The sequence below is a fragment of the Myxocyprinus asiaticus genome, chromosome 12, assembly GCF_019703515.2.
Source record: "Myxocyprinus asiaticus isolate MX2 ecotype Aquarium Trade chromosome 12, UBuf_Myxa_2, whole genome shotgun sequence".
NCBI classification, from domain to species: Eukaryota; Metazoa; Chordata; class Actinopteri; order Cypriniformes; family Catostomidae; genus Myxocyprinus; species Myxocyprinus asiaticus.
Window position 1 is genome coordinate 3,032,793 of NC_059355.1, and position 121,896 is coordinate 3,154,688.

At 38.8% G+C, this 121,896-nt stretch overlaps 7 protein-coding genes across 16 annotated transcripts; 4 read left to right on the forward strand and 3 right to left on the reverse strand.

The window, feature by feature from the left end:
• Positions 1–13,692: 13,692 nt before the first annotated feature.
• Positions 13,693–15,166, reverse strand: rprmb (reprimo, TP53 dependent G2 arrest mediator candidate b). The gene has a single exon (XM_051712443.1). It carries the CDS (start codon positions 14,902–14,904, stop codon positions 14,587–14,589), a length of 318 nt encoding a protein of 105 aa, XP_051568403.1. The 5' UTR covers positions 14,905–15,166; the 3' UTR covers positions 13,693–14,586.
• Positions 15,167–24,438: 9,272 nt separating this feature from the next.
• LOC127449661 (G protein-activated inward rectifier potassium channel 1) lies at positions 24,439–41,118 on the forward strand. Of its 2 annotated transcripts, none has more exons than XM_051713211.1 (3): positions 24,439–25,854; positions 28,841–29,057; positions 38,741–41,118. In XM_051713211.1, exons 1-3 carry the CDS (start codon positions 25,177–25,179, stop codon positions 39,463–39,465), a joined length of 1,620 nt encoding a protein of 539 aa, XP_051569171.1. In that variant the 5' UTR covers positions 24,439–25,176; the 3' UTR covers positions 39,466–41,118. The 2 variants fall into 2 exon arrangements, with proteins under 2 accessions (XP_051569171.1, XP_051569172.1); XM_051713212.1 differs by having other exon boundaries at positions 38,755–38,915.
• An 8,857-nt stretch (positions 41,119–49,975) lies between these two features.
• Positions 49,976–63,346, reverse strand: LOC127448849 (INO80 complex subunit D-B-like). 3 transcript variants are annotated; one of them, XM_051711700.1, is made up of 10 exons: positions 61,771–63,346; positions 59,942–60,188; positions 59,133–59,845; positions 58,197–58,296; positions 55,310–55,522; positions 55,078–55,187; positions 54,822–54,955; positions 54,503–54,735; positions 54,282–54,427; positions 49,976–52,073 (listed from the first exon to the last, which is right to left on the reverse strand). In XM_051711700.1, the coding sequence occupies exons 2-10, from the start codon at positions 60,157–60,159 to the stop codon at positions 51,310–51,312; spliced, it is 2,631 nt and encodes an 876-aa protein (XP_051567660.1). In that variant the 5' UTR covers positions 60,160–60,188; positions 61,771–63,346; the 3' UTR covers positions 49,976–51,309. The 3 variants fall into 3 exon arrangements, with proteins under 3 accessions (XP_051567660.1, XP_051567661.1, XP_051567659.1); XM_051711701.1 differs by having other exon boundaries at positions 61,730–63,346; XM_051711699.1 differs by having other exon boundaries at positions 61,465–63,346.
• A 145-nt stretch (positions 63,347–63,491) lies between these two features.
• Positions 63,492–73,465, reverse strand: LOC127448850 (NADH-ubiquinone oxidoreductase 75 kDa subunit, mitochondrial-like). Its single transcript, XM_051711703.1, has 19 exons — positions 73,320–73,465; positions 71,577–71,659; positions 71,321–71,412; positions 71,125–71,232; positions 70,923–70,999; positions 70,652–70,733; positions 69,927–70,057; positions 69,537–69,722; positions 69,271–69,405; positions 69,074–69,188; positions 68,803–68,948; positions 67,454–67,582; positions 67,231–67,360; positions 66,726–66,886; positions 66,373–66,527; positions 66,084–66,259; positions 65,801–65,935; positions 65,641–65,713; positions 63,492–63,871 (listed from the first exon to the last, which is right to left on the reverse strand). Exons 2-19 carry the CDS (start codon positions 71,653–71,655, stop codon positions 63,780–63,782), a joined length of 2,202 nt encoding a protein of 733 aa, XP_051567663.1. The 5' UTR covers positions 71,656–71,659; positions 73,320–73,465; the 3' UTR covers positions 63,492–63,779.
• A 421-nt stretch (positions 73,466–73,886) lies between these two features.
• Positions 73,887–76,395, forward strand: LOC127448851 (elongation factor 1-beta-like). The gene is made up of 6 exons (XM_051711704.1): positions 73,887–74,052; positions 74,360–74,482; positions 75,361–75,490; positions 75,668–75,731; positions 75,936–76,061; positions 76,194–76,395. Exons 1-6 carry the CDS (start codon positions 73,973–73,975, stop codon positions 76,346–76,348), a joined length of 678 nt encoding a protein of 225 aa, XP_051567664.1. The 5' UTR covers positions 73,887–73,972; the 3' UTR covers positions 76,349–76,395.
• Positions 76,396–76,583: 188 nt separating this feature from the next.
• LOC127448848 (uncharacterized) lies at positions 76,584–83,276 on the forward strand. Of its 4 annotated transcripts, none has more exons than XM_051711695.1 (7): positions 76,584–76,994; positions 77,527–77,605; positions 77,820–77,864; positions 78,001–78,034; positions 78,225–78,321; positions 80,251–80,378; positions 80,556–83,276. In XM_051711695.1, the coding sequence occupies exons 3-7, from the start codon at positions 77,828–77,830 to the stop codon at positions 83,017–83,019; spliced, it is 2,760 nt and encodes a 919-aa protein (XP_051567655.1). In that variant the 5' UTR covers positions 76,584–76,994; positions 77,527–77,605; positions 77,820–77,827; the 3' UTR covers positions 83,020–83,276. The 4 variants fall into 4 exon arrangements, with proteins under 4 accessions (XP_051567655.1, XP_051567656.1, XP_051567657.1 ...); XM_051711696.1 differs by having other exon boundaries at positions 77,527–77,601; XM_051711697.1 differs by lacking the exon at positions 77,527–77,605.
• A 2,118-nt stretch (positions 83,277–85,394) lies between these two features.
• On the forward strand, positions 85,395–121,693 carry LOC127449373 (disintegrin and metalloproteinase domain-containing protein 23-like). 4 transcript variants are annotated; one of them, XR_007898725.1, is made up of 27 exons: positions 85,395–85,722; positions 86,494–86,714; positions 87,864–87,940; positions 88,197–88,260; positions 88,354–88,436; positions 93,696–93,759; positions 94,207–94,279; positions 94,379–94,464; positions 95,172–95,237; positions 95,481–95,549; positions 95,649–95,815; positions 97,828–97,912; positions 98,056–98,143; positions 99,457–99,508; positions 99,634–99,733; positions 101,062–101,133; positions 101,310–101,396; positions 101,572–101,652; positions 106,806–106,856; positions 106,962–107,025; positions 107,142–107,247; positions 107,394–107,513; positions 107,615–107,783; positions 109,926–110,037; positions 112,832–112,922; positions 115,289–115,480; positions 120,195–121,693. XR_007898725.1 is itself a non-coding variant. In XM_051712737.1 (26 exons), the coding sequence occupies exons 1-26, from the start codon at positions 85,644–85,646 to the stop codon at positions 120,238–120,240; spliced, it is 2,373 nt and encodes a 790-aa protein (XP_051568697.1). In that variant the 5' UTR covers positions 85,395–85,643; the 3' UTR covers positions 120,241–121,693. The 4 variants fall into 4 exon arrangements, 3 of the variants coding, with proteins under 3 accessions (XP_051568697.1, XP_051568696.1, XP_051568698.1); XM_051712737.1 differs by lacking the exons at positions 112,832–112,922; positions 115,289–115,480 and adding an exon at positions 110,343–110,433; XM_051712736.1 differs by lacking the exon at positions 115,289–115,480.
• The last annotated feature ends 203 nt before the right edge of the window (positions 121,694–121,896 follow it).

Below are 121,896 nucleotides of genomic sequence, written 5' to 3' on the forward strand. Positions count from 1 at the left end.
TATGTGACAAGTCTATACTGGCTGAAACACAATATTAACATATTAAGCGATAGTTATTACATCATAATTTGAATGAACAACTTTATATTTCCTTCTTATATTTCGTAACAAACTATTTTTGAATGGATCGCTTGCACGGCCTATTAACCTACAAGGTGAAAACTTTTGGCAGTTTAATAATGGAAGAAAAAAAAAACAGCCAGCCTACCCACAAATAGTGCAACTGGTCAATCCTACTCATTTTTGTTTGTCTTCAACATACTGTATATACATGGACAGCGGACAGTATGATGTTTTTTTTATTTTTAGGTGGTACCGTATTGTACTTGTGCTACTACTAAACTGTAATGTTCTATTTTACAATTTGCATCAGAACATGTCTTCATGGACAAAAAGACTTCACACTTCATAATTCCTTGTCATTCAGACTGAGAGTGGTTTACATGTTAACTGCACCTTCGTGTGTACATAACATGCTATATGTATTAAATCCATCAAGTTACCTCTCTGTTATTTCTTTTTTCTCCCCAATTTGGAATGCCCAATTCCCAATGCGCTCTAAGTCCTCGTGGTGGCATAGTGACTTGTCTCAGTCCGGGTGGTGGAGGACGAATCTCAGTTGCCTTCGTGTCTGAGACACTCGCACGTCCGCACATCTTATCACGTGGCTTGTTGAGCGTGTGGAGGCTTCACGCTATTCTCCGCGGCATCTACGCACAACTCACCACGCGCCCCATTGAGAGCGAACCACATTATACCGTTGTTTATATTGTTAAATGATAAACTTAATATATTAAACTTCTGTAACTGTAAAAATCTTCTTTTCACTTTATAATGTATTGTTAATCACCGTAGTAATTAAAGAAGGGCACATGATGACATGAAGTTCACCAACTGAGGCCCTTCCAGGAGCTATGATCAACATACATGTAGATTCAGTGCTCAGTGTCACTCACACAAACACTAAACACCATCAGGGTAACACATGTGAAATTAAAATAATGTAACAAACATTAACTAAACTACATTATATATAACACAGAACACCCCAATGTACATAACTGATATTAAAAATAAGAAGAAACATAACTATTCCCATAAAATATAATGAAATGTAATGGGTCACGCAGGGAAATCTGGGAATGCCCGATTACTGTTTTTTACTGTAATTTTAACAATAATTTACCGTACGTACTCTCTTGTTAAACATAATATAATTTTTAACTATTAATTATATGGGAAAATCATACTTTTTACATCATTTTTTTATTATTATTATTATTTTTACAACATTTTACCATAAAACTACATATATTGTCTTTTTAAACATATTACAATTTTTTTAATGCATATTTTACGGTAACTACTCGTTAACCAATTTAAGCATTTTTACAGTCTTTTACCATTAAAATTGCAGACATTTTTACAGTGTAGCACATGGTGTCCACTTTAAGATACTGTAAGGTTACAACTGTGGCATGTATGGTATCAGATAAATACGAAAACCAAAATGTCCTTTATATATATATATATATATATATATATATATATATATATATATATACACTACCGGTCAAAAGTTTTGAAACACTTACTCATTCTTTATTATAATTTTTTTTTTCATCACATATTAGAATAATAGTAAAGTCATCAAAACTATGGAATAACATAAATGGAACTATGGGAATTATGTTGTGACTAAACAAAATCCAAAATAAATCAAAACTGTGTTATATTTGAGCATCTTCAAAGTAGTCACCCTTTGTCTAGAATTTGCAGACATGTACTCTTGACATTTTCTCAACCAACTTCTTGAGGTATCACCCTGGGATGCTTTTTAAACAGTATTGAAGGAGTTCCCATCTATGTTGGGCACTTATTGGCTGCATTTCTTAATTATTTGGTCCAAGTTATCCATTTCAAAATCTTTCAGTTTTGTAATGAAATAAATTAATATGGTGGCACAATTAGATTTTTGTCTACAAAACTAATTTCAAACATTTAAGCATACGCCTTCAGATCAAAAGATTTTTAAGATCATGAGAAACATTTCAGTCAAGTGACCCCAAACTTTTGAATGGCACTGTGTGTATATATATATATATATATATATATATATATATATATATATATATATATATATATATATATATACTGTATGTATTACACTCATGCCATGTTGGAACTATATGAAAGCTCATATGTGAAAATTCTCTCACTTCTATAAAAATTGGTGCTGGAAAAAGTACTTGAAAGTCCTTGATTTTCATTCAATGATGCCTACACACATACAGTACATTTGAGATGGTGACGGGACCAACAAAGACAAAATAACTCTTGAGAAAGGCAGTCCCATTTGAATCCAGCTGATATGTCTGTGTGAGCCTCTGATTGGCTGTTTGGGAGGAACATTATTGATTGTGTCTGGAGGCTTGTCGCTTAAACCCAGGGTCACTCCATCACTGCATAAGTTGGTTATCTAATCACACAGCGGCGTTCTACTGATGTCTGTCCTAAACCTAACTTACACAGTCAGCTCAGAGCGCAAACGGGCTATCGACCAGCTAGCAGCCAGATGGGGTGGTATTGACTGACCCCTGGCCTGGCTTCACAGAACTGTGACTGGGTCTGCTTGTTCCTTCACGCTTGCATTACTCCACATAGCATCACAAAACAGCAGTGGTTGACACACCCTATTCTATCTATCGGCGTTCTCTCAATGTCAGTTTGTTGTGTTTGTCACAGTGCTGTTCTGATATTTAGTCTCTTGCAGTTTTATCCTTAAATGACTCCTATACTTATTGAAGCTTTTCTCCTTTTTTGTTTCCGAGACCTGATATGCACACACATATTTTTATAATGCACCCATCGTCACTTTGTTTCCATAGAAACGCAACCTTTCAAGCAGTGGGTACATATGGTCGCAGTCAGTTGTTTGTTAACTCTGTCTTCAACAGATAAGCTTTACGTTATCTGTTTCAGTTGTAGGAGAAGTTGAGTGAGTTCACAGCACAAAAATTGATTTGCTGAATTAACTGGCTAATAGAAATTAGTTTAGTCACTTTTGGTGCTTTGGGTTTTTAGTCATACCATTCCCCGATTAGATTTAAGGTCGGTAAATTATCTGAATGGATGGTCTTAATTACAATCTGTTCCCAAACTCTCTCACTCATGGATACATTGGAAAATATCAATGTTCTGCTTCAAGGCTGTTGTTGGTCTAAAGTGTGTCATTAAGTTGGTTTCTCATTTCCTGTGAGTTAGATGAACCTTGTGATTCCTTGCTTGAAAAAAACAAACAAACAAACAGAAGTTGATGAAGCCTGTTTGGATATACGTATCTGCTCAGGGCTCAAGGATGACCGCTGGCTCTGGCCCAGTATGAGAGAGTTTCGGGCCAGTTGATGGAACTCTTGCCACTGCTGGGTTGAACAAGATCTTACATTTGTTGACCATTAAACATTGTAAAACTTTGTATATTGTTTTTAAGAATTCTGCTGATCAAGAACTACCAATATAGATTTTCCAGTGAATTGCAATCTTCATTTGAATGATCTTATATTGATTCTTAAAATCCCAAGATCAATGTTTTACTCTTACGTTCAATACTGTACAATCCGAGTAGCCTAAATCACTTGCATCTGTGACCAAATTTTGCGCTATTCGACTGAAAATGTCTGTGATTACTGTAGCTGGTTAGCATTAGCTGTCTGTGATTACTGGTTGGTAAATGTTCAGATGTCACTCACCATTGATTGAGTGGTATTTGAGGAAGTAGTTCAGCACTGAGATCCTTTTACTGCGTGGTGAGTAGGTCTGTCGTGATAATTAAATTATCGTCTGATCGCGGCTAATTGAGATAACAGTGATTATTGTGCAATTCAAATTCCAATCACATTTTAATGCCCAAATAAGAGAGTTTTCAGCAAATAGCAATGCCATCAACTGCACATTTGTGTGTGATTCAGTTGAACTTCAAGCATCACTGAGCTGCACTGCGGACGTCAACTAGAGCAGCTCCTGTCCGGAAGAGCAAGTGACGCGCTTCTCAAGCGATCTTATGTGCACGCCGTCAGCAGAGGCTCGCACCAAACTCTCGCGAAAATATAAACAAACAAATATAAAGTTTGATAGTGAATGCAAATCGCTCCGGCTTCACTTTAAACAATCATGTAATGGCAAATGTTCCTGGTCATACTGGGTTCATAAACGCAGTGTTAATGACACGCAGTGACACAGAAGAGACGCACGCTTATTCTATTTCTGTGGAGTGATGAAATGGTGAAAAGAAATCTCAAAGGTTTTGCTTTATGAGAAATAAGGTCTCAGGGGTTTAATCAAAGAGCATTAAAATAACGTGTGAAAGTGAAGAAATTTGGATATAAATATTTTATTACTGCATATTATAAAAAAAATATATATATAAAACATTTATATTTTATTTTTTATAAAAAATATATCATATAAAATATATGAGTTCCAAAAACTATAGTTGACCAAAAAGAGAGACATATTTTAAGTATTCAGAGATATTTTGATATTTAAAACATTATCATTCATCTTAAGTTTTTAAAGCCTTAAAAGGAAATCATATACCCCTATTTTATTATTTGGTATATAAATATACAGTATATGTAGGTTGTCCTGGTAGCAGGTTTTCTTTCAGTATAACCTTGTATGTGGCTTGATTCATGTGTGATTCACAAAGACGAATCTGCCCAATTCCACCCCCAGACCATCACCGATCCTCCACCAAATTTCACAGAGGGTGCAAGACACTTTGACTTGAAGGCCTCTCCTGGTCTCCATCTAACCATTAGATGACCAGGTGGAGGATCGGTGATGATCTGGAGGTGCTTCAGCAAGGCTGGAATCAGGCAGATTCGTCTTTGTGAATCACACATGAATCAAGCCATGTACAAGGTTATCCTGGAAGAAAACTCGCTTCCTTCTGCTCTGACAATGTTCCCCAACTCTGAGGATTGTTTTTTTCCAGCAGGATAATGCTCCATGTCACACAGGTCCACACAAGGTGTGGATGGAGGAGCACCGGATCAAGACCCTGTCATGGCCAGCCCAATCTCCAGACCTGAACCCCATTGAAAACCTCTGGAATGTGATCAAGAGGAAGATGGATGGCCACAAGCCATCAAACAAAGACGAGCTGCTTCAATTTTTGCACCAGGAGTGGCATAAAGTCACCCAACAGCAATGTGAAAGACTGGCAGAGAGCATGCCAAGACGCATGAAAGCTGTGATTGATAATCAGGGTTATTCCACCAAATACTGATTTCTGAACTCTTCCTAAGTTAAAACATTAGTATTGTGTTTAAAAATGAATATGAACTTGTTTTCTTTGCATTATTCGAGGTCTGAAAACACTGCATCTTTGTTATTATTTTGACCAGTTGTCATTTTCTGCAAATAAATGCTCTAAATGACAATATTTTTATTTGGAATTTGGGAGAAATGTTGTCAGTACTTTATAGAATAAAACAAAAATGTTCATTTTACTCAAACACATACCTATAAATAGTAAATCCAGAGAATCTGATCATTTTGCAGTGGTCTCTTAATTTTTTCCAGAGATATGCCCCATGCTGATTTCTTCTGTTTTTGTGTATATCTCATACTAAATTGTTTCAGACATTCAAACAAATTCTAACATAAAACAAAGGCAATCTGAGTAAACACAAAATACAGTTTTTAAATGATGTTATTTATTGAAGCAAAAAAGTTATCCAATACCAACTTGGCATGTGTGAAAAAGTTACTAAATCCCCAAATCTATGAAACTGCATTCATAATGGGGTTCAGCTGGACTAGACACACACAGACCTGATTACTGCCAGCCCTGTTCAATAACATCAACACCTAAATAGAACTTTTTCAGCAGCATGAAGTTGGCTAAAAGATCTCACCCAGTAGCACACTATGCCAAGGTCGAAAGAAATTCCAGAAATGATGAGGAAAAAGGTGTTTGAAATACATCAGTCTGGGAAGGGTTACAAAGCTATTTCAAAAGCTCTGGGATTCCAAAGAACCACAGTGAGAGCTGTTATCTCCAAATGGAGGAAACTTGGCACAGTAGTGAACTTTCCCAGAAGTGGCCGACCTTCCAAAATTCCTCCAAGAGCACAGCGACGACTCATCCAAGAAGTCACAAAAAAGCCAAAGACAACATCCAAGGAACTGCAGGCCTCTCTCACATCAATAAAGGTCACTGTTCATGACTCCACTATCAGAAAGACATTGAGAAAAAATGCCATCCATGGAAGCAAGACAGTGATCCAAAGCATAGGAGTAAGTCCACCTCAGAATGGCACAAAATAAGCTAAATTAAAGTTTTGGAGTGGCCTAGTCAAAGTCCTGACTTGAACCCGATTGAGATGCTGTGCAGGAACTTAAACGGGCAGTTCATGCTCGAAAACCCTCCAATGTGGCTGAACTAAAGCAGTTCTGCAAAGAAGAGTGGGCCAAAATTCCACCACAGTGTTGTGAAAGACTGATCTCCAGTTATAGGAAGCTAATATATCGGAATATATATATATACATATATACTGACTTCTTAAGGTGTATTAAGCACACATGCACCTTATGAAATATGACAATTTATACTGTATGACAATTAATCATGAAAACCCCAAAAGAGACAAGTAATCATCATAGCCCTAAAACATACAATTAATCATCATAATTGCAATTATTTGTTTGACAATTAATCGTCAGCCAAATTTCATAATCATGACAGCCATAGGGTGGTGAGAGTAAAAGTTTGGTTTGACCTGTTCTGGGTAATGTGTGTTCAAAGACGAGATCCACACAATCCATTTGTCCTTGAATGATGTCTCTTTTAATATCCTTTCTGTTCTTTACAGTCAGTTGTCAAAAACAGCAACAAAAAGAAACATTTAATTTAATCACGCATAGTAGAAGAAGCCATCTGACTTCTGATATTCAGTACACTTTTGTGATATTTCTAACAGATGGTAATAATCATAATACAACCATTTTATATTATACTACTGTTATTATGAGTATTATTGCTACTTTTTAAATTTTTCTGTCTTCAATTTTCAGGCATACATAGCGCTTTCATTTAAGCGGGACTTTTATTTTGACAGACGTTTGAGTTCTTCCTTTTTTTACGGGTTAGTTATATCAAGCTTCCCATTAATGCTGTAATACTCTCGCCGTGACGTGTGAGCTAAAATCTCCGAGCTGCACCAGAGAAGGAGATCACTGAGTGTGTGCAGCCCATTGAGAGCCCATTTGAGTTTTTTAGAGCTTACGGTTAAACATTCATTCGTTCAGTTTACGTTCATTCAGGAATCTGTAAACTATGGTGTTATCACTTAAACATATACAGGCTTAAGGCTTTGCAGCAGATTTGGGCTGATCAGCAGCTGCTGAACCTACTTCTCTAAAAGCAACGTTCAAATCAACCATTAAAAATGACTCCAAGTGGTAACATGGGACCTCTGGGATGCCTCATAATGGGATTTTTATGGGCTTCTGCTTTTGAGTTTCACAGATCAGTTGATGTCTCTACACTTTAATGGCCCACAGATACGATCAATACACTTGTTCATGTTCCATACATGTCCTCACTTTTATTTGTTCCGTGTGCTTTTAAACCTCCTGCATTAGTCAGTGGAAGTACATCATGTGGCATGCATGGACTAATGCCATTGGGATGTTGGTTTTGGTTTTGCAGGCAAGTGACCGGACACTCTACTCAACGGCATAGTGGCTTCGCTCACTCTTATATGGTATCTCACCTGATGTCATACACTGACACGCCTCGACTTCAAGCCTTCTGTGGAGACCTCATATGTCATTAATCACCAAACTTGCATCAGTCATGTGAAAATAATTGTTATTGATATAACTAGACCTGATTTCATGCATAACTCAACAATTTTAACACAACGTGTAGTTGCTGCATTTATCCTGTGTGCAGCAGTGCAGATAAAACTGCTTTTAAAAATGACAAAAACAAATGCAAATGAAATAAGTAGATATAAATGTTCTTGTTTTTTTGTTTTTTGTGTGTGTGTGTGTGTGTGTGTGTGTGTGTGTCTGTTTTTAATATTTGACTTTAATTCAGTACAAAAGCACAATGACCTTAAAGGGATAGTTCACCCAAAAATTCTCTCATCATTTACTCACCCTCGTGCCATCCCAGATCTGTATGACTTTCTTTCTTCAGCAGAACACAAACTGAGATTTTTAGAAGAATATCTCAGCTCTGTAGGTCCATACAATGCAAGTGAATGGTGATCAGACATTTGTAGTTTTGCCGAAGTGTTTTACCATTACAATAGCAGTGCATTACTAGTCTGCTTTTCACCCTTTTGATGTTAATCATGATCAGTGCGACACAACATACTGTAGATGCTGTTTAACCTTTTCTAAATAAATAGATGTGCATTTTAGAACCTCCACTTAGCAAAGACTAAAGTCATTTTGCACTTTATTACCTTTAAATAGACGTGAATCCTTGTTTGTTGACCAGAAATACCTGTTGCTTTTATAAAGTATTTGTTTTTTCTTATGCAGTAGAAGGGACTTGTTTATTATGAGTTTATTGCTACATTCTTTAGCTTAAACTGTGTCCCAAACCTTTTCTTTGTAGCCTACATGACTTCGTGACAAATTCTTTTACTGCTATATCTGTTGAGATGAAGGTCTGTCTGAGAAACTCTCTCACTCGCCTTCAGAAACACAGTCATGCAATGAAGCTGTCACAGATAATATCCCGTCCTGAAACCACCTGATTTGTAGGTTGAGTGGTTTGCTTTCTTGTTTTCCAGTCATTTAAATATTCAAGAGATAAAAAAATAATAAAAAAAACACTGGAATATTCATGGATTACCCAAAAGGTGGAACATGATGTTAAATAACGCTAGCAGAGTGAATATGGTGAATGTATTAATGCAAAAACCAATACATTTGCAATACAATTAAACATTTATTCTGCTTTGGTGCTTGGTTATTTATTCTTTCAGTTTTCTCTGTAGCATTAGGTATGTGTGTTTGCCTGTATCACTTCCATTAAGCCCGAATAAATGCCTCTAGATAAAATCATAATGTGCTGCAATTCCCAGAGACATAAAACTAGTAGAAACGTCTGTTTTGCAGTTTGTGACTGAGTGCTTGTACAGATCTCTGGGAAGGCCTAAGGGTGCAGTGGTTCGGAATACAGAGTTCAGACATCCGTGTGAGTGGCAGTCAATATGAAACATTTGCTTTGATGCCTTTTTTTTTACTTGTCACCCCAAAGCTAGTTTTCCCAGCGAGACATGTAATCATTCTACAGTATAAAAGACGGCACCAATGCCTCACTGTTTGCCTGGCGAAATTGACTCCAAATCTGTCTAATATTCATAGATATGGGGAACAAATAAATATGGAAATAAAGTACACTCTACAAAGTAATATAAGTGATTACAGTTGAAGGTGTAAGGGTGTTGCATTCTGGACTTAAACTATGGGAATATAGATGCAAGGCAACATCCAGTGACAACCATATTAGTCATTGGAACTGATCAATATTATTGATGATTTTAAATGCATTTGCGGGGTCCTGGGTAGCTCAGCGAGTATCGACGCTGACTACCACCCCTGGAGTCGCGAGTTCGAATCCAGGGCGTGCTGAGTGACTCCAGCCAGGTCTCCTAAGCAACCAAATTGGCCCGGTTGCTAGGGAGGGTAGAGTCACATGGGGTAACCTACTTGTGGTCACGATTAGTGGTTCTCGCTCTCAATGGGGCATGTGGTGAGTTGTGCGTGGATCGCGGAGAGTAGCATGAGCCTCCACGTGCAGTGAGTCTCCGCGGTGTCATGCACAACGGGCCACATGATAAGATGTGCGGATTGACGGTCTCAGAAGCGGAGGCAACTGAGACTTGTCCTCCACCACCCGGATTGAGGTGAGTAACCGCGCCACCACGAGGACTTACTAAGTAGTGGGAATTGGGCATTCCAAATTAGGAGAAAAGGGGATAAAATTTTAAAAAAATAATAATGCATTTGTTGTCAGATTTCTGTATTTGCATACAGGCAAAAATAGATGTTATGATCAATAGATATTGCAATAAAACATACTGTGAGCTTTTCATGTCTCCTATATAATAGCAATTAAAAAATAAACAATAACATGCCTTTTGCAATAGAGGAGACGTAATTAGGGGCTGTAACTATAAGATTCAAAAGTCCAGTTAACAGTGGTTTTGTATGTTGGTTTTGAACACTTGGTCCTGGGCAGTTACGGTGGACAGGTTTGTAGGCAAGACTTTAAGGCACTGGTCTATTATAAATAATGAACCTATTCTGAGAAATGTTCACTTGAGAAAAAGTGGTACTAGTCGCCCCTACATAATAAGGACAGGAAAAGATGATGACTGAATAACAACATAACAGTGAGAAAATAAATCATCTAAGAAAAAAAATTGGCTAGTCTCATCTTTCCTAGCTAGATAAGGTATACAGACGTGTTTCACATAATGCAATGTATCAACAACACTGCATGAGCTAAAAAGTGAAAAAAGGATAGTTCACCCAAAAATGACTTTCTTTCTTCTGCAGAACTCAAATGAAGATTTTTAGAAGAATATCTCATCTTTGTAGGTCCATACAATGCAAGTGAATGGGGATCAGACCTTTGAAGATCCAAAAAGCAAATATAGGCAGCGTAAAATTAATGCATACGACTCCAGTAGTTAAATCCATGTCTTCTGAAGCAATATGATAGGTGTGGGTGAAAAACAGATCAACATTTAAGTCCTTTTTTCCTATAACTTCTCTCCCTGTCCAGTAGGTGGCGATATGCATGAAGAATGTGAATCAGCAAAAACAAAACAAGAAGAATGCAGAAGTGAAAAGGACTAAAATATTGATCTCACCCACACCTCATATCATATCACTTCTGAAAACATGGATTTAACTACTGGAGTCATATGGATTACTTTATGCTCCCTTTATGTGCTTTTTAAAGCTTCAAGTTTGTTGGTGTTCAGCAGAAGGAAGAAAGTCATACACATCTGGGATGGCATGAGGGTGAGTAAATGATGAGAGAATTTTCATTTTTGGGTGAACTATACCTTTAATATGAACTAGTCATTGGTCAGTTTGTCTTACAGTATTTCTATGGTGATGAAACCAAGTAAACCAAGTGATGCTCTTGCGAGTTTTAGTGTGCAAATCTATCAAGGCCGTTAATGAGCCAGCTCAATGTTTGGCCTTTTCCCCATCACTTAGTTCTCTCCATCTGTCTTTGCCCACTGATCTAGAGATGGCACTAGATCTGCCTTATTTTTTGCCATCATCTCAGTTATCTCTTGCTTTGCGTCAGGAACTCCACCATCACAAAACTAAACCAAACAGAGCCTTTTTTTTTTTTCAAGAGGAGTCTAAAATTCATCTCATTTTGGCTTTGTGTTGGAGATATGGCTATGGAGTTAGACAGACTGAATGAAAACAGAGATCTTGTGTGTCACTTAGATACAGGCTAGAATGAGATAAAAACATCAGATGTTAGCTTTGGCCTAATTCCACATTAAAAGCTCAGTGGAACCTAACATTAGAGAGAGAACACGGTAAGTTCTTGTTCCAGGTCTCCACCTGATATTCTTTTTTATTTCAGGCTTTATTAAATAATTGTTTCACACCATATCACAGCAATAACTTATATAATATAATGTTTCATTTTCCTGACACTGATTCTTTTCATAGTCAAATTCAAATGGTCTAAAATAATAATTTGCCTGACCATTCGATCCCAGTATTTAGAATACTGACGACATCTTCTAACCACTTTGTAACTGTTTGAAACTAAAAATTCAAAGAGAGTTTCGTCAACTCGAGAGCCCCCTGGAAACTCCAGAGTGTAGTTAGTGTGATGAGTGAGTTCCATAAACCTTAACCTTCTACCCAACCCAGAGTTCTGACCCATTTTATGATTCAGAGTGTTTATCAGTTGCACAGCTGTTTGGCTTACCACTTTGTGTAGTAGAGTGGAAATATGCCTAAGGTATACAAACACGGCTCTGGACATATGCAGTTAAGGTAAGGGGGTGATCTATACTGGTTAATAGATGCACATCATATATGTAGGTAAACTCAGTGTCATGTTCTTTTAAATTATAAGGTAATTTATTGAGTTGTTCTGCCTTTATAAGACAGTTCAGAGGGGTTCTTGGAAGGGGACTTATGCGTTTATCACACACAAGTTTACCTAGATAGTTTATGTAATTAGTATTTCATGAGATGATGATTCACCAAAGACAAGAAAGCAACTATTCAAGGCCAAATTTCCCACCCTATAGGTTTAGTCTTGTCTGATAATGACATCACTGTAAAAAAAAAAAAAAAAAAAAAAAAAAAAGCTTTTTATTCAGCATATAAAAAGTCTCAAAAACTACAAAATGTTTGTTATTTTGCATCTATAAAAAAAACACGTTAACAGAGTTGTCTGAACAAACTACTTAAGACTAAACAATGTTTCTGATTTGCAAGTTCCCAGCATGCATTGCAACATGAATAATTTATATGTAATAAATAGTGTTATAGGCTTCTTTTTTTATTATTTTTTTATTTTATTTTATTTTTTTATTTTTTTTGCTGTTTACTGACTTTATTTATGCTGTTATTGTTTTTTGTTGCCACTGTTAGTCAGTTGTTGTGTGGTGATGTTAGAAGCTCATCTTTTAACTTAATGCTTCAATAATTAAAATTCTCTCATCATTTAATCACCCTCATGCCATCCCAGATGTGTATGACTTTCTTTCTTCTGCAGAACACAAATAAAGATTTTTAGAAGAATATCTCAGCTCTGTTGGTCCATACAATGCAAGTGAATGGGTGCCAAGATTTTGAAGCTCCAAAAATTACATAAATCAGCATAAAATTAATCCATAAGACTCTAGACTCAAATCAATGAAGTGATATGATAGGTGTGGGTGAGAAACAGATCAATATTTGAATCCTTTTTTACTATAAATTCTCCTCCCTGCTCAGTCAATCTTCACTTTCACTTTCACATTCTTCTTCTTGTGTTTTTGGTGATTCACATTCTTCATGCATATCGCCCCCTACTGGGCAGGGAGTAATTTCTAGCAAAAAAGGACTTAAATGTTGATTTGTTTCTCACCCACACCTATCATATCGCTTTTGAAGATATTAATTAAAACACTGGAGTCATATGGATTACTTTTATGATGCCTGTATGTGCTTTTTGGAATATCAAAATGATGGCACCCATTCACTTGCATTGTATGGACCTACAGAGCTGAAATATTCTTCTAAAAATCTTCATTTGTGTTCTGCACAAGAAAGAAAGTCATACACATCTGGGATGGCATCTGGGAGTAAATGATGAGAGAATATTCATTTTTGGATGAACTATCCCTTTAAGTGTTGTGGTCTGTTGTGTGTCTATGTCAAACAATTGCACATACTTGCAAGACATACCTCTCTTCAGAGGCAAAGATTGCAGTTAACTTCATGTAAAAGTAATTGAAGTGATGACGAAATAAAAGTTCTCATATTGCAACTTGATAGTTGTCTGAACAAGAAATTAGTAGTTCTCTCAACATTATTTTTTGCATTTGGTGAACAAACAAATTCACATTGACTAAACAAAGCAATTATTAAGACAATCTTACTGCATCATGTTTTGCATGTTTTTTTAAATTTTGTTCAACAATTCTTTTTTTAAAGTGACACACATATTTCATCTGCTTCTGCGAATAAAAGACAAAAAACATAATAATGATTCAGTTGTTTTGGACTTGCCACATGGCACTGTGCTTTGAAAAAATTCGAGTCAGAAGTTTTGCACATGGTTATCATCACTGCATTTATCAGTGGCATGCTTACATCATTGTAATGAAGTTCAATAAGGTTTTTTCATTAAACATGGTACGGAATCACCCAAGCCTCAAAAACATGCAGATTCACATGACAATACATGCAAACCACAGTTTCTCTAGACAAATTGTAAAATCTTCAGAAATTTAATTGTAAATCTAACAAACAATTGATCTCACAACACATTTAGCTGGATATCCAAGTATAAACAAGTTCATTAGCTACACCAACAGTGCAAAAAGTGTCCTTTGTTTTAAATGGGGACCTCCTTCGTGCAGCACTCAAAATGCATGCAGTGTTTACCCACATAAATCTGAGCAGTCTTTAACTATTGTGTTTGTTCTACGTGCATGTATATTAATTACTTATGGCCAATGTAGTTGGTTCAGCAGTCCCGTCTCTGTCAAGGAGATTTTTTTCTCTCACTGAATAATTCCAGTCAGCACCAAACACTTTTCGTCTGTCACCTCAAACTGCCCTTATTGTTTCATGGGGAACTCAATATTGCCAAACTACAGTAGACTTTTCCAATAAGACTGTCCCTGTAAAAGTGTACTTAACAAATGTAATGTCCTAGTTTTTTCAAATGTCAGGTAAGACAATGTGCGCACAGCAGGACACCTTTGAGGTGCTAGTTCCACGTTACCAGTGCTTGCATCTCCAGTGTCTCATATCTAGCCATGCAGCACACTGCGACCAAGAAACTTTTGCGCACTAATACGTTCCCACGATGACCGCTTCAACATCCTTTGACGGTCTCCTGTCCGTGACCAGAAAGTTGATCATGCCTTCGGACTTAATGAGTAAGTTGCAGCCTAAAAAGAAGATGCCGAAGACCACGGTGAGCGCGAGCACGCACATCACCGCTATCTGCACCGCGCGCATGATGAACGCGCTCCGCTCGTCTAGCGCCGTGGACACGAACCCGCTGTCCGTCACCACAGAGGACAAATTACAGCACGAAAGAAAGCTCTCGCTGCTTCTGTTGGAAAACAATCCACTGTTTGTGTCGTTGAAGACTGTTGAATTCATCCTAAATTACTCTCCGGGGTCCTTGGGAACACAGGAGCAGGTGCGTGAAAAAGTTTCCCTCAGTTCCGTAAAGTTACGAGAGCAAATGAGGTCTTGAGAGGATTTCAGGGCAGACATGCAGTTGGTACTTCTTGGACCTGTTGTGGAGGTAATTAAAGGCTCGGGTTTTTAGAGGAAAGGGTCTGAGTCCTGAGAACTCACACTGTCAATGGTGAGATCATCTCTTGCGACCAGAGTTCAGTTCAGCAGAGGTTCACGTTGCGCCCCCTTTGACACAAACCGAAAATAATGGAGCGGCCCCTTAAAAGCGCAGTCTATACACCGATCAGCCACAACATTAAAACCACCTGCCTAATATTGTGTAGGTCCTCCTCTTGCCGCCAAAACAGCACCAACAGATATTCTTCTCACCACAATTGTACAGAGTGGTTATCTGAGTTACCATAGACTTTGTCAGTTCGAACCAGTCTGGCCATTCTCTGTTGACCTCTCTCATCAACAAGCGTTTCCGTCCACAGAACTGCCGCTCACTGGATGTTTTCTGTGTTTGGCACCATTCTGAGTAAATTCTAGAGACTGTTGTGCGTGAAAATCCCAGAAATACTCAAACCAGCCCATATGGCACCAACAATCATCCATGCGATTATCTAATCAGCCAATCATGTGGCAGCAGTGCAGTGCATAAAATCATGCATATACGGGTCAGGAGCTTCAGTTAATGTTCACATCAACCATCAGAATGGGGAAAAATGTGATCTCAGTGATTTGGAGCGTGGCATGATTGTTGGTGCCAGATGGGCTGGTTTGAGTATTTCTGTAACTGTTGATCTCCTGGGATTTTCACACACAACAGTCTCTAGAATTTACTCCGAATGGTGTCAAAAACAAAAAAACATCCAGTGAGCGGCAGTTCTGTGGACAGAAACGCTTGTTGATGAGAGAGGTCAACAGAGAATAGCCAGACTGGTTCGAACTGACAAAGTCTACAGTAACTCAGATAACCACTCTGTACAATTGTGGTGAGAAGAATATCATGTCAGAATGCTACTCTGAGATGCGGGTTGGTGCTCTTTTGGTAGCACAAGGTGGACCTACACAATATTAGGCAGGTGGTTTTAATGTTGTGGCTGATCAGTGTATATCATAGTCTGCCCTAGTTAACAAAGTTAACGGTTAACCTTTGTGCATCAATAAAAAAAAAGATACTCAGAGGTCCTTAGGGGACAAAAATGTCTGCATCAAAAACTGCAATAATAATATTATATATTAATATTATTTTTCACTTTCAATGAGTTAATTTTTTTAACCAACATCAGTCCTGATCATCACTACCAAATTCAGGATTGTAACCCTTTAAATGCCAGTTTGTTTACATAATGCCACTGTTGTTTTTGTTGATTTATTCAATTGTCCTGCAGTGCTCTATAATACAGCAAACAGAAAATAGAAAAAAAGCATGTATTTGCTCCACAGGCTAAACATGAGAAAAATGGCGCCATCCGGTGGAAAATATTAAAAATGTTAATTTTGAAGCCAGGGCTCCGGAATGAAAACATAATATCATAGAATTCATGATTTTATGCTTTAATGGCACTGGGATCAAATATTGCAGTTTTAATGGGTTTCAATGGGGACATTTTTGTCCTGAAGGTCCTGAGTGTAACTACTGTGTGTACACAGTGTATTATAGATGTATTATAGGAACTGAGGTTGAAATATCAAAATTCCCCCCAAAAATACACACCTTTGGCAAAATTTATGTCATTAACACAGCCAAAATGATCGAATAGATTTGTTGTGGAGAATGTGCACAGTGGGCTCACTTGACTGATCCAGTCACAATGGAGATTCATTTGTTTATAGAATACTTCACACACACACACACACACAAAACATTTTATTTACTTAATTCTTAATTTATTTACTTGAATTTTTAATGCATTTTAATTTCATAACAAAAATGCGTAAATTTAAATGCGAAATTAAAAATAAGAAATTAAAATGCGTAAATCTTGAAAGGCGAAATAATTTTTTTGTTAATTTGAGTGTTGAGATGTTATGAAATGTGATTGAAATTACCAGGAAACAGTGCACCACCCTTTCCAAAGTGTTATATATATATATTTATTAACTTGCTCTATAAAGCAAGTTGTACTTTTGAAAATTTTATATAGCTATTGCCCCTTTCTACACTATATCACTATTGCCACCTTTTTTTATTATTCATTTTTATCAAAATACTTTCTGTTATTATTTCTTTCCACACAAATCGCTCTACCAATATTCAGTAAAAATAAATGTCTTTTTTTCATTCTTGACACACTTTGTGACCAAAAATAATTTCGTTGAGGTAACATTTTCCTTGAAGTATCCCTTTATTCCCGGTGTACCCAAATCTTGTCCATGTCCATGTGTTAATTTCCATGTTGGCTTTATACATTTCTGAAAAAAAGTTATTTAACAGATTATTTAATTACTTCATAAAACGTGGCTTTATCATCAAGGTAATGGTATTAACCTTGCACCTTGAATGCACGTGAGTGTACACAGCTTAATAATTCATTTCTAAAGTTTTCAAACACATTTTCAAGGTGTATATGTACAGTATATATTTTGTTTTTTACAAATATCACAAATTTAGAATTTTTCTTGACAACAGAATGGCTACCTGCATGTTAGTTACACCACCTGACTTTGATTTGGTTTGAAATTTTTTTAAAATATTAATAATATTTTAAAACAAAATTATTTCACTGATTTTTTTTTTTTTTTTTTTTTTTTTTTTTTTTTGCATTAATTTCAGTTCCAGGTAGTGATGCTACTTAGACATTTTAGACTTTAAGCCACAGAAAAAATATCAAAATGACTTTGAACTCTGAAATTGAAAACATGTTTGTCATAGTAGAGGTGTATTCAAGTTTTAAAATATAACCACTTACTCAAGTGTGCTTACCATGCAACTTCACTATAACTTGCTGTCTTAGTCTTTATTTTTGTCAATCAAAACAGTTTTTGCCAGATGCTTAAATGAAGTTTAAAAGAAAACTGAATTAAGCATCATTCATGACGGTCTGCCGTCACACAGCAGAGGGCAGAGTTGCTCTTCCTAAAATTTGTCTAGGTAAATGACAGAAGGGCTGGCAGTTTTATTTATGGCCACGTGGACAGCTAGTGTTGGTAACAGTGTAATGATTTAATTACAGTCATGTTGATTATGCAAGACCCAGTTCACACTTTTTAATAAATGTATCGAGCTAAACATGATCATAAACCACATTTCGAGGCACCACGAGCTGAAGGTGGAATTCCATAATTAATGAAATCACTGAAACCCTCTGGAATCAGCTTTGTTTTTGTCAACATATGGATGTGGAACAGCAGGATTACCATGGAAATGTGTGGGGACGATTTTTCCATTAGAAACCATCAATGGGTAGTGCAATGTGGCACTTCTGTTTACACAATGCACCCTAAAGATGCATTTAGCAACTGACTTTACTTACATTATATATCATCCGTATGCTCCTTCAAGTACCTGTAGAAGTTCGTCTACGATTGCTTTGAAATCAGCATAGCTTAATAGTGCTTTTCATGCTGATTTAGGGTTAAACATGTCTTGAACAAGCACTTAATAGCATTAAACCTCATTGAGATATCAGTCATATAATAAGTCCGAAAAGCCCCCTTTGTGAAGCAGGAGGTAGTGGGAGTAGGAATCGATCATGGAGGGTGCTTAGATCCTCTCAAACCTGGCCTTTTAATCAACAGCCCTGTGAACGGGATCTGTGCAATGTAAACACATCCCACAATGCACCTCCTAGAGCGAGTCCATCAACAAGAGCCTTTTGAGCAACATTGCGGGTCCACTCTCATGTAGCCTATTTTACATGCCCTCTCTGTCCCGCATCAGCCTCTTTATGTGTATATGAATCATCAGACTTGGAAAGAGAGCAAAAGAGAGAGAGATGTGCTCTCAGGACATTGTGCTATTCCTGTCTGGGTGTTTCTGTGCACAGTAAAATGTTCAAATGCTTTCACTGAGAGCTTGATTCTCTCCCTTAGTGGCGGTGGGGGGTGGAGGCAAAGAGGGAAAACGAAGAGAGAGAGAGGAAGAAGTGTGGGAGGCTATGGGTGGAACAAGCTACAGATGGAAGAGTAGAGAAATTTGTCATATGGAGAGATTGAGGAGGAGATGGGTTGAGAGATAGAAAGAGCAAAAGCAAAGCAAATTTAGAACGCACAGAGAGAAAATAAAGCATCTGCGTGGTGTTTATCTTTTCACTATACGTGTATATATATGCACAGGCTTACGATGATTTTGATTAGATATATGCTAAAAATACCTATGAAACCAAAGTCTTATGAAATGTAGGAGGCACCTCTGACAATATAGAATGACATTTATCTTTGTGTAGCAATGGAAAAGTGCTCGTTTTATGAGCAGACCCACATAAAATATATGCACTTTACCCTGCAATTTCCGTGCTGATTTTGGGGGAAAATATCCAGAAATCTGTGGAATGGATTTGTATGGGAAACTGTGTTTAACGGAGCAGATATTTTTGGTAGCTAAAAGCATTATCGGATTAGGGAATATTTTATTAACAAACATGCAAGGGGTCGGGGTATTTGTAAAACTTTGTGAATGATGGCCATTTGAATTCTGAGGAAATCCATGTGGCGCTAATGATCAGTAAAAAACCTCCACTCTCCTCAAAAGACATGAGAACAAGCAAGTCATGTACACATTTTCTGTCTAAACTGCGACATCAACTCAGATTTTTGGGAAAAGCGTAGGTGGGTCTTTCTGTCACATGATGAATGTCTTAGTTACATAACAGAATGCATTTTGCTTACTAAACAGCTACACTGTAAAAAAAATTAATATAGCAAAAGATTAAGTACTTTCTATATTGAATAAGTCATTTTAGGTGTAAACTTGAAAATGTTAAGTAAATTCTACATATTCACTCAATTCAAACATGTAAAAATAAATACTCTAGCTTTTAAGTAAATGTTATTTGTGATTGTTTGTTATCTTTACAATACGTCATCATGTATCAATCCTAAAGTAGAAAAATGTGTCATATTTATTTGCTAATTTAAGTACATTTAACAGGTAAAAAAGATAAGTGCATTTTCCTTCATTTTTCGAAGCTGGTGTTCCCAGCATGGACCGGGCTTGAATAATTAATGAGCTTGCATGGTTTCACTGTTTGCAAGTTTATTTACATCATTTTTATTGTTGATTTTGTTGTTACATTTGGTAACTTCTTGTTTGAAATTAATTTTCTACTCAAAATTGCCCATTCTTGATCAGTATATATATATATATATATATATACTGTATATCTGTTGATTGTTATTCAGGTTTACATGTGTAGCTTTATATCTTGTTTCTATCGCAAGTCATGCAAGGTAATGTTTTTTACATAGCATGCATTATGCTAAGACATTAAGACTTCATGTGTCAAGCGTTGCATGATTAAACGTGTTAACCACATGAGACCCGAGCATGACTGCTGTGTGTTTTTTTCATTTCCCTTTTTGATTTGTAACTAGTGGCACCTAATAAACAAGCAAAAGAAAAAAAAAAACTAGAGCAAATAGTTTTTCTAAAAATGTATGTCCACATATGTGGCAGCGGGACTAAGTTGTGAAATTTTAATACCAAGCTATAGAAAATCAGATTTTATTTCAAATAGTTTTTGAGATGTTACAGACAATACAGCTGATTTTCTATAAAGCTGAATAAATCATTCTGATTTAAAGTAATGTCCAGCATCATCCAATCACTGCAAACCATGTTAGAATAAAATGATGCATTATAAATTCTGAATCTATGTACTGATTATCATTGTCCCATGTCTGTCAAACATGTTGAGTGATCCAAACATCATCTGCAGCCTGAAACTGAACTTTTGATCAGATTTTAGGAGTGAATGCACTTGGCTGCATAGAGAGCTAAAGGATGCTCCCTTGCTCCCTATTTAGTGACTGACTTAACCTCCAGTGTGCTGTCTGTCTGCACTGGTCTCAGAACAGTTAGAAATGCATCTTATTTTCATCCTAACTCCATATAAAGCCTCTGAAAGCAACATTTGTCAGTTATTGCATGAATACATTTATTCTCAATGTGAAAACGCACAGTAAATATATATGAATGCATTTATTAATGTTAATGAATAGAACCGTATTGTACAGTGAGAACAAAATAAAATATAACAAAATTTATATTAAAATGAAGCGAAATGACCCACAGATGCGTTATAGTTGAAAATGATTCAAAATAACATGTTTTTCAACTTTTGATGGAATAAGGTCTCATGTTCCACATATGTGGACATCATGTTAATCAGCGCGCTGACATGTGAAAAATGAAAGGATTTTTTTAAAGCGGCATATCAAACGAAACTAGAGACAATCCTCTTTACAACCAAATAGGTTTCAGTCCAAAAACTTAAAGAGGTTTCTTACCAGAGGCACTTTGGTTGGCGCTGCGCCCATATGAGTGCTTCACGGAAATCAACGTCTTGCTGTTGTGCCACGTGACTTTGTGCGCCAGAAGTTTAAGCCTTAAATGACAGTGTAGAGTCTTGTGAACAGTATTCAGTTTGTTTAAATTAATTTAAATTATGCGTTGCGTATGGCGAAGTCAAAATACAACGTCCACACATGTGGACGCGGGGTCACACAAGGTTAATAAGGACATATTTAAGTACCGTGTACATCAAATTTGTAAGTACAGTATTAACTGAAATGTTTAGGTTACATCCCTCACTTTAATCAATATTATGTCATGAAGTTAAGTAGATGTTACTTAATTTTATATCATTAAAATGTACCTAGAAAAACTGTGTGTAAAATGTTATATTCGGTGTAAAAGCAGTTCTGCTAAAAACAATCGGAAACCCCAAATCTGTGATAATTTTCAGATGTATTCATTGGACTAAGCTGAAGTAAGAAGTAAAGCTGGATGGTTGATATTTAGCTCTTGGTACAGTCTTCACATAGCTCCTGTTTCTCAGAACTGGGTACAAGAATGTTTAATGTCAGGGCTTTTAAAGACCCATCACTTTGAAGAACTCTGCCATCTAGTGATTACCACATGATAGGAATAGCTGTTGGTGACTGGACATTCCCAACCTGTCATTAGCTTCCCACTATGCTTTTGAAACTGCTTAGTAAACAAATAGCTCGACATTCTTGTCAAGAATCAGTGCGAGGGCAATTTTAGCTACAATGCCACTGGTGGTAAAAGTCCTCTCACATTATTTAAATTGTTATGTGTCATTCTCACCAGTGACATCATTAGAAGCTGTCTGGACATGTTTCATCACATTTCATTATGCTTCACCAGCACTACTCCAGCTGTGTAATTATTTCTGTGGGTCATTAAGGCATTCATTCTGGAGATGACAGAGAGAGTATCTTGAGGAAAACCTCTGCTGGCATGAAGCAGTTGCATTACATTAACGGTCACGGTGTGCCTTTGGTGTCTTTAGACAGCTGCTGAAGTACATGTTGTTGTGTCTGATACTTTCTCTGGTCAGAATGCCATTGGTGTTTGCATGTGTGCAGGACTGTCCTTGGTACAGACACCCTTGAGCCTGTTCTACTCTAACCCAATACTTCACAACAAACTGAGCATCCTAATGGCACACTTGGCTTACAATGCTTGCAAAAAACATAAATTAGATCATCTAAACAAGCAGGTTCAGGTAGAGGACTATATAACCAAACAGTTCACTTCCATAAGAATGAATACACACTTTTCTGGTAACACTTTGCATTAATTTTCCATTTGTTAAGGGTTTTTCATTAATGACATTTACAAATGCATTATAAATAATTTTATAATGATTCAAGGCGGTTTTAGCAACATACATAAAGGGCAACTTTCAAGATCAAAATTAGACCACTGGTGAGATTAAAAGGAGTAATTTGCTACAGCCTGCTTTGTGTTTGTATTAATTACTGTAGTGTTTTGACGTGTTTTGTCACTTTTCTTGACTTCATGTTGATGTCAAAAGAATGGTGCTTACCTAGTCCTACTTAACATACACTCTTCTGGTCTTCATGCTCACTGACAGCATGTATCAATTTTATTTACAAGTTTCTTATGTTGGCAACTCCTTAAAGGGATAGTTCACCCAAAAATGAAAATTCTCTCACCATTTACTCACCCTCATGCCGTCCCAGATGTGTATGATTTTCTTTCTTCTGCTGAACACAAAGGAAGATTTTTAGAAGAATATCTCAGCTCTGTAGGTCCATACAATGCAAGTGAATGGTGACCAGACCTTTGAATCTTTAAAAATCACATAAAGCCAGCATAAAAGTAATCCATACGTCTCCAGTGGTTAAATCCATGTCTTCAGAAGCAATATGATAGGTGTGGGTGAGAAACAGATCAATATTTAAGTCCTTTTTTACTATTAATCTCCACCTTTGACAAGCCCCGACCAGTAGGTGGCGATATGCATGAAGAGTGCATAGAATGTGTAAAAGTGAAAGTGGGGATTTATTGTAAAAAAAAAAAAAAAACAAAAAAAAACAAAAAAAAAAGGACTTAAATATTGATCTGTTTCTCACCCACACCTATCATATAACTTCTAAAGATATGGATTTAACAACTGGAGTCGTATGGATTACTTTTATGCTGACTTTATTGGAGCTACAAAGGTCTGGTCACCATTCACTTGCATTGTATGAACCTACAGAGCTCAGATATTCTTCTAAAAATCTTCATTTGTGTTCTGCAGAAGAAAGAAAGTCATACACATCTGGGATGGCATGAGGATGAGTAAATGATGAGAGAATTTTCATTTTTGGGTGAACTATCCCTGCTTCATAGATGTTCACTTTACATTAAGGTACATTTTCCTAAGATACTAATGTAGATGTTATTAAGCATTTATAACATGAGGTAAAATGGCTCACTATTTGGCAAGTATTGCTTGGAAGTCACCCTTTTTAAGCATTTTACTGTAACCGATTATCAATGATTTATAATGTTATTAGTTTTTCAGAGAGTTATCAGTCATTGTAAATTAGTTATTATTCATTAATGAACCCCTTATAATCCCATATAAAAGGGAACGTTTTTGTGTGTTTCTTTCACGGTGGGGATTTTCCATTGAAGTTCCAGTGAATGCGCTAATTACATTTTCCTTCCCCGACCCCTTAACCTAAACCTCACTGAATCCTTTTTTATTGTATTTATTTATTCATTCATTTTCACCAAGACATTATTTAGTATGTTTACTATGGCATTTTCTTTGCTGGGACTGATGGGAGATTTCAGGTTTTACTATCCCTTTGGGAACATTAGGTCCACATAATGTAGGCAAAACCCGACACCACATGCACACACTCTGCATATTTAAATGTGTAACCTCTAATACACATATAAAGATCTGATGTGAGGAAGTGAGAGGGAGAGATATAACTGATGACGTTCTGTAACAGCCTTCCAATGCGGATAGGACTGACACCTACAGAGCAGCAGAGTCAGTCCGTTACAGACCGGGAGTGATTTACATGACTCTCAAATAACACACTAATAGTGCCCTTATCTTCTAGCACTCATCCTAGCTTGAAAAAAGGATGTTCCCAACACAAGAACACGTGTTCATTCTTCTCCCACCTCCCATCTCCACCACCCCTCTCCGATAAGTTTCTCTTATTTGTCGGGGCTGGAGATGGAGTTTCAGAGCAGGAGGCGCGCAGTGCGCAGTAACCGAGAACAGTGAGAAAACATCAGATGAAAGATCTCAGCGCATGCCAGCTGCGAGGAACGGCAGAGGCGGTGAGTTAAAACTTGGACAAGATCCTTGGGGCGTCTTTTCAAATTGGAGTACACCTGGGGAGACAGGAGGAGTGAATGAAGGTGGAAGAGGGTGCCAACGCACAAGTGCTAGACTGCGCCAAACCAATCTGAGATTACAAATGACTCAGATCCGTATTTTTCCACCTTTTCCAGCCTCGGCTGAGTGAGTATTCTTTAGTTATGTGGATTTGGAGAAGAGAAGGAGATCTGCATCGCTGCGTCCCAAGAGAAGCGCGCTATTGTTGAGAGACGCGCGGAGAAAACTCCTGCGGTAAGCTTCTAAAAAAGAATAAACTCGCTCCAGATTGTGACTTTTTAATAATCTGCTCAGAAATGAGGGAGAGTTGTGTGCTTGAGGTGTGAAGAAAGACGAAAACATTTTGTCCTGAACAAACGCGCAAAAACACTGATATATTTCGGGACAACTTTAGGGGTGAAGGATGTCAGCGTTGCGGAAGAAATTTGGGGATGATTATCAGGTGGTGACCACCTCCTCCAGCGGCGGCGGGTTCAACCAGGCGGCCCCCGAGAAGAGAAAGAAACGCCAGCGCTTTGTGGACAAGAACGGCCGCTGTAACGTCCAGCACGGGAACCTGGGAGGAGAAACCAGCCGGTACCTGTCGGACCTGTTTACCACACTCGTGGACCTCAAATGGCGCTGGAATCTGTTCATTTTCATCCTTACCTACACGGTGGCGTGGCTCTTCATGGCCTCGATGTGGTGGGTCATTGCCTTTATACGTGGAGACCTTAACCAGGCCCACGATGATAAGTACACACCATGCGTGGCCAATGTGCACAACTTTCCCTCCGCTTTTCTCTTTTTCATCGAAACCGAGGCCACAATCGGCTACGGTTACCGGTACATTACAGACAAGTGTCCGGAGGGCATCATTCTGTTCCTCTTCCAGTCCATCCTAGGGTCTATAGTGGATGCTTTTCTCATCGGCTGCATGTTCATCAAGATGTCCCAGCCGAAGAAACGGGCAGAGACGCTGATGTTCAGCGAGCACGCAGCTATTTCCATGCGTGACGGCAAACTGACCCTCATGTTCCGCGTCGGTAACCTGCGGAACAGCCATATGGTCTCCGCGCAAATACGCTGCAAACTACTCAAAGTGAGTGAAGAACTGTATCCAATTAAACACTAGAGATAAAAGTCGAGACCCCGGCACACAGCAGACATTATGTGGAGGTTATTTCATCGCATACATAATTAGATCTCATACATATGGATGCAAACAAATGGATACAAATGAATATCTGAAAGGTTCAAGTTTTGGTTCATTCTTGCATGTTAAAGGAATAGTTCACCCAAATCATTTAATCATCCTCATGCCGTCTCAAACTCGTATGACTTTCTTTCTTCTGCGGAACACAAACAAGCATTTTTTGTTGTCTATTTTTGAAGGAAAAGTTGCAATTTATGAGGTCTTTTTGTCCATACAATGTAAGTCAATGGGGTCCAAAACTTTCAAGCTCAGAAAACATTTTCTAAAACGATGCAATAGACCTTTTTCACACTCTGGGTTTTGGGACGTGGAAGTAAACGTTTGCAGGGTAAACTTCGACAGCGGTGAATGGGAGTGAATGGGAGATCACAGTAAATATTATTTACACTTAACCATTTGCTCCAAGACCAAATTACGTTTGAATGATTTCCAGAAGAGGAAAAAAATAAGAGCGTTGGATGAAGACAGTAAAATGGGAGAAGATGCCAAATTTACTGTGGCTCTCTCAGCAGCTGTAATAGAAACCCCCTCACAGCTGTGGTCATTTATTTTTTTAAACTAATTACAGAGTAATTTAACACAAAGCATAATGTTATAAACTTACACTCAATATATATAAAAAAAAAAATTACATATAAAAAAATGCGAGATTTACACTGATAAATAAGGCGGAAACACGTCATCACAGTCTGTGAAAAAGGTCTGTTGATTTAGGCGAGAACCTCCGGTTGTAACACACGCACGTTAGTTCTCACGTGAGCATGTGAGCACGCATGCGTGCGTCAAGCATGTGAACAAACACCTCTAATGACAGGCCCGGTTCCAAATCAAAATCGATGACGAAAATAGTATGGCTGCTTTATAAAGATTAATATTTAATCCACTAATTACACTGCCCTTATTTAAGAAAAGTTTTCGTTTTAGATTTACAGTCAAGCTACGCTTTCTCTGTGCATGATGCTTCATTTGCTATCGGAATTATCCTACTTCCCACTCCTGAAGCAGTATTTACGAGTACGTCGTGTTCACGTGCTTTGTTGTCAGAAAGAACAGGAAACATGGATGCCGCCAGGTTCATTCGTACATATTTCTTGAGGAACTTTTATTTTGACACCATAATACATATCACTCAGTTAGCTTGCTCAGGATGATGGAATTGTGGTCAAATACAAGCTATTTTAACAGTGTAAAAATGTACAACTTACATAGAATGGTTGTTAATATACATAAATGAATATGACAGAAACTGAAAGTGTTAACAATTAGCTGTATTTAAAATCTGTCATTCAGTACAGAAACTGAACTCTCCGCAGCCATGTTAAAAGTTTACGACTCCTCCCATCTTGGAAACTCGGGTTTCCCAGTCATAATTACGACTTGAGGGGACGTTCATGTGCAACTTCTGAGTGGGGAACTCGTATTTACGATAATTCCGATTGCATGTGAAGGCAGCATTTGTGCAGCAAGCGATGTCAGGAGATGTTATCCACAACCACTGATCTGGAGTCAGTTTTCTCGTTTCACTAATAGTTACAGTAAGGTTTGGCTTTGGCTTTAGTAGACTAGTCTTTGACCAGAAGTTATGGGCCACTTTATCCCAGAGCAGAAATCGGAAGCAACTGGCGATGGATTGAGTGAGAAAATTTCCACTACAAATTCTCTATGCATGAGCAGAGGAGGTCTTAAAGGTGCACTCAGTCATTTTTTCCCCATTAAAAAAGTTTTACTCCTAAAGAAATGAACTACAGTTTTGAAACATATGTATAAAATCATAAGCACTCACATGAGATGAGGACTCTAGTCATATCAGTAATCTTATAAAAGCTGTTTTATTCTACATGGGGCAGGGGCGCCCTCATGGGGGCTGCCATTTTAGAATCACATGACCAGCAGAATACTACTCGCTTAATCTCAGTAATCGTCTTGTAATTGGACACTTTCACTCTTGGATCTGCAATGGCATCTGTAACTGAAAACTATTGACTATTGAATGATGCTGCATCCACACCACTAGGTGTCACTGTAAGTCCAAGATGACACAAACAAAAAGTTACTGAGTGCACCTTTAACCAATCAAATGATCTAGTGTACGTTGGAGACGTGATAGCAGAATGCTGCGTCTGTAAATTAGGACACACTAATTTGCAAGATCATACACGTTTGCTAGTTTTGATACAGGGATTTTGTGTGTGTTCGCGTGAATTAAGGAAATCTGCTTTGCCAATATACAATATTATTAGGCTTACATATTCAGTTATTAGGCATATATATTCAATTGAGGTTGCTGTAACATTTGTTTGAGGGTGCTTAGCACATGTTTAATAGGAGAGCTGGCCAGAAGTGAATTTTTGCCTGAATTGTATCTCTCCAGAAGACATGGAATAAACCACTCAAATCGTACGGATTACTTTTATGCTACCTTTATGCCTTTTACGGAGCTTGAAAGTTTTGGACCCCACTGACTTACGTTGTATGGACAAAAACACCTCACACATGAGTCAAAAATCTTTGTTTGTGTTCCGCAAAGGAAAGAAAGTCATACGAGTTTGGGAGGGTGAGTAAATGAGAGAATTGTAATTTTTGGGTGAACTATCCCTTTAAATTCAGAGCTAAGCCTATATGACTGTGTACATGCTTTACCACAAGTAGATTATCTATAACTTACCTGTAATTTAATTTTAGCCCGCTACAATGGACATATTATTGATCTGTCCCATGTGACTTGAGGATGCAATTTTACCTTTTGAATCAGTTTTTATTCTCTCTCTCTCTCACACACACATACACTCACTCTACCACTTAATCATGTCCCTATTCTATCCTAATTTTCTCTTTCTCTCTGTGTTTCCCTGTCTTTCTGTCTCCTCTGTAGTCCCGTCAAACTCCTGAAGGTGAGTTTTTGCCTCTGGATCAACTTGAATTGGATGTTGGTTTCAGTACTGGAGCCGACCAGCTTTTCTTAGTGTCTCCTTTGACGATATGCCACGTGATCGACTCCAAGAGCCCATTCTATGACCTCTCGCTGAGGTCCATGCAGACAGAGCAATTTGAGATTGTGGTTATCTTAGAGGGGATCGTGGAGACCACTGGTGAGTTTTAACAATAACACAGAATTATTAAACATATCCAACAGCTCTGTGACATTACAAATATACTCAGATGCAGGAATGTGGCTGATGTTCCAAACCTGTATTTGACGACTGGAAAGATGTAGAGTGTAGATCTAGAGTGATGCACTCAATTCCCAATTCGATTCACATCTGAATGAGCCAATAGATTTCCACCGTATATTTCCTAATATATATTACAACATTCTTGAAGAAATTGAACATCTTTAGCTCAGCAAATATTCCTTTTGATTGAATTGTGAATACCAATTTACTTCTCAACGCTATACAAACCAGTGCTATGAATACAATGAAACCAAGTATAGTTTCTCAGTAGCTTTATTTATATTTTCAGTAACACTTTCCAATAAGGGTCTATATGTACAATATATATATATATATATATATATATATATATATATATATATATATATATATGAGCATTTATTAATCTTGGTTAGGGTTACTGCACGAAAATACATTTGTTTATTGTTAGCTCATGTCAGTTCATAATGCATTAACTAATGTAAAGAGAAAATTCCTGAGTCCTTTTGGTCAAATCATGAGCGCCATTTCATATCTTAAAGGGATAGTTCACCCAAAAATAAAAATAATCTCATTATTTTCTCACCCTCGTGCCATCCCAGATGTGTATGACTCTTTTTCTTCAGACCACAAATGAAGATTTTTAGAAGAATATTTCAGCTCTGTAGGTCCTTACAATGAAAGTGAATGGTGACCAGAACATTACAGGTTCAAAAAGCACATAAATGCAGCATAAAAGTATCCCTCTGACTCCAGTGGTTAAATCCATATTTTCAGAAACGATATGATAGGTGCGGGTGAGAAAGAGATCAATATTTAAGTCCTTTTTTACTATAAATCTCCACTTTCACATTCTTCTTCTTTTGTTTTTGGCGATTCACATTCTTCATAAATATCGCCAATTTCTGTGAAGGGAGGAGAATTTATATTAAAAAAGGACTGAAATATTATCTGTTTTTGAGTAAGTGTGAGTAAATGATGAGAGAATTTTCATTTTTCTGTGTGAAGGGTCCTTTTAACCAGTGCTACCAATGAACAGAATGAAACCAAGTCTATTTTCTTAATATATTTTGATTTATGTTTTCAGTAGCACTTTACCATAATCCATATGCAAGCATAGTAAATGCATTAGATGTCATAAACTTACATAGAGCAATATTTTCTTTAACTCTTATCTTGGTTAATGTTAATGCATAAAAATACAATTGTTCATTGTTAGTTCATGTTAGTTCATATTTTAAAATGTATTAGTATATGTTAAAAGTACCATTAACCAATATTAATAAATGCTGTAAAATTGGTGTTTATTGTTAGTTCATGTTATCCAAAGCAGATAATTAATGTTAACGAATGCAACCTTATTGTAAAGTGTTACAATTTTTTTATGTTTGTCTTCTGTGTCTGTGTCTCGTACTCCCATACGAGAGTAGAATATTTGTGCAGTGTGGTGTGTAACATATATGTGTTCAGTCTGTGTGAGTCATCCTGTAGAAGCAAGTTTTGGTGCAAGAATGAATGTTGGTGTCTATTTCAGCAAAGAGAGAAAGAGAGAGAGAGACATGCTATTTAAGACATGATATACAAAGTTAGTCTTTCATTTTGCTCTTTGCTTCATGGTTCTGTAGTCTGGCATGCTTGGAGATTAAGCAACCTGTCAATCAAATCACAGCTCACCTTTACTTTTCCACCCTGCAGCATCAAACACATCGATCGACATGGATACAAGGATGTACAGGCATCATAGGCAACAACAATAAACCTCTGCAACATTCACACTGTCTATACATACACTGTTCAGTAACCATACACTTAGTATCACATGCTTCCATGATCTGATTTAATTGGAACAAAATGAAAAATGCAATTATTTATCTATCCGGGCTTCCTCATAGATGATACATCCATCGATGAGCAATCTTAATGTTCCGCCCTCAGAAAGTGAATAGATTTGTTTGTAAAAAAGAAAAGAGGGGAAAAAAAGCAGAATTATATACAGTTAGTCAGCACTCTGTTCTCCCCATTGTGAATCAGTTACCATAGCAACTAAATCAGCCCCTTCTTAAGCGGTCTCTTTACAGTAAAGTCTCACCGGCTGTTTGAAGTATGGAGACGGAACTTGTGTTTATCAGTCGCACAAATCAAATACTAATTACAACCTATTAAATAATTCACTGGACATTTTTAATTATGCCCTTTAATTATGTCTAGGTTTATGATATGTGCATGTGGGAATACAGCGCAAATTTGTTATGCATTTGTGTTTGTGCGTGGGTGTTCTTGTGTCCTTTGGTTCTAATCTTCCGGATTAAAGTCTGTTTGGACAGGAGAATTTTGACATCAATACATTAACTTCCTTCAGGCAGAGAGGGAGTGACTTCAAGGCCAAAGAGAATCACTGAAGTAAAGCCCATGAGATAAACATGACAGCTGTGCCAGCATCCACATCTGTCAAATTATTTACAGCTCTTCACATTACACTGCCAAAAAAAATAAAATAAAAATAAAAATATAGCATTTACAAAAATCAAGCAAAAAATCTGCCAATGGGGTAAGCAAACGTGACAATATCGAGCCATTGTTAATATTAATGCATTGTAAAACAAGACCAAAATGTGTCAAATTAATTTGAACCTTGACTATTAAGCCATTTTAGAGAAGACTGCATTAAAACTAGTGTATAGACCATTTCTAGGACTATTCATCGGTTAAGTAAGTGACGTCTTTGTATGAAACGCTGTTTAACTCCTGTAATTTAACATGTTTAATTAAACATGTAATCCAACATATTTGGTGAAAAATTCAGCCAGAAAAAAAATAAATGTAGGACTTGATCTTACCCACCAGGAATTGATTGAATTGTGTAAAGTGGGCATTTCATACCAGAATGGAGTTGGGTAGTTGGGCTCAAAGAGTAAGAGGGATTGATGACATCAGCTGAAAAGGAAAGTTGTCAGTGGCAGGGCAAGTTATTGAATTTTATTATAAGATTACAAACATTTTTAGAAATTTTGGAACAGTGTGCACCAAAGAATCATGCCTAAAAAGGCCAGGGATGTTAATGCTGTCAGTTTAGTTTTTATGTCAACTTTAAGCCTCTGTCTTTCATTTAAACACATTGTAAAAAGATGTTAATATTCATCAGAAATGTGTTTCTGTCAATAAATGCGATGATGGTTGTGGCCTCTGTGACTGCTTTGTGTTAGATTTGATCAGGTCCCTGATAAGGCAGTTGTTGCTGCTCAAATTATGCAGGTCAAAATAGTGACATGGAGGTTAGACCAGTCCAACACCTGATTGCCTTATTTGGAAATAATGGCCAGAGTAGTTCACCCAAAAATAAAAAAAAATGCATTATTTACTCAGCCTTATGTGCTGCAACCTAGTCTCACAGAATGAACGTTAATGTAACTACATTTCTGAAAACGTAGTTTTTCTTGCCACATTCTATGTTTCGCCACAGACTCCTGGTGAGATGAACACTAGAGGCACTACAGCAACATTTTCACACATATCACGACTACAATGGCTGATTATGACTTAATTAACATTTATTTTTCGCACTATTACAAACATGACTTTTACAAACTCAAAACACTTACTCTAATGCAACATTTGAAAAGCGATACATTTTAACGCTTGTATTACAGACTCGCCCAAATTTACGCACTTATTTCAACGTGATTAGCTTGCGCGGTAGTGACAGAGTGTTGGACTTTGGACTCTGCAGACCAAGACTCGAGCCCAGCCAAGCACGCAAGCTGACACGCGAGACAAAAGAGTAATAGAAGCAACATGAAATTAGGTTGTTGCTTCAAAACATTTGCTTTTAGGACACTATCGGTTAGGTTTAGGTGTTGGTTTAGGGTAAGGATGTCTTGTTTACCTCTCATTTGCTTTTAGATCACTATTGTTTAGGTTTAGGTTAAAGTTTTAGGTTAGGGAGGTATGTTTTACTCATTAAAACCTCCATCTAACATTCACCATAAAAACCTCGTCTGATTACGACACCATTTCACTCGCTTTTGACGCCCCCGCTGGACATTTCACTGGGAAATTGCAGCCAAACATGCAATGAAGTGCGTAGCTTCGTTTTGCAAAAATGTTGCCATGGTCACGTAATTTTCATCAGATCAGGCTGCTTATGTTGTTTCAAACCTATTTGCTGTTACTTTTCCCATGAAACACAAAAGTAGAAATTTTTGAAGAATTGTTAACCAGCTCTTGGGTGATTCTCATGAAACCTGTCAGATATCAAATATCCAGGTCATAGTTAACCCCTAAATCAAAAAAAAAAAAGAAAAAAAAAAAAGAAAAGTTACTTTGTCCACCATTAAGGACCATTAAGATTTTTGACACTTGAGCACAATATTACTTCTACTATTTCCATTGTTTTCAACAGTAATTCTCATTAGCGTAACACGAGTAATTTTTTACTGTTTAACTGTACAAAAGATGCTGTTGCAATGATTTTTTAAATGAAAATCAGCAAAAATAGTTCCAATGGAGTACTGCTATGATGTATATACGTAACAATTGAAAAATAGGCTACTTCAATTTTCACGTTGCGGTAATGAGAATATCATAACGGGCATCTTATTTTTGCGTTACGTTAATGAGAATTTGGGGATAATATGTGCATAACTGACATGAAAATGTCACAATGTAAAATATCTTAATGACCCTAAAAATAGGCTTCAATTTCTACATGTAAAATATCATTTCTTTTTTGTTTCTTTTGATTTTGGATAAAAAATAAAAAAAAGGGGCCAGGACATTTTCTTGACAGGTTTCGTTACAAACACTCTCTCAAAAGATGACCAAACTGTGCTCAGACTGAGTGAAACTATTAAAAAATTTGGCTTGAAAATTTAAAATAAAAAATTAGTAGCCCCTGTCATTATGAACTATAGTTGTATGGCAAGAACTGCATAATGATTCTTAAAAAAAAATTTTACTTTTGTGTTCCATGGAAAAAAATTAAATAACAGCATACACAACTAGACAGTGAGTAAACATTTTTGGGTGAACTATTCATATAATGTGTCTTATTTCATATTGAGTAACATGGACAAATTCTAACTATTTACTCTTGAGAAAAAAACTCATATATTGGCATTATCAACTGACATCAATTTTTAGTGCTTGGCCTGTGGTTTCAGAATTTCAGTGTTTTATTTGTGCAGTTGCAGCAGTGAGAGTAAACAGAACAGCTCTGTGCTATTGTCCCAAGGAAGCTCTGTAAATCAAAAGGGAGGCACTGCCTCATTCCCCCAGGACCACACACTGTGTGTCAGTGAGATACAGGAGAGAACTGGGCCCGGCTGCATGGACAATTACCATTCAGAGCAGCAAGAAAGTACAGTTTACTGTTATCTCACATCACAGAGAGAAGGGAGAGAGACAAAGATCAAGAGTGTGAGACAGGGATGGAGAGGGAGTCATGATGATAATGATGGTTGGTGGAATAGGTGGAAAAGTGGAGGAATCAGCACAAAGCTGAAAAGAGAGAAAGACAGAGATGGAGAGAAAAAGAGATGACAGAAACAGGTCAGGCAGAGCACCTCTGTGGCAACGGAACCGAACACTTGATGACGGTCACCATAGAAACAGATTATCCCTCTTGGAAATATAAATTGTTCTCATAACTGTCAGATGTCGGGGTCTAGCGATACCATTTTTTTGGTGGAGTCTAATGTGCGCAAACATTTCCCCCAAATGCAGAAATGAAATTTGTCGTAATGGAGAAATATGGAATGATTATGTAAGCCGAATTTGCGGGGAGCCGGACCGGATTTTAACTTGCCGAGCCCTTACTTTCTCCCCTTCCAGCAAACAGCAGAAAGCCTGTTAAATATTTCATAAGATGAATAATATGATGTTATATTGCTAAGCCCAGGATTTGTCATCTCGGAAAGTAGGGATTTTGACTGTAGTAAAGAAGGATAACCTTGCTTGTGGCTGTGAAAGTGTGTAGGTGTTGCTGGTCGTGGGTGGCAGTGAAAGGGGGGAAAAAAGAATTATCGTTATCTGTTATGACTTTCAAAAATGGATGTTTGGTCCTTCTGGATTTTCAAGTTTGTAATGCAGAGGTGTGTGTTCGGCAACCGCAGCAGACTCAGCCAGTCTCTTTTTACACTTCGCCTGCTTCCTTCTGTCAGGAGAACAGCACAGCAGTCTTGCTTCTGTCTAAACACTTTTAAGCCTTCATCCAGCTGCTCAAAACCTAGTCCTCAAATCCCTGTATAGAACAAAGTCCTCACAGTATCCCCTCTGCAAACACTTCAAATCTCCTCTCCTTTGCTCCCCTCTCCAAGAGAGGATATCGATATACAGGCAGGTTTTTAGATGAAAGAATCATGCCTCCTCTTGTCACATGAAGTGTTCTCTACATTGTTGCATTTCAGATGACAATTATCTTATCTTACATTCTGTGCTATTGACTGATGTGTTGTTAGGAGGTTCATAAAAATAAGCTCTTTATATTGCGCGCTTTAATTAAGGAGGGATGTTCATCGGTGTGGTTGATACACAGATCTAATGAATTTCCTACAGATAAAGCCCTTGTTTTCATGCAGCCACATGGACCGTGAACAGACGTTCCCGTGGGTGTTGCTCAACAGTATATGTTGCTTGTGTGTGTGAGTGTGTGCTTTCAGTAATGCATTTATTAGTTTTAGTCACCCAGCAATTGCTAAACAGTATACTCACCTCAAATAAAGCTTATTGTCCTTATTAATATGCTGTTCCATCTCTTTCGTTCTGTAGTGTTAGTACTCTGTTCACTCATTTAATTAATTTGTTTAAAAGTCTGTATTTATAATGCATTATAAAGGTATTCTTAACGCATTATAATGTTTGCATAATGCCTTATAATAAACCTTATAACATGTTGTATTGTCTCAAAAATAATTGTTACAACAGTTATGATATAATACTTACCTATTTATGGTTATAACTTTTAAGAGTATACTGTGTTATAACACACAATCAACACTACATTCTATCCACATTTCTTTTAAGTTATAATGTGTTATATGTCTCATAGTTATAATGTATTATAAGTTTCATATATTGACATTGTTTATTTAAGATCAAAACCTGCACAATATCTTCCTATGACTTATGAGTGGCCTTTTACCGCTTTAAGTCAAATGACAAATGCAATGTCTTTTTGTAAACATCCAAAAGGCTTTATAATGTGGTCATAATCATATATAAGTGGTCTCTGTCTGCTTTAAATAAAGTAATAAAAACTACAGTAGGTCTTCTTTTAAACAGCCATACGATATTATGAAGTGGTTATAAGACACATTTGCTTTGAACATTTTTATTGTAATTCTTAGAGAATAAAATATATCATAAAATCAACAAAACCACATAACATTATTTCAGATGTAAAAGAGTTATCAGCTTAAACTCTGCGAACCCTTCTCCCTCCATGGGGAGGTGCTGTAGAAAGCCATTTTATCACTTAAAGTCCCTGGATGCATAAGTCAGGCAGACGTATGCGGTATCATTTGAAAGCTTAGAATCTGAGCGTTTTAGAGAACTCCATCACTTCTGCATATAGTTACTTAAAATAACAAAATAAGGCCTGAAAAAATTTGTGTCACAAATTGGCCCCACCTAGAAGTTATGTTGTAGAAATTTTGAATATAAAAGTCCTTCACGTAGCACTTAAATAGACAAGTCATGTATCAAATGAAAGCTCTCATATTCAGGAAGGTGACTGTCCAGTTTATTTTGTTGCCTTAATACCACAGTTTGAATTATTTTCAAAAATATCACAAAGTGAAATTTTATTTCAGTAAGGGATAAAATGCAAATGTCTATTTTCTGTGCTGACCATTGATCTGTAATGAATGAATGAGCATTACATTTATATAGCACTTTTCTGCCACTACACTCAAAGCACTTTACACAGTGAACAGGGGACTCTCAATCACCACCAGTGTGCAGCAACCACCTGGATGATGCAACAGCAGCCATAGTGCACCAGTACACTCACCATACACCAGCTACTGGTGGAGAGGAAAGAGTGGAATGATAGAGCCAGTTAATGGATGGGGATTATTAGGAGACCATGATTGATCAGGGCCAATTTGGCCAGGACACCAAGGTTACACCCCTACTCTTTACAAGAATTGTCCTGGGATTTTTAATGAACACAGAGAGTCAAGACCTCAGTTTAACATCTCATCCAAGGGACAGTGCCTTTTTACAGTATAGTGTCCCCATCACTATACTGGGGCATTAGGACCTACACAGTCCACAGGGTGAGCACCCTCTGCTGACCTCCCTAATACCTCTACCAGCAGCAACCTTAGTTTTCCCACGAGGTCTCCCATCCAGGTACTGACCAGACACAGCCCTACTTAGCTTCAGTGAGCAAATAGTCTTGAGCTACAGGGTGATATGCCTGCTGAATAGCCTCAACCTTTATATCACCTTGGGTTGTTAGATTTAAAATGAGTTAAAGAAATGACTTGTTTACTTTTTTGTGAGCTTGATTGGATGAATAATCCAATTTTGTGTCAAACATTTTTTGAACAAAATATTAAGTTCGGTAGAAAAAGTATGAGAAGAAAATAATTAGCAAATTAGGTTCCCATCTATAGAAGATGAAATGTTACACATCACTGTAAAGCTGGGATTCTCTGCTTTCCAGTGACACAGTAGACTGGGCTTCTAGACAACTCAGTAGCCAAGATATTCAACAAAACAGTGTGGAAGCTCTCAGCACTTAAAAAAAAAAAAAAAAAAAGACTTGTCTCTAGGTGAGCGCTGATGTGAGGGCTAAAATGCATTAGAGCACCACCTACATTTCAGATCAGTATAATGTGATGGAAGGTGATAGAGGAAAAAAAGATTTTTCTAGTACTTGTTTCCATCCAGTGGAATAAAATAAGACTTTTTGCACAAAAATAGAGGACACAGAACTGAAATGGCATGATTTTAAACTTTAGACATAAAAAAAGATTCATTTATTTTTAAAAAAATATATGTTTATCATAAAATTGTAAACATGTGCAATGTTATTTATTAATTATTGAAATAATTTCTTAAAATTTAGGAGGTTATCTGTAAAATGAGACCATTTTGATGAAATTAGCCCACTGTGTGTGAACAGGGAGCATTTAAAATTGAGTGTGAACCTTTTCAGGCCCAAAAATCCTGAAGAGTGAAAGAAGATCAAATGAAAATTGGCCTCAGAGGAAACACTTAAAAATGAACAAAGTAACAGCTCTACTAAAGGCTAAGCACTGGCACTGTAAATTATGTATTTTTACTCCTTTGCTGTCTGAGAATGTACAAAGTCACAAAAACGTTTATTAAAAGGCATTAGGCATACATTAAGAATACCCTTATAATGCATTATAAATACAGGTTTCATCATGTGTTATAATGCATCATAATCTTAAAAGTTATAACCACAAATAGGCAAGTATTATATCATATTATAACTGTTGTTACAATTATTTATGAGACAATACAACATATTATAAGGTTTATTATAAGGCATTATGCATGCATTATAATGCGTTAAGAAAACTCTTATAATGCATTATAAATACATGCTTCATAGAAAGTGAAACCATTTGTTTGTTTAATTATCCTAGGTATGACATGCCAGGCGCGTACCTCATACACAGAGGATGAGGTTCTGTGGGGTCACCGTTTTTACCCGGTCATTTCTCTGGAGGAGGGTTTCTTCAAGGTGGACTATTCACAGTTCCACGGCACTTTCGAGGTTCCCACACCTCCACACAGCATTAAAGAACAGGAGGAGAGTTTGCTCCTGTCCTCGCCCCTGACAGCCCCCTCCCTCTGTCACAGTGCAGGCGGGGTGACAGAGGGCAGCGGTGCCCTGGAGGGTCTGGAACTCCAGAGCGATGCAGAAACAGGCACCATCAATATAGCAACACCCATGCCCACCAACAAACTGCCTGCCAAACTTCAGAAGTTAACAGGGCGGGATGTCCTCATCCGGGACGGGATGCCTCGAAAGCTTCTGCGCATGAGCTCGGAGATCACCTACAACCTGGGCGACCTGCCTGTCAAACTCCAGCGAATCAGCTCAGCTCCAGGAGTGGCAGAGGAGAGGCTTCACCCAATCAGTTCTGTAATTAGCCCCATGGAGGACAGGCTGGCTCCTAAGCTGGGCTTGGTGGGCGGAGTCGAACCCATCAGCCAATCAGTGTCAGACCTACCCCCAAAACTGCAAAGGTTGGCTGGAGGGGTTGGGGTAGGTGGAGTCGGAATCGGAGGGAGAATGGATGGCCATTTGCCTCCCAAACTGAGAAAAATGAATTCTGAGAGGTTCACAGGGTTAAGTTTAAAATGAACAGACTTCTGTATATACATGTTTTGCCCATTTACCTCTTCTGAAATTGCAATGCAGTAAAATGGACAATCTACAATTATAGCAATTTATATGTGGATAAAATATTAGATAAATGCTAATCCTCTGCACAATCTGGCATGTTTTTACCACAAACAGCATGAAAGAATTCCTTTTCAACACCTAATTATAGGTAATAGGTAGTATAACGATATTTATCAATGATTCAGTATATACTCTTACTGTATATTAGCCTAATAGCCAAACTTCTCTTGAGGGCTTGCCTATATTATATATTAAAATCTTAAAGAACATCAATGCAATTATCAGAGTTCAATATCAGTGATCCCTGATAATACATGACAACTATAACCAATGGCTGTTAGCCTGAGTTAGCCATTTGGGGTTTTATCAATGGATTGGTTATCAGTTGCTCTGGTCTTTAAACATTTTGGGGCATTTACTGAAATGTAATGAATTTTTGGATGAACTGACTCAGGTTATGTTTCATTTTTTTAATCTATTGCATGATCTATCATTTCATAATCAAGCCAGATTATCTCATGTTGAAGATTAAGCCTTAACTATAAGGTGCCAGATATAAAATACTGTGAAATACCAAACTTGACAGCCCAAATGTCAACTTTTTTCTCTAAAAGTATTTTATAAAGAAATTAGACAATGTGGAGTTTTAAATTGTCACTTTTTAAGATTTTCTTAGCTACCTGTCGAAGAACAAGGCTTTTAGGATCACACAGTATTCTACATTTGGTTCCTAATACTTAACCGAGTTTATATATGATGTTTTGTCGATGATTGTTTTTTTGCTGTTCTCCGTTTAGCGGTTTAAACTTGAAACGTTGAAATGTTAAAATATTTTCTGGACCTGAATAACTTGAGTATTGTGGACAGATGGGTTAAAGTGGAAAAAACCCCATCAAAGATGGAAATGAGCACAATGGATGTGTGTATATCAGTTTTACCTTGCTTTTTAGATTTTGAAGAACTTGTCAACGTTGTTATGGCTTTGTTTATCTCTTGTGTTTGAAAACCGAAGCAATAATATTATAAATTGCAGTGAAACCGCTGACTGGACAAATCTTGTACCTTATGTTACATTAACGTTAAATGGTTTTACAGTTTTCTTATTGTGTTTATCTCAATAGATTCTATTCTACTTCTGACAAATATGAGAACGGCAGTTGGAGTGATTTATAATACTGTAGTAAATGTGTTGTGATGTGTAATATGTCTGTTATAAGAGGGAGCTATTGAAGGATGAATGTCCATCTGAAGCCATCACCACAGTAAGTCCAAAATAAATCCAAGTTCAGAGTGGACTTGCCTATGTTTAAAGCATTTATGCTCATTAGTATTGGCAGAGGTCTTCCCCACAAATAAAGCAGTTTGATCTGGTTTGACCCAGCTGTGTTGATGCTGCTCTTTGGAGAAGTCACATGGATCGCTTCAATAGCCTTGGGAATTCTGTACTTTTACTGCTGTTCTGAAGGACTGTCTATTGTCCATGTGGGAAACATTTTATATTCTAAAACGTAAAAAAAAAAAAAATGTCTATTTGTAATCATTATTCCAGTGCAGCAAAACTTTATCACACACAAACATTTACCATATTTAAAATAAATAAATAAATAAATAAATTTACCCTGTTTGTACTCCATGTACTGCAACTGACAAATACCACAAAACTCACAGACAGCTGCAAATCTCTCTGTTTTGAATTAATTCGTGTCTGAAAAACGTTAGATCGATTAGATTATTTATAAATTTAGATTATTTAATAGATTATAGTTAGATTTTATGTAGATTAATGCTAGTTCACCAAAAAAAAAAAATAATTATATCATTATTTACCAACCCTTATGACGTTCCAACCCTCAGACTGATCTCACAGTGAAATCGGAAACAGTAAGTTGACTTTTCTTTAGTTAAAATTGGTCTGTGCTTAGCGAAATTCGAAACAATGCCCCCAGTGGCCAAAGTGGTAAGTGATGTTGGGCGCATGTGCATGTGTGAAATGTCCACAGAGGGGCGCCAAATGCGAGTTGTTTTCAGCTGTACAGGCTGTAATATAGTGAAGAGGACTGAATATTTTAAAAGCTCTACCCCACAACCCAACCCCTAAATCTAACCCTAATCATCACTGGAGTAAAAATGTAATCATAGAGGGAAAAGTGCAACCTCCGAATTGATTATGCAAACGTGATTACTTCCTGGTTTCAACGCGGGATCCAAACATGGGACTCCCACGCTGTTGACGCAACACGCTCGCCACAGCGGAGGGTAAACACCCTGGAGCCAATGCAAAAATGTCTGACTGGAGATGCCACTTGTCAGTGAGTTGTCATAATGTGGCCGATCCTTGGCTACTGGAACTCTCGGAAACAACATGCCGACTTCACGAGTGATCATGTTGCAAACCCATATGATTTTGTTTTTCCACTGAACACAAAAGATGTGGGCAGGATGCTTCACAATGCTCTTTCCCATACAATGCAAGTGAATAGTTAATAGGGTCTGTCAAGCTCCAAAAATGTACCGTAAAAGTACTCCGTATAACTAATGCACTATTTTCCAAGTCTTCTAAAGAATTCATTGAAATCTGAAATTAAAATCTACTCCCCTCCGCTATAGCTCTCAAATTGAATAAATAATGATTGAATTTTCACTTTGGGGTCAACTATTACTTTAACAAAGATCTTTTAATGATGAATGGGCAGGTTTGACATTTCCATATACCCTATCGATCTACCAGCTATGCAAAATTTTGTTCTTTTCATAGTGCCAAGTGTTTGCTGATGGTGACTTGAACTTGCTTGCATCTGGCACAGACACTTTTTTGCCTGACCTTTCAGAACATAATGAAGAGAGGTTGAGATTTGTGGAAGAGACAATGTGAAGTCTGAGGCTTATACGTTGGATATGAAAGCTGCAGGGGCTCCTCGCAGTTCAATGTTAAATGAATCCTTCGATATGGCTTCCCCAAGAAACATTAACACATTACTTCTCCACAGGGGACCAATATCCTGAACTTCTATCAGCAGGAAGTTAATTATGAAAATGTGTGTGTGTGTGTTTGTGGGTTTGAAAGGGAGAGGGTGAAATATAGAGAGAATATTATCTTGTCACTAAATGTCAGATCCAGATGAAAAGAAGAGGTTCATGAAGGTCAGTGTGCACTGCTTAAAGACCATCATTGCTATGACCGGCTGATCTCTCAGAAACTATCCCTTTTAATTTATTTTCCCCTGCAGTCCGATGTCAAACACTCCTTGTTTCATTTCATCAACTGATTTAATCCCATCCTATATAGGATTAGCTAAATTGATGTACTGCCAAAGAACTATTAATGAGTTCTTAAATTGTTTCTGCTCTCAGATGGAGAAAATTAAATCACTCACATTTTAAGTGAACTACTCTGATGGAGGAGATAGAAACAGGCTCTTACCCATTAACAGGGTTGGGAGGGTTACTTTAGAAATGTATTCCACTACAGATTACAGAATACATGCTGTAAAATGTCATTTGTAACGTATTCCATTAGATTACTCAAGGTCAATAACGCATTCTAAATACCAGTGATTTAAACTGTAACTGTAGTGGAATACAGTTACTTATATTTTGTATTTTAAATACGTAATCCCATTACATGTATTCCGTTACTCCCCAACCCTGCCCATTATTTATAGAGAAACAAAGGCCAAGCCTTTGTTCACAAACTCCCCATCAAATCCTTGTTGTTTCGAAGGTGGTTCAAATCTCCAGACGTCTGGGTCAACTGTGTGCATTTATTTGTGTGTATTTTGTACAGATCAGATCATGGGAGAAATTTCATCGTGCTCTGTTCAAAAGCAATTTTACCGGTTAATTGGGGAGACAGCCACATGGGATAAAAAAAGGGTCCAGAGCCACTTTTCTAGTATAGCTCTCAAAGTTGGCACCAGATGGCATTTGCTAAAGATAAGGACAGGATGGGTGTGTGGAAAGCATCCAGTTGTACAGAGGAACAGTGGATGTTCCCTGCAGGGACAACTTGCCGTCTGTTCTGAGGTGTGTTTCAGAAGAAGTGTGTCATTTACCAGCTTGTTGTATCCAGGTGATGGACATTGTGACAGTTTGAGGCAGATTGTCAACCCAATTTAATGCTTGATCAAGATTATAGAACGAAAGAAAAGAGGGATTGGTAGTTAGATGCTGTATACTGTACAATAGAGTAGTTAGATGAGTAGTTGCTACCATTTTTAAGATTAGGTGAATGAAAAGGATTGATCAAAATTGTTACTCAAAACTAAACGTACATTCTACAACTAAGGCGTATAATAGATCACTGGTGGCACTGCAGCACAAACAGTGTATTGGATCCTATGTGTGTATGGATGACATTTGCAGTGATACAGTACACATATTTTAGATCCAGTTCTTCTATCATTGGTTTTAAATTGTCTCTTTAAATGTACACTCAGTAACTTTTACTTGTGTCATCTTGGACTAACTGTGACACCTAGTGGTGTAGATGCAGCATCATTCAAAATCAATAGTTTTCAGTTGCAGATGCCATTGTAGAAATTCACTATTAAATTGATCAGCCATGATCAATTTAATCCAAGAGTGAAAGTGTCCAATAACAGGAGGGTTACTGAGATTAAGCGAGTAGTATTCTGCTGGTCATGTGATTCTAAAATGGCAGCCTCCATGAGGCGCCCCTGCCCCATGTAGAATAAAACAGCTTTTATAAGGTTACTGATATGACTAGAGTCCTCATCTCATATGAGTGCTCATGATTTTATACATCTGTTACAAAACTACAATTAATTTCTTGAGGAGTAAAACTTTTTTAACAGGGAAAAAATACTGAGTACACCTTTAAATTATTGCATAAATAAGAACACCCTTATATACAACTTTAAAAGGAATAGTTCACACAAATGTGAAAATTATGTCATTATTTACTCAGCCTTATGTTGTTGTAAAATGTTATTGTATGAAAAAGTGCTACATGTAGATTCTTGGATGGATGGCTGGATGGATGGATGGATGTGTAACGGTAGCCAGCTGGTAAGTATCTGTGCAGTATGTGTAAACCTCACTCCCCTTGCCTCAAGAGGTGCACTAGCAGCTGATGCTAGAGGCTGCAGCCTTTAGCCTCCTCATTAGCGCACCTGCCTCCCATGGCCAGAGATGCCAATTCGAATCCCGCTCATAGCGGGTCAGGCAGGACCGGTTACAGATGGATGGATGGATGAGTGGGTGGGTGGGTTTATGGATGGATGGATGGATGAGTGGGTGGATGGATGGATGTGAGGGTTGATGGATGAGTGAGTGGGTGGGTGGGTTTATGGATGGATGGATGGATGGAGGGTTGATGGATGAGTGGATGGATGGATGGATGGATGAGTGAGTGGGTGGATTTAGGGATGGATGAGTGGGTGAGTGGATGATGAATGGATGGGAGGGTTGATGGATGAGTGGGTGGGTTTATGGATGGATGGATGGAGGGTTGATGGATGAGTGGATGGATGGATGGATGGATGGATGAGTGGGTGGGTGGATTTATGGATGGATGAGTGGGTGGGTGGATTTATGGATGGATGTGAGGGTTGATGTATGAGTGAGTGGGTGGGTGGTTTATGGATGGATGGATGGATGGATGGATGTGAGGGTTGATGGATGAGTGGGTGGGTGGGTTTATGGATGGATGGATGGATGAGTGGATGGATGGATGGAGGGTTGATGGATGAGTGGATGGATGGATGGATGGATGAGTCAGTGGGTGGATTTATGGATGGATGAGTGGGTGAGTGGATGATGAATGGATGGGAGGGTTGATGGATGGATGCGTGGGTGGGTTTATTTTTGTATGTTAGTCTCTGTAGATGGGCTATATTTTTTCAAGAGTCAAAATATTAGCAACTCATAAACATAAAACAACAACATAGAAGAGGCTGGCTGTGAATAGCTAAAAAAAGCATTTCGTTATTGGACTGCAAGAACTGTGTGGGTGTCAATGACAATCCATTTTTCTGAGGCATTGTGCAATGTGTTCACTCACCAGTTTACCTTTTTGCCCATGGGTCAAGAGGCCTTGACACTGACAGATACTGAAAACGTGATTCACCATTGTGCACTGGACCACTTTCATACACGTTTGCCTTTGGAAAAGCTTTTCATGTGTAATCATGGAGGCGTTAAACCTGGTCATGGCCTAACAGCATCCTTGGCATATCTGGAGCCATAATGATAAGATCTCATCACTGTGACAGTTTATGCAACTGCCATTTCCCTCTGTCGCTCTCTCCATCCTCTCCTTCCTCCTCCAGCTCTGTCTGATTCCCTCACAGAGAAGCATGTGATAAACCAATGTTATCACATTTTCTCAACACCTGCTTTAACAATTGTTTTGAAGGAAACACATGCATGCACGAGGTCACAGTTGTCATGTCACTGGCCATAATAACATCCATTACATCAGACTCTGACAGCACGTCCCCAGAGACGGCAGCCATGATTAACTGGTCTGTCACCCATCATTTGATGCGCCATTTGTCAGTATCACACTGCGGTGCTTTGGATAAAGCTTCAAACTGAAACATTGCCGCAGAGGCCACATGCTAAGAGGACTGTGCTATGAATGTTTTAGCAGACAACGACTGAAACGCTACAACAGAAATAGAAGCAGCGCCAGAGTTGAAGGCAGCCAGGCACTTGGAGCCGGAGTACAGTATGGGAGCCGTTGCTAGGTAACGCAGTTCTCTGATATCAGTTTCTAACCAATGCGGTTTTCTCCAACTTCGACAGTGTATGACTAGACTGGACCACATTATATTGTCTTTGGCGCCCTCTGCCGCTTGAGAAAGTTAAAGGGATAGTTCACCCAAAAATGAAAATTCTCTCATCATTTACTCACCCTCCTGTCATCCCAGATGTGTATGACTTTCTTTCTTCAGCAGAACACAAATGAAGATTTTTAGAAGAATATTTCAGCTCTGTAGGTCCATACAATGCAAGTGAATGGTGATCAGACCTTTGTAGCTCCAAAAAGCACATAAAGGAAACATAAAAGTAATCCCTATAACTCCAGTGGTTAAATCTGTATCTTCAGAAGCGATATTATAGGTGTGGATGAGAAACAGAACAATATTAAAGTCCTTTTTTTACTCTAAATCTCCACTTTAACTTTCACTTTCAGAGGTGAAAGTGAAACTAAAAGGCACCACATGTGACTTTCAGATGTAAAAGTGAAAGTGAAAGTGGAGATTTAGAGTAAGAAAAGCCCTTACATTTTGATCTGTTTCTCACCCACACCAATCTATATATGGCAGGAATCTGCCACCTATCTCCCATTGGTCTAAAAAACAGATAGTACTGCTATAAACTCATGCCATTGTTTAAGCCAGTGTTGCTTTGTCAGATTGGTTGGAATGCTCAAACAAACAGAGCAATGTTTTGATAGTGCCACAGAGTCAGTGTTTCGGAGGGAATCAACCTAGGAGTGACTACACTGAAAACCGTTATAAGTTGACTTTATTCAACTGATTGAGTAATTACATCTCCAAAACTTTAGTCAAGTTTACTTAAAGGGATAGTTCACCCACAAATGAAAATTCTCTCACCATTTACTCACCCTCATGCCATCCCAGATGTGTATGACTTTCTTTCTTCTGCAGAACACAAATGAAGATTTTTAGAAGAATATTTCAGCTCTGTAGGTCCATACAATGCAAGTGAATAAAATGTTGAAGCTCCAAAAAGCACATAAAGGCAGCATAAACGTAATTCATACGGTTGAATTCATGTCTTCAGAAATGATATGATAGGTGTGGGTGAGAAACAGATGAATATTTAAGTCCTTTTTTACTATTACTTCTCCTCCTTTCCCAGTAGGTGGCGATATGCACGAAGAATGCAAATTGCCAAAAACAAAAGAAGAATGTGAAATTGTAGTTTTATAGTAAAAAATGAATTAAATATTGATCTGTTTCTTATCTACACTTATAATGTTGCTTCTGAAGATATGGATTTAACCACTGGATTACTTTAAGCTATAGATTACTTTTATGCTGCCTTTATGTGCTTTTGGAGCTTCACAATTTTGGCACCTACAGAGCTGAAATATTCTTCTAAATATCTTAATTTGTGTTCTGCTGAAAAAAGAAAGTCATGCACATCTGGGATGGCATGAGGGTGAGTAAATGATGAGAGAATATTTATTTTTGGGTGAACTATCCCCTTAACTTGTTTTTCACATAACAATAACTATTTCAGTTAAGGTAACTAGATGCTAGTATACACAACTCAGATTCTCTATTTAAATGTTTTTGTTTCTACTTATTAATTTTAATTGAATGGACTCAAATATTGGTCATACAATAACACATTTTAAATAAAGAAGTTTATAACTTAATACATACTTAATTCTTCACAGAAATGCATAGACACCTGTACTTTAGTTGTGGATGCACACAGAGAATTGTGGTGTTAACAGGGTCCAACTTGACCAAAGGGGACACAGATCATCTAATGGTGACATCACACGAAATAACTATTTTCAACAAAACAACATAAATAATACTACTAAAGAACTAAAACCTCTATTAATTATTAATAATAACTATTTAAATGCCCCCATATGCCCCCTTCGACCAAGGTAACATAATTAAATAGGGATTTTTAAGAAAAAGAAGTTCAAGCAACAAGTAATGTTCAAGTAATATTTAATTAAGACAAATTTTTTTTTCCAGTAATTACAACATTTGGCTTTACAGTTAAAAGTTTAAGTTTTCACTCTCAAATCATTGATCAACTCCTGTAAACAGAGAACAAATCCAATATGGCACACGTCAATAACATCTTGCGCATTTCGGGACCAAACGCCATGACGCAAGAACCAATGTGGTTTGATGTTATTGACGTGTCACCATATTTGATTTGTGCTCTGTTTACAGGGGTTGATCAATAATTCGATTTGAGAGTAAAGAACAACTTTAATTTTAGTCTGTTCATTAAACAGGGATCATTTGCATTTAGAAGACTTGAAATACGATACAGAATTCATATAGACACATTTTATGATACTTTTGGGTGCTGTTTTAAGCTTTAAAGGGATATTTACCCAAAAATAAATATTCTCTCATCATTTACTCAACCTCATGCCATCCCAGATGTGTATGACTTTCTTTCTTCTGCAGAACACAAATGAAGATTTCTAGAAGAATATCTCAGCTCTGTAGGTCCATACAATGCAAGTGAATGGTGATCAGGCCTTTGAAACTCCAAAAGGAGATAAAGGCAGCATAAAATTAATCCAGCAGACTGCAGTGGTTTAATCCATGTCTTCTGAAGTGATCCAGTCAACAGACCAGAATATAACTCTTTTTTCAATGTACATCTCGCCACTGCAGTCTCTAGGCAAGATCATGATTTAAAGCTCGATTGCAATTCCTAGTGTTTGACACATGCGCAGAGCGCTAGATGGCGCTATAGGAAGTGTAATCGAACTTGAAATCATGATCTTGCCTAGAGACTGCAATGGCAAGATGTACAGTGAAATTGGAGTTATATTCTGGTCTGTTCTCACCCCAAAATCACTTCAGAAGACATTGATTTAACCACTGGAATCTGATGGATTATGTTTATGCTGACTTGATCTGCATTTTGGAGCTTCAGAGTTCTGACCAACATTCACTTGCATTGTAAGGACCTACAGAGCTGAGATATTCTTCTAAAAATCTTAATTTGTGTTCTGCAGAAGAAAGAAAGTCATACACATCTGGGATGGCATGAGGGTGAGTAAATGATGAGAGAATCAACATTTTTGGGTGAACTATCCCTTTAAAGTGAGTCACTATCAATTGCTGTAGTATTGAAATAAGCGAACAGAACATAGTTTAAAATATCTCCTTTTGCGTTCCTCAAAAAAAGGAAGTCATGTGGTTTTGGAAAACATGAGGGTGAGTAAATCATGACAGAACTTCTGCAGAACAATTAATTATTCCATCAATGTTAAGAAAAACAGCCACTGGGCCGAAATCAGCGGTGGGAAACCTTTTTCCTATTAAAGGCCATTTGAGTAAGTACTCAATTACTTGCAATTTCTAAATTGTGGTTTGAAATTAACATCTACATTCCGTTACGTACACATGCACCAAGACAAAAATATGTAAAAGGTCTTTGTATTATACAATATTTTGCAATGCTATTATTTTTAATTATTTTTAAACATTATTTTAATTGTATTAAATTTGTTTACAGTTTAGGGATTTTTGCTTTTCAAATTATTTCACAAATAGCTTCGCTGGCCTTGAGGCCTGACATTCCCCACCCCTGGCCTAAATGTTTTCTTCTCTGTGCCAGATTATAAGTAATTTGATGCTGCACAAAGAATGATCTGATCCATACAGTATAATACAGCCTTTAAGTGTTTTCACAATGTTTTCTTTGCAACCCAAAATTGCAAATTGCCGTTGACAGCACAGTGAAATAATGAGCTAACACAATGTCATGGTCATAGCAGTTTTATTTCACACATTTCAAATAAAACAAATAGAATCTCTTACACTTTTTCTACACACGCACACCCACATCCAAGCACTTAAGTAACAAAAGTAAACATGTCAATACATAAAAATACCTTGAACAAAGAAGAGGACCATAACATTTTAATTGATTATAATAAACTTTTTTTTTTGTTGACTTGATACATTCAGTGAATACATGTATGAAAAGTATATGAGACGACCCTCGGTGTGCAAGGAAATCATCTGTAAGTATGCCTGTTGGTAAAAGCAGCATTATCTGGTACAACACCAAGTCTACCCAAACCTTAATTCTCTATCATTATTAAACGTTCACTGTTCCCTTTAAAAGCTAAATTGCCCAAACATAATAACAGTATAATGATTCAGTTAGATAATACATATTTTTCTGATGTGGACTAAAAAGAGGCTTTGGTAAGAAAGCATCTGCAAAGAACAAGGTGAAAATGCAAATGTAGACTTGGCATGACACGAGGGTAAAGGCGTCAAAACTACTCTCTTTAAAAGCCAAGACAAGAGTAACTGACTATAGCTTCACACCAATTATTTCCCACAACTGCTATCACTGCAGCTAAAGGCCTTACTCAGGAGCACATCAAACACTCAGAAGTTTAACACCCTCAAGTAACTTTACGGTAACGTCTATTACCTACATGAAGTCAAAAATGGGGACTCTTGATGTAAATGCCACTTTTCATGAGTTCAGGAGTGTGATTTTGTGCATTTACAGGTTTTTAGTAAGTGACAATGCAATGAGTCATGTTTTGTTGATTTGCAATACACTGATTAGGTGTTACATTGCTTTTATGGCAGGCACTTACACTTAGAGCAAGACCCCATTTTTAATGGCTACTAAAAGCACAAACACCATCTGCCAAAACAGTGAACACGGGACAAAATAGCGATACAACCATGACACCTGTCCCCTTTGCCACTAACAAACCCAGTTATCTCTAAACAATAACCACATTTTCACCAGTTACCACACATTTTCACTCATCGATAAAACTAGTTGTGCAGACTGCTACTCTATAAATATATTAAATATGCATTTAAGGATACAAGTGATATTAATGGCTAAAATCCATCTAGTTATCTGTTTGCTGTAGAAAAAGCAACTATTTTAAGCAGACGGGGAAATTTATTGCTTGATGTTCTCGATGTATGTAGGTTGGTGGACTGAGAAGACAGACAAAATGACCCTGACATTTGGAAAGAAAAAAAAAATTCACCAGCAACACGTTCCCTGAATACTGTAACTGTAGCAAATAATTGGAAAATTGGTTCAGCCTGCAATTTAGGCCTGGTCCATAGGGGGTGCAGGTGTACTGTGGTGCGGCTGTAAGTCTGCTGGGATCCCACAGTGGTTGAAAAGTGGGGGGAGAAGGTGCTTGCTTCGGGTGGGGGAGAGGAGCTCCGACGCTGGTGACGAGGGGGAGGATGCAGGTGTTGAGCGAGTAACCACGACAGTCTGGCTGCTCTGAGGCAAAGCAGAGAGGGCCAGATTGGGTTGACAGGGGGCTGAGGGCATGGGAGTCAGAGGTGTTGAAAGGGTTGTGGACATCAGCAGGCTGTCCGAGGCAAAAAGGCTGTGAAATTGGGAGGAGTCGCTAAGGGGAAGGGTGAGAACGCCCCAGGAGCCATGAGAGATGTCCTCATCTTTGTCAAGGGGCAGATCACTAAGATCTGCTGTGGCGTTATCCATCTTAACTAGGAGATGAGGTTGCCTCTTTGGGTATGTGCTGTCTGTGAGATGGCCTACAGAGGACGGGGGAGTGAGAGGGGGCTGTGGTGATGGAGGTGATGGGGGAAAAGCATCTTCAGAGGTGGGGAGCAGACTGGGGTCCAGCTCCAGGCTGGAAAGAGTCTCAGCAGATAGCCGGGCACTGAGTAGATCCACAACTCCCCCTGGCATGCTACGACAATCTACTCCTTCCACAGGACCAAGCTCAGCCATTCCACTAAGACATGCAAGGGATTCGGGGTATGAGCTCATGGCCTGCAGAACGCGAACCAGCTCCTCGGCTTCCTCAGACGTTGGCAACAGCTCACTATTCTTACCTATACAACAAACAAATATGAATAAAGATTCTAAACGTACTGTAATTTCTATATGCAAATATTAAATAAAAACGCAGCCTGTGTATTTCACTAGAAAGATGAGAAGTCGAAAGAAAATGGAGAACAATTACAATACAATTACAAGAAAAAGAAATGAGAGCAGAACGGACAACAAATACTAAGCATTATAAAATAGATAATGGATAGTTTCAGTCTTGGATGATGATTGGTCAATACAGCGTTCAAGCAAAGCTAAAATATACAATATACTAACAGCTTTGACAGGAGACACCTGTTCAACTTCTGTGTACATCACTGCAAAGCGGCAATCAGTTAACCTAAGTTTCTATGTCAGAGATTATAACTTCTGGCGAAAGGATGGCACTTGAAGGATTAGTTCACCTAAAAATGAAAATTCTCTCATTATTTACTCACCCTCATTCCATCCTAGATATGTATGACTTGCTTTCTTCACCAGAACACATTTGAAGAAAAATATCTCAGCTCAGTAGTTCCTTAAAATGCAAGTGGATGGTGATCAGACTTATGAAGCTCTAAAACTCACAGACAGTCGTCATAAACGTCATCCATACGACTCCAGCGGTTAAATGAATGTCTTCTAAAGCGATATGATAGCCTTTGGTGTGAAAATGACCAATATTTAAGTACTTTTTAACTATAATGCATCGCTTCCGGTCAGCAGCAGTATGCGCATGTGACGTCATCCTGTTGGCATGTTCACACGGGAACTGACGCAAATGCGACACAGCCGGAAGAGCAGCGCTGTTTACAAGTGAGGAGGAACACCGTACAGAAGCTTTGTTGGTTTTGGTTTAGATCTGTATTTGTATCTGTTTGTTTACTCACAATGGTGCGTTTGTGTGCTTATCCTGGATGTCTCAACCGAGAGAAAAATGTGAGATTATGTCTGTAACATGCAAACACGAATACGTCACACGAGAGACCGCGTGATCTCCACCCTCTCGTGAAGCTTACCGGAAGCAATGCTTTATAGTTAAAAAGTACTTAAATATTGATCTTTTTCACACCAAAAGCAATCGTTTTGCTTTAGAAGACATTAATTTAACCGCTGGAGTCATATGGATGACGTTTATGCTAACTGTCTGTGATTTTTGGAGCTTCAAAAGAGAAATCACCATCCACTTGCATTTTATGGACCGACTGAGCTGAGATATTTTTCTAAAAATCTTTGTTTGTGTTTTGCTGAAGAAATAAAGTCATACTCATCTGGGATGGTATGAAGGTGAGTAAATGATGAGAGAATGTTCATTTTTGGGTGAACTATCCCTTTAATGAATTTGCTAAATCAAATGTTTTAATAAAAACAGTGTTCTTAATATTTTTATTATGTAGTTACTACTATAATGCCCTTTAGTCATGACTACATTCACAGTATAGTATGGGCTCTCATCCCTTATTGCTTCAAGCACAGGTTTTCAAACTGGGGTCCGGGGGCCCCCAAGGGGCAGCAAAGAAACAAAAATCAAAAATGGTTGTAATCTACTATTTACTGTAAAGCTGCTTCAAAACAATATTTGTTGTTTGTTGTATACTTTTACAAATTAATTCATATGGCACTTTTTACAATTAATAAAAAATATTTCAACTAAGATATTATTTTTTACATTGAACCGAGCTGAAATTTGTTTTCTCTTCAGGTTTTTACATTAACATTACTGCAGCATAAGGAAAATTTTCCAGATTTTAGCCATTTCTTTTACCTTTTACCAATGGCAATATAAAAGCCAATTAATTTGATTTTGGAAACAAGTCTTTATAATATCATGTTTACAATTTTTCTCACATAAGCGGTTCCTCATAAGGGGATCATCAAATTTTGGGGGTACTTGGCATCAAAACGTTTGGAACCCCCTAGCAAGGAATGTTCCAGGTTCGATACAAGTTAAGTTCAATCAACATAATTTGTGGCATACTGTTGATTACCACAAAAAAATAAAATAAAATGTCCCATGTTTAAAAAGAATCACAGTTACAGTAAGGCACTTATAATGGAAGTGATAAGTACTTATACCTTGTACCATAAACATTCAAATAAACACTTTTTCAAAAGTATAGCCACAAGACAAACATTACACAAATACTTTTTTGCAGTAATCATTATACACAAATGATGTTGATTGAGCTTGTATTGAACCCAGAACATTCCTATAATTATAGCACCTTTACCTTCAAAAAGATCAAAGTCCTGCAGGTCATCCGGGAGTCGAGGGAGAACATCTGAGAAATCCTCCTGATTCAATTCCAGGTCATGTGGAATGTCACTGATGTCATCGGGAAATTCATCTGCACTTAAATCAGGAGTTAAAGGGCTCCTAAATACAACAAAGATGATGAGTGCACACATAAACTCACACATTTACATATTCACATGCCCTCTAGGCTCTCACCTTATGCCAGAGGGCTGTGTGGGCAGGCACAAGATGGAAGGCATGCCCAGGTTGCCCTGGGGCAGTGCGGGGGGAATGGGTTTCTGAGGGCGCCGTGATGTTCCCCTCTTGCCTTTCTTCTTATGCTTTTTACTGAGGGCTGGAGGCTTGGCTTTCTTCAGCGGCCTATGTCGCTGAATCTGCTGGTGGTGGTGGTATGTTCTACGGCTAATATCGCCTCGGAGGAAATTGTCCTGCTCACAGTAACATCAGTGCAAATTTAGTGACCCTGTCAAGATAATTACTAAAAAATGTGTTTAATGCAATGAAACAGTCTCACCATTTTCTTGGCGTGCTCATCACAAAGAGGCGTCTGATGTGTGATGTCAAAGACGGGAACGGAACACTGAGCTCCATCTGCGAAACGAGCGGTACAGCTTGAAAACAGCTGCTGAGAACGGTTCTGAAGGATATCTAAAGTGCGATTAAGGACACATCACAGGAAGTGCAGACAATCGACAAACTGCAGTTTCATATGTACAGCTGAGATGTTTGACTAATTCAACGAATGTCCACAGTAAACTTTGAGAGGATACGCTGAAAGCAGTGCCTGGTGAAAGGTAAGGCTGAATTTCGGCACTCTCCACCTTTCACGACAGCCAAACACACCCCTGAGTCTGCAACTCCAGCCAATGGTTCTGCAGTGCTGTGGAGTCAAACACATATAGAAATACTTCTGTATCATGTAAATGTACTAAGGGTGAGTGTACTATTTACTTCTGACTCAAGTACTGAATGCTATGGAATGCATTACTCTACATTTTTTACCTGGAAGGTGTGGAGGTCTCTTTATGTTGTTCCTGAATAAGCTGTGCAGTGTGGTGAGGTTCCTCTTTTGCAGCCCGCAACAGGGATTTACGAAGGGCATGCTGGGATCTCCTCTCTCTCCTGTAACTCCTTTGCTCTCTGCAAAGGTGCCAGTGTTTCTGTCTCAGGTAAGAGCAGAAGCCGGCCAAACGCTCAGAACGGGAACTGCTGGCACTGCAAGACAGGGGGAAGAGAATTCTCCAGATCTCATGTCAAATAATCACAGATGCAATTTAATTGGCATATGAATTTCACTATGTTAATCAAGGTTGCTTACACCAAAACAGTTGTTGTTATCTCTCCGTTTTTGATACTTTACCTTCAAGACTACTTTATGTAAATGACCTCTGTTATGACTTGCTAACCTCTTCACGTGTGAAACGAGTAACAATGCCCCAACCAAATTGATGAATACTGTATAGGCACTGGTGTAAACATGGATGATCATATGTTAATGTACACACATTTCTGATGTTATTTTGTGATAAAGACTGGCTGGCTGTACATTGTATGGCCCCTCTCAAGGGTACTAACCAAATAAATCAGTAAATGGACATTAAATATTGATTTGAGTTTAAATTATCTTGTTATCTGTGAAGAATGAGATCACTTAATGATACAAAAGACATGAAACTAGCACAGCCATGTGGAAAATCTGCCACCTGGGATAATGGTCAATTATACAGTTCAGGAGTCAATATCAGGGCCGGATTAATGCACAGGCTTACCATCAGGGCCCGTGGTTGCAGGGGGCCCCCGAACTTCCAGTGGGGGCCCAGTTGTGGCATCCGCCACCCTATTCCTCCCCATCTATGTTCACAGGAAGATGCGCATGTAAACACGGAGACGGCGTGTAACAGCGAAACCCGTCCGTGTAGCTCATTGTTATAGAGTAACAATGTTCCACCTCCACCCAACCCCCCATCTGACAATTGGCAGGTCCCAGTGAAAGTGTAAGCCCCGGGGCCCTGGAGAACCAATACTTTTTAAGTATAGTACAAAATATTCCGATTTATACAAATAAATCAGTAGTTTGAAAGTGTAGAGAGACCGATGTTGCGTCATGGAAGTGGGCAGTCGCTGCAGAACTCGTATGGCGCGCTTTGTTTGCGGCGATTCTCTGATTAGTGGATTTCAACACAGATGAGTAAATGACTTGGCAGGGGACAACTTTGTGTAATGTTCTTTCAATTAAATGATTCCCTATCCAGTCCAGATTACACATAGGTCTACATAGTGTATAGCTAGGCTGACATATAACATGGTTGAAACAACCAAGAAGGACTTACAAATGTGGAGATATGCATCCCTTTATTTCTTTTGAACAGCAATGGATGATGTGATTTAACAAACTAAAGGCTGATTTATACTTCTGCGTTGAACCTACGGCGTATGCACGGCATAGTGGCCAACACGTTGTTTTGCATTTATAGTTCTGTGTTGGTGTGTGTCTGCGTCGTTCTGTAAGTACAAAGCCAAAATGCTAACTATATGTTTCATAAATAAACAAAAGCAATGCAAGCAATGTAATTTCTGAATTCAAAGTATTTATGAAGTTTTTGTAGCATCAAAAATGAGTTCAAAGTATGTGAACATGTTGTAATGTAGGTACATATCATATATTTTACATGTTGCCTGCACTGCAGTCAGAAAATAAATGAAGATATTACTGTATGCATGCTCTTGAGTAGTTTCAAAAATAATACATAAATATTTTAGCATACTTTTGACATTCCATTCTGAAATTGAAATCGTCAAATTAATGAATTACTACTTGCCTGAATAAAACAAAACGGGTGTCATTTTAAGGAATTTACAAAGCATATAGACAATAAAACCAACTCTTACCAGGTGCTTTTTAATTTGCTGACAAATTAGAAGTGTTCCGTTTCAATAACTTAGGAAATATGATTATTTACAGAGCACATACTGTCAAACATACGGTCAAATCATCGTGCCAATCAGAAAGTTTGCGAGTAGAATACAAAACATATTATTTCACGCACATATCAAATTAATATCAAGTAAAGGCTCTGAGAAAAAAGCTTTTAGAGTTTATAAGCTATAAACAGATATCTTTTGTTGTGTTTTGCTTGTAAATTCACGAAACACAAACAGAATTTAAAAAACAGCAGATGCTCCCGATTGAGACAATTTCTTTAACGGTCACAAGTCCAAATACAATGTGATGCATACATATTAAAATAATCTTGGATGAAATGTGGCGCTACCTCAGACTTCCTTGTTATCATCCTGGGGGGCTGTTTTTGGTTAAAGTGGGCCAATAACAGCTGTTGTGGTCTGCGTCGGCGCAACGCGGAATTACGTTTTTGAAGAGGTGCACGTCAGGCTACGTCGTAGGTTCGACACAGAAGTATAAATCAGCCTTAATCCATTTATCTTGAAACACTGAGCACATAACTAAATGTGGGCACACACACACATAAACAAATTCTATGTCCAATCATTCAGTTTCGTTTTAGTTAGTTTTTAAGCAATGCATGATAGTTTAGTAATTTGTTTTAGTTTTAATTTCATTTTTCTAGGTTATTTTTTGGAATTTAGTTTCAGTTCTAGTTTTATTTTCAGTTAACTATAATAACCTTAATGGGAAATGTAGTTCTTCACCGTGAATTTTAACATTTGTAAAGTAAGACAATTTGGTTTTAAATATAGATCAATTGACGCAGAATGGTGGGTTCGACAGAAGTATATACCATCGATTTACAATCTTTGAGCTCACTGTAGGTCTGTTTTAAAGGTTTATAAGTTATTGTTAAATATCAATTAGTCTATGGAGAAAATGAATTCGATTTTTACTTCTGGAACCAGTTGTGGTTGGCTGTACCTCTCGTCAAAGTGGTTCTCTTGTAGTCTCTGGCATTGATATGACACTAGTTTCCCCAAGTCTCCATCCTCCTCTTCACTGTCTTCTGACCAGTCAAGCCCTAGAACACAAGCCACGTATGTGATGGAAACTGTTAAAGTTACTCTTGCATGACCAAATCACAGGTTACATTACACTGTGAAAAGGGAATTGTTGAGCAAAATTTACAAAATTTGTATGATTTTTGAGTTCTCTCAATAACTGTTTTAATAATTGTCCTCAGTATCATTGCTTTGTTTAGTCCATTTGAATCTGTTTGTTGACTAAATGCATAAATTCTTGTTGAGAGAACTACTAATTTCATATTCAGCCAACTATCAATTCGCAATACGAGAACTTTCATTTTGTCGTCTTATATATGGTTATAAATTACTCTTATATGAAGTTATCTGAAATCTTTAACTGACGAAAGATACGGCTCGCAAGGCAAGACAGTACATAAAATTGTTTGACATACAACAGACCACAACCCTTAACACACAAACCTCAATAACGGTGACAATCAGCAAAACTCACTAAGTTAAAAGATGAGATCTTAACATCACCACAAAACTATTAACTAACAATGGCAACAAAAAACAACAATAACAGCATAAATACAGTCAGCAAACAGCAATAAATAAGCCTATAACACACTAACCGCAATGCATGCAGTGGACTCACAAATCAGCAACTTTGTTCAATATGAAATTGTTCGTTCAGACAACACCGTTAGACTAGTTGTGACAACATTTAGGGGAATATTGTTGGTCTAACATGTGTTTTTATGTAGATGAAAAGTAATTCACATTTCCTAGTATCTGTGACTCCATAAAAAAAAATTAAAATTAAAAAAAACATAAGCTGGATAAAATGTAATTTCATTTTTTTTTATTTTTTTTTATACAGTGTACATACCTAAATGTGGGTTCAGGTCTTGGTATCTCCTCTTGTGCTGGTCCATCAATCTATAGAACTGCCTCAAACATGGAGCTTGTTTTTGCATGGCAACTGAATGCATTTTTATTACATTTCTATGCATGTCTTCACAGCTACTTGGCATCCCTGAAGCAGCAGGGACAACCGTTTTGTCAAAGGCATGATTAAGGTTTAGATTCATTTTGTGGTCAGTTGGAGTTGGTTCTGCCGAGCCCTGATGGCTGGCCTGAAGAGGTGATGAGGTTTTGAATAATGAACCTGACTGCAGTTTGGAGGTTTGTAGGATTGGTGTGCAAGAGGAGGAGGGACCTAAAGGCGTTTGTGTGGTTCTTCTAGTCTGTGGAGGGGGGAGACAAGAATGTATAGGGGTTGAAGAAAGAGAGGCCGGGTCCACACTGTGATCTTGCTGTTTCTGCTTATGATTCAGAGTTTGGTTTTCTTGGGGTTTCTTCAGGAATGTGTCACTTGCTTTTAACATTTTTTCTTCCCTGCAAAAGGCAAAGGGATCTGAGGGGAGTAGACAAGCCAGGGAGGGTGGTGGGAATGGGGATAAATGGTCAAGCCCATTGTGGGTCTTCAGAGCCAGGGATGGAACTGTAATCTTGAGGGCCAAAGACTCTATGGTATCTTGTTTTTTCTTTCGCTCCTTCTTGGGAAGGACACCCATTACCTGAAGGTGACTGTTACAATACCTAAAGATAGGGCACACAAGCAGACTATGTTGAGACCCCACACAGAACTAATTTTCGTACTCTAAATGTGCACTCATCATTTCCATAGAAACTTACTTGCGGTCGTGAGCCTTGGGTATTGGGTTGGTGCAGCGCTGGCTATTGTACTTGGCTACATATTCACACTGCCGAAAAGGGGCACTTTGGTCCTCAAGTACATGGCGGATACAGAAAGCGTAACCATTGAGTCTGCGTTGCTTGCAAAGCTTTGGACTGTATGAACACAGAGGCTTGTGGTCCACCTCCGAGTAGTGGATGTGTTTGCCTTCATACATCCCAGGGCTGGAACTCTCAGAAACATCAGCTGAAGAAGAAGAAGAAAAAAGTGACATGAAGTGATCATGTCGCAACTATCCAAAGTACAGAGTCAGATTTGTCTCTTATAGAGACAACAACTAATAAGGCATAGTAAGAAGAGACATTATGTTTTAGTTATTTTAATAACTGCAGGATGCAATTTTCTGAAAATGAGAGTCCAACATTTATATAACATTCTGGGTTCAAGGAGTTTTTTTCTTGTACATCTCTTGTAAGTGCACTTTATGCTTTCACTGTAAAATTCATTCCACTACTCTCAAGTACAAACATGTCCAATTGACCCAACAGCTCCCCTAAACTGCCCTGTACCGATTGTGGAAAGACATTATGATCTTTGACATTTGAAGAGCATGGAAATCAAAACTCTCAAATTATTATTATGCTATTTCTTAGTAATTTTCAAGGGTATATACACACATGCCAAGACAACCGAACAACTATTATAAACCATGAATATTTTAATGACATTCTTGCTTATCCCCAAGTGAAGGGACACCTCATTTAAAGTAGCTTTGAATATTTGTTGCAGCCACCTTTAACACCAAACAATCTGAACTCTGTATTTCGGAGCACTTATAAAATTATATATCTAGGGTGCTCAGCATAAACAGCACAAAGCATTAAATATTAAAGTGACAGGCAAAGGTGAAAGTAGCAACTGTTTCAAACAATCAAGGAAAATAGAGAGAACAGCTGTTGTAAGCAGAGCTTTGAGCAGGTGAAACACTACTAAATCTTAAGTGCTTGGGCATAGTGTACAATACGTATGACATGTAAAGCAACTTTGAAAACGCAAGGGGACGGTGGACAACCCGCCTACTGCACTATCATGTACTTGGGCAGCACTATCAGTTACTTTTGAGGCAAGGATTGAGCAAGTTGGTTGTAGCGCCTGTAGCAACAATTGAATTATTTTGCAACAAAAGATACGTTCGATACTAGACCAGCGGAGACAATCGAAGGAAACGTTCCTTTATTGCGTCACACAAATATCTGGAACGTATTTTGCAACATTTTAACCGTAGCCGAAAATGTTTATATAAGTGCGAGACATTCGGAAGTGATAGTGAGGTAAATACCTGTCAAACGAAAACACGCGTCATCGACGACCGGAGACATTTGAAAGTTTTGTGTTTAATATTTATTGATAAATTGCATTAGTTGGGTGCGTTTTTATGGTAATAATATAACTATTAAAATCCAATATCAGGTGCATATTTGAATGACAAATATTACTTTATTTCTGCGCAATTCGTAGTTACCGTTGGCCTGTGAAACCTCCTGAATCCCCGCAAGTCGGGTAACGATACACCCGCCTTGCCGTGCGTGATAAGCGGCTTGCGCTTTTACTTGAGTCCGGTGCTTCCCGTCAGCCGCACATGCCCCGATCGCTAGACAAGCTACGCTGATCCTCTCATACGGTCGACGGCTATTACTCTCAACGGAGATATTCCGCCTGCACGTTTCCACTTTACGCTAGCAGATGTTGTGTTTTCACGCGTGCGATTAATTATATACGAAACCTACTGACACATCTTTGACGGTTATTGAAATAAAACTAGCCGTACACAAGGAGAAGGGGGTGTTGGTTTTGTCATCGGATGCGAGGCTTCTTACAGCACAACTACAGGCACTGGGGGGACATGACAACAGTTAACAGTGCAACAACAACCTCTGCAACCATTTTGGAATTCAACTTTGTGTGTTCATTGTCGGCTTTTAGAAAGGTGACAGGGGGTGCAGACAGAATGTAGAGGGACCATTTGAGTGTCCGGCTGTCATAAGTGTTCAGAGCAGCGTGAAGTTTAATTTAAACCGCTGCCATTCATTTGAAGTTGAAGGAGATCTCCCACAGTCTTTTTTTCTCAACAGCCTCCTCTCACGCGTTTCATCCATGCCTGGAAATGTGGAGTTATATTAGTGCCACAATTCTGCGCGCGCACAATTATATTTTGACCGCCTAAAAATTTTCTGCGTGCGCAAGATGATATTTTGAGCATGCAAAAAGGTATTTTGCACGCAAAGTGGGTAGGAGGAGAAGGCAAAATGTAAGAATTCTGATGAAATTCACATTCAAGCAAACTTTATTCAAGCGCAAAACTGATTTTCATTTGCTCAAAATGAATTTATCTTTGAAAGAAGATATGTTGCTCTACAAAACTGAGTTCAAGCACGTGCAAAATAACATTTTGTTGTGCACTTAAAATATCATCTTGCACGTACTAAACTTTTTGTGGGCTTAATTTCATCTTGCGCATGCAGAACCTTTTTTTTGTACTCAAATCTTGCGCATTCAAAATAACTTTTTGTGCGCTCAAAATATCATCTTGCGCATGCAGAACATTTTGTTGTATGCTCAATATCTTGCGCATTCAAAATAACTTTTTGTGCGCTCAAAATATCATCTTGCAAGTGCAGAACATTTTGTTGTACGCTCAAAATATCTTGCGCATGCTAAACTTTTTGTGCGCTCAAAATATCATCTTGCACATGCAGAACATTTTGTTGTACGCTCAAAATATCATCTTGCGCATGCAGAAAAATTTGTTTGCACTCAAAATATCATCTTGCGTGTTCAAAATAAATATCAATTTTTGTGCGCTCAATCTCATCTTGCAGAATTGTGGCACATATATAACTCCATATGGAATGACATCAAGTTAAAATCATACATGCGAAGATTTTTTCCTGTCATATTTTCCCATGACTTCTAATGGTAAATGTTATCAAGGCGACAAAGCTTGTGATATACACTCGAAAGCTTGCTGGGAAGCAGGTGTTAGTGGGTGTAAAGCCATTTCAAAGGTATGAATGAGTTCGCCCCCATCAACCCCCTTCAGTGATGTCAGAATGGTCCTCAATATGACATAGCTGTAAAACATCTATGCAAAGGCGATACAGACTCTAAGGCAGCGAAACGATTTGATCAAGAAAATCTAGTAGTAGTAAATCTAATTATAATACCATTAGTTAGCCATTTAAGATGTATACACAGTAAATAAAATGCCAGCCTCTTTTCCCCAACAACTGACACAGTTTAGTGAAGATACCTTTAGCATTTTAATAATTTTATACCATCATTTTAGAGCAAGTTAAAACAGGTTTTATGTTGTAATCAATCCAGCATTATAAATGAAAAGGATAAAACAAATTAGATGCCTGTTTTAGAAAGCACATTTCTGTACCCTTACATCCTAACTTTCAAATGAACCAAAACAGAACACGGGGGTTTCTACTATGACATTGTTTTTAATCATTTGGACCAGAGATGTGAACGGTGACAATAGTATATTGATCCAATATATTGTTTTATTTATCATAATAAGAGCTTTCCAGAACAAAGCAGACCTCCTTCCGCCTTAAAATGGGAATGAAATCTGTACAACACCCTTTAAAGCATATTTAAATATGAGCAAGATCAATTTCACACATGTTTACCGCTCTGCTTTAGTCTATGTAAGATGCTAGAGACAAACGGTACAGTATGATGATATCCCGAGCTACGTTTCAACATGTATGTGACGATGACTGTGCAGTGTGCGTTACTATGGACAGATTGGTGTGTTTGAAAGAGTTTTTAACAAATGGAGGGCTCATCAACTGCTGCTGCTCCCTCTGTCACAGCCTTCACACATTTGGCCATCGTCTGAGAGGCTCTGCTGATAGGGTCTGTAGAGAAAGACAACAGAAAGGAATAGTAAATGACAGGTTCAAAGACATACACTTGGTTACAGCATTCTATTCATTCATAAGGACAAATACAATTCACGAAATCAACATAACATAGATTAACTTTATCAGGATCACATTATTTTTATTAAAGTTTGACTGATAGTGGATTTTGGTGATACCGATAACTAAGGTGGTGGGGAAAGGCCCATAAACGATTAATCGGCCGATAGTTTTTCAAATCGATTTATAGAATGATAAAAAAAAAAAGATTATTCTTTCCATACTATGACAGGCTACAAGAGCCCACAATGAATAAAATCCCAGATGCAGTTTATTGTTCAACCAAAATCCCAATAATAACTAGAAAAAACGCAGGACTGTTAAGTATAAACAAGCTTGAAACACACTAGAGACTCTTATTTTGAAATGATAGGGACCATTTTAACTGTAGACTCCTCCAGTGCAAGGCACAGAGAAAAAAAAAAAAAAAAAAATACAAATCGATCTGCACATATTTTTGCTGATAACCGATACTTACAAAAAAGCAACTATCTGCACTGATTTTTGTTATTAAGGTTGCGGACAGTTCTTCCATTAACCTATGCTGCCTGGCAGCTTTCACTGTTGTGCACTGTCTCCGTATTTATACCCGCGACTCCCGCTGAATTCGTTTAGATGCGCTCTACAATATGGAACCTCCCTCCAGTCCGGCCAGGCCCAAGACAAAAGGTCCAGTTGTCCCCCCTTATTGGTGGCCGTGGTCATGTTGACAAAAGGCATGCACTGTATAGATTTTGCCAATAACCGATACTTTAAAAAAAAAAAAAACTATCAGCAGACATTTTTGCCAATAACTGATACACTCCCCCCCCCCCCAATTATTGGCAAAGATTTTTCAGATAACTGACACTTTAAAAAAAAAAGCAATAGTTCCAAAAAAGCAATTATCGGCATGATTAATCGGTAAAACCGATATATTGCCTACCTTCCGCAATTTCATCTATAGAGAAAATGTCATGTTAACAAAGGCACACACTGTACCTGAGGAAAAAAAAAATCTTTCTGCATAGATTTTTGCCAATAACCAATACTTCCCAAAATAAAAAAAGACAACTTATCTGTACAAACTTTGCCGATAACCGATACTTCCTAAAAAAAAAAAAGCGCAACTTATCTGCATAGAGTTTGCCAATAACCGATACTTCAAAAAAAAAAAAAAGACAACTTATCTGTACAAACTTTGCCGATAACCGATACTTCCTAAAAAAAAAAAAAAAAAAAAAAAGCGCAACTTATCTGCATAGAGTTTGCCAATAACCGATACTTCAAAAAAAAAAAAAAAAAAAAAAGCAGTTATTGGCAAAGATTTCTGCAGATAACTGACACTTTAAAAAAAAAAAGCAACTACCTGCATTGATTGTTTTGATAACCGATAGTTCCAAAAAAGCAACTATCGGCATGATTAATCGGTAAAACCGATATATCGCCTACCTCCCGCAATTTCGTCTATAGAGTAAATGCCATGTTGGCAAAGGCATGCACTGTACCTGTCGAGGAAAAAAAAATCTATCTGCATAGATTTTTGCAGATAACCGATACTTAAAAAAACAAACAAAAGCAACTATCTGCATTGATATTTGTCAATAACCGATAGTTCCAAAAAAGCAACTATTGGCACAATTAATCGATGGAACCGATATATCAGTCTACCTCCCGCATTTTCATCTATAGAGAAAATGTCATGTTGGCAAAGGCATGCACTGTACCTGTCATGTAGAAATCCTTCACTGTGAGCTGAGGAGGGACAAGAGGAGCTGCAAGCAATGACTGATTCACAGCCTGAGGAGAAAAAAACATTTCAGAACTGTTGAAGAAGTGAAGGCATAAAATAAAAATAAAACAGTAATATAGAGATAGAACACTAACCTTTGAAAGCTCATGGGCCTGTTTGAAGTAATTGGCCTCCTCTATGTCATCATATCTTACCAGGTTAGGAGAGACTTCTGCCAGCCTTCCCCTTACCTCATCCAGTGTGTCATATGGCAATGTGACTCCCGCCAACTAAGCACACACAAACATGAGAATATGTACTGAGCAACCTATTCTTTTTACTTGAGTTAGCTGTAAGTAATAACAGACCTCAGCAAATGTAAGGTGTACATTACGAAGCAAATTTTTGTTATAGAATAATTGGTTTCGGCGTGTGTACCTCAGAGATGGCACGCAGAACCTTCCAGTCCTCACGTGCCATGCCGGGAGCAGTGACCGCCACCCTGGTTTGCTGGGCACGGCCCTCTGTGTTGACATATGTGCCGTACTTCTCTGTGTATGCAGCACCAGGCAAGATGACATCAGCCATGGTTGCACCTACGTCTCCGTGGTGACCTGGAGAAGCATGTGGTACCATTAACCCGCAAAAGTATACATTTATAACCATGTACCATTAAAAACATTGCATTGTGATACAGAAGACAAAATACATAAGATGGTTTACTGACCCTGGTAGACGATAAAGCTATCTTTGGGCAAGTCTGCTCTGGTGATGCATCCAGAATCAGCTCCTAGGAGAAACAGCACTTTTGGAGGGTTCTTCCGGATGGCCTCAACACCAGGCTTATAACCCAAGTCCAAGGCTGCCACTTGACTGGCCACCCTGAGGTCACACACACAAGGCCACTTCTTAAAATGGTCAGTAGGGAGGCAACACACACTTCATATAATAAAATCAGTGAACTTTACTGAATCCACCAACAGCAGACAGAAATCATACTCAAACCAAAGTCCACATGTGCGCACACACACACTTGCACAACTGCAGTAGCTGACATTACACAAAGGAACACATGCAGACCTGTGTAGCACATTGAGAACCTTCCATCTCTCCTCAACACCACTGCTGGCCAGAGCATTTTGAGCAATTGTGGACACGGCATTAAAGATGGCTGCCCCATCCTCCCTTTGGAGACAGGAGCTACCCACTACTACAACAGGCTTCTTGGCCTGGGCTAAGACCTGAAACATGAAAAACAAACATACTTTAACTGACTCAAATTCCAGAACATTTGCCAAATTCCGATATATTGATGCTTAGAAAAAAAATTTGAAAGCATATGACATGCTGCGAGACTAGGGGTGGGCGATACATTGGTTAAAATCTATAAAATGGTAGAAATGTGTCAATTGGTAGAAATGTAAGTATTGTTTCTATCGTGGTTAAAATGTTTTCGGATGATAGTTAACGTGGTCCAATCAGAGGCTGATCTACAAATTACTAATTTTAATCCATCAATGATAGCACACCCCTGTTAGGGATAATTTTTGATCAAAGCTTTAGAGCTCCATTTCTACACAATTACCTTGCAGAAAGGGTGCGTTCCCACAGCGATCTCCTGCAGCACTTGTGTAGATTCACCCAGATGGTCGTAAGTGTAGCTCAGGTCAACTTTATGACCCACCATGGCCACCCGTAGCTCATTATGCAACCAACTGAAGAAAGAAGAAAGAAAACAAAACAATGGGGTGAAGTAAAATGACATCCGGTCACCATCTTTACAAATTTAGAGTGTGAAATGGTTATACCTCTTTCGGACACGTGCATTGAAAAGAGGTGCCTCGTAGCGTGGGTTTGTTCCGACCAGAAGGAGAAGGTCACACTCCTCAATGCCAGTGATACGGCTGTTTAAGAGGTAATTGGAGCGTAGGTCGGTTCTGAGGAGTCAGAGGAACAAAATTTAAAACATGATGTTTAAACCCCTAATAGTAACATGAAGGCAGTGCCTTCAAACACAGTAGTCTTCTGGAATTACGCTTAAAGGGATAGTTCACCCAAAAATTTTAATTCTCATCATTTACTCACCCCGCCCCCCATGCTATCCCAGATGTGTATGTCTTTCTTTCTTCTGCAGAACACACACAAAAAATATTTTTTAGAAGAATATTTCAGCTCTGTTGGTCCATTAAATGCAAGTAAATGGTTACCAGAACTTTGAAGCCCCAAAAAGCACATAAAGGCAGCATAAAAGTAAAATATCTGTAAGACTCCAGTGGTTAAATCCATATCTTAAGAAGCAATATGAGAAATGTGTATGAGAAACAGATCAATATTTAAGTTTTAAGTTTTTTTGCTATAAATCTCTACTTTCACTTAAACATTCATCTTTTGTTTTTGGCAATGCACATTCTTCATGCATATCACCACATACTGGACAGGGAAGAGAATTTATAGTAAAAAAAAAAAAAAAAAAAAAGACAAATATTGATCCGTTTCTCACCCACACCTATCATATCACTTCTGAAGACATGGATTAAACCACTGGAGTCATATGGATTACTTTCATGCTGCCTTTATGTGCTTTTTGGTGCTTCAAAGTTCTGGTAACTATTCACTTGCATTTAATGGACCAACAGAGCTGAGATATTCTTCTAAAAATCTTAATTTGTGTTCTGCAGAAGAAAGTCATATACATCTGGGATGGCATGAGGGTGAGTAAATGATGAGAGAATTTTCATTTTTGGGTGAACCATCCCTTTAATGTAATTAGCAATTTAATTAGCAATTTAAAACAAACAAGACTAATGATTTATAGTTTATTTTAAAAAGAAACTACATTTTTACACGTTCTAAGGAAAAAAAAAAAACAACAACACATGATTCTCTAATCTTTATTTTCTGGTACCTAGATATGGCTCCGATTTATTTATTTTTTACCCCTTTTTTAGCCCGACACGTGAAAATTGTAGTCTGATCGCTTACGATGGCACAAATTGTGCAGTTTAATATAAGTTAGAGGTTTGGTCAACTACCTAACCCTGAGTAGAGCAATAGTGATTCTCCTCTTACTAAGCACCACTAATAATTTAATCAGGGACAGGGATCAGACAGGGGAATGAGGACAGCAAGTATTTCAGTCTCATCTCATAGGACCCACCCGGCACCAGCCATCGGGAAGATCTCCTCAGTGCAGAGGGTCTCACTGTTCAGTCTGTTCAGCAGGTCCTTTAGAGCCACCAGTGCCTCAGCATCTACCATCCCACCAACAATAGCTCCTATCTCAGAACCCTGAACTCCCTGAAGCTGCAAACATGAGATACAGCCAGTCAGATGGATCTATTGTCAACATTTCACAATGCAACAGATATTTCATATTAAACATACATGTAAGACTCTAGTTTATAACTTTATTATATCCAGGTACTCACTGCTCCAGCCACACGTGTAAGAACATCCTCCCAGGTGGTAGTTACCAGCTGACCGCTGGCATCCTTTACCATGGGCTGGGTCAGACGCTGCCTCTTCAGCCCATCATATGCAAACCTTAGAGAGAGGCAGTAGACTAAGTATGTGTGTGAACAGAGAGAGATGTTTTCAGAAGAATGCTGAGTGTGCATGCACTCACCTGGTCTTGTCTGATATCCATTCTTCATTGACGTCCTCATTGACTCGAGGCAAAATTCGCATGACTTCACCACCCCTGGTGCTCACCACAATATTAGAGCCCACAGCATCCAGCACATCAATAGACTCTGTTTTCCTGCAGACACATGCACATAAAAGCATTACAACCAAATTCACCAGTGAATCCAAACACTGAAAGAAGGCACAAAGAAACTTAAATATAAGGGACACGGTGCACAATGTGAGCTAAATCTCTCAGAATTGTACCTGGTTTCCCAGGGTCGTGCAGTGAAAGCGTACGGTTTGGATGTCAGCGCTCCAACAGGACACAAGTCAATCACATTACCAGACATCTCAGACATAAACATTTTCTCTACGTAGGTACCAATCTGCATGCTGTTACCACGTCCTGTGGTTCCCAGATCCTCCACCCCAGCAACCTCACTAGCAAAACTGTAAGGGATCAAAGATGTTAAAAGCCAGTCAAAAATTGACAATTCTAACAGATGCTTTTCATGTAAAGGGACTCATAATTAAAGCTTGAACAGTTTTGGTCCAGAAGTAAATAATCTGATGACTTGAGAATAAAACTGCAGCATAAGAGTGTATGTTATGTGAATTCTGAATAGTTTGGAGAACAACAGATCTCCGACCCACCGTACACAACGTGTGCAATGTATGCAGCGTGTCATAATTGTTTTGATGAGTGGGCCAATGTTCTTATCTTCCACTGCTCTCTTCCCTTCTGTGAAACGACTTCTGTCTGCACCAAACATCATTGACTGATCCTACAAACCCAGTTCACACCATCAGGGTCATTCAAAAGTAACTGTATTAAGGAGAATTCCATTTCCACATTTAAAGGAATATTCCGGGTTCAATACAAGTTAAGCTCAATGGACAGCATTTGTTGCATAAAGTTGATTACCACAAAAATTAATTTCGACTCGTTTCTCCTTTTCTTTAAAAAAGCAAAAATGGAGGTTCCAGTGAGGCACTTACAATGGAAGTGAATGGGGGCCGATTTTTGGAGGGTTTAAACACAGAAATGTGAAGCTTATAATTTTATAAAAGCACTTTTGTTAAAACTTATGTATTATTTGAGCTGTAAAGTTGTTTAAATAATTTTTAGTCATTTTATGATTTGTTGACATCAACATGGCAACGAAGTGGTAACCCAGATTTTTGCTTTTTTTTGTTTTTTTACAGAAAAGGAGGAATGAATCTAAATTAATTTTTGTGGTAATCAACATTATGCTACAAATGCTGTCGATTGAGCTCAACTTGTATTGAACCCGGAATATTCCTTTAAGTACTGTACAGACAACTTTAGTTAATAGTCCAGCTCCCTAAAACTGCCATTAATTATGCCTTTTTTTTACCTGCAGGTCGCATTCTCCTCCTTGATCACAGATTGGACAGTCAAGAGGGTGGTTAGAAAGAAGGAACTCCATGACTCCCTCTCTATCAGAAACATAACAAGAAATTCAAATCACAATGCAGTCTCCAATAACACCTGGAAACAGCCTATAGACTTCAAAATCTAGTATTAACTGAGAATAATTTCAGCTAGTTATGAATTTAAAAACATGTGTAAGCCCTTCTCTAAATTTGTGTGATGTTTTCGTAAAGTATTAAAGTAGCTATTCAAACCTGGCCTTCCGTGTTTTCTCAGAGTTGGTCAGAATATTCCACCCTTTCATGACAGGCATCGCACACGCTGCTACAGGCTGTTAGTGAAAAACAGAATCAAAGCAATCATATAAGAATGGAATGTTTTATGTTAACAAACAATTATATAATAACGGTTTTCCATCAATAATGCGTGCTAGTTTATATCAATGCTGCATGCTACCTTTGGCGCTCTCTCGATTTCCACCAGACACATGCGGCAGTTGCCTGCCACTGACAGCCGATCGTGATAGCAGAAACGAGGAATCTGCACGCCAACTTTCTCGCATGCCTGGAGACAGTTCGGATCCATCAATATACTGTATAAAATGCGCAGTTATTTTAGAGAATTACTAAAGAAAGAGTTCACAGCATAGTACCTGTAGTACAGTGGTCCCTGATTCCACCATGATAGGCTTTCCATCTACAAATACTTCAACCATATTGCTTGAGGCCCGGACTGAGGTTCGCACTGTTGTGAAAAGCAATACAGTTGCTCTGCATTATGATGATTTGTAGAAGACTTTAATTAAAATATCACACTCAGCTACCCCCTAAACATTGCTGTGTGTTAGGGCAAAGAGGGGCATTGCACTTGCTTTTGAAAGATTTAAAATTAATGCATGGAGTAATTACCAATGTTAGAGGTGGCAATGGAGCCCTTGGAGTGGGCCGCCCCAGCCAGGGCACGACTTACTGCTGGCAATCGCAACATGTTGCTGTTGAAGAAAATGCCATGTGATTAAAAGCATATGTAACAGGTTGATCACCAGTTTCAATGCATGGCATCTAAGTCAACTATGAATAAATATACCATGGTCTTATAAAAACATAATATTTCTGCAAAGACATAATGTAATAATTTAACATAACCCTTGTGCGACTTTCGGACATTTTTGTCTTTTCATTTTAGTTTTTTCGATCATTTTGGTTGTGTTAATGCCAACGGCATAAATTGTCCCAAAGCTGTGTATATTTTGGGGAATTTTGATATTTCAACCTCAGTTCCTATAATATATCTATAATACACTGTGTACACAAAATAGTTACACTCAGGACCTTCAGGACAAAAATGTCCCCATTAAAACGGCAATATTTGATCCCAGTGCCATTAAAGCATAAAATCATGAATTCTATGATATTATGCTTTCATTCCGGAGCCCTGGCTTCCTGGTACATGTTTAATATTTTCCACCAGATGGCACCATTTTTCTCATGTTTAGCCTATGGAGCAAATACATGCTTTTTTCCTATTTTCTGTTTGTTGTATTATAGAGCACTGCAGGACAATTGAATAAATGATGCAGATAAAATTGTGTGTGTGTGTTGGTATGGATGTCAGAGTGTGTTTTGTATGTGTGTGTGTGTGTGTTTGTAAAAAACAACAGTGGCATTTTTTAAACAAACTGGCATTTAAAGGGTTAAAATCCTGAAAATGAATGAATATTTGGTAGTTATGATCAGGACTGATGTTGGTTAAAAAATCTAAGTCAGTGAAAGTGGAAAATAATATTAATATATAATATTTGTATGGCAGTTTTTTTTAAATGGACATTTTTGCCCTCTAAGGATCTAACATTGCACAAAAAATAATAATGCATCAAAAACAATGTTGTTGCTAATCATTGACATATCCCAGACTGTGATAATCCCTCCCAAAAAAAAAAAAAAAAAAAAATCCCCTTAGCATTTAGTATATGGAAAATAATTCATTTTTTGAATAAAAAACAACAGTGGCACTATATAAACAAACTGGCATTTAAAGGGTTAAAATCCTGAAAATGAATGAATATTTGGTAGTTATGATCAGGACTGATGTTGGTTAAAAACATTAACTCATTGAAAGTGGAAAATAATATTAATATATAATATTATTATTGCAGTTTTTTGACGCAGACATTTTTGTCCTCTAAGGACCTCTGAGTATCTTTTTTAAGTTGACGCACAAGGGTTATAATCAGACCTTAGGTATGCAAAATGATAATATAACTTATAAATTATGTATAGATTCAATTCACTGCAGAGGGCAGACTCTGCCAGTATATGTCCTGTGGCAAGGATTACAAAACGAGATTTTATAACAGGATTAACAGCATGTTTGTACCCCCAAGAAAGGTATAAAGCGCAATATCTGTAAATGAACTGGACATGAAATAAGGTACAAATAAGGTGATAACACTTCAGTCAGTGCAAATCTGATGCTGTTGACATTAGCAGGATAGCATAGTAGCGTTATGGTCAAGGACAGTGGGAACGTTACTGTAATTTACCTATTCACCCCCATTCAATTATGACGCCAACAGTTATTCACAATATAACCCTCCACACAAAGCTCTCTTTACCCTTCAGTCGCGACAAAAAGCATTCTCTAACTCTTACCTTGACGCTATTTGGCCTTCTAGACCAGAACAGCGCCGTTGATTCAGTAGTGAATGAGTCCTCGGCAGATTCCGGAAAGGTGACGGAAATAGGCGATTCAAATCTGTCTGAAATATTAACTCTTTGTGTGTGTGTGTGTGTGTGTGTGTGTGTGTGTGTGTGTGTGTGTGTGTGTGTGTGTGTCTCAGATTACCCTAAACTAAACCATATGCATACATTTATGTTTTAAAATATATAATAATAGTTTATTAAATGTATTTTTATATTTATATTTGTGTTTTTTTAGTGTGTTTTTTTTACGCCAACGTTTACGTTTACTCCTTCTTCGTCGTTTCCGCTCAAAAACATGGTTGTTTCCTTTTCTGATTTCAGCTTAAAAGTCGCTGGTCAAACGTTTGGTAATGCTTGTTTAAATGTTAAAAAAAAAAAAAAAAAACACGATCATCTTTCTATCTTTATCACCTAGACAGTTACATTAAACACACCCATGCGCAAAAGACTGGCAAAAAATTAAAAACAATTATTGTTTTGGTACATTTGGTAAAGTAAGTCAGAGTGGGAGGAGTCATGACGTCAGAAGTAAAAAATAAAATCTCACGATCTTCTCTCGTTCCTTCGCTCTTCCTCCGAGGTTTCACCGGTAACTTCTAACAATGGGCTTTGGTGATCTGAAAACAGCTGCTGGTCTCAAAGTTCTGAATGACTTTTTGGCAAACAAAAGTTACATCGAGGGGTAAGTTATTTTCTGTATTTATTAATTAAGGTTCAATGTACTCCGTTGGCCTGGAGAAACTTAATATGTTCTGTTAATATTCTGTACTCAAAAATAAAAATCGTTTATTACATTGATAAACTTTGCCTTGATTTATATACATTTTTATGCATGATCAGTCATTGTCGGATCTGTATAGTAGCTTGTTGTACTGTAGAGATTCATGCATGGAAATTCCAAAACATGCACAAATATACGTCTCTATTCTCATATGGTGGAAACATCAGTATCTATAAGATTTAATGGTTCAATACACATTGTCTTGCAGGTATGTGCCCTCTCAAGCTGATATTGCGGTGTTCGATGCCCTGTCCGGTGCCCCCTCAGCTGACCTCTGCCATGCCTTGCGGTGGTACAACCACATTAAGTCTTACCAGAAGGAGAAGGGCAGGTAATCTCAAGCTTCATTGTAACGCTTAAAGGAACCGCTCACACTGAAAGGAAATTCTCATCATTTTCGCACCCTCAGACCATCCCATTTTCTTTCTGCAGAACGCAAATTAAGATTTTTAAAAGAATATCTCTGCTCTGTTGGTCCAGACAATGCAAGTGAATGATGAAAAAAAAAAAAAAAGCACACATAGGCAGCATAAAAGTAATCTATACGACTCCAGTGGTGTAATCCATGTTTTCTGAGGCGATCTAATCGATTTTGGAGACCAAAAACTCATTTTTCACTATAAATGTTGACATCAGCTGTCTCCTTGGCGATCACGATTTCATGCTTGATTACACTTCCTAGTGCCATCTGGCACTCTGTGCATTTGTCAAGCACTAGGAAGTGTAATCGAGCTTGAAATCATGATCATGCCTAGAGACTGCAATTTTGGTCCGTTCTCACCTAAAATCGATTTGTTCGCTTCAGAAGGCATGGATTAAACCACTGGAGTCTTACGAATTAGTTTTATGCTACTTTTGTATCTTCTTTTTTTTTTTTTTTTTTTTGGAGCTTCAAAGTTTTGGTCACCACTTACTTGCATTGTATTGACCTACAGAGCTGAGATATTCTACTAAAAATCTTTGTTCTCTAGAAGGAAGCCATGGCATGATGGTGGGTAAATGAGAGAATTTTAATTTTTTTGGGGTGAACTTTTCCTTAAATTCTTTGCTAGTAGTTTCTCCAGTATGTGATGATTTTTCTATCACCATCTTTCGCCTGAGAGACTGAGGCACAATCTTTCAAAACCCTGATAGGGCTGGGAAATGCTCCACCATGTTGGGTGTACCCATGCCGTTGTGTGAACTCATTCTCCATTTTCCCATCTATAGCCTTCCAGGTGTGAAGAAGCCTCTTGGTCAGTACGGCCCTGCTGGTGTGGAGGACACAACTGCAGCAGCTCCGGCCGCGGCTGACGAAGATGATGATGACATTGACCTGTTTGGTTCTGATGAGGAAGAGGTTAGTTCAGCTGCAGAATCGTTACTGCATTTTGATAAAACTGGACACGTGATTTCTCACCATCTTTCAGCTGATGTTGTGATGGACCCATTTTATCCCTGATAACCAGCTTGTAGGAAAATGTCCAGCTCACTGTATGTGAGAGTGGCCTCACCTAAAGTATGTCTTCCTTTACAGGATGAGGAGACCAAAAAGATCAAGGAGGAGAGGCTTGCAGCTTACAATGCAAAGAAAGCCAAGAGTATGTTTTATTCTTAAATCTAGATATCATGTTGCAACATTGACTAGTTTAATGATGATCTTCTTCACCATCTTTCGGCTGAATCATGTGATTGATGCTCTTTTTAACCTGAAGTTTACTAGTCATTTAATTAAGGTGCTTTGATACTTTTTGTGTTTATGATCAATGGCATAACCAATCTTTTTCCTTTTAATGTCTGAGTAGAGCCTGCACTTATCGCCAAGTCTTCCATCCTGTTGGACGTCAAGCCCTGGGATGATGAAACCGATATGGCCAAGCTTGAGGAGTGTGTCCGCAGCATTCAGTTGGATGGTCTAGTCTGGGGACAATGCAAGTCCAAAAATTACATTTTCCTATATTTAGTAATCAAGTTGGCAATTACTGTAACAATACTGGGTAAAATAAAATCACTTTTGAAATTGTCAAGTCTTTCAATAGACTATCTTTATTTCTCGTGTACAGCTAAACTGTTGCCTGTTGGCTATGGCATCAAAAAGCTACAGATCGCCTGTGTGGTGGAGGATGACAAAGTTGGAACAGACCAGCTGGAGGAACTGATCACAGCCTTCGAAGACTACGTTCAGTCCATGGATGTGGCAGCCTTCAACAAGATCTAAAACCCCCAACACAAAAAGCATTGATCCAATAAAGGCACTTAAATGCACTTTGTTCCTGTTGGTTTTTCAAGTGGTTTTAACAGTTAATACCATTCTAAAGTATAACCTTAAGGATTTTGACTGGCCTTTGGGATGTTATTTGGTGAATTGCGAGCTCTCTGTGGTTTTTTTTTTTTTTTTTTTTTTTAATTTTTTTTTTTTAATATATGCATGAAATTGACATTGAAAACTTAAAGCAATATTCAGATTTCCTGGCCTGGAAAAGTAATTGAAATGCCTAAGGTGAATATTAGTTATGTTAAATGCTATTCTAAACTTAAATCGGCTAGAAGTTGCTGCTCATGAGTGCACTCCCCATAAAATGATTAAAAATGACAATTCCGATCCAGTTTTAGGAAACAATTGGAAAGTTATTGGTCAAATCTGGGAACATTGGGTGAGGTTTGCCACATTTGTAATGCGTTTATCATTAGAGTTTAGTCTGAAACTTTATTGAAGCAGCCTCAATGAATAAAATTTGCCTCAGACTTTTATTGATGAGGAGGGTTGGGTTCCCGCGCTTTGCTCTCACGTGACGTCACTCAGACAGATTTGAGCAAAATACGGATACCGATGCGATCTAAAGTGGAATAACGTATACTACCAGGTGAAAACATGCTTGTGGTATTTATAGATTTCCTAGTTTATAGTCAAGTGCACGTTTACCGTGTCATTGTCCTGTCCACGTTGACATGCTAAGTGAACTAGCATAGCTTGTTAGCTTAAATCACCGTTTCCGCGCCCTTAAACGGCACGTGCAGTCTGAAACGGTGGTTAAAAATCTTATTTTTTTTATTGCATTGTAAGTGTAGAAGGGTTTGTCTGGCAGTATTCGAACACGCTTTTTAACTTACCGGCACTGACTCTTGGGAGCAGCATGAGTAGTTAAAGCTGGCTATTAAAGAACAGAGTTCATTGCATGTTATTACGACGTTATAAAGCTGTAACTGATGTAATATTCCAACCATGCTGGAGTTGTCAGTATTCATAGGGTTATTTGCAAAACAGATGCATATTTCGTACTCAATTTATTATTTCGGATTATATCTAATAATAACTATTGTATTAGCAAAGTGCATGAATAAGAGACATTATATGCGTAGTATTCTGATTTAAATGTATGTATCCTTTATCTTTAGATGCAACATATAACTTATTACACGTGGCTGTACACATAATGCGGTGAACTTTAGTCAAGCCATCCTGTCCTCCATGTAGGTGAGTGCAAATAGGCTATTTATTTACTTAGCTGGTATTGACTATGCATTTTGTACTCCTTTTAAATGTACTCAGATTTATACTCTCTCCCACTCAAGTAGAATCAAGTCAAAGTGAAGCAGTATTTGCTGGCAATTAAATGTTACAACTACAAGAAAAAGAAAAAACAATAACAAAACAATATGCTGTCACTCTCTGTGATTTTATTTTTCAGACAGTACAATGCCCTTGGAGGAGGGACCTCAATCATCTGCTAAAAGTAAGGCTTTTAAAATAAACATCTCATTTATTTATTTATTATTTTATTTAGCAAAGATTCTGTTTGTGAGCACACACCATGATATTGTGAGATTTTGATTGGACACATGAGAATGTTACATTTACATGTGTTGTAGATGCAGAGAGGCGTCCAGCTGATATGGCTGGCAGGTGAGTTATCATATGCTGGCAATAACTGACCAACTCCCCAAACTGAAAATAAATTCAGCATTTGCCACAATCCACTAGCCATGCCTTTATGTGCAGTAGTAATTGAATCTGAGATCTAATACTACTTTGACAAAGGTATATTGGTTACATTCACAGTCTAATTTTATTTACATTTATTTTTTATCCAAAGGACTAGTAGAGGGGAAGAGCCTGTTGCTGGTCCTTCTAGCTCCCAAAGACAGGGTTACTGCAGCTGCTGTCAACTTCTGTACAACAGTGTGGAACAGGTGGATAACTATCTGAGATTCTTACAGTATATGATTCATTACTTTATAATTACTTGAGGTTTGGTTTAAACTTGTACTAGTAGTTTCCTTTATAAATGACAAAGCACTGGCTACATTAGAAACAAACCACAAGCAGATGTACAGTTGAAGTCAGAAGTTTACATACACTTAGGTTGAAGTCATTAAAACTCATTTTTTTAACCACTTAACAGATTTAATATTATCAAACTATAGTTTTGGCAAGTTGTTTAGGACATCTGCTCTGTGCATGACATAAGTAATATTTCCAACAATTGTTTACAGACAGATTGTTTCACTTTTAATTGACTATATCACAATTCCAGTGGGTCAGAAGTTTACATACACCAAGTTAACTGTGCCTTTAAGCAGCTTGGAAAATTCCAGAAAATTATTTCAAGCCTTTAGCCAATTAGCTTCTGATAGGAGGTGTACTGAATTGGAGATGTACCTGTGGATGTATTTTAAGGCCTACCTTCAAACTCAGTGCCTCTGTGCTTGACAGCAAAGGAAAATCAAAAGAAATCAGCCAAGACTTCAGAAAAAAAAAACTGTGGGCCTCCACAAGTCTGATTCATCCTTGGGAGCAATTTCCAAACGCCTGAAGGTACCATGTTCATCTGTACAAACAATAGTACGGAAGTATAAACACCATGGGACCACACAGCCATCATACCGCTCAGGAAGGAGACACATTCTGTCTCCTAGAGAGGAACATAGTTTGGTGCGAAAAGTGCAAATCAATCCCAGAACAACAGCAAAGGACCTTGTGAAGATGCTGGAGGAAATCGGTAGACAAGTATCTATATCCACAGAAAAACAAGTCCTATATTGACATAACCTGAAAGGCTGCTCAGCAAGGAAGAAGCCACTGCTCCAAAACCGCCATAAAAAAGCCAGACTACAGTTTGCAAGTGCACATGGGGACAAAGATCTTACTTTCTGGAGAAATGTCCTCTGGTCTGATGAAACAAAAATTGAACTGTTTGGCCATAATGACCATTGTTATGTTTGGAGGAAAAAGGGTGAGGCTTGCAAGCCGAAGAACACCATCCCAACCGTGAAGCATGGGGGTGGTAGCATCATGTTGTGGGGGTGCTTTGCTGCAGGAGGGACTGGTGCTTTTCACAAAATAGGTGGCATCATGAGGAAGGAAAATTATGTGGATATATTGAAGCAACATCTCAGACATCAGCCATGAAGAAAGCTCGGTCGCAAATGGGTCTTCCAAATGGACAATAACACCAAGCATACCTCCAAAGTTGTGGCAAAATGGCTTAAGGACAACAAAGTTAAGGTATTGGAGTAGCCATCACAAAGCCCTGACCTCAATCCGATAGAAAATTTGTGGGTAGAACTGAAAAAGCGTGTGCAAGCAAGGAGGCCTACAAACCTGACTCAGTTACACCAGTTCTGTCTGGAGGAATGGGCCAAAATTCCAGCAACTTATTGTGAGAAGCTTGTGGAAAGCTACCCAAAACGTTTGACCTAAATTAAACAATTTAAAGGCAATGCTGCCAAATACTAACAAAGTGTATCAAACTTCTAACCCACTGGGAATGTGATGAAAGAAATAAAAGCTGAAATAAATCATTCTCTCTACTATTATTCTGACATTTCACATTCTTAAAATAAAGTAGTGATCCTAACTGATCTAAGACAGAGAATGATTTCTACGATTAAATGTCAGGAATTGTGAGTTTAAATGTATTTGGCTAAGGTGTGTGTAAACTTCTGACTTCAACTGTATAATACACTTTAAAGTATATGTAAATTTCAGTGGATTCTATGGCTTCAAGATTCTACTGTCATGTTCATTTTGATGATGATCGAAAGTATTTAGAATTATCTTTATTATGTCTTTTTATTTAGGTTATTGTAACTGTAAGCAATTGTTGTTGAATTCTGTAGCACATCTTGAGTGCCCAACACAGAGAAGTGGTGCGAGCTGCTCGGGCTAATGTATCTTCTGGAAGTTTGTTAGAAAGATTTCTCCAGGATGTGCTCCAACATCATCCCCATCACTACAGTGACACACGGTATGCCTGGATGTACCCCCTGCACTGCATATCAAATTCCTCTTATTTAGCCTTGTTGACTAACATGTTTGCGTAACATATTAGAAATTGTATGTAACGGGAGCATTTCATTTTTATGAAAAAATAATAATTTCAGTCTTTGACGGTTTTTAATTTTATACTTCTGTTTCTCTGTAGGCCTACCCATGCTGATCTACCTTCTCTCGCCACCCCACCTGTCCCAAAAGAGGAGCTGTCTGAGGTGTACTGTGGATCAGATGATGACGGTGTCTCTGTTGGGACACGTGAGGAGATGCCCACCTCTGATGAAGACTCCTGTCAAATGCTGCAAATTGCAGCCTCAACTCCAGCAGTGACAACTGACCATACTGGAAATATACACGTACAAACTACTTCCCAAATAGGGAAAATGGTGCCTGAACCACCTCCCCCTGAAAAGTATTCCCCGACACAAGGATTTTTGCACAGGACTAGTGGCGGCTCTGCCAATGACAAACCACATACATCACAAATTACATTACCCATTCAGAGAGAAAGTTCACAGACACACGCCTCTGGCGATTCCTGTGCTTCAGGGGGTCCTCCAGTCACCAAGGCAGGAGACATTGAACACAGAAAAGCACACAGAAAAACCAATAGGGATAAAGAGGGGAGTGACTCCATTGCAGCTTCCCGAGCACCACCAGATCTGGAGTATATTACCTCAAAGGACCAGCCTGCAACCTTTCGATCAGTGGCTGAGGAATCCACTGTGTGGACTTCAGCATTGCCACCTTGGAAAAGCCCCCATAATGAACAAACTTTCAGTCATCTATCTGATCAAATTCAAGATGTGATAGAGGAGGTTGTTGAAAAGCACTGTTATGGCCACAGTCTCAAAGTCGACCAGCAAGGCGACGATGGCAGCTTTATTCTGTGTACTCAGTCTATGAGCGAATCCAAAGGCAGTGAAGAATGGGACAATGCAATACAGATGGCTTTGGGAAAAGCAAAGGGTGAGGAGAAGAATTTAGCTGAGTTACTGGAAGTGCACATAAATCTTGAAGACCAAGGATACCAGACTCAGCTGGACACAGCTCTGAACACTGTTACAGTGAGTATGGAAACAGAGCCTGAGGGAACCAAGGAGAATGGCGCTGAGGAGGTATTTCCCGATCTTCCCCACATACCACAGTCCTTTGTTGGAAAAACATGGACACAGGTGATGTTTGAAGATGACATGAAGATAGACTCCATAGTGAGAGAGTTCCAACATGGTCGGTTCCGTTGCTATTTTGATAGTGACTCCTTGGCTAGATTTGGAAAACACGGTAAGAAAAGGAGAAAGAACAGGAACCAGGACAAAAAAGCGAAAACAGATACTACAGGATGGGAGCCTGTGGACATTCTTCCTCTGATGGAACACAATGAAGAAGACCCAAAACTTCCAGCTGTTTTGTTGAGGAGAACAAGGCAAAAATTGTACAGACTAGCATCACGTTGCCAAGTGGTAAAGGTAAGCCATGGTACACAAACCATCCCGCTAAGCTGTCCTGTGGTGCGCCCGAAATCAACACAAGAACCTTTCCCCTTGCCACACAGCCAAGAGCCCCAGCAATGTCTTAGCCCTGAAAGGACCCCTGACATGAAGACCAGACTTTGTGCATTGAAGCTTCCTGCTTCTTACGGCAAGATTATGAGTCCTTTACAGCCCAAAACTGTGGTCTATGTGCTTTCTTCCCCAGATGGGGGTCAAGGAATTTCCAAGCCCACCCCTGCTAAGAAAGCAAGAAGGAAGCGGAAGTCATGTGACAGCAATGTTGCCCTAAAGTACAAGTACAAAAAGACACCTCTTAAGTACTATGACCCGTTGACCAACAGGATCTTGAAGAGCCCACCAAAAGGGATGCCTTCACTCACCATTTCCAAATCTCTTTCACACGTCCGACAGTTATTCCGTAGCCTTAGCCCAGATATTAACAAAGAGAGGCATGGCCTGAGGCAAGGGCAGTCATCAAGAGGTTCTCGGAAGGGTCGTGGCAGGAGCAGCATGGTTGATCTGTGTACCTCCACCCCAGGCTCTTGTCTAGAGAGCGGTGGCCCCTCTGAGCCTGGTTCTTCTTTGTCTAGTAGCCATAGAGCCTTGTTCAACTGCTCCTCTATCTCGAGTAACAGTTGTTTCCTTCTGGGACACCTCAAACCATCTGCCTCCCACATGGATGACCCTTCTAAAACACTTCCTCGTGCTTGCCCTGGAAGTTCCTATATGGTTGGAGGGTCGGAACAAGAGGAGCACCACAAACAAACACAAGTTGACCATACACCAATCAGACGTAGCTCACGGAAGGCTGGACCTTTGACACCAGCAAAGAGACCACCAGAACCCCCTTACAAGTCCAAGAGAAAGTCCACCAAACCACAGCCCAAAGCAAAATCGCAGGGCACTCTCCAGCGCACAGTTTGCCCCCGCATATCTGCAGAATGTAGAACATCTCCCAGAAACAAGAGCCCTGCTAGGGCCTCACTTAGATCATCATCTTCCTCTAAACTGGTGATTCAGCCTGTCATTACACCCTCTTCGGACAAAATACATACAATGCTCAGTGCCAGTCAGCAGAAAAGAGTGAGGGGAAGGAACACAACTGTACATATAGCAGACTGAACGTTATCAGACACCAGCCATGAGCATAAGCTGTCTTCTGTTCTTCAAATGCTGTATAGGTTTGCACATTTGAATTTCAGCTGACTGTTTCTAGTTGAAGTTCAGTTTTTATTTTAGTTTATGTTCATTTGTGGGTCATATTACAAATGGTAATGAGTATATTTTTTAAGTTTATAATAGGTATTTTTCTCAAAGGTTGATTTTGATTGCTGTAAATTAAATTTATAATGAATATTTAATAAGTTGTTTAGTATGTAGTCTGTCTTTCATAAGTATCTTTAGAGCATGTTTTTCTTTCATTGGGTTTAACACTCTAATTAGCTGTGTCCCAAATGAGGCACTATATACTATGCACTTAAACAAAACACTATGCACTCAGCCATTTAATTTTCTACGTGTACTAACGTCCCAAATGGAACACTTAATGGTTTTACACAACACGGACGCATACGCCGTTTAACAGCTGAAGGAAGTGACGTTCCAAACGCATGCGATGTGTTGCTGCTAGCTTTAGCACGTTAGCCAACCTCAGTTCAACACTTGTATCTCAAATAACATATTCACACAGTTGTGGGGTGATGGTAAAGCATTCAACTTACATTTGTAAGGTGCTCTCTTCAACTAAGTTTCACAATTTGCTATATTGTCCATTATTTACAATTGTTTTGTTAGACCAGCAACGTAGCCAGGTAACTCCACCCCTTCCGCTACATACAGCAAGCCGCAAGTGCATGACGTTTCCAACATTCTACACTCCGTTTTGACGGTTGAAGATATGCTCCATCCGAGTACTCTTTGTTGCTTTTTCAGTGTTAACATACTACTCGCACCACTTGCACTACAAAATGATGTAGAATAGAGTAGAAGTGTGTGGTTTGGAAAGCACCTAATGTCTTCAAAATATTAATACTAGCACAAGCAAATATAATGCTTAAGTCAGCATTACACAGACACCTCCCTGAGACTACTAAAGTAAAATAAGTGTGGGGGGAAAAATGAGAGGGAATAGGCAAACAGGAAACAGTAGACGTTAAGACATTAATTATTGTTTGCTTTCACTGCAGAGATAAACTTAGTTTTCTGTGCATATGTTACCACAGCTAACACTTTTCCTAATAGTTGTAAGCCAAGAGCCAAGACCTGTTACCACAAAGTTGGAAGCAGACAATTCTTTAGAATGCCAGGGAATTAAAGGAATAGTTCGCCCAAAAAGGAAAATTCTCTCATTGTTTACTCACCCTCATGCCATCCCAGATGTGTATGACTTTCTTTATTCTGCAGAACCCAAATGAAGATTTTTAGAAGAGTATCTCAGCTCTGTAGGTCCTTACAATGCAAGTGAATGGTGACCAGACCTTTGACGCTCCAAAAATCACATAAAGGAAACATAAAAGTAATCCCTATGACTCCAGTGGTTAAATCCATATCTTTAGAAGTGATATGATAGGTGTGGGTGAGAAACAGATCAATATTTAAGTCCTTTTTTACTATCAGTCTCCACTTTTACATCTTAGTCACTTAAGTGCCTGCTTAGTTTCGCTTTCACATGTGAAAGTTAAAGTGGAGATTTTGAGTAAAAAATTACTTAAATATAGTTCTTTTTTTCACCCACTCCTATCATGTCGCTTCGAAAGTCATGGATTTAAACACTGGAGTCGTAAGGATTACTTTTTTCATAAGGATTATGTTTCCTTTATGTGATTTCTGGAGCTATAAAGGTCTGATCACCATTCACTTGCATTGTAAGGACCCACAGAGCTGAAATATTCTTCTAAAAATCTTCATTTGTGTTCTGCAGAATAAAGAAAGTCATACACATCTGGGATATCATGAGGGTGAGTAAATGATGAGAGAATTGTTATTTTTGGGTGAACCATCCCTTCAATCATGGAATAGCCATAAATGTTAACTAAAATGTGGTGTTCACAAAGTTTGGGCTGATGTTCCACGAAAGTGGTTAGAAGTACACGCAAATATAAGTATTGCATTTCATCAACTGTCCTTTTTCGGTTTATGCAAATGGTGATTAAAAAATAAATCAATACCTCACCCAAAAATAACACTTAATTCAAGATTCAACGAGTCTGTGCCTATGGGATTCTAACACAGCTGTACTTTTGGCACACACAAAAAAACGAAAATTAACTTATGTATGTTTTTTTTTTTTTTTTTTTTTTTTTTTTTTTTTTACATTAGCAAACAATAGCAAAAAATTTTATTGTAAGGTTTGAGATAGTATATAGTAATTCTGGCTTTCTTAATTTAATAACAATTGAAGACAGTGCTAAGTTCCCGTTAGATACTTAGGTAAGCATGAGTGTGTATAAAGTGAGGATGGTTGACGCAGAAGCGGAGATGCACTGCGCAAGCGCACTGGCTTTCCTCGCGATGTGAGCTGCTTGGCCACCCGTGATGCCACCCCTTCGCCTTCTTCCCAGTCCTCCCCACCCCTCAGCATCCCAACCGTGTTACCCACCCTCAGTCTCCGATGCTGCATGAAGGATTTCCCTCTTTTCCCGCGGGATACGCCAAAAAAAAAAAAATCCAGCATTCATCGATCTCCCGAAAATGGACCTGTAAATTAACGCGCTAATGCCGTTTTATTTAGTCTTCAAATATGAATCATGCGTCTGATATTCCATCTGTGTCTGCCCGCTTGCATGTGTATTTCCGTGCTGTCTTCAATCGCCTCAACCTCAACGGGTATGTATCATGCTCACCTTGAGGAACCAATTTTGACTGCTTGATTTTCCATTTGTCTAATACAACGTCTTTATTGGATACGGTAGAGGTACATTATTATTGCAAGGTGTTTTCCCAGCGCCTTTTGCTTCTCTGTTCTATTTATGGATAGAGTGTCATATAGGTTTTGACTGATCACTGTGTTTACAGTCGTTTAAATGTGTCAGTAAATGCAGAGGGGGATAAAAGCTTTAGAAGGCCTCTCTATGACCTGACAGCACCATTAGTACGGTATTGGGAAGATGGTTTAAGGTGGTCACCCAGCATCCGGACTCACTATGGCGCGCGCTGAATCTTAATTCGATTACCATGAAAATAGATTATTATGAGCTCACATGATGGGCGTCTAATGCATTTACAATTCAGATATCATTTTTCAAGATATAGCTGATGATAAAGTAAAAAAATAAAGAAGGATTGTCTTTTATTTCTCTGTTGCTATTACATAGCATGTGTCGCCCTCTCATCAGTCTTAAATGTGGGTTCAGATTTCAGTGTTTTAACTTGGTGATCGACTTGCCAATCCCCTGTGGTACCTCGGTTCCATATACTGCTATCTGCATAAGGGAATCTGTGCGCAGTTTCGTTGCGTGCGCTCTCTCTCTCTCTCTCTCTCTCTCTCTCTGCAGCATCACAGGGCTGCAACTACTGGCACACGTTCATATATAATTGACGGGATTCCTCTCTGAGACGGAGACCATAAAGCAGTAAATATTTTTCCCAACCCTGCAGTTTCCAACTCCGTGCAGTATGAGGATCTCAGGGATACGCACGTGTCTGAGACCCCGAGAGGAGCGACAGCAACTGCGCCGGACAATTTCACGCGAGCATCGGGTGAGCACGAGGTCACGATCACTTATCCCTCGCGGCTCATCTACTACTTAAATGAGGAGTTGGAGAGCGCGTCTCATGATCTGGACACTCGGGCGCGGAACCAAGCCGACGATGGACAGGTGAGTCGCGGTGATGTCACTCAGGTGCGTGCGCATGTTTTAGATAAGGGGGATTCAAAATGTGCAGTGTTGTGGGCCTTGCAGGAGAATATAAATAGCTGCTGAGAATGGTGCATTACGCCCAGTGCTCACAGCTGATCCAGGTGTGTTACCCCCTCCCTCGCAAATCTAACGCACTTTTTGCAAAAGAACAATTTTTCACTCCCCTCAACAGGGACTATCTGAACCAAACAGACGGGATCGCTTTGTGCACACACACGCACCTTACTTTGTTCTGCCAATGCAGTATTTTTTGCCATAAAACAGCACAGCTGAGTAATGTATGTTTGTGTGTTGCTCTAGAGTTTAGAGCAGATGTTCAATCTATAGATGCACTTACAGAGGTTTGCTAATTGGGAATGTGACTTAAAGGGACAGTTCACCCAAAAATGAAAATTCTCCCATCATTTACTCACTCTCATGCCATCGCATTCTTTCTTCTGGAGAACACAAAGATTTTTAGAAGAATATCTCAGCTGTGTTGGTCCATACAATGCAAGTGAATGGTGACCAGAACTTTGAAGCTCTAAGAAGCACATAAAGGCAGCATAAAAATAATCCATACGACTCCAGTGGTTTAATCCATATCTTCAGAAGCGATATGATAGATGTGGGTGAGAAACAGACCAAGTTTAAGTCCTTTTTTACTATAAATCTCCAACTTTGACCAGCCCCGACCAGTAGGTGGTGATATTCGCGAAGAATGCGAATCGCAAAAAATAAAAGAAGATGAATCTGAAAGTGGAGATTTATAGTAAGAAAGGACATTATGAAGACGTTGATTTAACCACTGGAGTTGGATTACTTTTTATGCCGTTATATGCTTTTTGGACCTTCAAAGTTCTGGTCACCATTCACTTGCATTGTGTGGAGCTACAGAGCTGAAATATTCTTCTAAAAATCTTCATTTGTGTTCTGCAGAAGAAAGAAAGCCATAAATGATGAGTAAATGATGAGAGAATTTTCATTTTTGGGTGAACCATCCCGTTAATGTGTCTGATTTTCTGAGAAGCACATTTAACAAATCCAGCTTTGGAGACTTGATTTATATACCAACATACTGTATGTCTGACATGTGTGTGAGCCCCTGTTTATCTCCCTTGACTGCAGGAAGTCCACCTGGCCCAAGCAAGTTTCCAGCTGGAAGCCTTTGGCACCACATTCACTTTGGACCTTACTTTGAACAAGTAAGTGAGAGAGAGAGAGAGAGAGAGAGAGGATATAACAAAGACAATGATCATTGTTAAGTTGATGTAGATGCTGATCTACAGGTCTGGAGGTCCCACAACTTGATCAGTTGATACAGAAGAGAGTGTTTTTTCAGTGCACAGAGGTGCATGGGATTTAATGCAGTAGCCTTATTGTTGTGAGATTGTAGTGCTTGATTCAATGGATAATTATTAAGAGATTGCCCCTTTGAATAATCTCACCCTTTTATTTTAGTGATCTGTTGTCTTCAGATTACATGGAGATACACTATGAGAAAGATAAGACCATTCTCTCCAGGGTAAGTCTCACTAGTATCGAACAGACCCCTGAAAATAGAGCAAATAAGAATGTGGTGTTTTACTACAACATTGATGGATGTGCATTTGTTTAGGGTGGGGAACACTGCTACTACCATGGCCATGTGAGAGGAAAAGAGGAGTCCCATGTAGCTCTATCCACCTGCAATGGGCTTCAGTAAGAAACCTTTTATGTATTGTTCTTGTGTGTGTGAGATAATGAGAGAGCAAGAGAGAAAGTCCAACCTGGAGACCCACTGTGAGGCCAGATGGCAGTTGGTACACATGAAAAGATTTGAGTGCCACCATGTTAGTGTGTGGTTGAGAGTCACAGAATGCAGCCAAGGGAAAAAGCAGACACGTTTGTTAGCTTGTAAAAGCATGGCTGTAGTTTTCTTGTTTCTGTCAGTAGGGCTGGGCAGGATAACGCCATATATCGTGCAGCGCTAGAAATATTTTAGTGTGTTTATACTGAGGTAGATATTTCTTCAGCTATCAGTAGACAAGACGGCTTTGTGTTATTTACACATAAAAGTGACGAAAGAAAATGGAGTATTTGAAAATATAGAGCGGGACCCAGAAAAGTCAAGACGAGGAAGAACCAGTGGTGAAGCCAGGGGTGGGCCAAGCCCACCCAAATTAGACCCAGGCCCACCCAGAATATTAGAGATTATTCTTTGATTTCAAATATATATTTATAAAAATGTTTTAAAAAATGCATGAATTCTGATTTCTGAATGTGTGGAAGAACTGTTTAAATGTGCTGCTCTCATAATTATCATAATATGTTATCAGAGAATTAGGAAACATGCTAAATTGAAATACTGGCTTCTCCGAAAACAATGCTACAGCCAGTATATTCTAATTTGAAATGTCCGTTCCGGGCCGGAATTTCTGTTTGTGTTTTGGCCTGTGTTATCCCGCCCACTGGGTTGCCAGATTTGAAACAAGTTAGCAGGCAAACACAGCGTGCTGCAGCCATGGAAGCCAGCAATACATCGAGCTAACATTGACAGAGATATAAAAAAATCCACATGAGCTGGTTTATAATTTGCAAACAGTAAAAGCATTGCAAACGTATACATTAGCTGATCAACTTACAGCTTAAGGCTCGTCGCTTGCCATTGTCAGTTTGCTCGTTCCTGTTGCGTGTCCTCAACATGGCAACCCATGTGAGCTTCGAGTCTGGGGAGGAGGGGGCGGGGGAGACAACTCTCTCCAATATTTTGAATTTGGACTGCAGTACCCATTTTAAACGCTTGATGTCAATGTTACATATTGCTCCTGTAAGGAAATAAAAAATTAGGTGGAAACTTGGCCCATCCATTTTTATTAAGGCCCACCCAAAAGTAATTTCCTGGTTACACCCTTGGGAAGAAGTTTAAAGCATATTGTAATTGTTTTGCAACTTAAATGCTGCAGTAATATAGAATTCAAAGATGCGCAGTCACAGGCGTGCATATGCTGCCTATTTTGCAACGGCTTCGAATGTTGCTCATCCCATCAGAATTTAGAGTCAGCACTATGCAATTCATAACATTAGTTTTACTGTTTTAAGTTTATCTAAAGTGTAATGTAATGTAAAGCTTTTTTTGCACTTATGCCAGACATATCATTCATTTGTTATTAATAACTTTATCTTTGCTTCAGTTTCCAAGTAAAAAGAGAAAATAATCTAATGAGATGAAGAACCTTTCAAAGTAATTCACTGGATTATCAAAAAATAGACATTAAAGGGATAGTTCACCTAAAAATGAAAATTCTCTCATCATTTACTCACCCTCATGCCATCCCAGATGTGTATGACTTTCTTTCTTCAGCAAAACACTAACAAAGATTTTTAGAAGAATATTTCAGCTCTGTAGGTCCATACAATGCAAATGAATGGTGATCAGACATTTGTAGCTCCAAAAATCACATAAAGGAAACATAGGAGTAATCCATAATGCTCCAGTGGTTTAATCCATGTCTTCAGAAGCAACATAATTTGTGTGGGTGAGAAACAGATCAAAATGTAAGTCTTTTACATCTGACCCACAGATAGTGAAAACGGAACACAGCACAGCTGCACACAAATCAGAGAACAGAACAGTTTGTAGTCGAAGAATTGATCATGCACTTCTTTGGCCGGCCTTATTTTATTTAAACGGAGTACTCAGAAATCAAACAGAAACAGAGGAGCCTACAGGCAGTCACAGTCACACCACGTCCAGACCTGACAGCAAACTACACGCGATAAAAGGTATATTTTCTATGTTAAATCAGACTTTTTGTCCTAACCAGCCGTGACAAGCGACAGGACATTCTGTAGATCGCTGGGTTTCTATTTTCGGCTTTGCGCTGGGTAACCCCGCCCGCTGTGAACTGGCACCGGTCCAGAAACTTTATCATAACAGCATATCGAAGCCAGCATCTCACAAGCTGGTTAAAAACGTATTGATTTTGGCCAAGAATGTTTCACCTACTGAATGTTTTTGCTGAGGTATCGCTCTCTTCAGTCGGAGGTCTGTCATGAATACACACCGGTTCAGAATGGAGAAGAGGTGACGGACATTCCCGCCGCCTCTATCTCTCTGTTTGATTGAGTATTCCGGTCAAATAAATAAGGTTGGGCACAGAACTGCATCTATTCTTCAGACATGTTTAGTAAGTTCTGTTCTCTGTTTTGTGTGCAGCTGTGTTGTGTTCTGTTGTTACTATCACTGTGGCGGACCTGTTTTTAGATAAACAAAACAAGTTTTCACGAGGAGGGTGCGTGAACTGTTGGTCCCGTGCAGTCTCGTGAATGTGCACATTTATCTATCTGACGGTTTATCTGACTATTGTATGTGACAGTCTGTCTGAATATCTAGCTGGCAGCTTGTCTTACTGTAATGTTTAATCCATCAAACTTCAACATTTTAAAACTAGTTTAACCTCCTGAGACCCCCGTGTCACTGCTGTGTGCATTTTCCATTTCCCTTTTCGATTTGTAACTAGAAGCACCTAACAAACAAGCAAAAAAATAATAATAATAAATTCTAGAGCAAATAGTTTTCCTAAAAATGGATGTCCACATATGTGACAGAGGGACTAAGTTGTGAAATTTTAAGTAATACCAAGCTATAGAAAATCAGATTTTATGTTTCCAGGAGTGTTGATTATTCATGTTTTTGAGATGTTATAGACATTACAGCTCATTTTCTGTAAAGCTGAATAATTAATTCTGATTCAAAGTAATGTCCAGCATCATCCAATCACTGCAAACCATGTTAAAATAACATTTTGCTTTACAATTCTGAATCTATGTACTGATTATCATTGTCTCATGTCTGTCAAACATGTTGAGTGATCCAAACATCATCTGCAGCCTGAAACTGAACTTTTGATCAGATTTTAGGAGTGAATGCACTTAACTGCATAGAGAGCTATAGGATGCTCCCTTGATCCCTATTTAGTGAATGACTTAACCTCCAGTGTGCTGTCTGTCTGCACTGGTCTCAGAACAGTTTGAAATGCACCTTATTTTCATCCTAATTTCATATAAAGCCTCTGAAAGCAACATTTTTCAGCTTTTGGATGAACCCATTAATTCTGTGTGATAACGCACAGTAAATATATATGAATGCATTTATTAATGTTAATGAACAGAACCGTATTGTACAGTGAGAACAAAATAAAATATAACAAAATGTATATTATAATGAAGCTAAATGACCCACAGATGTGTTAATGTTGAAAATTATTCAAAATAACATGTTTTTTTTTTTTTTCAACTTTTGAGGGAACGCGGTCCTAATTTCCACATATGTGGACACCATGTTTTTCAGCGAGCTGACGTGTGAAACATTTGTGGATTTTTTAAAGCGGCATATCAAACGAAACTAGAGACGCTACTCTTTACAACCCAATAGGTTTCAGTCAAAAAATGTAAAGAGGTTTCTTACCAGAGGCACTTTTGTTGGTGCTGCGCCGTTTGAGCACTTCACGGAAATCAACGTCACACTGTTGTCACGTGACACACGTGCCCCAGAAGTTTAACCCTTAAATGACAGTGTAGATTCTGGTGAACTGTATTCAGTTGGTTTAAATTAAATGATGCATTGTTGTGACGAGGAGGAGGGCGGGGCCGGGCCATGACTACGCACGCCTGGCCCCCAATTGGGCTAATCAGCCGAGGAGAGGGATAAATGCTGTGGAACGCAGCAGTTAGGAAGAGAGAGAGAGCCACATGCAGCTGCCATGTGTGTGTTTGTGTTGTGTGTCTTTTTGTTTAATTAAATATTATTTTGACTGTTCAGCCGGTTACCGCCTCCTCCTTTCCCATCCTTAACCATGTTATATTGGTGCCGAAACCCGGAAAGGACAAGGGATATGCAGTCATGGAGTCCTCGCCACTGCCATCCACCCAAAGGAGCAGCCGCGGCCATCCGCCAGGGGACGGAGGAGTTGCTGCCGACAGCCTGGACGTGGAGGAATGGCTGCCGTCCGCGAGGGGAGGAGGGGCTTGCTGCCGGCCGCCTGGAGCGGTGGAGCCGCTGCCAGGGGTGGAGGAGTTCCCTACCGGCCGCCAAACGCGGAGGGCCGTTCCATCCGCCAGGGGTCGGCGGACTCGCTCCGGTCTGCCCGGGGAGGAGCAGCTGTCGTACGGCAGAGGGTGGAAGAGTGATCGAGGACCAGGCGATGGCGTGTCTGGGAAACCGGCGAGCAGGTTTTTTTCTCTCTCCTCCCTCTTTCTCACTGTCGCTCCGCCTTGCCCTTTCCCTCTCCTCTTTTTTTTTTTTAACAGTCAAAATAATATTTAATAAGAACTTAAACAAAAAGACACACAACATAAACACACACATGGCAGCTGCATGTGGCTCTCTCTCTCCCGAACTGCCGTGTTCCGCCGCATTTATCCCTCTCCTCGGCTGATTAGCCCAATTGGGGGCCGGGCATGTGTAGTCACGGCCCTGCCCCGCCCTCCTCTTCATCACAGTTGTGTGTAGCAATGCCAAAATACAATGTCCCTACATGTGGACGTGGGGTCGCACGAGGTTAAACTTTCTGACCAGGCTTTGTCAAGCCAACATCAACATAGCAACTTGGTGCATTAATACAGAATGTGCAGTCACAGGTATGGGTTTATAGGTATTTTATAACAGCTTCGAACATGGCTAATCCGATCAGAATTTAGAGTCAAAACTATCCATTTTGTAACTGAACATAAACCTTTTTTCCATAAAATTTACTGCAAAAGTATCTATATTGTGATAAATATTGTAACATTAATATAAAATTACTTGTGATATAGCATGATATAAGATTTTGGTCATACCACCCACCCCTAACTGACAGGTGATTTAGCTCATTGTGGTTTTATCATTCCTTATCCTTGTATCTGGTTTTGATTGACATCCCCCATTGACCTTCCATCCTCTAACTCCCCCTCCCTTTCTGTGGTTCACTCTTTCAGTGGGATGTTTGATGATGGTAATTTTGTCTACATCATCGAACCTCTGAAACAGACTCACACAGCGGTAAGATTACAACACGCATTGCAGTTTATCATTTTTCCAGTTTCCTTCTTCACACAACTTAGGCCTGTTTCACACAGCACACGTAAGCAGCGCGTAAGTGGTGCGTATTTATTTTTCCGCCTATACTAACAGGTTACATCTTGCTCACCACGCTCTTAATTTGCATTATTTTGAAATTTGGTAAATGTGATTCCCCTTCTTATGCAAAATGGATTTCAAGCAGCTCACCCACGACAACCATTTTATAATTTACCGTGTTAAAAGGAAATACTCAATGTAATAACCCAGAAATCATATTATAGAGCTGCAGTAACGTTGTCAGTGTGAAGGCACAGCGCAAATCCAGAGCAAAGCTAACATGCTGCTTATGTGTGCGGTGTGAAACAGGCCATAGTAGCTAATAGTTTGCGAATGTCACTGTACATGGATTAAACGTCAACCTTTTAGGAAACAGAGGCTCGACCCCACACTTTACGACGCACATCATCGCTCCATATGACCTCTGTCCCAGGTGACTGGGGTAAGTGTGCCAGGGTCTTCGTGACAGTCCCAAAGATATGTGGCAAGATAATGTCCAAACCCTCATCTCCATGGTTACCTTCCTGTCTGTTTCCCTCAGCTGCTGGTGACCCAGATGATGAAAAAGAAGAGGAGAAAAGGATTTTTGCTAGTATGCCTTGGCTGAAGAGAAGAAGGAAAAGAGCTGTAAGAAAAGGACTTTTCCATTAGCTCCTCTGTTTCTGTGGAAGCATCTATAAATGTCAGCAGGCATATCACCCTGTAGCTCAAGACTGGTTACTCACTGAAGCTAAGCAGGGTTGAGCCTGGTCAGTACCTGGATGGGAGACCTTGTGGGAAAACTAAGGTTGCTGCTGGAAGAGGTATTAGGGAGGCCAGCAGGGGGTGCTCACTCTGTGGACTGTGTAGGCCCTAATGCCCCAGTATAGCGATGGGGACACTATACTGTAAAAAGCACTGTCTTTCAGATCAGATGAGATGTTAAACTGAGGTCTTGACTCTCAGTGGCTATTAAAAATCCCAGGACACTTCTTGTAAAGAGTAGGGGTGTAACCTTGGTGTCCTAGCCAAATTCCCCCCATTGGCCCTTCTCAATCATGGCTTCCTAATAATCCCTATCCTTTAATTGGCTCTATCACTCTACTCTCTCTCCTCTCCACCAATAGCTGGTGAGTGTACTGGTGCACTATGGCTGCTGTCGCATCATCCAGGTGGATGCTGCACACTGGTGGTGGTTGAGGAGAGTCCCCTGTTCACTGTGTAAAGTGCTTTGAGTGTAGTGTCAGAAAAGTGCTATATAAATGTAACGTTCATTAATTCAAATGCTACTTCTGCTGAGTTGTATTTTGCTTGTATGTGTAGTTTTTATTTTTAATTTCTTTCTGTGTGCTTAGATGCCACGTAACATTTTTGAGGAATTGAAGTATTTGGAAATAATGATTGTCGCTGACCACAACACGGTGTGTATATACACAACATATTACAGACATTTAGCTCATAATAGTTTGTCTGAAAATATCTTTTAATCATTTTCATAAACATTTTTTTATTAAACATGGAAATTCTGATTTCTGATGATTTTACCATAGAAACTATCCACTAGAGGGCACTGAATAACAAATGTTGAAATACCGTAAACATACAGAAGCCAAAAACAAGCTGCTGTTCACTTGCTGCTGCTATTCTGACCTCTTGTTTTACAGTTTAAAAGGCATAAGAGTAAAAAGCATACCCGGAACGCGGCCAAATCTGTGGTTAACCTGGTAGACGCTGTATGTCTGCGTATTTATTGCTGCAAAATACCCTCAAATTAATCTTTTACTGTTTAATCTTGTTTTCTTAGCCTAAATTTCAAATAATACTCCCTTTAGATTTTTAAGGAGCAGCTGAATACGCGGGTGGTTCTGGTCGCTGTGGAGATTTGGACGGACAGGGATCGGATTCCGCTGAGTGTGAAGCCGCTGGAAATGTTAAGAGATTTTTCAAAGTACCGACAACAAAACATCAACATAAATGCTGATGCTGTGCATCTTTTCACGTGAGTTGCAGTCTCTTGAATTAATGAGGGTAGTGGTAGCCTAGTGTTTAAGGACGTAAGATGATAGCACAAAGGTTGCCGGTTCAGTCCTGAGAAACTGGAGAGTTGTGTGCTGTGATCACCATCCTCCCGAAAGGTTGTTTCTGCAGGTAGTGAAGTGTAAGTTGCTGTGGAAAAGAGTGTTAAATGACAAGACAAAGAGCAGTTATTGTGAATGTTGGTTCGCGTTCTGTGATGCCAAAGAATTCTGAATTTTTGTGGGTCTTTCTCAGGATATGGTGCCGTTTATGTGCTGTGTGGGGTCTTACGACTGATCCTGAACTTAGTCCCAGAAGAATCTATAAAATGAAACATTAACTTTTTTTGTTCTATCTCTGTAGTTCTTGGGAATGACAATTTGCATGCCCCCATTCATCCCATTACATTGGAATGGGTTATATTCAATAAAAAATTAAAATCTAATTCTAACTAAATTTAGCTTATATTGAAATCAAAATGTAATGCTTGTCTTTAAAGTTGTATTTATAATGCTTTACACATTTTCCTTCTGCATTTATTGAGATTTCCTAAATTCAGTAATGCAACTCCGTTATATATTTTTATAAAAAAATATTATTATTTTACTTTATAGAATAAAACAAAAATGTCCATTTTACTCAAACACATACCTATAAATAATAAATCCAGAGAAACTGATCATTGTGCAGTGATCTCTTAATTTTTTTTCTTGTATACACAGTATGTACAGTATATATATAGTATACTCACTTTAGTAGGTACACCTGTACACTAATCAGCCAATCGTGTGGCAGCAGTGCAGTGCATAAAATCATGCAGATATGGGTCAGGAGTTTCAGTTAATGTTCACATCAACCATCAGAATGGGGAAAAAATGTGATTAACTGCAACTACTACTACAGCAGAAGACCGCGTAAAGATATATATATATATAACAGATATATATACAGTATATAACAGCCAGCCCTGTTTTATAAAAAAAAAAATAATAATAATAATATTTCTCCCAAATTGCAAATAAAAATATTGTCATTTAGAGCATTTATTTGCAGAAAATGACAACTGGTCAAAATAACAACAAAGATGCAGTGTTTTCAGACCTCGAATAATACTGAAGCACCCCCAGATCATCACTGATCCTCCACCTGGTCATCTAATGGTTAGATGGAGACCTGGAGAGGCCTTTAAGCCACAGTGTCTTGCACCGTCTGTGAAATTTGGTGGAGGATCGGTGATGGTCTGGGGGTGGAATTGGGCAGATTCGTCTTTGTGAATCACACATGAATCAAGCCACATACAAGGTTATCCTGGAAGAAAACTCGCTTCCTGCTGCTCTGACAATGTTCCCCAACTCTGAGGATTGGTTTTTCCAGCAGGACAATGCTCCATGCCACACAATGTGAAAGACTGGTAGAGCGCATGCCAACACGCATGAAAGCTGTGATTGATAATCAGGGTTATTCCACCAAATACTGATTTCTGAACTCTACCTAAGTTAAAACATTAGTATTGTGTTTAAAAATGAATATGAACTTGTTTTCTTTGCATTATTCTGAAAACACGGCATCTTTGTTGTTATTTTGACCAGTTGTCATTTTCTGCAAATAAATGCTCTAAATGACAATATTTTTATTTGGAATTTGGGAGAAATGTTGTCAGTACTTTATAGAATAAAACAAAAATGTTCATTTTACTCAAACGTATACCTATAAGTAATAAATCCAGAGAAACTGATCATTGTGCAGTGATCTCTTAATTTTTTCCAGAGCTGTATATATATATATATATATATATATATATATATATATATATATATATATATATATATACTGTATTTGAATACCAGTACAGTAAAGTGAAAAGTGATGTGAAGTAAAGTGAAGATTTTTGGCAGAAATGGCAATGTATCAAGAATTAGATTAAATGTCCTTGTTTTGGAATGCAGTTATTTAAAGTAAGAGTTGATGCTGATAGAGATGTCTTTCTTATTGCAGAAATGTGACATTTCATTATGGTCGGAGCAGTGTTGCATATATTGGTGGTGTATGTTCCAAAGGACGAGGAGTCGGTGTCAATGAGGTGAGCTTGGACATAAATAATGCATTATGATTTAAGAGATGGATCAGTTTAAAGTAAAACCTTACTTAACAGCAGTTCATTTTGACAAATGAAGAGACAGCTTAGAGTGTCATTTGCTGCCCTGTATCTGTTCACTCTTTCAGTTTGGCAGTACATGGACGATGGCTGCCTCTCTCTCTCAGAGCTTAGCACAAAATCTGGGTATCCAGTGGGATCCTGTGATCAGGAGGAGTAAGTTTGTTTCATCTCCTTGTGTCACACAACTTTATTATAGTGATTGCAAGGTAGCTTTGTACTGATGTTCCTTAAACATTTTGGTTTGGGTTTGTCCTAAACCTCTAACCCTAAATATTTCATTTCTGAAATTAATTCAGCCCAAACCGCTTAACATACCGACTACATACAAAATTTGTTTTGTAGATAATTTCAGCCTTAGGTGTTCTATCTATTTTTAGTTTTTGCATGGTTTATAGTTTTTAAAGGAATAGTTCACCCAAAAATAAAAAGTATCTAATTATTTAGTATTTAGACTTTTTCTTCTGCAGAAGAAAAATGAGAATATCTCATTTGTTATTAGAAGAAAACCTCAGTTCTCTAGGTACATACAATACAAGTAAATGGTGACCAGAACCTTGAAGCTCCAAAAAGCACATAAAGGCAGCATAAAAGTAATCCATACGACTCTAGTGATTAAATCAGTGTCTTCAAAAGCGTTATAATAGGTGTGGGTAACAAACAGATCAATATTGAAGTCCTTTTTTCCAATAAATCTCCATCTTTGACCAGTAGGTGGCGATATGCATGAAGAATGCGAATCGCCAGAAAACTAAAGAATAAGAATGAGAAAGTGAAAGTGGAACAAATAAAAAAAAGTACTTAAATATTGATCTGTTTCTCACCCACACCTATTAAAACGCTTTTGAAAACACTGATTAAATCCCTGGAGTAGTATGGATTACTTTTATGCTGCCTTTATGTGCTTTTTGGAGCTTCAAAGTTCTGGTCACCATTCACTTGCTTTGTATGGACCTACAGAGCTGAGATATTCTTCTAAAAATCTCAAAAATCTGTGTTCAATAGAAGAAAGTAAGTCATACACATCTGGAATGGCATTGAGAGAATTTACATTTTTGGGTGAACTATCCCTTTAAGAAATTGAAGATTAAAGTGTGAAAATCTCTCATTGACTTATATTGATAGAATGTTCAGCATTAAAAATGTAACTGACAGTAAAGATCATTGCAATATGTGTATATGCATATATTATTTGACCACTTGCATGTGTTGGTTCTTGTGTCTAGCCGACTTAAAACAAGACACACAGTAAGTTTTGACAATGACAAAGCGGCTTTGATGCGGCATTTCATTTACACAGAACCAAAGCCTAAAGCGTCAGCCTACTTAAAACTTTGCTGCCTTGCAAATACTGGTTTTCCTCCAAAAAAGCCAAACTAGTTTATTTAGTTGCTCGCTGTAAAAGTTTAGAAAAGTTGCTATTTAAAGTGAATTTACAGACTCTCTCGCTGTGTCTTGTGTTCTCTCAGAGGAGTGCGGCTGCATGGATTCATGGGTGGGATGTATAATGGAGGACACTGGGTATCGTTAAACACACACAAACACACACTATCCCACAGGCTCTCCCCACTGCTAGCTCTTAGTTTCTCAGATTTCTTGATTTACGTAGCTTTATTTCTCCCCTGTTTATTTGCTCTCCCTCGTAGTGTACAACACCCTCGCAGGTTTTCTAAATGCAGCATCACTGACTACAGAAACTTCCTTTTAAGAGGGAGTGCTTCATGTCTGTTCAACAAACCCAGTAAGGTAAGATGTATCAAACAAAGATCTTTTACCTGCAAGGAACAGTTCATTTAAAAAAATAAAATAAAATAAAATAAATCTTTATTTACAAAAGTAAATATTTTTCTGAAGGCCACAGACGAGCTTAACTGGAGCTTTCAAACTCTAAATATTTAAAAATAAAATAAAAATAAAAATGTATGTAGCTAATGAAAATCCACAAACATATGGCCTTTTAAAATAAAGTGATCCATTGGGTCAACTTGCCCCAGGTTAGGGGTAAGTTGCTCCTGGTCAGTGGGTAAGATGAGCAATCTGGGGGTAAGTTGACCAATATAATTTTTTCAGTGATACACTGAGTAAAATTCTTATTTTGTATCTATAATTTGTAATCTATTTATTTATTAATTATGATCTCCTACTTTACTCTTGGTTCCTTTAACACTCATACTTGTTATTGCATGTAAATGATGGAAGATCAAAGGATAGCCTACAGTAAATACCTACAAAAAAAAAAAAACGATCTCACTCGTTTAGGTCCTCTTTAATTGCAAACATTATAAACAGAACAGTAGTTGTTAGGACAAATTTGTTTTATTAAAAACCAGTGGCTCAACTTTCCCCAGACCCTTTGGTTCATTTTGCCCCATTGTGACCATTTTGGAAAAAAACACATAGCTTAGTGCTTCAGGGCTAATGTTGTGCTAATCATATCATGGGTATTTATACACTGGATATACACCGTTATGCATGGTATGTCATTTTGTACCTAAATAAATTTGCTTGGGCACAACAATCAAAAAACCTCCTATGTAAAAAAGTTACTTTGGCCAGCAAAAACCTCTTTTCCTATGTGCTTTTCTTCACAGCTAGTTAGTAATGATGGATACTTTCTGATTACAAGGTCACATGACTAAAAATACAGTATGTACAGTTGCCTAGATACACAGTGTGGCTCATCTTACCCCACTCTCCCCTTACTACTATGGGGGCCTTTTACACCAAGTGTGTGGGCCTTTTACCCAAAGTGTAGGGTAAAAGGCCCCCTCGCCACCTTGTTTTTAAATTTTAAATGTACATTTTAATCTTCTGTTAATATTTCTTTTCACACAAATTAAAACATTTTGACCAGGAAAAAGTCCCATTGTACCCTACCAAAGATGTAGTCCATATAACGCTATATTCCAAGTCTTCTGAAGCCATATGATAGCTTAGTGTGAGGAACAGACTGAGATTTCAGTCATTATTCATTGATAATGTTCACTGACATCAATCCTTATGCGACCCCGTAGCTAAAACCTACATTGGGCATGGTGCTGCATAAAACATTTGTGTATTTTGTGTGTTGGCAGCTTTTTGAGACTACAGAATGTGGGAATGGTTATGTGGAAGTGGGAGAGGAATGTGACTGTGGGGCCCGAATGGTGAGCACTTTTTTAACCCTTTTTGTTACAAATAATGATAGGAAGAAACTCAGAAAATACTTTCATATGTAAAAGAATTATTTTCTGAGAATGCAAGTCCTGTTTGTTTATCCTACTAGACATTTATGTTTGTGTGTGCATATGTTTGTCTTTCTGTGTGTGTGTGTCGTTAACAGGAATGCTATAAAAACTGCTGTAAAAAGTGTTCATTATCTAATGGAGCTCACTGCAGTGACGGCCCCTGCTGCAACGGCACGTGCCTGGTGAGACACTTCAAATCTTCCTCACCCATTGATCATAAATTCCTCCAAACTATACTCAACTGTGGACCTTTTATACGTTTACATTACATTGGATATACACATTATAATTAATATATACAAATTATAATGGACTGATCAGTTGTTTCATGTCTCTCACAATCCCTGTCTCTCTCAGTTTTACCCTCGGGGATACAGCTGTCGATATGCCGTGAATGATTGTGACATATCAGAGACTTGTTCAGGAGACTCGGGACAGGTTTTGTTCTTTTTTCTAACTTTCTAACAACTTCCCTGTAATGTGATGTCAGAGAGATCAAACCATGATTTTAAAGGGGAAACAGCATATCAGGTTTGAATAGAAAGTGCAGGGACAAAGATGATTTCTGCTTTTTCTGCATTTTTCAAATAAATGTCCTATTAAGTTCATTTAGGAAACTTTACATGGCACAGGCTGATAGGTTCAGTACCTGACACGCCTCTGCATAAACCAATCAGGCAATTACACCCTTCTGTCAAAACGTATAAAACTGGTACTCATCACAACAGCTTCAAATGAAGTCCAGCGTCGCAGCCTTGCAAAGCATTCACCCTCCTCCTCCCCAGATTCACTGGTCTAGATCAGCATTACGTTGGAGGGGTTAAGTGATTTTGTTCAGCAGCAGCAGCAGCAGCAGCAGCATGCTTCTATTGTGTTAGATGCAGCATGTTTCCAACAGCAGTAGTATACTGACTGATGTCAAGCAACAACAGCACCAACGTGCGTAAAGCAGATCTAGTCCACCAAGGCCAAGCCTACTCCTAAAGTCATTTACATTAATAAAAGCTTTTATAAACTGCTCCGAGAGTTGTCCTAACTGAACTACATTATTTAGTGAAAGCATTATATTTTAATGAAAAAAGCAAATTTTAGGCAGAATTAGTTTTTTCTCTATAATTTTTAATTCTGTAAAGCTAACTTTTTCAAATAGATGTTTTTAAAATGTCTTTTGCATTACAAATTAACCAGAGCTAAAGTTCTATGGTTTTTCTGTGATTTCTCTAGTTTGTATATTTGTTTTTTTCTCTTAAATATATTATATAGTATATACTATAATATACACACATTGACCACTTTTCTAGGTACACCTGTACACCTACTTATTCATGCATTTATCTAATCAGCCAATCGTGTGGCAGCAGTGCAGTTCATAAAATCATCAGATATGGGTCAGGAGCTTCAGTTAATGTTCACATCAACCATCAGAATGGGGAAAAAATGTGATCTCAGTGATTTGGAACGTGGCATGGTTTGAGTATTTCTGTAACTGCTGATCTCCTGGGATTTTCACGCACAACAGTCTCTAGAGCAGGGGTCGGCAACCATTGACACACGGAGGGGTAATCACTGGCTCGCTAGCAACTGTGAGAGAGGAGTAGACTATTTTATTTATATGAATTACACACCAGCATTCCAATCTACATCTTGATGTAATCCTTCCTCATGATCGCAGCTGAATGGGAGTCTAAACACTGTTAAAGTGTGACGAGACTCGCATTTGTTTCTTTTTGCATTCAGAACAACACATGATGTAATAAAGAAAACACCACTTTTAATCCTTAAGATTTCCAACCCAACATACAGGTACACTGTCCTTAAACAACGGTCACACTCAGAATTACATTAATCGATTAAAAGAGAAAACATAAACCCACATCATGGGGTTCAAAAATCTTTTCAAGTCTATTCAAAATATAAATTAAACCTGGAAATGAAGTTTTAGGGTTTTGCAGATGCGATTCACCAAAAGAGCTAAAAAGTTGATCAGCTTGTGTCGAGTCTCATCACACTTTAATACTGTTTAGTCTCTGTGACGACGAGGAGGGCGTGGCCGGGTTGTTTATGTTGGTTTTAAGTTTACCATTAAACGTTATGTTTACTGTTCAGCTGGTTCCTGCCTCCTCCTGGCCCATCCTTTATGTGTTACAGTGGTGCCGAAACCCGGGAAGGAGGAGGGATGTGCTGTTGCGGAGTCCTCGCCGCTGCCATCCGCCAGGAGAGCAGCCGCGGCCGTCTGAAAGGATGGAGGGGTCGTTGCCGGCTGCCGAGAGCCGGAGAAATCCGGCCGTCTGCCGAGAAGGGGAGGAGCGATTCCGTTCGCCGGGGGAGGAGCGAGCTGGCGTCCACCAGAGGGCAGAGGAGCGGTTGTGGACTGGGCGACAGCGCATCTGGGAGCTGGCGAGCAATTTCTTCTCTCTCTCCTCTCTCTCTCTATGTCTGTGTCTCCACTCGCCCTGTCCCTCTCCCCATGCCTCCCCTCGTCTCTCCCCCCAGGAGGCGGGGTGGGCCACCGGCTGACAGAACAGCCGGAAGGGCAGCGTCTCCCCCCCAGAGATGGGGGGGAGTTAGTCAGACCGGTGGCACCCCGGCCTGAATCGGGCAGGGGAGGTTTGTGATGAGGAGGAGGGCGTGCCCAGGCCGTGATGGAGCACGGCCGGCACTGAATCAGCTGATCAGCGGCCGGGGGCGCCGGTTCGAGAGAGAGAGAGAGAGACGCTCGCGCCCGTGCTTTATGTTGGTTTTAAGTTTACCATTAAACTTTATGTTTACTGTTCAGCCGGTTCCCGCCTCTTCCTCGCCTGTCCTTTATGCGTTTACAATCTCCCATTCAGATGGTGAAAACACGTTGCATGATCATAAGGAAGGATCACATCAAGATGTAGATTGGAATGCAGTCATATAAATAAAATATCATGCTCCTCTCTCGCTGTTGCTTGTGTGCTAATGATTACCCCTCTGCATGATTTTGAAAAACGTATGACATAATACAAGAAATATTTAAGATTCCACACAATGTGATCAGTAATCAAATAAGCAAATTTGTGACAATAACTGATGTTAACTCATTTTGTACAAAAGGACAGGTTTTCTTTCATTAAAGCACTTAAAATGCTCTGAAAATTCACATGCAGGATCATGATTATATCATAATCATCGGGTTGTGCAAAACATTTTTACTCAAACTGTTATGCTGATAATATCATTTGAAATGAAAAATAAACAAGTTTTTTCAGCACAGCCATTGACCAGGAAAATAAAAAATGGCACTCCATGTCAAAAAGGTTGCCGATCCCTGCTCTGAAGTTTACTCAGAATGGTGCCAAAAACAAAAATCATCCAGTGAGCTGCAGTTCCTCAGACAGAAACGCCTTGCTGATGAGAGAGGTCAACGGAGAATGGCCAGACTGGTTCAAGCTGACAAAAAGGCTACGGTAACTCAGATAACCACTCTGTACAATTGTGGTGAGCAGATAGCATCTCAGAATGTGCAACATGTCAAACCATGAGGCGGATGGGCTACAGCAGCAGAAGACCGTGTCGGGTTCCATTTCTGTCAGCCAAGAACAGAAAGATGAGGCTGAAGTGGACACAGGCTCACCAAAACACTGGAAAAACATAGCCTGGTCTGATGAATCTTGATTTCTGCTGAGGCACACAGATGGTAGGGTCAGAATTTGGCACTATCAGCATGAATCCATGGACCCAACATGCCTTGTGTCAACAGTCTAGGCTGGTGGTGGTGTAATGATGTGGGGAATGTTTTCTTGGCACACTTTGGGCCCGTTAATACCAATCAATTATCGTTTGAATGCCACAGCCTATTTGTGTATTGTTGCTGACCATGTGCATCCCTTCATGCTGCAATTTACCCATCTTATAATGGCTACTTCCAGCATGATAATGCACCATGTCTCAAAGCAAAAGTCATCTCAAACTGGTTTCATGAACATGACATTGAGTTCACTGTTCTTCACTGGCCTTCCCTGTCACCGGATCTGAATCCAATAGAACACCTTTGGGATGTGGTAGAACGGGAGATTCGCAGCATGAATGTGCAGCTGACAAATCTGCAGATATTGCACGATGCAATCATGTCAACATGGACCAGAATCTCAGAGGAATGTTTCCAACATCTTGTGGTATATATGCGATGAATAATTGAGGCTGTTTTGAGAGCAAAGGGAGGCCTTACCCAATATAAATATAATGTTCCTAATTAAGTGCTCAGTGTGTGTTTACTATAATATATAGTAGTAAGCAATGGGTACACAAATAACAGCGTCCCAAGAGTGAGCCATACCTCAGCAGTGTGTCATCAGAGAAGGATCTCCACTTTAGTCAATAGGATGTAACAGCTGTGAGATGACAATTACAGTGATGATGATTTTTCACACAATACACCCCCAAACCTCACTATCAGCCAGTTATAACTGCCATAACAGAAGGCATGTTATTCACTAAATCCCAGTCTGCCTGCAGTTTTGACACTTTTTAGGAATTATAATGAATTGTGAATAAGAGAACTGTTATAGTCTAATTGTTAACTTAAAGGGACAGTTCACCCAAAAATGAAAATTCTCTCATCATTTTCTCACCCTCATGCCATCCCAGATGTGTATGACTTTCTTTCTGCAGAACACAAATTAAGATATTTAGAAGAATATTTCAGCACTGTAGGTCCATACAATGCAAGTGAATGGGTGCCAACATTTTGAAACTCCAAAATCCACATAAAAGGAGCATTAAAGTAATCCATAAGACTCCAGTGGTTAAATCCATGTGTTCAGACATGATATGATAGGTGTGGGAGAGAAACAGATCAATATTTAAGTCATTTTTTGTCATAAATTCCCCTCCCTGCCCAGTAGGGGGCGATATGCATGAAGAATGTGAATTACCAAAAGCTCAAGAAGAAGAATGAGGAAGTGAAAGTAAAGTTGAAATTGACTGAGCAGGGAGGATAATTTATAGTAAAAAAGGACTTAAATATTGATCTGTTTCTCACCCACACCTATCATATCACTTCTGAAGTTATTGATTTAACCACTGGGGTCATATGGATTACTTTTATGCTGCCTTTATGTGGATTTTGGAGTTTCAAAATGTTGGCACCCATTCACTTGCATTGTGAGGACCAACAGGGCTGAGAAATACTTCTAAAAATCCTCATTTGTGTTCTGCAGAAAGAAAGTCATACACATCTGGGATGGCATGAAGGTGAGTAAATTATGAGATAATTTTCATTTTTGGGTGAACTATCCCTTTAAGGAGCTATTTCTACTTGATCTAACCCTTAAAATGTGTTTTGTTGGGGTAACCTAATGTATTCAGGTTGATTCAGGCATGTCAAATAATATTCTTGACTTGAATCAAACCAGTTAATTTAGATGTTACCACATGAAGCCCATTTTTTTAGGTTAGCACTTATGTTCAGTATGTTTTCAGTATGTAAATGTTGTACATTCAATGATTAAGCAAAGTCTAAAATTGCACTACTGAATCTTAGCAATTAAGATTCCTTGGATTGCAGTGTTGCAGTGTGTATTATTCACTTTAATAATACTGAGTAAATATCTGTGTTAATCCCCCAGTGCCCCCCTAATCTTCATAAACAAGATGGCTACCCTTGCCAGCTCAATCAGGTCAGAACTTTCTCAACTACATGCATGGCTAAACAATATTTAGATAATTTTTCATGATAATGTATTTAATCTATTCATCCATCTCCTGGATGCTGCTGTTTCCAGGGCCGTTGTTATAGTGGTGAATGTAAGACCCGGGACAGTCAGTGCAAATACATCTGGGGTCCAAGTGAGTGACACTGATGCCTTGAGAGCACTTGTTATCAATCACAATATTTACTCTACCCTCTCATTTTAAACTGCGTTTTCTCTTTCTCCAATGCTCTTTCTCTTTCTTTCTCTCAGAGGCTGGAGGGTCAGAGAAGCACTGCTATGAAAAGTTAAATACAGAGGGGACAGAAAAAGGGAACTGTGGGAGAAATGGAGACAAACGGGTCCCCTGCAGCAAACAGTAAGTTCAGTTCCCCTAATTATTTGGGGACTATGAGACTTGGCACAACAGGTATGAACTGGAAAAAAGGTCAAACTTCATTAATGTATGATAAAAAAAATTTAAAAAATCATCTAAAATGTATTCCCGATCTTGTACATTTTCAGCGATGTGTTCTGTGGGTACCTACTCTGCTCCAATATTGGGAGAAGTCCAAAGATTGGGACCCTGAAAGGCGACATCACTCCCACCACCTTTAACCATCAGGGGCGACTGGTGGACTGCAGGTCTGTTTCTTTGATCTCTGCAACTTTTCTTTGAAGTTTTGTATAATTTCATGAATCTTCATTAAAATACTTGCCATTTTCTACTTTTCCCTCTTCCTTAGCGGGGGACACGTGGTGTTGGATGATGACACTGATCTAGGGTATGTGGAAGACGGTACGCCGTGTGGCCCCTCTATGATGTGCCTTGAGCGGAAATGTCTACCCATCTCCTCCCTGAACCTCACAGCGTGTCCGTCTGGCCCGAGTGGTCGCGTCTGCTCTTCTCACGGCGTGAGTGATCACCATCTGTCACTCGCTGCTGCTCAGACGAGTCTAAAGCCCAAAGTATGCTTCGCTTTTGACGTGAACGCTTTGCGTCTGCGTACAGTAGAACACAAGCCTTTCAATAGTGCACGCTTCGACTGCTAAGAGATACTGGATTCGAGTTATACAAATGCAGGTACTGTACCTCCTAACCTCATCACAGACATGATCTTGGCGTGCACATCCACTGTTGTTGTTTGTACCTTCGTCTGCTCATGTCTAGTGCTTCTTAGTGACAGCAACATCTCAATTGTGAGTGTTGCCACCTTGTAGACCCACTAATTAGTTGGAATGGGACTATATAGTTATCTCATGATTCGGTTCAATACACAAACTGATGTTCACAATTCGATATTATCTCGATTTGATGTAATAACACTTAAATGACAAAGTATGGCAGCAAATGTTTGTATTTTTTTCTTTTTTAAATGCTTGCTCAAAATGAACATTATAATTAATTTCTCATCAAATTAAAGTTCTTTAATACACAATATAAATCTTCAAAGTTTAAATAATAGAGTTTCTCATATACCTTTCACTATAAGAAAAGATCACAAACAATAAGCCTTCAAAAATAGTGGGCTGTATTTAGGCTGATCAGGTGCAGAACAAGCAATAGAGCTGAACAGAACCTGTCCTGAAAAATATGTGAAAACATTTAGGATATTTTTTTTAATAATTTGTTTGTCTTGATTATTATCACATTTTAACTTTTTGAAAATATAAAATTCTACATTCTGTCAATTCAGATTATTTCTTGAAATTGTATTTATAATAATGATACAAGCCGTCAATGTTTGAAATAATGTGTACAATTTACAAGTTATAACATTAAGTTTACATTCATTTGTATAACAAGCGCTATTATGGTACTGTCACTTTAAGAGTTTAATGTGCATCTCATCATTAACGAGAGGGAAGTCTTGTTTTTAGTGCATCCGTGCAATTTGTGATCAAAATTAATGTTTATTTTTACATTTTTTCTGACTGTAAAGAACAGAAAGGATGTTAAAAGACACATTATTCAATTAAAGTGGAGTGCGGGATTTCATCTTTGATGGACACACATTACATGGCAGAAATGGCCCGTTTTAATCTCAAGCACTTTTTAACAAAATAAGGCAATTTTTCAGGTATTCCAGTACTTACATTTCTAAAAACCTAAATTCAGGCAGTTTAAGCACTTGTGTGAACTCTGTAAACAGTGTAGAAAAAAAGCGCAGTATGGGTAAAGATTTATGATCATGATTGTGAGATTATGATGTTTGACGGGTCATATTCATTTATGATCACATGGACAGAAAACAATGTTTCACATTTCGAAATATCAAGATTTCCCTAGATATGGTTCGTCATTTTTATTTATTTTGTTTGGTTCACGATATATCGAAATTCGATATATTGTACCATCCCTACTAATTAGTGCAAATAGTACCAGGTGCATGCGTATACTACACGTTCAGAGTATGCACATGAAGAAAAACTGGGCCACAAGCGTCCAGTGCTCGAGCACTCTTCTGATGACAAAATTTGCATTACGCGTCCTGTACGCAGACGCCCAGCATTCGCGCCTGACCGAAGTGTACTTTGGGCTTAACACCACAGTCAGCATTGAAAATAATTCTGCTTGAATTTCAAGACACCAAATACAGAAATCCACTCACAGATTTTAATCCAGGAATTGAATTCAGTAAACCAGATTAATGACGTTCTGTTCCACTGCAACTGAAAAATATTACAATGTTGTGTATATCCAGTATCTAGCCGTATAAAAATGGAAATGACTTGCAGAGGAAAGCATTACTGTTTTGATGTGGTGGATGATAAAAAACTCATAAACTTCCAGGGACCAGAATATCAAGTTTTTGGACTTGGTCCAATAATCAACCACTTATCAACCACCCAGTTCACCCTATCAACCGCATAGCAACACTCTAAAACACCTCAGCAACTGCATTGCAACCACCCATAACAACCTAGCATAGTAAAATGGGCAAGCACCACTCCCATTTTCTTCAAAAAATCTTAAAATATTTAGATTTTTTATTAGGTTTCATGCATCATCAATGATATTGTACATCAGTGATACAGTAATGTGTCCCTCTTCAGGTGTGCAATAATGAAGCAACCTGCACATGCGATGCTACCTGGGCAGGGACTGACTGCAGCATGCACGACCCCCCAAAAGAGCCACCTGTCATCGAGGACCCGGGTCCCAAGGGTTCGTGACCTCTCCTAACTCTTTAAACATAAAAAAAAAAAAAAATACACAAAATTTACAGCCTATTGCTCAAATTCATACATACAGATTAACGCCAGTCTTATCAAGCCACTGCAAAGTCACTTCCAAAGATCATCGACTTTTGTGGTGCCCCATTTTTTACATCAGGATTTTCCCTATCCACTCACAAGAATTTGACAGACACTAGTACGTGTACATGTGTTTTGTTTTTTTGTTTGTTTTTTTGAAAATGGGGACTTGAGTGACATTTTCTCTGCTGAATCACCCCTATTTCCTCTGCACAGTGAGCGTGGCCACAAACAGGCTGATAGGGGCAGTGGCAGGGACCATTCTGGCCCTGGGGGTGATTTTTGGAGGCACAGGGTGGGGAATAGAGTAAGCACCTCTTAACCCTTTAATAGCACTCCCCCAGCAAGAGGGAGATCGTGTGATCCCCTGTGTGTGCGGTTGTGTGTACATGTTCTCCCAGTGGCTTTGTCCGTTGTGTTGAATGTGATGGTGCCCTGTAATTTTTTCTATGTCGTGTAATTAATGGACTGATTGATGGGTATATCTCTTATTTTCTCCTCTCCCCTGGCTGCTATTATGGTGGATATTTTGATTCTCGCCCTGTGTTATGGAGTGTTGCGGTGCTTCCCTCTCTGGTCCATGTGGGGCATTTATATAAACAGACAAAAGAGACCAGGAGATGAACAAGAACAAGGAAAAGGATTCCAAAGGTGGAAAAACATCGACTGACACTGACATACGAAGAGACTGTAGCGTCTTTACTGACATAAAATCCCCTAAGAATTGGCCCACTTTCTGTGCCGAGCTAAATATTCAACTCTAACTAGGTCTGATGGGTGCGTGAGTGGGTGAAAGTTCATGATGAGTATGTTTGTAAGTTAGTGTTCCTTTGTGAGTCTGTACATCTGTTCCAAAACCTAGTGAGCTACTTCGGTGCATACTACCTATGTAGGCAGCTGACTTATAAGGCAGCATCCTAACCATCTTGGAAACTTGGCAAAGCTAAAAAAAAAATAACGCTCCTCATGGGAGACTCGACTCAATTAACTGATTGGCGATTGATTTCAATACTATAAAAAAAATTTTTAAGTTTGAAGTTAGCATGATGCTAAGCTAATGGTGCAAAACTCTAATAAAGTTAACAATAAATAATACATATATAAGGTTATTTATAGTCAACAGTTCTTACCACCATCTTGAATTTTTTTTTACTGAGCTCGTCGCAATACATTATGGGATTGCCTTCTCCGTGACTCTTCATACCATGCGATTTTGCCATGCAAAAACATTTCTCTCGTCATAGGGCAAAGTCATCTGTTGTCTTCATCACTTTGTGTGATACGTTCACTGACGGCCGATTAATTGCCTTGAATCTTTGCGCAGTGTTTTTGCATCACAGTTGTTTATCCTACGACAGCCAGAAGATGTAAAGCACCTATTCAATGCTGTCACTGATGAATGGGACCAAATCCCAATCTGACATAATGTTGCACAGTGTGCCATGGCTTTTACCCAAGATCTAATTAGGCAGACTGATCACACTGTGAATTCGGCTGCTGAAATTGGTCTGTGCGTACTGAATTTCTAAACACTGACCCCAGTGGCCAAAGCTGTAATTGTTGTTGAGGTGCTAAATGATAACTGTCCACAGAGTGGCGCCAAAAGCAAGTTGTATTTTTAGTTGTTAATGATGTAATACAGTCAACAGGAATGCATATTTTTTTAGCCCTACTCCCTGACCCAAACCCCAGCCCTAAGCATAACCATCAGTTTTTTATTTTTAGAGCAAAAATGCAACCCATTATTTATGTGAAAGCGATTACTTCCTGATTTCCACGGGTCCTGAACATGTGTCTCTAAATGAATGCAAGTACTTCTTGGTTTTCTCGGGACCAGAAGCCGTGTCTTCAGTACACGTTTCAGTAGCGCCACAAGGAAAGGTGAACAGGTTTTAATTGATGTGTGATAAAAATGTCTGATGGGGATGCCATCAATTCAAGAGTACATGCATATTCGGAAGCAGCATGTGGATTTCCTGTGTGATCATGTTGCACTGGGATCATATCGTACACTCTGACAAGCAACAATTGTAAAGGACCGTGAAAATCATGTAGTGTGTACTAGAGGTAGACCGATATATCGGTTTTACAGATTAATCGGTGCCGATAGTTGCCTTTTGGAACTATAATTATCAGCAAAAATCTATGGCGATACTTGCTGATAGTTTTTTCATAATTTCGTAATTTCAAAATAAGAGTCCCCGTGTGTTTCAGGCTTGTTTATACTTAAAAGTCCCACGTTTTGCACCAATTTTAATTTTTTGGGGGGAACTTTTGTTGAACAATAAACTGTATTTGTGTGTGTGTGTGTGTGTGTGTGTGTTTGTGCATTTGTATTTGTCAGTCCTGTGTATATATTGGGTAACTCAAAACAGCACGGTGCTTTTAGATCTTACTTGTGCCGCTACCCTGTGCCAAAGCCAGTACATCTGCAGCCCCTAAATTCTGCCCACCCATGTCCAATAACATCCCACACACAGACACTATACTATCAGAGTCCTACAAGTGTAAGATCAGCGAAATCTACCCTATGGATTCCTATGCAAAATGAGCTTTTCCTTTGTCACACGCATCCTGAATAACCACTTGACCAAAAGAGTGTATAACAAAAGTGAACTCCAGCATTTGATGTGTAAACCCTGCATGCTGTGCAGGTGCCCCCTGCGGCTTACATCATGTTTCTCTCCCATCATGCCCTTCTGCAGGTCCTAGCGCCACCAACCTTATCATAGGCTCCATCGCAGGGGCCATCCTGATGGCAGCCATAGTGCTGGGGGGGACGGGATGGGGATTTAAGTAAGAGCTGCACCGCATGCTTCCTATTGCCTGCCAGCCTGGAACAGGCTCACTTACACAAATACTTACACACACTTTGGCAGAAATACACACAACACATACCACTGAACACTCACTTTCAAGGGCCTGGGCTTCTGCTACAGACAACAGATGTTTAAGGTTGTACATGCTAAGCTGCGTACCTGGTACTATATAAAGACTGATTTGTCAGCTTTACTGCTTTTTATTTTTTTTATCAACAATATATGAAATTGTATGGGGGGGAGGGGGGGTTTACAGCTTGTAACTTATTTATGTGAATGTGTTTTGCACACTATAGAAAATGTCTTATCCCTAAAACACCTGACCACAGTTTTAGTACATGTCCTCATAAAGTTGTAGTAACACAATTGATTTAACCCTCAGTAGACTGTAGCAGAACCTCTTGCAGAGTGGCCCATTGCTTTACATGCATGCAAGCCAAATGGTAAAAATGGATACTGTGCAATGTGTAATGACAGTTATGAACTTCAGACAATAACATAGACAAGACTGATGTGTAGTTTTTTTCTGCTAACTAATGTAAATGTAAAATATCAGTTATTATAGCAAGGTGGGAATTGTTGGACAAAGTTACTTTGTATGCTTCCTTAAAAGATCCCTGCGACGGCAGTTCAATTTTTGCAGGATGTCATGTGTGCAAGAAGGAACATCAAATAGGTGCATTTTTGCATTTGGTCTCAAAGTCTCTGAATATAGATTAGCAACTTGTTTAAAGGTACACTACGCAGGATTTCTCAGTGAATTTTTTATTAAGCATGAACAACTTGCCATTATTGAGCTGGTAAAAAAATAAAAAATCTGTGTTCAAAACCATGTTCTTGCCTTACCCCGGCAATTCATAACGGTTAACCTACAATAGTGATTTACACTCTCAGCTGTCAGGTTCAATTTGCTAGGAAATTTCAGGTTTCCGTCATTCGTCTTTGAGTGTTTACGTCATGTCCGTAAACAAAGAAAAGAAGGTCTGGCTACAGTATGCTACTTGCTTAGATAAAAATGTTTCAGTCTTCTTACTGTCAGTTATTCCTTGTGTGGCTTGTCAGATCCATTCTAATCTGGTGATCACAGGCAACCATGGGTATACCTTAACCTCCTGAGACCCCCACGTGTCTGCTGTGTGCATTTTAAATTTCCCTTTTTGATTTGTAACTAGTAGCACCTAATAAACAAGCAAAAAAACTAAAAAATTCTAGAGCAAATAGTTTTCCTAAAAATTTTATGTCCACATATGTGGACAGCGGGACTAAGTCTTCACTCTCATTGGTAGTCACACGTGAATGTCACTCGTCATTTGCATAAAATAAAAATTCTGTCGCTCCCCACAGTGATCTCTGTCGCCAATGGTCACGACAGCTTGTGTAAGTCGCTGTGCTCTCATTGAAAATGAATGGGATCATGTCGCTTCTTCACACGATGCCGCTTGCGGTGTGAAAGGGGCTTAAGTTGTGCAATTTTAAGTAATAACAAGCTATAGAAAGTCAGAAACTAGAGATGCTTCTCTTTACAACCAAACAGGTTTCAATCAAAAAACGTAAAGACGTTTCTTACTAGAGGCACTTTTGTTGGCGCTGCGCCTGAAGGAGCGCTTCCTGCAAATCAGTGTCATGCTGTTGTATCACATGACGCGGTGCGTCAGAAGGTTAACTCTTAAATGACAGTATAGATTCTTGTGAACGGTATTCTGTTGGTTTTAATTCATTTAAATTATGCGTTATGTATCACAAAGCCAAAATACAACGTCCACACATGTCGCACAAGGTTAAACCATCAGATTCCTCCAAACAGTACAGTAGTGCTGATGCACAACTATCGTATAAATGTACCAATTGCTCCTGATGTTTCAACCACATATGTCGATAGAGAGCCCAGAATTCCGCAGTGTACCTTTAAGAAATAAACGAGAGCAGACATGTAAAGCCATTTGGCAGGTTGACACCAATGCCAGCTTAGACTCATGTTCACCGAATGAAACATAATGCAGTGTTAAGTGGATGTTTTGGCCTAGCCTTGAGACCTGCTGACCATTCATGCTCAAAGAGGACTTTGCTCACCACAGCATGCTTGTCTGCACATAGCATCTTGATTGAGCCCATTTAGAGTTTGCATACAGACTGGCACCAAGCCAGAGCTAAACCGGAGTGCTATCAGAGCATCGCATAAAGGCTGGGCTCACCTTATGTGAAGGGAGGGGTGTTTTTTGTTTTCCTTGGTTTGAGAAGCAGGTTTGGTTGGGGTGGGTTGATGGGGTGGGAAGGGATGACGAGTTTTTGACCCGCTCTCCTCGCCGTGATCTCTCTCTCAATCCCCCCTCCGTTGTCTGAAAGGGTGAGAGTTTAAGCTGAGAGGGGTGGAGGTTGTGTCGTAGGCAGCCTTTGTGCCATGGCTGGCTGCCACGCCCTCTTATCTCCCGGAAGGCCCTGGGCCCCCCTGAAAACCTAGAACAGATCAAGAGCCCTCACCCCCCACCCGGACTCGCCCGGCACCGCTGCCTTTACTGCCTGCTTCACAGAGACCTGGTACAGACACATGCGCTGCACTGCACCTGCATGCTACCCCCAACACCCCCCTACACAGCGATAGTGGCGTCTTCCACCTAACCTCTCTATGGACAGGTGCATGTTAAACTGCTGGGATGCCCCACATCAAGCCACACTATGGGGAGGTTGTGTCAAACCCCTGTCGTTGTTGATGTTGTTGCAGTTCTTGTTGCCTTTAGTGTTGTTCCTGGTTGTATCGTCGTCGTTCATGTTGTGGGTGTGACGTCCTTTTCTGACCCTCGATGTTGTACACTCTTTCTTGCTGTTTACTATGTCTATGTTAGTGTTATCTCCTTGGAGGTAATGTTCTTTTGCACATTCCTTGATGTCTTTCTAACACATACTCACCCACAGTCAATGAAGGGACACTCTGTGCCGCTTTTACCCACCGCAACCCAACAGTGTTAGAATGACATGTCCTCATGGAAGACAAAAATGTTATGGATAACTGACATTTTTATAAATCCTTTTAAATGATTAAAGGAATAGCTCACCCAAAAAATTACAATTCTGTCATCATTTACTCATCCTCTTCGTCCGTCATCATTGTCGTTCCAAACGGGTATAATTTGCTTTCTTCTGTGGATCACAAAAAGTACACTTTTTGAAGAACATCCACTCTTTTCCATATAATGAAAGTGAATGAGGACTGTGGCTGTCAAGCTCCAAAATGACAAAAAAAAAAAAGTGGTCTAAATGATTTGTGTGCCATATTTAAAATCATTTGAAATCATATGATAACTTTGTGTAAGGAACATACCGAATTTTAAGTCATTTTTTACTGATAATCTTCCCATCTAGTGAGCTGTAAACCGCTGAGGCCTGATTATTGAGTCAGTACATTTACATGCACTATAAACGTTCGATTTCAGATTAAAACAGTAATTAATCTTTTTTAAATGTCATGGAAATGCTTTAGTCCAGCAAAAATGTTTTTTGCAAAGTCAGACTAGCAGTCCTAGAAAATGCGATAGTAGGTTAATCGGACCACAACTGGCCTCTGCATTGTGCACATACTCCGAAAAACAGAGGTGACACTCACCGTGTTTTGGACTCACCTTATTTGACATCCTTCCTTGAAATATTCGATTACGCATTGTGTTATGTATACTTGGACAGACAGAAAAGACTGTAGCCTAACTGTGCAAAAACCTGCAATGAACGCGAGGACCAGTCCAGTTTGTTAAAGGGATAGTTCACCCAAAAATGAAAATTCTCTCATCATTTACTCACCCTCATGATATCCCAGATGTGTATGACTTTCTTTCTTCACCAGAACACATTTGAAGAAAAATAGAAAAATATCTTAGCTCAGTAGGTCCTTAAAATGCAAGTGGATGGTGATCAGATTTTGAAGCTCCCAAAATCACAGACAGTCAGCATAAACGTCATCCATACAACTCCTTGATGTCTCAACTGAGAGGAGAACGTGAGATTACGTCCACAACATGCCAACGCGAATACGTCACACGAGGACCACGTGAACTCCGCCCACTCATAAATGCATATGCAGCTGCTGACCGGAAGCATTGGTTTAGAGTTAAAAAGTACTTAAATATTGGTAATTTTCACACCAAAAGCGATCATGTCGCTTTAGAAGACATTAATTTAACCACTGGAGTTGTATGGATGACGTTTATGCTGACTATCTGTGATCTTTGGAGCTTTAAAGGTCTGATCACTATCCACTTGCATTTTATGGACCTACTGAGCTGAGATATTTTTCTGTTTTTCTTCAAATGTGTTCTGGTGAAGAAAGAAAGTCATACACACCTGGGAGATCATGAGGGTGAGTAAATGATGAGAGAACATTTTTCCTATGTTTTTCTCCTACACTAAGGCACAGCAGTCTTGTTTTATTGAACATAATTTCATTACTTATGGACATACGCATTCTACGGCAAGCCTCGAAGGGATAAATACACAATTCACACTAGGGCTGGGTATTGCTAGCCACCTCACAATATGATACCTGTACATATGTCACGATACAATATATTGCAATACATCACAATATCATGGTTCGATTTCCTTATGATACACATGCTCTCAATTTTATTCCAATAGATATTGGTATATTACAGTTATGTCCATTTATGTCCATTTTTCTCGATAGAGAAACGGGCTGTTTCAGTCTCTCTCGCACCTCATTGAAGCATCTCTGACTGCGCTGAGACTGCACTATTCTTAATCGGCAAGTGTCATACCTCCAACTGAAGAGAGAGAGAGAGATCTCAACAAAACAGTCTGCATGTGTGACACCCTCGGCCAAAATCAAGTTGTTTGGAGTCTGCTAGTGTGACGCCGGCTTAACACTCACTGATTCAGAATAGAGGAGGGTTGACAGACATACTGAAACGTTCAGATCAAAGCATGCTGTCTTGTACGAGACCACAGGACCCACCCCAGTGACCAAACAATTTTTTAGTCTTTCATCACAATGGAAGTCCTTTTCCAGTTGTTAGAGCCATTAGTTGAGATGGAATTGAGTCCTTCACGTCATTAACCTCCTGAGACCCGAGTGTGACTGCTGTGTGCATTTTCCATGTCCCTTTTTGATTTGTAACTAGTAGCATCTAATAAACAAGCAAAAATGGATGTCCACATATATTGTTTGGTCATTGGGGTGGGTTCTGTGGTCTCGTATAATGACCAATGATCCTCTTCTCACACTGAAGAACCGACAAGACGCCATGCTTTGATCTGAACGTTTTCTTAAGCGGACAAAAAGTTGGAGGGAGTGAGTATGTCTGTCAACCCTCTATTCTGAATCAGTGAGTTTTAAGCCGGTGTCACATTAGCAGACTCCAAACAACTCGATTTTGGCCGAGGGTGTCACACATGCAGACTGTTTTGCTGAAATCTCTCTCTCTTCAGTTGGATGTATGACACTTGCCGGGGTGACAGACAAACAGACTCATGGAAACTCACTCTCTCTCTCTGATTCCCTGTCACATGGAGCTCGCTGAAATAACAACAGGAGTACCGCGTGAGCATAAACAATTGTAAAAGAGTGACTTAGAATGCGATTCATGGAGTAACTTTACCTTGTGAAAGTGTGTGAATTGTGTATTTATCCCCTCGAGGCTTGCCATAGAGCACGTCTGTCCATATGCAGCTTTCAGTGAGTAAAGAAATTACATTCAATATAAATTACATTCAATTGTGCCTCTGCATTCTGATATCATTATTCATTATTCATAGAAAGCTATAGGATGCACCCTATTTAGTGACTGACTCAGAACAGTATGAAATGCACCTTATTTTCATCCTAACTCCATATAAAGCCTCTGAAAGCAACATGTTTCAGCTTTTGGATGAACCCATTGATTCTCAATGTGAAAATACACAGTAGACATATAGGAATGCATTTACTAATGTTAATGAATAGAACCGTATTGTACAGTGATAACAAAATGTACATTAAAATGAAGCTAAATGAACCACAGATGTGTTATAGTTGAAAAAAATTAAAATAACTAACATTTTTAACTTTTGATGGAATAAGGTCCCATGTTCCACATATGTGGACTTCATCTTTATCAGAGCGCTGATGTGCGAAAAATGAATGGATTTTTTAAAGCGGCATATTAAACGAAACTAGAGACACTCCTCTTTAAAACCAAACCTGTTTCACTAAAAAAAATTAAAGCGGTTTCTCACCAGAGACACCTTTGTTGGCGCTGCGCCCGTATGAGCGTTTCATGGAAATCAACGTCACACTGTTGTCACATGATGAGGTGCGCCAGAAGTTTAACCCTTAAATGACAGTGTAGAGTCTTGTGAACGGTATTCAGTCAGATTTAAATTATGTGTTGCATATAACAAAGCCAAAATACAACGTCCACAAATGTGCACGCGGGGTTGCATAAGGTTAATGCACTCCTGCTGGCAGACACAAGCTCTGATTCCCTCCGACTGGCCAATGGTTATGTCAATGAAGCTTACGACTGAAAACCAGAGAAGAAAAGGACTAGTGTGACACCGACTTTAAACTTTGTTCTCTTCTTTGAACAAAGCTATCGTATGTCTTCAGAAGACTTGGAAAATAATGCATGAGTCTAATCAACCACTCTTTTGTCATTTTGGGGCTTGACAGCCCCACTCCTCATTCAAAGAATGGACAGGATATTCTACAAAAATTCACCTTTTGTGTTCCACGGAAGAGGGACAGTCACACAGGTTAAGAACAACATATGATTAGGATTAAATGTAACACTTTACAATAAGATTCCATTTGTTTACATAAATTAACAACATCAAGTTGACATGAATGAACCTTTTACAGCATTTATTAATCTCAGTTCATTTTAATTTCAGCATATACTAATACATTTTTTAATTAATGTCAGTGAATGCATTATGAAGTAACATGAATTAACAATGAACAAATGTATTAATATTAACTAACATTATCAAAGATGAATAAATGCTGTTAAAAATATATTGTTCATTGTTTGTTCATGATACTTAATGCATTTACTAATGTTAACGAATAGAACAGTATTGTAAAGTGTTACCAGATTAAGAAACTAATGACGCCATAGTAAATAGTACGTTTCAGCATGGTTTCTGTGGGTTAAGGTGGTATCAGGCCTGAGATGGGCAGCAGAGTTGTATGTTGACGTTTCTGGCATTGCCTGCACTAACCCCTCCTCTCTTCTGTTTTGTCCTATTTGTCCTTATCACCAAGAAATGTCAAGAAAAGACGATATGACCCTAACGCCAGTGCCATCTAAAGGCTAAGAGAACTGCATCCTTGCCTAGCGTGCCCTTGGGTTTTATCAGAACCTGCTGGACTGTACCCTGTCCTGCTGCTAACACCTCTGCTGACAGTGTTAGCATTACTTGAATAAACAAAGGAAAGAAAAAGACGATAGAGACAGAACGATTGAACATTTTTCATCTGAAGTCATGTAGAACTGCTTCCCTAGAGCTGCCCCTGTTCCTTTGCCCACTGACCCTGAGCATCCACACTGAGCCATTAGTAAACCAGATAACTAAGTGGATGGTACCCACGGGGGACTCCACTCATCGGGGCATTACTTCCCGTTTAACGCACCCCCTGACCTCCGGATCCGTTCCTGGCATGACCAGCTTCAGCTGTGGACCTCGCATGGGAGTGGAGGGGCACCAATGCAAGAAGAACATAAAAATGAATATTGTCAAATGTAAAAACAGTAAAAATAAGAATGATTTGGAGACAAACATGTATCAGAATAGTCACATAGGTCACAGTTCCAGTAGGTGGGTCACCTATGTATGGTATGTGTGTTTTGAGGGGCTGAATAGACTTGACCACTGAGACTCATATCTGCTTTAGACAAACATTTCAAGGCATAAATGTAAAGTTTTTTGTTTGTTTGTTTGTTTGTTTTGTTATTTCAGCATGTTATATTGCAGGCATTTTCTGTAGTATTAATAAAAACAAGGCAACCCAAATGAGAAAGAAAAAAATTGTTCCAATTGGCCAGCAGCTTACAGTGCTGCTTAACAAAATCACCTATAAACTCTAGTGCGGTAGAGGCACACACTCTTGTATATGCCTGATGACGTCAATTACTGTTCTCCTTTTAAAAAGAAACTATTATACTGGCTGGGCCCTGTAGGACTGCCCTGACCTGAATGCCGTTGCTGGCCAATCAGAGAGCTGCATGATGTAATTGCACTGGGGACGGAGCCCACACAGCCTGCTGCGCTTTTCAAGGTATCTGCATGTCAAAGGAAAACAGTTAACATTTACTTACTATGCAAAGGGGAAACATTGCACAAACCGTAAGGTTTGGTGAAGAATTCTCAAGTGAGAAATTGATCTCTATAAGGCAGTCTTTTATATGCTCGGCCATCTATGTTTGACATTATATTAAGCTTCAGATTACTTAAAATGAATGTTTCTATGAAAATCTCAGCTTCTTAAAATCAAATGTCATTGTCATCTGTGTGGGACAGTATCATTTAGGCACTAATTGATTTTAATAGGACGGGGCTATTGAAGTAGAGGGAGCTCTAATTTTGGGCAATGCTAATGAAATAAGAGCAGAAAGTGAGGGTGTTTTTCTATGCCATCACTGATCTACACCATCAGGTTTTTGACTCATCTTCCAAACCTTGACCCCTTTTACAACCATTTCATGTTCCCATGAAAGCATTGCCATAACAAAAAAATAATGACAATAAAGAACTTGACAAAAACTTTCCTCTTTGAGATTATTTTTTTTTTTTTTTACTTAATATGTTAAGGAGAATCCAGAGTTTGAAAACATAAAGTCTGACGATTGTTGACATGTCTGTCAGTTCAGAATGTACTTAGTTGAGTCAGTGTGTCCTTTTAGATCTGTTACAATTCATTATGTTCATGTTCTATCCAATAGACTTTCTTAAGTAAACAAATCAAG

Coding starts and splice junctions, on each gene's coding strand:
- rprmb (XM_051712443.1), bottom strand. CDS start 14,904: ATGAATTCAACAGTCTTCAACGACACAAACAGTGGATTGTTTTCCAAC.
- LOC127449661 (XM_051713211.1), top strand. CDS start 25,177: ATGTCAGCGTTGCGGAAGAAATTTGGGGATGATTATCAGGTGGTGACC. Junction 25,855..28,840: donor TACGCTGCAAACTACTCAAA/GTGAGTGAAGAA, acceptor TCTCCTCTGTAG/TCCCGTCAAACTCCTGAAGG. Junction 29,058..38,740: donor GGGGATCGTGGAGACCACTG/GTGAGTTTTAAC, acceptor TAATTATCCTAG/GTATGACATGCCAGGCGCGT.
- LOC127448849 (XM_051711700.1), bottom strand. CDS start 60,159: ATGTATGAAGGCAAACACATCCACTACTCGGAGGTGGACCACAAGCCT. Junction 58,297..59,132: donor AGACCTGAACCCACATTTAG/GTATGTACACTG, acceptor CTTGTGTTCTAG/GGCTTGACTGGTCAGAAGAC. Junction 54,956..55,077: donor CACCAGGCACTGCTTTCAGC/GTATCCTCTCAA, acceptor ATCGCACTTTAG/ATATCCTTCAGAACCGTTCT.
- LOC127448850 (XM_051711703.1), bottom strand. CDS start 71,655: ATGTTGCGATTGCCAGCAGTAAGTCGTGCCCTGGCTGGGGCGGCCCAC. Junction 71,000..71,124: donor AAATCGAGAGAGCGCCAAAG/GTAGCATGCAGC, acceptor TTTCACTAACAG/CCTGTAGCAGCGTGTGCGAT. Junction 65,936..66,083: donor TTCTGCGTGCCATCTCTGAG/GTACACACGCCG, acceptor GTGTGTGCTTAG/TTGGCGGGAGTCACATTGCC.
- LOC127448851 (XM_051711704.1), top strand. CDS start 73,973: ATGGGCTTTGGTGATCTGAAAACAGCTGCTGGTCTCAAAGTTCTGAAT. Junction 74,483..75,360: donor TACCAGAAGGAGAAGGGCAG/GTAATCTCAAGC, acceptor TCCCATCTATAG/CCTTCCAGGTGTGAAGAAGC. Junction 76,062..76,193: donor TGGTCTAGTCTGGGGACAAT/GCAAGTCCAAAA, acceptor TCTCGTGTACAG/CTAAACTGTTGCCTGTTGGC.
- LOC127448848 (XM_051711695.1), top strand. CDS start 77,828: ATGCCCTTGGAGGAGGGACCTCAATCATCTGCTAAAA. Junction 77,865..78,000: donor ACCTCAATCATCTGCTAAAA/GTAAGGCTTTTA, acceptor CATGTGTTGTAG/ATGCAGAGAGGCGTCCAGCT. Junction 78,322..80,250: donor TGTACAACAGTGTGGAACAG/GTGGATAACTAT, acceptor TGAATTCTGTAG/CACATCTTGAGTGCCCAACA.
- LOC127449373 (XM_051712737.1), top strand. CDS start 85,644: ATGCGTCTGATATTCCATCTGTGTCTGCCCGCTTGCATGTGTATTTCC. Junction 107,248..107,393: donor CGGGTCCCCTGCAGCAAACA/GTAAGTTCAGTT, acceptor GTACATTTTCAG/CGATGTGTTCTGTGGGTACC. Junction 107,514..107,614: donor GGGCGACTGGTGGACTGCAG/GTCTGTTTCTTT, acceptor CCTCTTCCTTAG/CGGGGGACACGTGGTGTTGG.